Below are 144,179 nucleotides of genomic sequence, written 5' to 3'. Positions count from 1 at the left end.
CCTCGGTCACATACCCTATCCCACAAAAAAAAAATACTGCCAGGGACGCCGAATGCAGGAATTTCTATATTGAGAAAGACACCCCTAGTGGCGAAATGAACCAAAAACGAGTAGGCCAGAGGCCCGTTTGATAAAGAGTTACAACTGTTGTAACCCTTTGCGATCATGCCAACTATCATGATGACCTTGATTTTGATTGGCTGCTGAGCCCCGTTGCCTCAGTAGTTGCCATAATGACACAGTTAAAACAGTTTTAACTCTTTATTAAAGGACAAGTCCACCCCAACAAAAACTTGATTTGCATAAAAGTAGAAAAATTCAACAAGCATAACACTGAAAATTTCATCAAAATCGGATGTAAAATAAGATTCTATATTTTCAACAAAATAGTTAAGTGAACGAGCCAGTTACATCCAAATGAGAGAGTTGATGACATCACTCACTCACTGTTTCTTTTGTATTTTATTATATGAAATATGAAATATTTTTATTTTCTCATCATTGTCATGTGAAATGAATTTTCATTCCTCCCTGAACACTCGGAATTCCATCATTTTAACATTTTGTGCTTCAGGCAAGGAGGTCCTAATCGTCAATTTCGTAAAAATTGAAATATTGTATAATTCAAACAATAAAAAACAAAAGAAATAGTGAATGAGTGACATCATCGACTCTCTCATTTGGATGTAACTGGCTCATTCATATAACTATTTTGTTGAAAATAAGCGAAACTTTAAAATGTCATAACTATCTTATTTTACATCCGATTTTGATGAAATTTTCAGCATTGTGCTTGTCTGATTTTTCTCTATTGATTCAAATCAACATTTTTCTGAGGTGGACTTGACCTTTAAACGGGCCCCAGATATGGCGTGTCAGGTGATTTTTTTTTAAGTTGTAAGCGAGCGACGTTTTAGTTATAAAATCCAATTTTGTGATATATCTTGACATAATTATTTAATATTCAGAAAATAATATGAGGGATTAAGCTTGTGGGTTTCTTATATTACAATTTTCTGGAGCTCGGTCGCTTCTCTCCCTCGTTTTTTTCTTTGAGGATCTACGATTTGAAAAGTATGTTTTAATGCTAATAACAAAATACTTTGCTTTTTTGTCAGAATTTTTAACTCAAATTGCAATCTTTAAAATCTTTAAACGTTATCGACTCTTACCTTTACCGTTTAATTTTCGATTATCTTTTTCGCTTCGTTCTGTCGGATAAAAATAAACTTGCAGATGAAACGTCTGACACAAGGGCGTAGGCTGGGGGTGCACTGGCGCACGTGCATGCACCCTCCCGCCGAGGCAGAGGAGTTCCGACACTGGATAGGAAAATGAAATTTGCACCCCTTCTTCTGCTTTCGACAGGTGATTTTCAAAACTTTAGTTGCACCTCCCCAAGATGTGCACCCCGATACCATGGATACCACGTAAGTTCCACCTCCCCATGCTCAAACCAGCATATGCCCTTGTGACATGCAAGACCTTTCATGAAACGCTCCTCCTCGTGTTCCTACAAAGTCTGATCAACACACTCTGTGGCCAGAACAACTCGAATATTTCTTTTGCGTTTTTTATGTTGTGACCCCCCCCCCCCCTGAACATAACAAATACATGTCAATAAATTTTACCACCTCACTCAGCAACTTAAAATACAAATGTCTTGTCTCTTCAAGGAACATAATTATATCATTCCTTGGAGATGGAAACATCTAGTCTAGGTCTACATCGATGATGAGGTCATAACGATCAGCTGACAGGTCACATGATTCAGATCAATGTAATTTTTAAAGGACCATGGAACCTTGTAAATTTCCGTGAATATTTTTTTATGCAAGCGCGTGCATTGTTGCGTCACTCCCAATACGCGCATGCGTCATCAGTTAATCGTTTGATAGTCAACGCGTTGCTACCAACTAATCACAATTTTTTCAAGCTTCTCATCGATCGGAACAAACTTTGTGTTCAGCATGTAAATTCGCTAGAAAATCAAGTGAATAAAGCTGATTTACCGGAATGTCGACTATGGAACTTGGAAAATTCTTCGTACTGGTTTTGGCCTGCATTTTGCTCGTCTCGGGCAATGCAGAAGCCAAATTCAAACGCGGGGAAATCTCTACGGAACAGGTTAGTAGCAAGAAAAATAGAGGGGTGATTGAGGATGGGGGGGGGGGGGTCGGGGTTGGATAGTGTGTTCGTTTCTACATAATAGGGTGGGTCTGGATGTCTGGACTATTATAAAAAAAAATAACAAACACTCTCGTTCTAGTTAGATTAAGCGAAATCACGAAAAAGCAGATCATGAAATATTTTTCGATTGCTCGTAAAACTTTTGAAATTTGCCAACTTTTAGACGAACATTCTGTTTGGACATGCATACAATTTAGGACTTATGAATATTCTCTCACCGAGAATGTATAGTCGCCATGAATACACTGCCTTTTTATATAAAATGCAAGAATTAAAACAGACTTGAAAACAACAAAATACATTGCAAAAACTCCGGTGTTGATTTAACACCATCATGGAATCTATATATTATGTCCACACCAGAGAAGTATTGAAACAACACCAGTTTGGAATCAAAGTGATGCTATTTTGATACTAATTGGTGTTGTATAAACACCTATCTGGCGTTAGACCAAAACAAAACTGGTTTTATTTAACTCTTCTCTGGTGTGGAAATATATAGATTCCTAGCTGGTGTTAAATCAACACCAGAGTTTTTGCAGTGTATGAAGAAAACATATGATAAAATAAAAAAGCTAATGAATATTAATTTTATAAAGGAAGACTGCAGAGAATAAGATACACAGAGAAAGAGACTGTGAGAGCTCGATGTAATATTGAGGGAATCTAAAACTGGGCCTTAACTAATTTCAAAACTATTGAAGTACTAAAAACACCAAATCATAATCTCACATGCATCGAAGCTAAACTTGCTCCGTTTACATAATAAGTATACAGTCTGCAGTCCTTGAAATTTGTAGATTTTTTAAACATTTTTTAACATCTCAAAGAAATTTCTCTTTTGCATTATACGCCCTCTAATCACGTTAATATCCCCCTCTCTCTTTCTTCCTCGTTCTCTCATAGGATATTGCCTTCATGGATAGTTTTTATTTCAGAAACAGTGAAGATAATGTCCTGAACTTCACACTAATGTATCCCGCTGTAAGTAATCCCCTTTTCAACTTGATGAAATCAATCTAACTTTCAGATCCATCTGAACTAATTTTTCTAATAAAGAACGCATTTAACATTCCTGGTCTCAAAATTGAGATAGATATGAAAAAATTCACTGGCCCTTTATTTTAAGGGGGTCGTGTGGTCACGTGGTTAGAACATTGGACTCATTATTGGAAGGTTGTGAGTTCGACTCCCACTCTGCCATTGTCTCCACTTTGATAAAAAGGACCGAGAATAATAGAATAAGGTCGGCCTCTGTGACTTATTGAACTAGGCGTAAAATGTTTCCTATGTTATACCAGCTTGGAGTTTGCCAGCAAAAGCTGTCCTGCCGAGTTCCTAGAGGAGTTACCAGAAAGAGCATTAGACTCAAGAACAATTTTCATTTTTCATCCTTTTATTAACATATAGCCTTGAGTTAATGACTGCGACTTGATTTTCCTATTTTGACTTATGTTTTGTTTTAAACTTTTATGTTGAAAGCTCTACAGGTAAATCAACAATTCAAAATTAACCGAGGAATAGTATAATTGCTAATTTTAAATTGTATATCAGTTATTTTTATTATAAATTGTTTTAACATTCCCTATTAAAATATAACGTTTTTATAGAGTTAATGCTACTATCGACTCGTCATATTCGATTCAAAATCAACCGAAGAATGGTAAACTATTTTCTATAAAACATCACCTTCCGTGATAAATTATGTTAACATTACATAATTATATGCTAATAAAAACCTATTTATAGGACCAATGCTGCTATCGTCTCGTCATATTCGATGAAAGCTATGGACAGTGGGGAAGCATACGACCGAACGAAGATAGACTGGTAATCAAACATTTTAATTTGCATTTTTATATACACAATAATTCTTATCACTTTATTTGATTTCATATTTAACTTGAGTGCGATGATGAAAGTAAATATTGCATTCATGATCCGAAGTTATTTGTTTGTGTTAAATGTTTACTTATCCCGTTTTTACCTCTTCCTTCTTTACATATGTAAACGAGGAAGGAAGGACCTGCTATTTTTGGTTGATACGTTATATTTTGATACCCTCCTCTTCATCCTGAAAAAAATTCTACACGAATATGTAAGATGTGAAAAAATATCATATTAAAAAAAGGAGAAACCATTAAAAATCATGGTTATTAACACTTAAATTGTACGGTAAGCCCGTAAAATGTCATACAAGTTTCCCCCCCCAAAAAAAAAAAATAATAATGATGATAAACTGTAAGTATTATTTATACGGTATATTGCAGACGACTTACTAGATCCTACAAAATCTTACTTGTTGATTTTTTTTTAATTTTGCGCTTTATATTCAACCTAAATTGGGCCGGAATAATTACTGCTCGCATTAAAGAACGCGATCTTCTTTAAACACGGTTTTTCTTTTCTTTTCTTATAGACCTGTCGGGGGAAGATTGATAGGGTTAAAGATCTTGATTTTAAAATCAAATTGACTGGTCTTGATCCTGTTTGTCACGTGACTACTGATGACAATGGTTTCAAAGTGAGTATATAATTAAACGGCGTTACACTTCTAAAAATTGAGAAAAATTTTATTAGGCAACAAATCTTTGGTAAGAGTTGTACCCGACATGGCCAAAAACCACTGACCAATTTCATAGAAATGAAATGATGCTAAAGTGAGAAAGAATGGTCAATGTAGGCCCTATATCATTACTATAGTACTACTAGTAGTAGTAGTAATGGTAGTAGTAGTAGTAGTAGTAGCAGTAGTAGTAGTAGTAGTAGTAGTAGTAGTAGTAGTATAGTAGTAGTAGTAGTAGAAGTAGTAGTAGTAATAGCAGTAGTAGCAGTAATAGTAGTAGTAGTAGTAGCAGTAGTAGTAGTAGTAGTAGTAGCAGTAGTAAAAGTAGTGGTACATGTATAAGTAGTGGTAGTAGTAGTAGTAGTAATAGTAGTAGTAGTAGTGGTAGTGGTAGTAGTAGTGGTAGTAGTAGTAGCAGTAGTAGTAGTAGTAGTAGTAGTAGTAGTAGTGTAGTAGTAGTAGTAGTAGTAGTAGTAGTAGTAGTAGTAGTAGTAGTAGTAGTAATAATCCGCTTTCATATAGCGCTTAATACATCGGAACGACGTGTCTAAGCGCTTTACAGATATAACCCCTGTCATCGGATTCAATCAGTCATTCCCGCACACAACGTGTGCACATCCTCCACTCCCTGGGGAGTATTCCAGTCAGTACTGTGTGCGCCGGTGAGGCGCACACAGTACTGGACAAGCTACAATGACTTTCACATCCTACCGGGTACCCATTTAGCACCTGGGTCGAGAGTGGCAAAGTGTGGATTAACGCCTTGCCAAAGGACGCCAGACCGTGGTGGGATTCGAACACACGACCCCCTGTTTACAAGGCGAGAGTCAGAACCACTACACCATGGCTCCTCCACAAAGTAGTAGTAGTAGTATACTATAGTAGTTGTAGTAGTAGAAAAATAATAAGAAGAAGAAGTAGTAGTACAAGTAGTAGTAATAGTAGTAGTAGTAGTAGTAGTAGTAGTAGTAGTAGTAGTAGTAGTAGTAGTAGTAGTAGTAGTAGTAGTAGTAGTAGTAGTAGTAGTAGTAGTAGAAGAAGTAGTTGTAGGATTAGTTGTTGTAGGAGTAGTAATAATAGTACAAATAATTGTGATAAAGTTCATACTTTCGGCTTTTTCATGACGACACCATTGTGATGGGACAAAGCAGACCAGACTTTTCAAATTATTCTAAATATCCTTCTAAGATGTCAGTAGGTTGTTATTTCCATTCTAATTCTGGATACTAACTGCCTTATAAATAATTTAATATATATTTTGCACTCTCTTCATCCAGTGGCTGGTTTGTCAAGGTACCATCGACTTCGAATCCCGACAGCGCCCACAGTACTATTTTGTTCACCTGACTAATTGCCGATCCAACCGGAAAGGGTTGAGGAATGTCTCGTTTTCTTTGCACATGACAAATGGAAACAATCGTCTCAAAGAATTCGCTGAAAATCAGAAATGTAAGCTTCTGTGTAATGATACCTAAAATTAATATACCTCTTTTATTGAATGGTGCATAGGATGGAAATATAACAAGCTTACTAATCAGCATGACAATAAAAAAAAGCAACAGGTCTGATTTTTTATTTGATTGAAAAATCCTAATTACTAGAAGGATATCAACGTAGGCAGCTGAAGAATAATAGCTCTGTAGGTATCATCGATTGATTGTTCGAGGTTCATTTGGAAGTACATAATCATCTTTAAAGAAATAAAAATTAAATTAATGTATTTTCTCTTATAATATATATATATATTATATATATATCTATATATATATATATATATATATATATACTGTATCGAAGCAAGAGCTTTGATCCAGCTGAGGCATGGCGGCTTGTCATTGTTAAACCCACTTCACCCGACAAAGGAAATTATAATTGGTAAGTGTCGAAAATCTGACGGTCAATCGGATTGGGTTCGCCCTAACCATTAACCCGTCTCTGTGGTCTAGTGGTTAAGGCACCGGCGTTCAAAGCTGGGGCCCGGGTTCGATTCCGGCAGAGACATTTTTTCGGCATCACCAATTTTTCCAAAAGGGTAGATAGCTCTGGGGAACCTTGATTTAAGCTACGCCTACCATTGTTCTCTTCATCCATTTCTTTACAATTTTTATAAAAAAGAGTTGCCAAAAGCTGTTGTACATGTATAACGTTACACGTATATATATATATTATATATATATACATTTATATATATATATATATATATATATTATATATATATATATATTTGTACCTTCCCTTTAGTCATGATGGAGACTGACTTGGCCTTCTTTCTTGGATACGTGGTGATGACTATTGTGGCTACTCGATTCAGATGTAAGTTTATAATTTTCAATCCGTTGTTCATTAATCTTGCTAACAATAATTCAACTAGATGAAGTTTTGATTATATATATATATAATATATATATATATTTCTTTTACTGAACCTTGAGAGTTTTAGGATTTTTTTCACTTTCAAACTTTGTAATCATCTATAAAAAAAAATATTCATGAATACGGAGGCATTTTTTATTATTCTTTCATGATAACTTTTTTTGTTCAGTCTTTTTTAAGGCATCTACATTTAGCATCATTTTTAAAGATGAAAATAGACTGTCTGACTTTTAAATGTATCAAATATTTTTTAACATTTCTGTTTATGAATTAATGTTGTTTTACTTTTATTTTAGACATCTTGTCGCTGAGGAAACTACTGCACCTGACCTATCGGTTATTCTATAGCAGTCTGTTCTTCAAGACAGTGTGTCTTCTACTCCTAAACATCGATTTATCGAGGTTTGCCCGGACTGGACTTGAAATGACTAAGATGCAAGACGCTGGTAATTTGAAGAATAATTAAATAATGGCAACATTTTCAATCTTAAAATCATTAATTTGCACTCTTCCAAAAACAACAAATTTATTGACATACAGCCTAATACATGTACTTTCTTAACCAAAAACACATAAATAATATGATCAAAAAAAGTGTAATACGATAAGGTAACATTATTATTGATGATAATTTGGCAGATTGAAATGGTCGAGTTATCGTGTTCTACCTAATAGTCTAAAATGAATACTATATTAATTTAATATGTTTATTTCTGCTATTTTTTAGCTGAGGTTTTCTCGTGGCTGTCTACGGTTTTCTTTGTGTGTGTTCTGCTGCTTGTGTCAAAGGGGTTCTCTATCACCAGGTAAGTACTACCTCACACTTTGTAGAAACTAATAGACGTGAATTAGGATTATATTTTAAAGTGATGATGGTGATGATGACGATGATGGTAAATATAATAATGATGATGATGATGACGACGACAATAAACGAGGACATTAATTTCACTTTTGCTTTCACAGAGCTCAGATAAGCCTTCCTGGAACAGTGAAGACGATATGTTTTGGTTTCATCTACTTGACCTTCTACACCATCGTCTTCTTTGACCAACGTGTGCTCCTGGACCCCCAAGACATCATTGTCAGTATGACGTCACTATCAGCAAGCGGTTTGATTGGCCTAAAGTTTACTGGTAAGAAATGTTGATTGATACTAAGATTGATTAATGTACTACAATAAATGGTATGGTTTCATGAAATTGTTCACACTTGTAACTAAATCAACTCTGCATTGGTAATATTGGTAAGTTACTTGAAAAGTGTTTCATTTGATTGGCTGAAAAGCCAATAAGGGGGGGGGGGGTGGCAGGTAGTGTCATTAATGACATAATTAGTGTTTACAACTTTTTATGAAAACGTGCCTATATGAAATGAGTTCTTTTATAATAAGCCTACAACATTTAAGGGCCTATCTCGATAGTTCCTTCTACAGATTAACAAAAATTAACAATGGAAATTAGATACAAATTAGATTTTTTCAATAGATATCTGATCAATATTTTGCAGGATAAAAAGTACGTTTTAAAAACAGTCTAAAGAGTCTCTTAGTGCTTTAAGGAATATTATTACCCTCTTTTATTATTTACTAGTATGAAAATAAAAACAGGTTGTGCCCCTCTCTTTCTCTCTCTCTCTTCCTCTCTGTATTATCAGGTGCTATCATTTTCGTATACGGCTGTATTGTGACGATCAAGAACCACCCAAGAAAGGTGCCCTTCTATTTACCATTCACTATCTTCTTTAGTGTTTGGTTTGTAGCTGAGCCTACCTATCGACTTCTATACTTGTACGTCTACCCAGTTCTGAAAAGGTACTTCATATTTTTCAGTTTTTATCTATCGCATTAAATACATATAATATGTATCGTTTAAATATGTCAGAAGGAAGGTAATCTTCTTAAAAACTTTTAAGTTATTAACGATCTTCTGTTTTCATTAGAAACTGATCGATTCAAAACCTTAACCATTCCCCTTTTTTAAATGACTTTCTGCACACACAAAATAAAATGGATTAACTTAATAGTAGAATTATAGACCATTTTTTGTAAGCACACGGAGAGCTATCCTGAATATGACCTGTTTTGAAGAACTTAATTCCTAAATGGAAAGTTTAGGCCTAGGTTATACTTTTCCAATAAAATAGGACTATTTGGAAGCAGGTGTGCACACCTAATTGTGATATGTCAGGTAAAGCTCGGGGATCTTCCATTCTGTCATCCATTGCACTTTATTTTGAAAAGATATTAAAAGCTATGTGCTTCAACAGTTCGACTATTTTTTCATAATCACATACGGTGATACAGCGCAATTACTCAAGTATGCAACTGCTTGATCCTCGACCGAGAAATCATTATATTACAAATAATTCCTGTTTCTCACGATTTTACCTGAATTAGATTTCATTTCATTTCTATTACAGTCCTAATATCTGGAATGGGATCGACCTGGCTTTGTGTTTTACTGGACATGCCTATTTCCTGTACATAACGCGACCGGACCGTCTTAATAAACGGTTCCCTTTCCATCTGCGAGCAGGCAAGGTATAAAGACTGATACATATCGTTATTTGTTTTTAATATTTCTGATATTCACATAACATCAAGTATCTACGAATCTTAAAGTTATGTATTAAGTTTACATAGATTCCTAGTTCTATATACATGTACCCTTGTCAAGGCGTATATAAACCTTTCTTGAATATATATGTTGAAGACATGAAGAGAAATCTTTAAAAACTTAGTAAGTCTTTTCTGTTGAAATAAAGGAAAAGAATAAACAAATGAGTAATGATAGAATAGACACATGTAGGCATATATATTAGCATGTTTTTTTTACTTATTATTTTTGATTATTAGGTTTCATTCCGTGATATCGATGAGGACGTAGAAGATCTCTATATTCCATCGAAGGACTTTTATTCCATTTTCCAAACTGGAAAGAAATCGGATATCGGACCTGGTACGACATTGACTATCCCCGAAGGACCCCAGCACTTCCAAACTCCTGTGGTAGGTCCTTGTTTTATTTAGATTCTAATATGCTTTTATAGTCATTATCAAGGTGTACAACATAAATGTCAACAAAAATAACATCAAATGAAATCAACTTGGGTTTTTTCCATATTCATGTGGACAATAACTCAAAAGGAGGAAATTAGTCTTTGTATTGGAACATGACGTGCCACTTAAAGATAAACCGAATTGATTTTTTTTTATGTTTAAAAAATGTAGACGAGGATCTAGATTTCCATTAAAGGAAAACAAAAGAGATTTTCTTGAGTGTTACATGAAATTCGTTTTATTCTTAATTTAGTTGCCTTTCAATGCACCATCGGAAGAGTGCCTGGCTGTCCTTCTTCGACCATCCTTACCGGAGATACCAACCGTGTCTGCTACTGTTGACCTATCATACCGAATACCTCACCGGAGATACCAACCGTGTCTGCTAATGTTGACCTATCATACCAAACATCATCACCGGTTATACCAACGGTATCTGGTACTGTTCAGAAACGGACACCTGCAACGTCCTCGGTATTTGTTTCCATGCCTTCCGTAGTGGCTAGGCAGTCGATGAAGATCACTCCTGCTGGGTCACCAACCGGTCAGAAACAATATCCGAAGGAAGACAGCGCAACAGTTGAGATCTCCACGGTAAGTTGTAAGAGATTGTTGAATAAAGATATGGAAATAAAAACTACTTGCGTGCCAAACAATCAATCATACGTGTATTGTATGATTCTTAATTACTTAATACCTTAATAATGACATCAGTTGCAAATGGGTTCAACTCTTTCAGTCGCAGATGAAGTTGTGTCTAAATCAATTGAATAGTTACAACATGCCTGGATGAATGAAGAATTATTCATTTTGCCTCTTATTTTTTAAATAGGCTTCTGTTCCCAAGGGAGGATTCTCTATATTCTCCGTCCAGAAACAACCGGTGAGTACCCTAAGATGTATAGATAAAAATGTTAGAAATAATTTCAAATAAAGTAAACGTTTTTTTTTTAATTATTACTTTTAAAAAAATTGCTAGAAAATAGTTTACTCCTACAAAGAAATGTTTCATATGTTTGAAATAAAACATATATACATTATATGAAATAACAAGATTACGTCCACACATTGTGAATTCAGAATTCATGAGAACTTCCTTTACATCAGCAATTAAACTACGGAGCTATCTAATGAAGATGTTGACCTCGTGTACTTCTTACAGGACACCGGAACTTCTCCTGTATCTGATTACATCAAGACAGAAGACAAAGAGACATTAGCTTGTGAAGAGAAGGTATTGATCTGACAATTTATTTTACTTTAATCATCATTTTCAATGAGGAGAAATAAAGTGATGATGGCCGGCGTAGTGAATAATTTGACTTTATCGGTGATAATATCAATGATATTGGGTCATTACAGTGCACATATCTGTGCTGTCATGCCGTTCAAAAAAGGAAATAAGTTTACCTCACCAGGGTCGAGTGTGGCATACAAGCTGACAACTAATTCTTAATAGGAAATTTGAATAAATCGTGTAATACGTTGAAATGTTCTGATAAACCATTTAAGAATTACTGCATAACACCGTTTTAGATCGAGGAATACTGTCTTCAAATATAACACTTCTAAAGTGATTGATGTAAGTTTTGGAAGTAAAAAGTTAATCTTTTACTTTATTTTCTTTATCCCCAAGCTTGCTGCTCCAAAAGGAGGATATTCTATCTTCTCTGTCAACAAGCAACCGGTATGTGTCTCAAAATGAATTATCGTAGTTAATATGAGATGGATTTGGAATCTCGATAATGAAAACTATTGTCACAGTTTAAAAGAAGTTTAATTAGCCCGTTTGTGACTTATACTGAACATTATGTGATTTGTACCTTAACAGGAAATACTTCCCATAAATGATGTTTTCCCTTTTAAATTGTTGTTGTAATGTAATATACTTTACTTGGTTTCATTTAATCAGGACACCCTGACTTCGCACAAGAATTCTGGCGTGGATGTGACAGATCAGACAGAGAAGTACACATCTGTGAATATGGTACGTGAACAATATTGCAAATTGAATACAACATCAATATATTTTAGGTTTTCCCACGTTTCCTTCAATCTATTTCAGCTGATGTACCAAGATTATGTTTGGTCTGCACAGTTTTCAGTTTTAGTTTAAGTTTTGTAAATAATAAGTAGTAGTATCTCCTCCGTTACTGTCGATTTTTCAATCATAATTTAGGGGCTTTTGCATGGTTGAGTGCAATTACTTTACCAGAAATGTAATTTTGCATAAACGTGCAGGATATTCATAACAACTATGGGAGATATGAATTTAACATGAACAACTTATATTCAATTGGTTTCTTGTAATAGGAACAACCCAGTCGTAACAACGACTTCAGCTTCCTGCCAAAGATCACACCATCCATCGAATCCACTGTGTCATCTTCTCCGAAGACTACCAAAGGATCCAGATCTGATGTCCAACTGACCCAACCCAGTCAAGAGCCTTTGAAGACTAATGCTTATTTGGACTCGGTATCTGATGAGAAGGTGCTTGAGGCCAGAGTTGCTGAGAATCTGAAACAGATCGTCATCAAACCAGTAGATGACTCCAACCTGGACAAAGACACCGATGAATCCCGATGTTACACAGAGAGCATAAGCCAGGTCAACGGCGTTGCTTCTAAAGCGAGGATCATTAATGTTCTACCAGCTCAAGAGCCTACCTTGCAGATAATGACCCCTGAGGAATCCGAATCCGATACTGCTCTGCCTGACATCCAAAGCCAGAATAACGGCGGCAATCCCAACGTAAGGGTCATCAATGTTAAACCACTGAATGAGCCTTACCTAAACATCACTTCTACCAGGGAATCCAGATCTGCCAACCAGGCTGTTAGGAATGACAGTTCGACCGATGCATCGGGCAAGGCACGCTTGATCACCATGAGACCAACCAGTGAGCCTCTTAAAACCAGGGCCAATGTGGTTTCTGCTGCTCGAATCCAGAAAGTCCTTGATGCTACAACCGAGGACGTTCCAGATATCAAATCGCTTTCTGATGACATCACGGTCGTCTCGCCAAAGCCATCTTCTTTGGCAACAAATGACGTGCTCGAGATCAAGAACACTGGATCTCTTGGTGATCAACTGAAGCGGGAGTTACCGGTCCCTCGTCCAAAAATCCAGAACTGGACCACCGAGCCCCTAAAGCAGCCAAATGACCTTCTCACCAACGTCGGCCAAGGAGAAGAATTTGAGAATAATCTCTTCGAAACAGATCATGGACGTCCATCTTGTCCAAAAGAGCCAGATAATGATGCTTCAAGATCTGAAGACATCATCACTGCTCCTGCTGTTAATGGAGGGGATTTTTCAAAGGTGATACGATACTTTTAAAATCAACCTTTCATTTCATGGATTCCTGCAATCTTACTTTAAATACTTCCATTGATTAAAAAAGAAATATTTACTGGCTTGAACGATAACACTTTTGTTTTGTTAATTTAAAAATGATATAATATGCGTTAGATTTGTCAAAGAATCTCGGAACTTAACTTTTCTATTTTAATCTCTCTCTCTAGCCTTCTAAAAAGACCAGGAAGGAGCCTTCCCAGAGACGATTTCCAAAATCAACCACCCTGGGAATGATTTCGGACACCTCTTCTGATAACCAACAAATGGTAATTAAACAATCTGACTCTAATTATTAGGGTGATTTCATTTTAATTCCTTTCTTTACTCGTATGTTCTGACTCCGAACGGTACATTCCATTACCTGTTTAAATTGTAAGTTGAATTAAACCCAAAATATTGTAATCGATAGAGGTCATTAAGACCTTAACTCCACAAGGGATTTTTTTCATACTTATAAACATACAATGCCAATGATGAATAGATAACGCATCATGACATGTCGGTCTTTAATCAGCCTTGTATCATGTCTATACCATTTTCTTTTTGATCATTTATCATCTCCTTTGAATACAATTTCGATATATCCTCAATTTGTTGTATTTCTTTTCATCTTTTTCCTTTCCTTAGGCAATGGATCCAAAGACAAAGAAGAAGAAGCTCAAACGATTCCTGAAGCTCGCACGCAGGCACAAGAACAAGCCTGCGAAGGCAGAATAGGAACAAATTGCTTCAACTAATAACGACCTTAAAAACAAACCGGATACTTTTGGGCCATAAACAAACCTTCAATTGACTTGAAATATTCTTTAATAAGAAACAACGGGATACTTGGATCATGAAACAAACCTGCAAAAATAGAATATTGACTGGAACTAATTGCTTCAACCATGCGATGAGGACTGAAAAACAAACCGGATACTTTTGGGCCATAAACAAACTTTCAATGGACTTCGCATATTCTTCAAGAGGAAACAACGGGATATTTGGATCATGAAACAAACCAGCAATAAGTTAGAATATTGTTTGTTGTTACATTTATATCAAGCTTTAGACGGAAATTGAAATCAATATTGAAATTCGAAGACGCCTTAGTAACGGAAATCTAAAATACAAACTGTTTTGTTCAAGAAAAAACTCTAAATATGCACTAGATGGTAGATATATCGTCACCTTTAACGTACGCATATAAGAGGCATTACTTTTATTTCATAAAAACTGTTCTGAGTTCTAAAATCGTGATTATAAACTTTTTATCCAAAAGATGCATTGAATGATCGACATCGAGAACTTATTCATCATTGCATTATTTTGAAGACACTGTATTTCGTAGAGCTCATTGCCAAAGAAGATTCGTCGACAATTGAATACAGCAACTTGTGTATTCGTGCCACTGCACTATGAAAAAAAATTGTCATCTTTTTGTAATTTCGTGTGATTGACACGGATTTAAACATTTTCAACGATACATCTGCCAAGCAAATCGATTCAGTATTGACGTAGTTTAAATAAAAAGTAAAAAATAAATGCAGTTTATACCTGAAAAAACGAAATATTTATTTGCTGAAACAATCCACACCTCATTTGGAATACTATAAAAAAAAATAAAAAAATACTTTACTGTGTAGACTCTAACCTGTGAAAATATGCACCAACTACGCGTAACAATATTACAAAAAATACTATGTCACTTTGTTAGTCTAGCTCTCAATAAAAATATGAAGAAAACAAATCCTTGTTACAGCCGGTTTTTTTTCGAGATATTCGCAGTAGGTATCATAGGACTAATTCATTTCCCATAGACTCGTGTGTTAAAGTGGCACTTGAAAAAATTCATAATTATAAGAAATTCGGGGGTTGAATGTTTACTACCAGTGAACAGGATATATGTTTGACATTCCATATCTGACCAGAAAAGGGAACCTCGACCGGCTCATTTTAAAAATAAATCGGCATTTATGAAGACTACACCTGACAGGATCAAATTCATCACTTGAGAGAGTAAAATGGCCCTAATTCTTCCGCCAGTAAAAAAAATAATTTTAAAGTAGTGATATATCTTTTAAATTTGGAAAAAAAGAAAGTACCCTCCCCAGAATCAGTGTTAGATTGTCAATCATATTGATTTATTTTTGTCAATCAGCAATATGAAATTTAAGAATTGAGAATGGGTTGGGTCGAATGAATATTTTTTGCCTGCCAGTTATAGCCCGTGTAACCAGTATGGTCGTAATGCGAACCAGTGTGTGTGTATAGTGACTGATCCAAGTGAGGGAGGGGCACATCAGGCTACAACCGAGGCCGTTCCAGATATCATATCTCTTTCTGAAAAAAAAGAAAATCTTAATTTTGCCCGATAGCCATGTTGAGCCCCCTCAAAATATAAGACTCCACTGATTCTCCCATGGAGAACTGTGATGTGTGTGTGTGTGTGTGTATTTGAGTTTTGTCAGACGTGTATCAATCAGATATGATTATTTACGTCTGGGACCGACCTTTAACGTCACCATCCGAAAGACGTGACCAGGGCTCGAACCTCGACCCCCTGCATCAATTTGTAACTTCCCCACAGCTTGGATTACAGGCGCACGCCACAACGCCCAGTTGTTGCTGCAATTAGTCTGAAAACGAACGTACAGGGCAGTGTCGGATAATTATCAATCTTAGGCTTTAAAAAAAACGCTATATGACCCCTTAATATTATAAGAAAAATGGAAAAGGGCAATCGGGTGCACTTAATTGTTTGCCGTGGGCGTCATAATACCAAGATGCGCCACTTTACCAAGAGAAGCGTTTCATTTTTCTCTGATAACTTGTCGGATTTGACAACTTCCCTTGACTTTGACTGGCAGGGTCACTGTCGGAGAAAAAAATACTTGCAGATGAAACGTCTGACACAAGGGCATAGGCTGGGGGTGCACTGGGTGCAAGTGTATGCACCCTCCCACTGAGGCAGAGGAGTTCCGAAACTGGCAAGCATTACGAAATTGTTATCCCTTCCTCTGCTTTCAACAGTTGATTTTCCAAACTTTAGTTCCAACTCCCAAAGATGTGCACCCCCAAAATATAATACATATGTTGCTGCACTTACCCCAGGGGGTGTGAATTAAGGAGCATAAGTAACCGATCTGTTTAAAGAAAATAAAATAGGTACTAAAACACATGTCCCCCCAAAATTAAATTGACTAATTAATTAATTAATTTAATCACATATAACTTAATATAGATTTTAATATATGTTACTAGCCGTCACCGCCCATCACATCACTATTTTTTGGTTCACGCAAGCGCGTGCATTATTGCGTCACTCCCTTTACGCGCATGCGTCATCAGCTAATTTTTAGTCAATGCGTTGCTAACAACTAATCACAATTTTTTCAAGCTTCTCATCGATCGGAACAAACGTTGAATTTAGCATGTAAATTCGCTAGAAAATCAAGTGAATAAAGCTGATTTACCGGAAGATCGACTATGGAACTTGGAAAATTCTTCGTGCTGGTTTTGGCCTGCATTTTGCTCGTTTTGGGCAATGCAGATGCCAAATTCACACATGGGGAAATCTCTACGGAACAGGTGAGTTACAAGAGAAATAGAGGGGTGATTAAAGAAGAAGGGAAGGGGGGGGGGGGTAGTTTGGAGTTTGGTAGGATGCTCCTTCTGAATACTAAGATGGGTTTAGATGCTTGTCTGGACACTTATGATAGGAAATAACCACAAAAAACAATATTCTCTGGTTGGATTTAATGATGATAATGATAATAATGTGACTTGATGTGTCATTTCACAAAATGTGATTTAAAAAAATTATGAAAAAAAAGCTGATGATGTTTTTTTTCTTGTATTGTACCCTTGTATAACCTAAACCCGGAATCTAAATCGTAAATAATAATGATTGCACGTAGAATTCATGAAAATGCCAACTTTTTCGACTTAAATTCTGTTTAGACAAACATGCATACATAATACTTTCTTACTAAGAATATTTAAGTAGCCAGGAATAGGCCTACCTGGCCTTTTTTTGAAATGTATTTTTCGTATTATTAAATTATTTGAACAAATTCCAGGAGACAAGCCCCTAATGAAAATCTTAATGAGTTAATAAGAATATTGTAAATAAAAATAATGAAATAATGTAGAGAATGAGACAAAAATACAATAAAGAATGTAAAACATTATGTTAAGCAGAAACTAAAGTGTAAATAATTGTAATGTATTTTGATATGAAAGAAAGAAGGTGAATAATGCAATTTAACACAAAATATATTTCGAAAGTATCGGATTGAAAATAACATAATCTCATAATTAAACCTACCCCATTTACATTTACAGTAGGGTCTATAATATACAGTCGTGTATTAGTGTTTTAAATAGAAAAATATCGATTTTTAAAACATTTTCTCTTCTGCATAGAATTTTATACGCTCTTTAATGTTTACCTTCTCTCCCTCTTTCTCTACCCTCCCCCCTAACCAATAGGACATTGCCTTCATGGATAGTTTTTTACTTCCGAAACAGTGAAGACAACGTTCTAAACTTTACAATCATGTATCCTGCTGTAAGTAATCTCCTTTTCAAAAAAGAATACTTGATTAATCTCAATTTTAGATTCATGGTCTCAAAATTGGAATAGATCGTATGAAATTAACTGGAGACTGTATTTTGATAATGAATTTAAATATCATTTAAATTTTGATAGATATCTTTATTTTAATATTATTACAGCCTTGAGTTGATAATTGCAAATTAATTGTCCCATTTTGACTTACGTATATCTTAAGTTTGTACGTTAAAAGTTCTACAGGTTAATCAAACATTTAAAATCAACCGAGGAATGGTATAATCGCCAATTTACTATTATCATTTTTTAAAAAATAAATTGTTTTACCATTTCATAATGAAAATATAACGTCTTTATCGGACCAGTAATGTCATCGACTCGTCATATTCGATTCAACACCAACCGAGGAATGGTGAAATTACTAAATTCATATTGTATATATTCTTATTACTTATTGTTTTGATATTTCATATGAAATTATGTCATTTTTATTCACAGGACCAATGCTGCTATCGTCTCGTCATATTCGATGAAAGTTATGGACAGTGGGGAAGCATACGACCGAACGAAGATAGACTGGTAATTAATCTTTTAATTTGTTTGTTTGTTTTTTGGTTAAAAAAGAATTCTTAACACTTTGATTGATTGTATATTTTACCTGTGTACAATGGTAAAACAGTATAACTATTGCATTAGGCTCTAAAGCTGTCTGTTTGAGCTTAGTGTTTCCTTAACTTCTTTTTCTTCTTTACATACTTATAAGGATTAACAAGAGTCGGTATATGGACCTGTTATTTTTGTTGTTGGATACAATTTTGATACCCTCCTTTTCTCTTGGAAAGGTTACACGAATGTCTAGTTGTGAAAAAATATCACATTTTCAAACGGAAAAACCATGAAACAATCATGGTTACTTACATATTTTATGGTCAACCCGTAATAGAAAAAAAACGCGTTGCAGCAAACTGTTCGATAAAAATAAGTAAAATATCTTACAACTTGCCCACCCCCCCAAAAAAAAAATCAGAATGCTTTCATGGGTTTTAAAGTACTAGGTATATACTGTAAATTGCAGACAACTTATACTAGATCTTATTTCATCTTACTTATTTGGATCTTTCGTAAACTTTGCATTATATTTTCAATGTAAAATTAGGCCGGAAATATTACTGCTACCATTAAAAAACGATTCTCTTTTTACACTGTTTTTCTTTTCTTTTCTTATAGACCTGTCGGGGGAAGATCGATAGGGTTAAAGATCTTGATTTTAAAATCAAATTGACTGGTCTTGATCCTGTTTGTCATGTGACTACTGATGACAATGGTTTCAAAGTGAGTAAACGGCGTTACACTCTTAAAATTTGAGTGAATTTCATTAGGTAACATATCTTTGGTAAGAATTGTACTCTATTGTGTTAAAAAGGAAATGATGCTCAATTGAGAAAGAACACATAGTCAATTTAGGCCCTATTTTATCATTACCGTATTATCATATCGTCGGCCTTATGCCAAAAGGGCCTTAACTGCTTTTGGCCATTCCGAGATAATGGCGTTTATAAAGGTTTTGGCCTCTCTAATAATCAAAAGTTTGTGGTCGTTTTTTTTGCTTTTGAAGCCAATTTCGATAAACGTGTTAAGTTATTAAGTTTTACATGAAATGTGTTAAATTTATTATAAAATATTCAGAACCCCTAAAATCGGGTTAAGGCCCTTTTGGCATAAGGCCGACGATATAGTAGTAGTAGTAGTATAGTAATAATAATAATAATTATTATCAGTAGTAGTAGTAGTGCGAGTTGTAATAGTTGTACAAATAATTGTCGTGATATATAGGTCTTACTTATCGTCCTTTTCAAATCAATCCATAACGACACCATTGTGACGGGACATATAAAGGAAGACCATTTTTTTTATTTTTATTTCAGTAGGTTGTTATCTCCATTATAATTTTGGATACTTACTGAATAATGAATAATTTAACATATTTTTTACTCTCTTATCCAGTGGCTGGTTTGTCAAGGTACCATCGACTTCGAATCCCGACAGCGCCCACAGTACTATTTTGTTCACCTGACTAATTGCCGATCCAACCGGAAAGGGTTAAGGAATGTCTCGTTTTCTTTGCACATGACAAATGGAAACAATCGTCTAAAAGAATTCGCTGAAAATCAGAAATGTAAGCTTCTGTGTAATGATACCTAAAATTAACATATCTCTTTTATTAAATGGTACATAGGAATGGAAATATGACAAGCTTAGTTATCAGCATGACAATAAAAGCCACAGGTTTGATTTTGGTTTGGATTTGATAGGATAATCCTAATTACCGAAAAGGATATCAACGTAAACAGCTACCGAATAGACATATTAATAGCTTGGTAGGTGTATCGTCGATTGATTGCACGAGGTTCATTTGGATGTATATAACATCTTAAATAGAAATACAAATTAAGTTAATGTATTTTCTCTTATAATATAATATAGATTATATTTCTTAATTTGTACCATCCCTTTAGTCATGATGGAGACTGACTTGGCCTTCTTTCTTGGATACGTGGTGATGACTATTGTGGCTACTCGATTCAGATGTAAGTTTATAATTTTCAATCCGTTATTTATTAATCATGCTAACTATAATTCATTCATCTCGTTGAAGTTTTGATTATATATATATTTTTTCTTTCACTGAACCTTGAGAATTTTTTTTTCACTTTCAAATTTTTTAATTATCTGGAACATTTATAACTATACGGAGGCATTTTTCTATTTTTCTTTTATGTCAAAAGTTTTTTCATTAATTTTTAAAAAGCACCTAATTTTAACATCATTTTAAAGAGGAAATAAAATATTTGACATTGAAATCTATCAAATATTTTTTTCTTCTATTTATGAATTAATGTTGTTTTACTTTTATTTCAGACGTCTTGTCGCTGAGGAAACTCCTGCACCTAACCTATCGGTTATTCTATAGCAGTCTGTTCTTCAAGACAGTGTGTCTTCTACTCCTAAACATCGATTTATCGAGGTTTGCCCGGACCGGACTTGAAATGACTAAGATGCAAGACGCTGGTAATTTGCAGAATATTTGAATAATGACAACATCCCCAGTCTTAAAATCCTCAATTTGTAATCTCCCCCAAAACAACCAATTTATTGACGCATAGGCTAATACATGTACTTTCTTAACCCAAAACACGTAAATAATATGATGAGCAAAAGTGTAATACAATATGGTAACAGTTTTATTGATGATAATGGGCAGATTGAAATGGTCGAGTAATTGTGTTCTATCATAGAATGAAATGAAAACTTTATTGATTTCATATGTTTTATTTCTGTTATTTCTTTTCAGCTGAGGTATTCTCGTGGCTGTCTACGGTTTTCTTTGTGTGTGTTCTGCTGCTTGTGTCAAAGGGGTTCTCTATCACCAGGTAAGTACTACCTCACACAATGTCGAAACAAATAGACGTGAATTAAGTTTATATTATGCAGTGATAATGATGATAATGATGATTACGAAGACGATGATGACGATGATAAAGCATGACTATGATTTCACGATTCCTTTCTACAGAGCTCAGATTAGCCTTCCTGGAACAGTGAAGACGATATGCTTTGGTTTCATCTACTTGACCTTCTACACTATCGTCTTCTTTGACCAACGTGTGCTCCTGGACCCCCAAGACATCATTGTTAGTATGACGTCACTATCAGCAAGCGGTTTGATTGGCCTAAAGTTTACTGGTAAGAAATGTTGATTGATATCAAGATTCATTAAAGTCCTGAAGTAAATCGTATTGTTTCATGATAATGTTCGCACTTGTAACTAAATCAACTCTATGTGGGTTATATTAGTAAGATACTTGAAAAGTGTTTGATTTGATTGGCTGAAAAGCACTGGTCTCTTCCTTTTTATATGGGGGGGCAAGTGTCAGAAAATGAAACATTGTTAATGTTGACAACATTTTATGAAAACGTGCCCATATGAGATGAGGTATTTCATAATTCATAGTTTCCTTTTACAGATTATAAGCCAAGTGGACCAAACCGCACAAAAGTTAACAATGGGTTTATATCAGGAATATTTTTTTTCACTTGATATCTGATAAGTCTAAGGAGTCTCTAACCGCTTTATGGTACATTTTTATTACCCGCTTCTATTATTTACCAGTATGAAATTTACAACAGGTTGTGTCCCCCCCCCCCTTTTCTCTTTCTCTCTCTCTGTATTATCAGGTGCTATCATTTTCGTATACGGCTGTATTGTGACGATCAAGAACCACCCAAGAAAGGTGCCCTTCTATTTACCATTCACTATCTTCTTTAGTGTTTGGTTTGTAGCTGAGCCTACCTATCGACTTCTATACTTGTACGTCTACCCAGTTCTGAAAAGGTATTGTATAATTTTAGTTTTTATCTATCGCATTAAATATAAAGAATATGTATCACTTAAATATCAGAAGGCAGGTAATCTTCTTAAAAAAACACTGAAGTTAACGATCTTCTGTTTTCATTAGAAACTGATCGATTCAAAACCTAAATCATATCGCTTTCTTCGAGAATCAGGGTCAGGATGTCTTTTTAAAATGACTTTCTGCACACACAAAATAAAATGGATTAACTTGAATAGTAGAATAATATGACACGGGGAGCTGTCCTGGATATTGACCTGTTTTGGAGAACTTAATTCCTAAATGGAAAGTATAGGCCTAGGTTATATATTTCCAATAAAATAGGACTATTTGGAAGCAGGTGTGCACACCGAATTGTGATATGTCAGGTAAAGCTCGGGGATCTTCCATTCTGTCACCCATTGCACTTTATTAAAAAAAATATTCCAAGCTATGTGCTTCAATAGTTCGAACATTTTTTTTCATAATCACAGCTACAGTGATAAAACGCCATTACGCAAGTATGCAAATGCTTGAACCTCGACCGAAAAATCAATATGCAGTATTACAAATAATTCATGTTTATAACAATTTGACCTGAATTAAATCTCATTTCATTTCATTACAGTCCTAATATCTGGAATGGGATCGACCTGGCTTTGTGTTTTACTGGACATGCCTATTTCCTGTACATAACGCGACCGGACCGTCTTAATAAACGGTTCCCTTTCCATCTGCGAGCAGGCAAGGTATAAAGACTGATACATATCGTTATTTGTTTTTAATATTTCTGATATTCACATAACATCAAGTATCTACGAATCATAAACTGATGTATTGTGTTTAAATGAATTCCTAGTTCTACATACCATTGTCAAGGCCTGTATAAACCTTTCTTCAATATATATGTTGAAGACTTGAAGAGAAATCTTGAGAAAATTATTAATACTTTTCCGTTGAAAAAAAAGAATAAACCAAAGCGTATAATGAAAGAATATACACATGTAGGCCTATATATTAGCATGTTTGTGACTTATTCTTTTTTTATTCATAGGTTTCATTCCGTGATATTGATGAGGACGTAGAAGATCTCTATATTCCATCGAAGGACTTCTATTCCATTTTCCAAACTGGAAAGAAATCGGATATCAGAACTGGAACGACATTGACTATCCCTGAAGGACCCCAGCACTTCCAAACACCAGTGGTAGGTCTTTGATCGGTTCATAGATTCTAATATGCATTTATTATCATTATCAAGGTAAATAGCATGATTACAACCAAAACAACATCAAATGAAATCAACTTTTTTTTATGTTAATGTGGACAACGTCTCAATAGTAAGAATTTAATTTTTTATTGGAACATGACATGCCATTTAACGATAAACGGAATTATTTTTTTTTAATGTATAAAATGTATACGAGTCAGATCTCCATTAAAGACAAATGAAAGTGATTTTCTTATTGTTTTCTCCTTAATTCAGTTGCCTTTCAACGCACCATCGGAAGAGTGCCTGGCTGTCCTCTCTCGACCATCCTTACCGGAGATACCAACCGTGTCTGCTACTGTTGACCTATCATACCGAACACCATCACCAGTTATACCAAAAGTATGTGGTACTTTCCAGAAACAGACACCTGCGACGTCCTCGGTATTTGTTTCCATGCCTTCCGTAGTGGCTAGGCAGTCGATGAAGATCACTCCTACTGGGTCACCAACCGGTCAGAAACAATTTCCGAACGAAGACGGCGTGGCAGTTGAGATCTCCACGGTAAGTTGTAAGAGATTGTTGAATAAAGATATGGAAATAAAAACTTCTCGTGTGCCAAAAATCAATCATACGTGTATTGTATGATTGTTAATTACTTAATACCTTAATAATGACATCAGTTGCAAATGGGTTCAACTCTTTCAGCCGCAGATGAAGTTGTGTCTTAATCAAATGAATAGTTACAACATGCCTGGATGAATGAAGAATTATTCATTTTGCCTCTTATTTTTAAATAGGCTTCTGTTCCCAAGGGAGGATTCTCTATATTCTCCGTTAAGAAACACCCGGTGAGTACCCTTAGATGTATAGATAACAATATTACAAATAAATTCAAATAAAGTAAACGGTTTTTTAAATTATTACTCTTATCATTTTTTTGTGTGTAATATTAACTAGAAAAAATGCTTTAGTCCTACAATTACATGTTTCACATGTGTCAAATAAAACATATATAAATATTATGTAAAATAACAAGATTACGTCCAAAAACGGTACATACATTGTGAATTCAGAAATCATGAAAATAGAATTCATGAGAACTTCCATTACATCAGCAATTAAACTTCAGAGCTATCTAATAAAGATGTTAACCTCATGTACTTCTTACAGGACACCGGAACGTCTCCTGTATCTGAGTACATCAAGACAGAAGACAAAGATACTTTGGACCGTGAAGAGAAGGTATTTATCGTAACATGTATTTTACTTTAATCATCATATTCGATGCCAAAACAAAGTGTTGATTGTTTGTGTAGTGAAAATTTGATTTATCAGTAATAAAATGAATACTAGTGAGTCATTACACCGCACAAATCTGTCAGATACGATACTGTCATGGCATTCAAAATGGTATCAGTTTACCTTACCTTGGTCGAGTGTGGCATGCAAGAATATACGAAATTGGAATAAATCGTTAAATGCGTTGAAATGTGATAGACCATTTAAGAATTACTGCAACAAAACATCGTTTTAGATCGAGGAATATCTTTATACTTGAAGTGATTGATATAGCTTTTATGAGGTAAATAGTTAACTTTTACTTTTTTTTCTTTATCTCAAAGCTTGCTGCTCCAAAAGGAGGATATTCTATCTTCTCAGTCAACAAGCAACCGGTACGTGTCTCAAAATGAATTATCACAGTTAGTATGAGATGGATTTGGAATCTCGATAATGAAAACTATTATCACAGTTTAAAAGAAGTTTAATTAGCCCGTTTGTGACTTATAAAAATTAAAAAAATTAGACATTCGAAAAAGACGTGAAATGAAATACTCCGAAAATTTGCTTTGCCCAATTGATGGTGGGCCTGGCAGCCGCTGTGCAGCGCCAGATCGGCGAGGCCCTATCCCTTTAATAGTTGAACGCCAAACAGGGTAGCAGCAACTCCCATCTTTTAACTTCTTTTGGTCTGAAGCGCCCGGGGTTTGAACCCCCGACCTCCCGGCTGTGAGACGGACGCTCTACCAACTGCGCCAACACACCGGTTTATACTGAACATTATGTGATTTGTACCTTTTTTTAATTTTTTACTTCCCATAAATGAATATTTGTTGTTCCTTTTAAATTGTTATTGTAATGTAATATACTTTACTTGGTCTCATTTAATCAGGAAAACCCTGACTTCGCACAAGAATTCTTGCATGGATGTGACAGATCAGACAGAGAAGTACACCTCTGTGAATAAGGTACGCAACCAATGTTGCAAATTGAATACGGCGTCAATATATTTTAGGTTTCCCTGCGTTTCCTTTAATCTATTTGAGCGGATGTACCAAGATTATGTTTGGTCTGCGCAGTTTTCAGTTTTAGTTTAAGTTTTGTAAATAATAAGTAGTAGTATCTCCTCCGTTACTGTTGATTTTTCAATCATAATTCAGGGGCTTTTGCATGATTGAGTTCAATTACTTTACCAGAAATGTAATTTTGCATGAACGTGCAGGATATTCATAACAACTATGGAAGATATGAATTTAACATTAACAACTTATGATATTCAATTGGTTTCTTGTAATAGGAACAACCCAGTCGTAACAACGACTTCAGCTTCTTGCCAAAGATCACACCATCCATCGAATCAACTGCGTCATCTTCTCCGAAGACTACCAAAGGATCCAGATCTGATGTCCAACTGACCCAACCCAGTCAAGAGCCTTTGAAGACTAAGGCTTATTGGGACTCGGTGTCTGATGAGAAGGTGCTTGAGGCCAGAGTTGCTGAGAATCTGAAACAGATCGTTATCAGACCAGTAGATGACTCTAACCAAGACAAAGACATTGATGAATCCCGATGTTACGCAGATAGCATAAGCCAGGCCAACGGCGTAGCTTCTAAAGCGAGGATCATTAATGTTCTACCAGCTCAAGAGCCTACCTTGCAGATAATGACTCCTGAGGAATCTGAATCCGATACTGACATCCAAAGCCAGAATAACGGCGGCATTCCAACGTAAGGGTCATCAATGTTAAACCACTGAATGAGCCTTACCTAAACATCACTTCTACCAGGGAATCCAGATCTGCCAACCAGGCTGTCAGGAATGCCAGTTCGACCGATGCATCGGGCAAGGCACGCTTGATTACCGTGAGGACCACCAGTGAGCCTCTTAAAAACAGGGCCAATGTGGTTTCTGCTGCTCGAATCCAGAAAGTCCTTGATGCTACAACCGAGGCCATTCCAGATATCAAATATCTTTCTGATGACATCACGGTCGCCGCACCAAAGCAGTCTTCTTTGGCAACAAATGATGTGCTCGAGATCAAGAATACTGGACATCTTGGTGATCAATTGAAGCGGGAATTACCGGTCCCTCGTCCAAAGATCCAAAACTGGACCACCGAGCCCCTAAAGCAGCTAAATGACCTTCTCACCAACGTCGGCCAAGGAGAAGAATTTGAGAATAATCTCTTCGAAACAGATCATGGACGTCCATCTTGTCCAAAAGAGCCAGATAATGATGCTTCAAGATCTGAAGACATCATCACTGCTCCTGCTGTTAATGGAGGGGATTTTTCAAAGGTGATACGATACTTTTAAAATCAACCTTTCATTTCATGGATTCCTGCAATCTTACTTTTAATACTTCCATTGATTAAAAAAGAAATATTTACTGGCTTGAACGATAACACTTTTGTTTTGTTAATTTAAAAATGATATAATATGCGTTAGATTTGTCAAAGAATCTCGGAACTTAACTTTTCTATTTTAACCTCTCTCTCTCTCTCTCTAGCCTTCTAAAAAGACCAGGAAGGAGCCTTCCCAGAGACGATTTCCAAAACCAACCACCCTGGGAATGATTTCGGACACCTCTTCTGATAACCAACAAATGGTAATTAAACAATCTGACTCTAATTATTAGGGTGATTTCATTTTAATTCCTTTCTTTACTCGTATGTTCTGACTCCGAACGGTACATTCCATTACCTGTTTAAATTGTAAGTTGAATTAAACCCAAAATATTGTAATCGATAGAGGTCATTAAGACCTTAACTCCACAAGGGATTTAAATACTTATGAACATACAATGCCAATGATGAATAGATAACGCATCATGACATGTCGGTCTTTCATGCACTTAATGCATGAACCATGCAAAATCCTAAATATATATATATGTATTTCTTTTCATCTCTTTCCTTTCCTTAGGCAATGGATCCGAAGACAAAGAAGAAGAAGCTCAAACGATTCCTAAAGCTCGCACGCAGGCACAAGAACAAGCCTGCGAAGGCAGAATAGGAACAGATCGCTTCAACTATACGATAACGACTTCAAAACAAACCGGATACTTTTGGGTCATAAACAAACCTTCAACTGACTTGAAATATTCTTCAATAAGAAACAACGGGATAATTTGGATCATGAAACAAACCTGCAAAAATAGAATATTGACTGGAACTAATTGCTTCAACCATGCGATAAGGACTGAGAAATAAACGGATACTTTTGGGCCTTTAAAAATTTTCAACGATATATCTGCCAAGGAAATCGATTCAGTATTGAAGTACTTAAATAAAAAAGTAAAAAATAAACGCAGTTTATACCTGAAATAACGAAATATTTATTTGCTGAAACAATCCACGCCTCATTTGAAATACTTTAAAAAAAACCACTTTACTATGTTGATTCTAACCTGTAAAAATATGCACCAGCTACGCATAACAATAGGCCTATATTAAAAAATACTATGTCACTTTGTTAGTCTAGCTCTCAATAAAATTATGAAAAAATAATCCTTGTTACAGCCGGGTTTTTTTCTCAAGATATTCGCAGTAGGTATCACATGCCTAATACATTTCCCATAGACTTGTGTGTTAAAGTTGCACTAGAAAAAATTATAAAAATAAGGAAGAAATTCGAGGGTTGAATGTTTACTACCAGTGACCAGGATATATATCTGACATTCCATATCTGACTAGAAAAGGATACCTCGACCGGCTCATTTTAAAAATAAATCGGCATTTATGAAGACTACACCTGACAGGATCAAATTCATCACTTGAGAGAGTAAAATGGCCCTAATTCTTCCGCCAGTGAAAACAATAGTTCCAAAGTAGTGATGTATCTTTCCAATTTGGAAAAAGGAAGTTCAGTAGGTACCCTGCCTAGAATCAGTGTTAGATTGTCAATCATCTTCATTCATTTTTGTCAATCAGCAATATAAACTTTAAAAATTGAGAATGGGTTGGGTCGAATGAATATTTTTTGCCTGCCAGTTATAATTAGGCCCGTGTGACCAGTATGCTCGTATAGCGAACCAGTGTGTGTGTGTGTACAGTGACTGATCCAAGTGAGGGAGGGGCACATCCGGCCCGTCCCCCCCTGACAGCCATTAAGTATAATTGAGATAGAAACATCATGCTTGCAAACGAAGGCCCTTTTTTGCTTGCTTGCTTGTCAGATTTCTCTCAATGAAAGTGCCCCTCCTTTTGGAAAATCCTGGATCCTCCGCTGTCTGTGTGTGTGAGTGTGGGGGTGGGTGAGTGTTATGTGCATCAGTATTCAGTGTTTTATATCCGTATAACCATTCTTTGCTACATTGTAATAGATTTCTTCTAGATAAGTTGTTTTCCAAACGAGAGAAATAAATGAATAAAAAAGTACAGACTAAATGAATCAGATGGAGGCAGTCACTGCCATAGATGGGCTGACTGGGGGCACTTCTACCCCCTTCCCATTTGTCCAATGACCAATAAAAAAGGAGGAAAAGAAATAAACTTCAGAATAAGTGGTAAAATATTGTTTTAAATCTGAAAATTGAGTAAAATCTATCAAAACAATTAAGATTTTCATTCAAAAAAATATTTAATAGCTGTATCTTCTCCATTGTTGTTCCTTTGTTATCCATAATTATAGGGAGAAAGGGAAAAAGCAGTAAAATATGATATCATTTTCTGAATATCAGAATTACATTTTTGTTCCAAAATAAGAAGAAAATCTTAATTTTGCCCGATACACCATGTTCACCCCCTCAAAATATTAGACTCCACTGATTCTCCCATGGAGAACTGTGCTGCAATTAGTCTAAGAACGAATGTAGAGGGCAGTGTCGAATGATTGTAATTATCTGAGGCATTCAAAAACGCTATATGGCCACTTAATTTTAAAAAAAAATGGATTAGGGCAGTCGGGTGCACTTAATTGTTTGCCGAGGGCGTCATAATGGCTGGGGAGCCCTGGGCGCACGAGCATGCACTGAGGCAGAGGAGTTCCGAAACTGGCAAGCATAACGAAATTTTTATCCCTTCTGCTTTCCGAACAGTTGATTTTCCAAACTTTAGGTCAACCTCCCAATGAAGTGCACCCCCCCCCCTATTATTTAGTTCCAACTCCACAGATTATCCACCTCCCATGCTCAAACCAGCCTATGCCCTCGTGACAAAACCTAGTCATGAAATGCTCCTCCTGGTGTTCCTATAAAATCTGATCAATACACTCTGTGGCCATACCCACTCGAATATATTTTGTTTGCGTTTGTTTATGTTGTGACCCCCCCCCCCTGAACATAACAAATGCATGCCAATAAATTTTATCACCTCACTCAGCAACTGAAAATACTAATGTCAAAATGTCTCTTCAAGGAACATAAATCATTCCTTGGAGATGGAAACATCTAGTCTAGGCCTATATCGATGATGACGTCATGGCGATCAGCTGACAGGTCACATGATTCAGATCAATTTCATTTTTAAAGGACCATGGAACCTTGTGAATCCCGTGATAAAATATGCATGGATCGTCACACACAAACTCAATATATTTCCCTCGGTCGCATACTCATCACACTCACACACTTGATACTGACCAGTCAATTTGTTGAAGAATACATCTGTGAGAATAAGATCCATATTTTGCTGCACTCAATCCAGGGGTGGGGTGAAGGCTCTGGGTGAATTACTTGAATACACGGATTGGCGCCCTTAAGTGGCATAAAAAAAATTAGATCGAAATAGCCGATCTGTTATTGATTTAATGTATGTCCGACCGATGAAAAATTGTCAATATGATGCGAAAATATGCTAGTTCTTAAAGGCCCCCTCACACCTAACCGACTTGCCTGAAATACACCTTGCGATGGCTGGCGAAAGGCATTTTTTTTAAATCGTTTTCAATGGTAACTGATCGTAAAGGCCCCTCACACCTCACCGAATAGCCTGAAATATGCATGCCTTGCGATGGCTGGCGAAAGGCATTATTTTGAAAATCGTGTTTGGGTTCGTACATTTTATAAGCTAACAGCTGCGATTATACAAATTCGCGCGGAAATTTTGAGCATGTTTAAAATTTACCGACGAATTGAAAATTCGTTGGTCATCATTTTGTTTGAATTTGCATCTCTTTAAAGCTCCCTCACACCTGAACGAATGCAGGCGGACGAAGGGTGACGGATGGGGAAAAATGCACGAAATGATCGCGAATAAAATAAAATCCAGAAGGATAAATATGACAAGCGAAGGATATTGATTTTTCGATTCACCTCTTTGAGTGAATAAGACGGAGACGAGGGAATAGATCTAGCGTTCTTGTACGTTTGTGTCATCGTGTTGCTTCGTTAAGGGTTATTTCGAGATCGGTCCACTTTGGCAAAAGCGCGATGAGGGACTATGTGCGACAATAACACACGAACGAACGATTACCACAGACTAAATAAGAGATGCGAATTCAAGCAGATGACCAACGATTTTTCAATTCGTCGGGAAATTTCAAACATGTTCAAAATTTCCGCGCGAATTTGAATAATCACAGCTGTTAATTCAGATGTAAGAACCAAAACACGAAGGGTATATGATCAGTTACCATTGAAAACGATTTTAAAAAATGCATTTCGCCAGCCATCGCAAGGCATATTTCAGGCGATTCGGTAAGGTGTGAGGAGGCCTTCAATAATAAATTGGTCGATTTGTCTCGGCCAAACACAATCAAATCAACCAACACTTTGGTAACTTTGACCAATCTTTTATATCAAGTGTGAGATTGAATGGCCGGATATTTATCGTGTACCATTAAATAGGCAACTGAATAATCGGCGCCCCATAAAACGGGGCACCGATTTTCTATCGCATTTTAAATACAGTTGACAATGAATAACATCTATGCAAGAATGTTATTATTGTAGAAAGAGAGAGAGAGAGAGATGACCAGTCTCCGGTGATGAGAAGGTCGTCGAAATGTTGCCTACACAGATCGACATTTGAGTCTGGTTAAGCAAAAATGATGAATGAAAAAAAAATGATACGTACAGAATAACTTAAAATTTTGATAATGATATCACGAAGATGAACCCGAGTTTAATAAGAGAGTTTCATGCCCAGGAGTGGCCATCTGTTTAAAAAAAAAAATAGGTACTAAAACACATGTCCCCCAAAAAATTAAATTGATTTATTAATTTAATAACATATAAATTAATATAGATTTAAGGGTTATCTATATATCGCTTGTAAATACCACACCAAAGTGATGTTATTAGCGGTCACCGCCCATCCCATCACTATTTTTTTATGCAAGCGCGTGCATTGTTGCGTCACTCCCTTTACGCGCATGCGTCATCAGCTAATTTTTAGTCAATGCGTTGCTACCAACTAATCACATTTTTTCAAGCTTCTCATCGATCGGAACAAACGTTGAATTTAGCATGTAAATTCGCTAGAAAATCAAGTGAATAAAGCTGATTTACCGGAAGATCAACTATGGAACTTGGAAAATTCTTCGTGCTGGTTTTGGCCTGCATTTTGCTCGTTTCGGGCAATGCAGATGCCAAATTCACACGTGGGGAAATCTCTACGGAACAGGTGAGTTACAAGAGAAATAGAGGGGTGATTAAAGAAGAAGGGAAGGGGGTGGTTTGGAGTTTGATAGGATGCTCGTTCTGAATACTAGGATGAGTTTAGATGCTTGTCTGGACACTTATGATAGGAAATAACAAAACAAAAAAACAATCCTCTCTGGTTGGATTTAATAATGATAATGATAATGTTACTTGATGTGTGATTTCACAAAACGTGATTTCAAAAGAATTATTAAAAAAAAAGCTGATGATAATTTTTTTTATTGTATTGTACCCTTGTGTAACCTAAACCCGGAATCTAAATCGTAGATATTATTGATTGCACGTAGAATTCATGAAAATGCCACTTTTTTCGACTTAAATTCTGGTTAGACAAACATACATACATTGACTATAATACTTTCTTACTAAGAATGTTTAAGTAGCCAGGAATAGGCCTACCCGGCCTTTTTTTAAATATATATACTTTTCGTATTATTAAATTATTTGAAGAAATTCCAAGAGACAAACTCTTAATGAAAATCTTAATGAGTTAATAAGAATATAATTGTAAATAAAAATAATGAGATAATGTAGAGAATGAGACAAAAATATACAATAACGAATCGATCGATATGTAAAGCATTAGGTTAAAAAGCAGAAACTAAAGTGTAAATAATTGTAATGTATTTTGATATAAAAGAAAGAAGGTGAATAATGCAATTTAACACAAAATATATTTGGAAAGTATCGAATTGAAAATAACATAATCTCATAATGAAACCTACCCCATTTACATTTACAGTAGGGTCTATAATATACAGTCGTGTATCAGTGTTTTAAATAGAAAATTATCGATTTTTAAAACATTTTCTCTTCTGCATAGAATTTTATACGCTCTTTGATATTTACCCTCTCTCCCCTTTTCTCCCCCCCCCCCCAATAACCAATAGGACATTGCCTTCATGGACAGTTTTTACTTCCGAAACAGTGAAGACAACGTTCTAAACTTTACAATTATGTATCCTGCTGTAAGTAATCTCCTTTTCAAAAATGAATACTGGATTAATCTCGATTTTAGATTCATGGTCTCAAAATTGGAATAGATCGAATAACATTCACTGGAGACTGTATTTTGATTATAAATTTAAATATATTTATTTTTGATAGATATATTCATTTTAATAGAATTACAGCCTTGAGTTGATAATTGCAAATTAATTGTCCTATTTTGACTTACGTATATCTTAAGTTTGTATATTAAATGTTCTACAGGTTAATCAAACATTTAAAATCAACCGAGGAATGGTATAATCGCCAATTATCTATTATTTATCATTTTTTCATGATAAATTGTTTCACCATTTCATAATGAAAATATAACGTCTTTATCGGACCAATAATGTCATCGACTCGTCATATTCGATTCAACACCAACCGAGGAATGGTGAAATTACTAAATTCATATTGTATATATTCTTATTACAAATTGTTTTGATATTTCATATTTATGAAATTATATCATTTTTATTCACAGGACCAATGCTGCTATCGTCTCGTCATATTCGATGAAAGTTATGGACAGTGGGGAAGCATACGACCGAACGAAGATAGACTGGTAATTAATCTTTTAATTTGTTTGTTTGTTTTTTGGTTAAAAAAGAATTCTTAACACTTTGATTGATTGTATATTTTACCTGTGTACAATGGTAAAACAGTATAACTATTGCATTAGGCTCTAAAGCTGTCTGTTTGAGCTTAGTGTTTCCTTAACTTCTTTTTCTTCTTTACATACTTATAAGGATTAACAAGAGTCGGTATACGGACCTGTTATTTTTGTTGTTGGAGACAATTTTTATACCCTCCTTTTCTCTTGGAAAGGTTACACGAATGTCTAGTTGTGAAAAAATATCACATTTTCAAACGGAAAAACCATGAAACAATCATCGTTTACTTACATATTTTATGGTCAACCCGTAATAGAAAAAAAAACGCGTTGCAGCAAACTGTTCGATAAACCGTTTAAGTAAAATATCTTACAACTTGCCCCCCCCCCCAAAAAAAAATCAGAATGTTTTAATGGGTTTTTAAGTATTATGTATATACTGTAAATTGCAGACAACTTATACTAGATCTTATTTCATCTAATTTATTTGGATCTTTCGTAAACGTTGCATTATATTTTCAATGTAAAATTAGGCCGGAAATATTACTGCTACCATTAAAAAAACGATTCTCTTTTTACACTGTTTTTCTTTTCTTTTCTTATAGACCTGTCGGGGGAAGATCGATAGGGTTAAAGATCTTGATTTTAAAATCAAATTGACTGGTCTTGATCCTGTTTGTCATGTGACTACTGATGACAATGGTTTCAAAGTGAGTAAACGGCGTTACACTCTTAAAATTTGAGTGAATTTCATTAGGTAACATATCTTTGGTAAGAATTGTACTCTATTGTGTTAAAAAGGAAATGATGCTCAATTGAGAAAGAACACATAGACAATTTAGGCCCTATCTTATCATTACCGTATTATCATATAGTAGTAGTAGTAGTAGTAGTAGTAGTAGTAGTAGTAGTAGTAGTAGTAGTAGTAGTAGTAGTAGTAGTAGTAGTAGTAGTAGTAGTAGTAGTAGTATAGTAGTAGTAGTAGTAGTAGTAGTAGTAGTAGTAGTAGTAGTAGTAGTAGTAGTAGTAGTAGTAGTAGTAGTAGTAGTAGTAGTGCGAGTTGTAATAGTTGTACAAATAATTGTCGTGATATATAGTTCTTACTTATCGTCCTTTTCAAATCAATCCATAACGACACCATTGTGACGGGACATATAAAGGAAGACCGTATTTTTTTTCAGTAGGTTGTTATTTCCATTATAATTTTGGATTCTTACTGAATAATGAATAATTTAACATATTTTTTACTCTCTTATCCAGTGGCTGGTTTGTCAAGGTACCATCGACTTCGAATCCCGACAGCGCCCACAGTACTATTTTGTTCACCTGACTAATTGCCGATCCAACCGGAAAGGGTTAAGGAATGTCTCGTTTTCTTTGCACATGACAAATGGAAACAATCGTCTAAAAGAATTCGCTGAAAATCAGAAATGTAAGCTTCTGTGTAATGATACTTAAAATTAACATAGTACACAGGAATGGAAACATAACAAGCTTAGTAATCAGCATGACAAGAAAAAGAAAAGCCACAGGTTTGATTTTGGTTTAGATTTGATAGGATAATCCTAATTACCGAAAAGGATATCAACGTAAACAGCTACCGAATAGACATATTAATAGCTTGGTAGGTGTATCGTCGATTGATTGCTCGAGGTTCATTTGGATGTACATGTATATAATCATCTTTAAAAGAAATGAAAAATTAATTATAACATATTAATAATTATAATATAATATATATAGATTATATTTCTGAATTTGTACCATCCCTTTAGTCATGATGGAGACTGACTTGGCCTTCTTTCTTGGATACGTGGTGATGACTATTGTGGCTACTCGATTCAGATGTAAGTTTATAATTTTCAATCCGTTATTTATTAATCATGCTAACTATAATTCATTCATCTCGTTGAAGTTTTATATATATATTCTTTTACTGAACCTTGAGAATTTGTTTTTCATTTTCAAAGTTTTTAATTATCTGGAACATTTATAAATATACGGAGGCATTTTTCTATTTTTCTTTTATGTCAAAAGTTTTTTCTTTCCTTTTTTAAAAGCACCTACTTTAACATCATTTTAAAGAAGAAAATAGAATATCTGACATTGAAATGTATCAAATATCTTTTTTAAACACTTCTATTTAGGATTTAATGTTGTTTTAATTTTATTTTAGACGTCTTGTCGCTGAGGAAACTCCTGCACCTAACCTATCGGTTATTCTATAGCAGTCTGTTCTTCAAGACAGTGTGTCTTCTACTCCTAAACATCGATTTATCGAGGTTTGCCCGGACCGGACTTGAAATGACTAAGATGCAAGACGCTGGTAATTTGCAGAATATTTGAATAATGACAACATCCCCAGTCTTAAAATCCTCAATTTGTAATCTCCCCCAAAACAACCAATTTATTGACGCATAGGCTAATACATGTACTTTCTTAACCCAAAACACGTAAATAATATGATGAGCAAAAGTGTAATACAATATGGTAACAGTTTTATTGATGATAATGGGCAGATTGAAATGGTCGAGTAATCGTGTTCTCAATATCATAGAATAAAATGAAAACTTTATTGATTTCATATGTTTTACTTCTGTTAATTATTTCAGCTGAGGTTTTCTCGTGGCTGTCTACGGTTTTCTTTGTGTGTGTTCTGCTGCTTGTGTCAAAGGGGTTCTCTATCACCAGGTAAGTACTACCTCACACAATGTCGAAACAATTAGACGTGAATTAAGTTTATATTATAAAGTGATAATGATGATGATCATAATGATGATAATTATTTCGAAGACGATGATGATGATGATAAAGCGTGACTATGATTTCTCGATTCCTTTCTACAGAGCTCAGATTAGCCTTCCTGGAACAGTGAAGACGATATGCTTTGGTTTCATCTACTTGACCTTCTACACCATCGTCTTCTTTGACCAACGTGTGCTCCTGGACCCCCAAGACATCATTGTTAGTATGACGTCACTATCAGCAAGCGGTTTGATTGGCCTAAAGTTTACTGGTAAGAAATGTTGATTGATATCAAGATTCATTAGTCTTGAAATAAATCGTACTCTTTCATGATAATGTTCGCACTTGTAACTAAATCAACTCTATATGGGTTATATTAGTAAGCTACTTGAAAAGTGTTTGATTTGATTGGCTGAAAAGCACTGGTCTCTTCCTTTTTATATTGGTGGGGGGGGGGGGGCAAGTTTCAGAAAATGACGCATTGTTAATGTTAATAATAATACGTATAATTTATATAGCTTTTACAGATTATAAGCCAAGTGGACCAACCGCACAAAAATTAATAGGCCTAATGGAAATATATCAGGAATATTTTTTTTTCACTAGATATCTGATAAGTAAGTGTAAAGAGTCTCTAAGCGCTTTATGGTACATTATTACCCGCTTCTATTATTCACCAATATGAAATTTATAACAGGTTGTGTCCCCCCCCCCCCCTCTCTCTCTCTCTCATCTCTCTGTATTATCAGGTGCTATCATTTTCGTATACGGCTGTATCGTGACGATCAAGAACCACCCAAGAAAGGTGCCCTTCTATTTACCATTCACTATCTTCTTTAGTGTTTGGTTTGTAGCTGAACCTACCTATCGACTTCTATACCTGTACGTCTACCCAGTTCTGAAAAGGTATTGTATAATTTTAGTTTTTATCTATCGCATTAAATATAAAGAATATGTATCACTTAAATATCAGTAGGCAGGTAATCTTCTTAAAAAACACTGAAGTTAACGATCTTCTGTTTTCATTAGAAACTGATCGATTCAAAACCTAAATCGTATCGCTTTCTTCGAGAATCAGGGTCAGGATGTTTTTTTAAAATGACTTTCTGCACACAAAAAATAAAATGGATTAACTTGAATAGTAGAATAATATGACAGGGGGAGCTATCCTGGATATCGACCTATTTTTGGAGAACTTAATTCCTAAATGGAAAGTATAGGCCTAGGTTATATTCTTCATTAAAATATTTGGAAGCAGGTGTGCACACCGAATTGTGATATGTTAGGTAAAGCTCGGGGATCTTCCATTCTGTCACTTTATTAAAAAAAATATTCCAAGCTATGTGCTTCAATAGTTGACCTTTTTATTCATAATCACATACAGTGATAAAACGCCATTACGCAAGTATGCAAATGCTTGAACCTCGACCGAAATATCTATGCAGTATTACAAATAATTCATGTTTATAACAATTTGACCTGAATTAAATTAAATTGGATTTCATTTTCATTACAGTCCTAATATCTGGAATGGGATCGACCTGGCTTTGTGTTTTACTGGACATGCCTATTTCCTGTACATAACGCGACCGGACCGTCTTAATAAACGGTTCCCTTTCCATCTGCGAGCAGGCAAGGTATAAAGACTGATACATATCGTTATTTGTTTTTAATATTTCTGATATTCACATAACATCAAGTATCTACGAATCATAAACTGATGTATTGTGTTTAAATGAATTCCTAGTTCTACATACCTTTGTCAAGGCCTGTATAAACCTTTCTTGAATATATATGTTGAAGACTTGAAGAGAAATCTTGAGAAAATTATTAATACTTTTCTGTTGAAATAAAAAAGAATAAACCAAAGCGTAATGAAAGAATATACACATGTAGGCCTATATATTAGCATGTTTGTGACTTATTTTTTTTTATCTATAGGTTTCATTCCGTGATATCGATGGGGACGTAGAAGATCTCTATATTCCATCGAAGGACTTCTATTCCATTTTCCAAACTGGAAAGAAATCGGATATCAGAATTGGAACGACATTGACTATCCCTGAAGGACCCCAGCACTTCCAAACACCAGTGGTAGGTCTTTGATCGGTTCATGGATTCTAATATGCATTTATTATCATTATCAAGGTAGATAACATGAATTAAAAAATATCAAAATAACGAAATCAACTTTTCTTCATGTTAATGTGGATAACCTCTCAAAAGTAAGAAATTAATCTTTGTATTGGAACTAGCATGCCACTTAACGATATACCGAATTAATTATGTATGCAGACAAGGAATCAGATCCCTAATAAAGGCAAATGAAGAGATTTTCTTGAGTGTTATATGAAATTCGTTTTCTTCTTAATTCAGTTGCCTTTCAACGCACCATCGGAAGAGTGCCTGGCTGTCCTTCTCCGACCATCCTTACCGGAGATACCAACCGTGTCTGCTACTGTTGACCTATCATACCGAACACCATCACCGGAGATACCAACCGTGTCTGCTCCTGTTGACCCAGCATACCGAACACCATCACAGGTTATACCAAAAGTATCTGGTACTTTCCAGAAACAGACACCTGCAACGTCCTCGGTATTTGTTTCCATGCCTTCCGTAGTGGCTAGGCAGTCGATGAAGATCACTCCTGCTGGGTCACCAACCGGTCAGAAACAATATCCGAAGGATGACGGTGCGGCAGTTGAGATCTCCACGGTAAGTTGTAAGAGAATGTTGAATAAAGATATGGAAATAAAAACTACTTGCGTGCCCAACAATCTTTCATACCTTTATTGTTTGATTGTTAATAACTTCATACCCCCATCATCAACATTAGTTGCAAATGTGTTCAACTCTTTCAGCCAAAGATGAAGTTTTGTTTTAATCAATCGAATAGTAACAACATGCCTGGATGAGTGAAGAATTATTCATTTTCCTTCTCATTTTTAATAGGCTTCTGTTCCCAAGGGAGGGTTCTCTATATTCTCCGTCCAGAAACAACCGGTGAGTACCTTTACATGTTTAGAGAATAAATAGTTTCAAATAAAGTAAAAGTTTTTTTTCCATTACTTTTTAATTATTTTTTTTTTGGGGGGGGTTGTGTGTGTGTGTGATTTTGCTGGAAAAATATTTTACTCCTACAAATAAATGTTGTATCTTTGTATCAAATAAAACATATACATGGTATATAAAACAACTAGATTATGTGCAAAACGGTTCACGCATTGGTAAATTCATGAGAAGTTTTAGCTGATCTGCAATCAAACTTCAGAGCTATCTAATGAAGATGTTGACCTCGTGTACTTCTTATAGGACACCGGAACCTCTCCTGTATCTGAGTACATCAAGACAGAAGACAAAGAGACATTGGCTTGTGAAGAGGTATTGATCTGACAATTTATTTTACTTTAATCATCATTTTCAATGGGGGAGAAATAAAGTGATGATGGCCGGAGAAGTGAATAATTTGACTTTATCGGTGATAATATCAATGATATTGGGTCATTACAGTGCACATATCTGTGCTGTCATGCCGTTCAAAAAAGGGAATAAGTTTACCTCACCGAGGTCGAGTGTGGCATACAAGCTGACAACTAATTCTTTATAGGAAAGTTGAATAAATCGTGTAATACGTTGAAATGTTCTGATAAACCATTTAAGAATTACTGCATAACACCGTTTTAGATCGAGGAATACTGTCTTCAAACAAAACACACTTCTAAAGTGGTTGATGTAAGTTTTAGGAAGTAAAAAGTATCTCAAAGCTTGCTGCTCCAAAAGGAGGATACTCTATCTTCTCTGTTAACAAGCAACCGGTATGTGTCTTAAAATGAATTATCGTACTTAATATGAGATGGATTTGGAATCTCGATAATGAAAACTATATTATCAAAGTTTTAAAGAAGTTTAATTAGCCCATATGTGACTTATACTGAACATTATGTGATTTGTACCTTAACAGGAAATACTTCCCGTAAATGATTTTTTCCCTTTTAAATTGTTGTAATGTAATATACTTTACTTGTTTTCATTTAATAAGGACACCCTGACTTCGCACAAGAATTCTGGCATGGATGTTACAGATCAGACAGAGAAGTACACATCTGTGAATATGGTACGTGAACAATATTGCAAATTGAATACGACATCAATATATTTTAGGTTTTCCCACGTTTCCTTCAATCTATTTCAGCTGATGTACCAAGATTATGTTTGGTCTGCACAGTTTTCAGTTTAAGCTTAAGTTTTGAAAATAATAAGTAGTAGTAACTCCTCCGTTACTGTCGATTTTTCAATCATAATTTAAGGGCTTTTGCATGGTCGAGTGCAATTACTTTACCAGAAATGTAATTTTGCATTAACGTGCAGGATATTCATAACAACTATGGGAGATATGAATTTAACATGAACAACTTATATTCAATTGGTTTCTTGTAATAGGAACAACCCAGTAGTAACAACGACTTCAGCTTCCTGCCAAAGATCACACCATCCATCGAATCCACTGTGTCATCTTCTCCGAAGACTACCAAAGGATCCAGATCTGATGTCCAACTGACCCAACCCAGTCAAGAACCTTTGAAGACTAAGGCTTATTGGGACTCGGTATCTGATGAGAAGTTGCTTGAGGCCAGAGTTGCTGAGAATCTGAAACAGATCGTTATCAGACCAGTGGATGACTCTAACGTGGACAAAGACATTAATGAATCCCGATGTTACACAGAGAGCATAAGCCACGCCAACGGCGCAGCTTCTAAAGCGAGGATCATTAATGTTCTACCAGCTCAAGAGCCTACCTTGCAGTTAACGACTCCTGAGGAATCCGAATCCGATACCGACATCCAAAGCCAGAATAACGGCGGCAATCCCAACATAAGGGTCATCAATGTTAAACCACTGAATGAGCCTTACTTAAACATCATTTCTACCAGGGAATCCAGATCTGCCAACCAGGCTGTCAGGAATGACAGTTCAACCGATGCATCGGACAAGGCACGCTTGATCACCGTGAGACCAACCAGTGAGCCTCTTCAAAACATGGCCAATGTGGTTTCTACTGCTCGAACCCAGAAAGTCCTTGATGCTACAACCGAGGCAGTTCCAGATATTAAATCTCCTTCTGATGACATCACGGTCGCCGCACCAAAGCCACCTTCTTTGGCAACAAATGACGTGCACGAGATCAAAAACACTGGACCTCTTGGTGATCAATTGAAGCGGGAGTTACCGGTCTCTCGTCTAAAGATCCAGAACTGGACCACCGAGACCCTAAAGCAGACAAATGACCTTCTCACCAACGCCGGCCAAGGAGAAGAATTTGAGAATAATCGATTCGAAACAGATCATGGACGTCCATCTTGTCCAAAAGAGCCAGATAATGATGCTTCAAGATCTGAAGACATAATTACTGCTCCTGCTGTTGATGGAGGGGATTTTTCAAAGGTGATACGATACTTTTAAAGTCAACCTTTAATTTCATGGATTCCTGTAATCTTACTTTCAATACTTCCATTGATTGAAAAGACATATTTACTGGCTTGTACGATAACACTTTTTTTTAAATGAAATTATTTGCTTTAGAGTGGTGAAAGAATCTTGAAACTTAACAATTCATTTCTTAAACCTCTCTCTATGTAGCCTTCTAAGAAGACCCGGAAGGAGCCTTCCCAGAGGCGATTCCCAAAATCATCCATTCAGGAAATGACTCCGGACACCTCTTCTGATAACCAACATTTGGTAATAAAACAATCTGACTCTAATTATTAGGGTGATTTCATTTTAATTTCTTTCTTTACTCGTATTTTCTGACTCCAAACGATACATTTCATTACCTGATTAAAGTGCAAGTGAAATTATACCGAAAATATTGCAATCGATAGAGGTCATTAAAACCTTAAATTCACAAGGGTTTTAAAATACGTATGTTCATGTACATACAATGCTAATGATAAATAGATAACATGACATGTCGATCTTTCATGAACTCAATGCATGAACGACGCAAATCAGAACTTTATATTTATAATCAGCATTTTATCATGTCTAAACCATTTTCTCTTTTGATCATTTATCATCTCCTTTCAATACAATTTCGATTTATTCTCATTTTGTTGTATTTCTTTTCATCTTTTTCCTTTTCTTAGGCAATGGATCCAAAGACAAAGAAGAAGAAGCTCAAACGATTCCTAAAGCTCGCACGCAGGCACAAGAACAAGCCTGCGAAGGCAGAATAGGAACAAATCGCTTCAACTAATAACAACCTTAAAAACAAAACCGGATACTTTTGGGCAATAAAAAAACCTTCAACCTACTTGAAATATTCTTCGATAAGAAACAACGGGATACTTGGATCATGAAACAAACCTGCAAAAATAGAATATTGACTGGAACTAATTGTCTCAGCCATGCGATAAGGACTGAAAAACAAACCGGATACTTTTGGGCCATAAACAAACTTTCAATGGACTTCACATATTCTTCAATAGGACACTAGGGGATATTTGGATCATGAAACAAACTAGCAATAAGTTAGAATATTGTTTGTTGTTACATTTATATCAAGCTTTAGACGGAAATTGAAATCAATATTGAAATTCGAAGACGCCTTAGTAACGGAAATCTAAAATACAAACTGTTTTGTTCAAGAAAAAACTCTAAATATGCACTAGATGGTAGATATATCGTCACCTTTAACGTACGCATATAAGAGGCATTACTTTTATTTCATAAAAACTGTTCTGAGTTCTAAAATCGTGATTATAAACTTTTTTTCCAAACGATGCATTGGATGTCCTAGAGAACTTATTCATCAATGCATTATTTTGAAGACAATGTATTTCGTAGTAACGGAAATCTATAATACAAACTATTTTGTTCAAGAAAAAACTCTAAATATCCACTACATGTTAAATATATCGTCACCGTTAACTTACGCAAATTAGAGGCATTACTTTTATTTAATAAAAACTGTTCTGAGTTCTGAAATCGTGATTATAACCTTTTTTTTCCAAAAGATGCATTGAATGACCTAGAGAACTTATTCATCATTGCATTATTTTGAAGACAATGTGTTTAGTAGAGCTCATTGCCAAAGAAGATTCTTCGACAATTGAATACAGCAACTTGTGTATTCGTGCCACTGCACTTTGAAAAAAATATTGTCATCTTACGTAACTTCTTCTTAAACGTGATTGACACGGATTTATTATTTTTTTTTTCTAACAAATCGATTCAGTATTGATGTACTTAAATAAAGAAATAAAAAATAAAAGCAGTGTATACCTGAAATAACGAAATATTTTTTTTCTGAAATAATCCACACCTCATTTGAAATACACACTTAAAAACTACATTACTAACTAGATTCTAACCTGTGAAAATATGCACTAACTACGCATAAAAAATACTGTCACTTTGTTAGTCTAGCTCTCCATAAAAATATGAAAAATAATCCTTGTTACAGCCAGGTTTTTTTTTCTCGAGATATTCGCAGCATGCTAACAAGTGTGTGTACAGTGACTGATCCAAGTGAGGGAGGGGCACATGCAACTCGTTTTCTCCCCACCCCATCCCTTCCCCCTGAGAGCCATAAAGCATATATGTAGAAAACGTGATGCCTGCAAACGAAGGCCCCCTTTATTTTTGTTGCTTGCTTGTCAGATTTCTCTCAATGAAAGTGCCCCTCCATTTGGAAAATCCTGTATCCTCCCCTGTCTGTGTGTGGGGTGGGTAAGTGTCATGTGCGTCAGTATTCAGCGTTTTACATCCTTATAACAATTCTATGATATATTGTAATAGATTTCTTCGAGATAAATTGTTTTCCAAAAGAGAAAAATTAAAATTAAAATTAAAAATAAAAAAGTCAGACAAAAAGAATCAGATGTAGGTAGTCACTGCCATAGATGGGCTGACTTGGGGCACTTCTACCCCCTTCCCATTTGTCCAATGACCAATAAAAAAAGGAGGAAAAGGAAAGAAACTTCAAGGATAAGTGGTCAAATATTGTATCATATCTGAAAATTGTGTAAAATCTACCACAAGATTAAGATTTTTATTTTACAAAGGTATTAAATAGCTATATTTTCTCCATCGTTGTTGATTTTTTTTATTCTTAATAATAGAGAGAAGGGGGAAAAGGCAAAGCTGTAAAATATATCATTTTCTGAACATCAAAATTATATTTTCATTCAAAAAAAGAGAAGAAAATCTAAATTTTACCCGATACTCCATGTTGAGCCCCCTCAAAATATTAGGTTCCACCGATGGAGAACTATGCTGCAATTTATCTAAGAATGAACGTAGAGGGTAGTGTCGGATGATTGGTAGTTTATCTGAGGCTAAATGAACAAAATACGCTATGTAATGTGTTTTACCCCTCTAGTCATTTCGGCCCCTTAATGAAAAAAAAAAAAATTAGGGCAGTCGGAAGGGGTGCAGTTAAATGTTTGCCAAGCGGGTTGCCAAGGGCGTCATAATGCCAAGATGCGCCACTTGACCAAGGGGAGTGCTTCATTTTTATCTGACAAGTTTTCGGATCTGACAACTTTCCTTGACTTTGATTGGCAGAGAAGCACTGTTACTTTGGTTACTGTCGGATAAGACAGGGCCGGCTTCCAGATGAAACGTCTGACACAAGGGAGTTCACGGGGTGCACGTGTACCCCCCCCCCACCCTGATGCAGAGGAGTTCCGAAACTGGCAAGCATAACGATATTTGTATCCCTTCAGTTGATTGAACAGTTGATTTTCCAAACTTAATTTCCACCTCCCAAAGATGTGCACCCCCCCCCCAATTATTTAGTTCCGACTCCACAGGTTATCAACCTCCCCATGCTCAAACCAGCCTACGCCCTTGTGACAAAACCTAGTCATGATATGCTCCTCAAAGTCTGATCAATACACTCTGTGACCATACCCACTAGAATATATTTTGTTTGCGTTTGTGTATGTTGTGACCCCCCCCCTGAACATAACAAATGCGTGGCAATAAATTTTACCACCTCACTCAGCAACTGAAAATACTAATGTCATAATGTCTCTTCAAGGAACTTAATCATTCCTTGGAGATGGAAACATCTAGTCTAGGCCTACATCGATGATGAGGCCATGACGATCAGCTGACAGGTCACATGATTCAGATTAATGTCACTTTTAAAGGACCATGGAACCTTGTAAATTCCTGTGACAAAATATGCATCGATCGTCACACACAAACTCAATATATATTCAACTCACACCCATGCACAAGAAAGTGACCACGGGCCGTGTGTTCCATTGGTTAGAGCATTGGACTCATAATCGCAATGTGAGTTCGAATCCCCACTCTGCCATTGTTTCCACTTTGAGAAAAAAAAACAAGAGTTATATCTGTCGCCTATGACGTCAGCCACTATACCTGAATAACCTAAAATTTAATGTAAAATGTTTCCTATTATAGGCAATTGGTTATATACACTAGCGTACCTATGGGGGCCGAGGGGCAGACTGCCCCCCCCCCCCCATGACGAGTAACAACTGATCCCTGATGAGCCACCAATGGCCCCCTCCTTTAAAGTTGAAGACTTTATTTTTTTTTTTTTTTTCAATTTTTTTTCCTGGTACGAAATCCTTTATTTGGGGTTGAAAACCTTGTTTTTTCTTTGCTTGTCAAATTTTATTGGCGAACGATTTTGCCCCCCCCCCCATGGAAAATCCTATAGGTATGCTACTGGTTATATACCAGCTCCCGTTAATTCAGATGGGAGTCACCATAAACTGGAACAGACCAGTACCAGTCAAATAGGTGTCGAAGATAAAATCCGTGAAAATATGCTACATATTTTTCTGCACTTACCCCAGGGGAGGGGGGGGGGGGTGAATTAGAATTGAAGAATTGATCATAGTAACCGATCGGTTGTCCGACCGAGAAAAAATGGTCAATATCAAGCGAGAATATGCTCGTTCCTAATGATAAATTGGTCGATTTTGATAATTTATGTCGGCCAAACATAACAACAACTAACACTTTAATAACTTTGACCAATCCTTAATATTAAGCGTGAGATAAAATGGCCGGATATTTATCGTGTATACCATTAAATATGCATGGATAATCGGCGCCCCATAAATGCCATACATTTTCTATGGCATTTTTAATACAGTTGACTGTATGAATAAAATCTATGGAAGAATGTTATTATTATAGAAAGAGAGAGATGACCAGTCTCCGGTGATGAGAAGGTCGTTGAGCTGTTGCCTACAAAGATGGTGACATTTGAGTCTGGGTTAGCAAAAATGATAAATGAAAAAAAAATGAAACGTGCAGAATAACTCAAAATTCCAATAATGATAACACGGAGCTGAAATCGAGTTTCATGAGACACATGTCCCCCAAAATTGAATTGATTATTTAATTTAATTACATACAAACATAGATTTAAGGGTTTCTATATATCGCTTGTAAATACCACATCAAAGTGATATTAATAGCCGTCACCGCCCATCCTATCACTGTGTTTTCATGCAAGCGCGTGCATTGTTGCGTCACTCCCTTTACGCGTATGCGTCATCAGATAATTTTTAGTCAATGCGTTGCTACCAACTAATCAAAATTTTTTCAAGCTTTTCATCGATCGGAACAAACGTTGAATTTAGCATGTAAATTCGCTAGAAAATCAAGTGAATAAAGCTGATTTACCGGAAGATCGACTATGGAACTTGGAAAATTCTTCGTGCTGGTTTTGGCCTGCATTTTGCTCGTTTCGGGCAATGCAGATGCCAAATTCACACGTGGGGAAATCTCTACGGAACAGGTGAGTTACTAGAGAAATAGAGGGATGATTATAAAAGAAGGGAGGGGGGTAGTTTGGAGTTTGGTAGGATGCTCGTTCTGAATACTAGGATGGGTTTAGATGCTTGTCTGGATACTTATGATAGGAAATAACAACAACAAAAAACAATCCTCTGGTTGGATTTAATAATGATAATAATAATGGGACTTGATGTGTGATTTCACAAAATTATGGAAAAAAAGCTCATGATATATTATCTTTCTTGTATTGTACCCTTGTATAACCTAAACCGGAATTTAAATTTTAAATGATATTGATTTCACGTAGAACTCATGATAATGCCAACTTTTTTCGACTTAAATTCTGTTTAGACAAACATACATACATTTACTATAATACTTTCTTACTAAGAATGTTTAAGTAGCCAGTAAAAGGCTTACCTCTTTTTTTTTAATATATATACTTTTCGTATTATTAAATTATTTGAAGAAATTTCAGGAGACAAACCCCTAATGAAAATCTAAATTAGTTTATAAAAATAATGTAAATAAAAATAAAGAAATAATGTAGAGAATGAGACAAAAATACAATAACGATAACGAATCGATCAATATGTAAAACATTAGGTTAAGAAGCATAAACTAAAGTGTAAATAGATGTATTTTGATATAAAAGAAAGAAGGTGAATAATGCAATTTAACACAAAATATTTGGAAAGTATCGGATTGAAAATGACATAATTTAATAATAAAACCTATCCCATTTACATTTACAGTAGGGTCTATAATATATAGTCGTGTATTAGTGTTTTAAATAGAAAATTATCGAGTTATTTTTTACATTTTCCAAATATATTTTTCCTCTGCATAGAATCTTATACGCTCTTTAATGTTTACCTTCTCTCCCTCTTCCCCCCCCCCACCTATAGGACATTGCCTTCATGGATAGTTTTTACTTCCGAAACAGTGAAGACAACGTTCTAAACTTTACAATCATGTATCCTGCTGTAAGTAATCTCCTTTTCAAAAAAGAATACTTGATTAATCTCAATTTTAGAGTCATGGTCTCAAAATTTATAGATCGAATAAAATTAACTGGAGACTGTATTTTGATTATAAATTTAAATATCATTTTTATTTTTATTGATATCTTCATTTTAATATTATTACAGCCTTGAGTTGATAATTGCAAATTAATTGTCCTATTTTGACTTACGTATATCTTAAGTTTGTATGTTAAATGTTCTACAGGTTAATCAAACATTTAAAATCAACCGAGGAATGGTATAATCGCCAATTATCTACTATTTATCATTTTTTAAATAATAAATTGTTTTACCATTTCATAATGAAAATATAACGTCTTTATCGGACCAGTAATGTCATCGACTCGTCATATTCGATTCAACACCAACCGAGGAATGGTGAAATTACTAAATTTACATTGAATATATTCTTATTACAAATTGTTTTGATATTTCATATTTATGAAATTATATCATTTTTATTTACAGGACCAATGCTGCTATCGTCTCGTCATATTCGATGAAAGTTATGGACAGTGGGGAAGCATACGACCGAACGAAGATAGACTGGTAATTAAGCTTTTAATTTGTTTGTTTGTTTTGGGGATTATAAAACAGAATTCTTATCACTTTGATTGATTGTATATTTTACCTGTGTACAATGGTAAAACAGTATAACTATTGCATTAGGCTCTAAAGCTGTCTGTTTGAGCTTAGTGTTTCCTTAACTTCTTTTTCTTCTTTACATAATTATACTGAGATGATTAACAAGAGTCAATATAAGGACATGCTATTTTTTTTGTTAGATGCAATTTTGATACCCTCCTTTTATCTTGGAAAGGTTGCACAAATGTCTAGTTGTGAAAAAATATCACATTTTCAAACGGAAAAACCATGAAACAATCATGGTTACTTATATATTTTATGCTCAACCCGTAATAGAAAAAAAACGCGTTGCAGCAAACTGTTCAATAAACCGTTTAAGTAAAATATCTTACAACTTGCCCACCCCCCCAAAAAAAAATCAGAATGTTTTAATGGATTTTTAAGTATTATGTATATACTGTAAATTGCAGACAACTTATACTAGATCTTATTTCATCTTACTTATTTGGATCTTTCGTAAACTTTGCATTATATTTTCAATGTAAAATTAGGCCGGAAATATTATTGCTACCATAAAAAAACGATTCTCTTTTTACATTGTTTTTCTTTTCTTTTCTTATAGACCTGTCGGGGGAAGATCGATAGGGTTAAAGATCTTGATTTTAAAATCAAATTGACTGGTCTTGATCCTGTTTGTCATGTGACTACTGATGACAATGGTTTCAAAGTGAGTAAACGGCGTTACACTCTTAAAATTTGAGTGAATTTCATTAGGTAACATATCTTTGGTAAGAATTGTACTCTATTGTGTTAAAAGGAAATGATGCTCAATTGAGAAAGAAGACATAGACAATTTAGGCCCTATCTTATCATTACTGTATTATCATATAGCCGTAGTAGTAGTAGTAGTAGTAGTAGTAGTAGTAGTAGTAGTAGTAGTAGTAGTAGTAGTAGTAATTAGTAGTAGTAGTATAGTAGTAGTAGTAGTAGTAGTAGTAGTAGTAGTAGTAGTAGTAGTAGTAGTAGTAGTAGTAGTAGTAGTAGTAGTGCGAGTTGTAATAGTTGTACAAATAATTGTCGTGATTTATAGTTCTTACTTATCGTCCTTTTCAAATCAATCCATAACGACACCATTGTGACGGGACATATAAAGGAAGACCGTATTTTTTATTTTTATTTCAGTAGGTTGTTATTTCCATTATAATTTTGGATACTTACTGAATAATGAATAATTTAACATATTTTTTTACTCTCTTATCCAGTGGCTGGTTTGTCAAGGTACCATCGACTTCGAATCCCGACAGCGCCCACAGTACTATTTTGTTCACCTGACTAATTGCCGATCCAACCGGAAAGGGTTAAGGAATGTCTCGTTTTCTTTGCACATGACAAATGGAAACAATCGTCTCAAAGAATTCGCTGAAAATCAGAAATGTAAGCTTCTGTGTAATGATACCTAAAATTAACATATCTCTTTTATTAAATGGTACATAGGAATGGAAATATAACAAGCTTAGTAATCAGCATGACAATAAAAGCCACAGGTTTGATTTTGGTTTGGATTTGATAGGATAATCCTAATTTACCGAAAAGGATATCAACGTAAACAGCTATCGAATAGACATTTTAATAGCTTGGTAGGTGTATCGTCGATTAATTGCATGAGGTTCATTTGAATGTATATAATCATCTTTAAAAGAAATAAAAATTGATTATAATATATTAATAATTTTAATATAATATAGATTATATTTCTGAATTTGTACCATCCCTTTAGTCATGATGGAGACTGACTTGGCCTTCTTTCTTGGATACGTGGTGATGACTATTGTGGCTACTCGATTCAGATGTAAGTTTATAATTTTCAATCCATTATTCATTATTCATGCTAACTATAATTCATTCATCTCGTTGAAGTTTTACACACACACACATATATATATATATATATATATATATATATATATATATATATATATATATAGAGGAAAAAATGACTACGAAGTGGTCGTTGCTCCTTGCTTCTCCATTTAATCAAGCTTTCGATCAATGCATGATCTTCCTCAGGACTGTGAGCGAGGGCAAGGATGTCATGGATGTAGTGTCATGCTTGGGCGTCTGTAGTGTTGATCGAAAGCTTGATTTAATGGAGAAGCACGGAGCAACGACCACTTCGTAGTCATTTTTTCTCTATGTTGACCCTCACCACTATGAATGACCGCCAGTGTTACGAGGCTTTTGGAAAATTTCTTCGCTATATACATATATATATATATTTATTTATATATTTATTTATATTCTTTTACTGAACCTTGAGAATTTGTTTTTCATTTTCAAAGTTTTTAATTATCTGGAACATTTATAAATATACGGAGGCATTTTTCTATTTTTCTTTTATGTCAAAACTTTTTTCATTCCTTTTTTAAAAGCACCTACTTTAACATCATTTTAAAGAAGAAAATAGAATATCTGACATTGAAATGTATCAAATATCTTTTTAAACACTTCTATTTAGGATTTAATGTTGTTTTAATTTTATTTTAGACGTCTTGTCGCTGAGGAAACTACTGCACCTAACCTATCGGTTATTCTATAGCAGTCTGTTCTTCAAGACAGTGTGTCTTCTACTCCTAAACATCGATTTATCGAGGTTTGCCCGGACCGGACTTGAAATGACTAAGATGCAAGACGCTGGTAATTTGCAGACTATTTGAATAATGACAACATCCCCAGTCTTAAAATCCTCAATTTGTAATCTCCCCCCCAAACAACAAATTCATTGACGTATAGGCTATTAATACATGTACTTTCTTAACCAAAAAACACGTAAATAATATGATCTGTTTCAGCAAAAGTGTAATAGTTTTATTGATGATAATGGGCAGATTGAAATGGTCGAGTAATTGTGTTCTATCATAGAATGAAATGAAAACTTTATTGATTTCATATGTTTTATTTCTGTTATTTCTTTTCAGCTGAGGTATTCTCGTGGCTGTCTACGGTTTTCTTTGTGTGTGTTCTGCTGCTTGTGTCAAAGGGGTTCTCTATCACCAGGTAAGTACTACCTCACACAATGTCGAAACAAATAGACGTGAATTAAGTTTATATTATAAAGTGATAATGATGATGATCATAATGATGATAATGATGATTACGAAGACGATGATGATAAAGCATGACTATGATTTCACGATTCCTTTCTACAGAGCTCAGATAAGCCTACCTGGAACAGTGAAGACGATATGCTTTGGTTTCATCTACTTGACCTTCTACACTATCGTCTTCTTTGACCAACGTGTGCTCCTGGACCCCCAAGACATCATTGTTAGTATGACGTCACTATCAGCAAGCGGTTTGATTGGCCTAAAGTTTACTGGTAAGAAATGTTGATTGATGTCAAGATTCATTAAAGTCCTGAAGTAAATCGTAATGTTTCATGATAATGTTCGCACTTGTAACTAAATCAACTCTATATGGGTTACATTAGTAAGTTACTTGAAAAGTGTTTGATTTGATTGGCTGAAAAGCACTGGTCTCTTCCTTTTTATATGGGGGGGCAAGTGTCAGAAAATGAAACATTGTTAATGTTAACAACATTTTATGCAAACGTGCCCATATGAGATGAGGTATTTCATAATTCATAGTTTCCTTCTACAGATTATAAGCCAAGTTGACCAAACCGCACAAAAATTAACAATGGGAATATATCAGGAATATTTTTTTCACTAGATATCTGATAAGTAAGTCAAAGGAGTCTCTAAGCGCTTTATGGTACATTATTACCAGCTTCTATTATTTACCGGTATGAAATTTACAGCAGGTTGTGTCCCCCCCCCCCTTCTCTCTTTCTCTCTCTCTGTATTATCAGGTTCTATCATTTTCGTATACGGCTGTATCGTGACGATCAAGAACCACCCAAGAAAGGTGCCCTTCTATTTACCATTCACTATCTTCTTTAGTGTTTGGTTTGTAGCTGAGCCTACCTATCGACTTCTATACTTGTACGTCTACCCAGTTCTGAAAAGGTATTGTATAATTTTAGTTTTTATCTATCGCATTAAATATAAAGAATATGTATCACTTAAATATCAGAAGGCAGGTAATCTGCTTAAAAAACACTGAAGTTAACGATCTTCTGTTTTTCCATAGAAACTGATCGATCATACCTAAATCATATCGCTTTCTTCGAGAATCAGGGTCAGGATGTCTTTTTAAAATGACTTTCTGCACACAAAAAATTAAAATGGATTAACTTAAATAGTAGAATAATATGACACGGGGAGCTATCCTGGATATTGACCTGTTTTTGGAGAACTTAATTCCTAAATGGAAAGTATAGGCCTAGGTTACATTTTTTCAATAAAATATTTGGAAGCAGGTGTGCACACCGAATTGTGATATGTTAGGTAAAGCTCGCGGATCTTCCATTCTGTCACTTTATTAAAACAATTATTCCAAGCTATATGTGCTTCAATAGTTCGAACATTTTTTTTCATAATCACAGCTACAGTGATAAAACGCCATTACGCAAGTATGCAAATGCTTGAACCTCGACCGAAAAATCAATATGCAGTATTACAAATAATTCATGTTTATAACAATTTGACCTGAATTAAATCTCATTTCATTTCATTACAGTCCTAATATCTGGAATGGGATCGACCTGGCTTTGTGTTTTACTGGACATGCCTATTTCCTGTACATAACGCGACCGGACCGTCTTAATAAACGGTTCCCTTTCCATCTGCGAGCAGGCAAGGTATAAAGACTGATACATATCGTTATTTGTTTTTAATATTTCTGATATTCACATAACATCAAGTATCTACGAATCTTAAACTGATGTTTTGTGTTTAAATAAATTCCTAGTTCTACATACCTTTGTCAAGGCCTGTATAAACCTTTCTTGAATATATATGTTGAAGACTTGAAGAGAAATCTTGAGAAAATTATTAATACTTTTCTGTTGAAATAAAAAAGAATAAACCAAAGCGTAATGAAAGAATATACACATGTAGGCCTATATATTAGCATGTTTGTGATTTATTATTTTTTATCTATAGGTTTCATTCCGTGATATCGATGAGGACGTAGAAGATCTCTATATTCCATCGAAGGACTTCTATTCCATTTTCCAAACTGGAAAGAAATCGGATATCAGAACTGGAACGACATTGACTATCCCTGAAGGACCCCAGCACTTCCAAACACCAGTGGTAGGTCTTTGATCGGTTCATGGATTCTAATATGCATTTATTATCATTATCAAGGTAGATAACATGAATTAAAAAAATATCAAAATAACGAAATCATATTTTCTTCATGTTAATGTGGATAACCTCTCAAAAGTAAGAAATTAATCTTTGTATTGGAACTAGCATGCCACTTAACGATATACCGAATTAATTATGTATGCAGACAAGGAATCAGATCCCTAATAAAGGCAAATGAAGAGATTTTCTTGAGTGTTATATGAAATTCGTTTTCTTCTCAATTCAGTTGCCTTTCAACGCACCATCGGAAGAGTGCCTGGCTGTCCTTCTCCGACCATCCTTACCGGAGATACCAACCGTGTCTGCTACTGTTGACCTATCATACCGAACACCATCATCAGAGATACCAACCGTGTCTGCTCTTGTTGACCCAGCAAACCGAACACCATCACCGGAGGTACCAACCGTGTCTGCTACTGTTGACCCAGCATACCGAACACCCTCACCGGTTATACCAACGGTATCTGGTACTTTCCAGAAACAGACGCTTGCAACGTCCTCGGTATTTGTTTCCATGCCTTCTGTAGTGGCTAGGCAGTCGATGAAGATCACTCCTGCTGGGTCACCAACCGGTCAGAAACAATTTCCGAAGAATGACGGCGCGGCAGTTGAGATCTCCACGGTAAGTTTTAAGAGATTGTTCAATAAAGATATAGAAATAAAAACTACTTGCGTGCCAAACAATCAATGTATTGTATGATTGAAAATAACTTAATACCTTAATAATGACATCAGTTGCAAATGGGTTGAACTCTCTCAGCCGCAGATGAAGTTGTGTCTTAATCAGTCGAATAGTTACAACATGCCTGCATGAATGAAGAATTATTTTTGCCTCTCATTTTTTAAATAGGCTTCTGTTCCAAAGGGAGGATTCTCTATATTCGCCGTCCAGAAACAACCGGTGAGTACCCTTAGATGTATAGATAACAATGTTACAAATAATTTCAAATAAAGTAAACGGTTTTTTTTATTATTACTCTTTTTATTTTTTTGTGTAATATTAACTAGAAAAATAGTTTAGTCCTACAATTACATGTTTCACATGTGTCAAATAAAACATACATATATTATATAAAATAACAAGATTACGTCCAAAAACGGTACATACAATGTGAATTCAGAATTCAGAATTCATGAGAACTTCTATTACATCAGCAATTAAACTTCAGAGCTATCTAATAAAGATATTGACCTCTTGTACTTCTTACAGGAAACCGGAACGTCTCCTGTATCTGAGTACATCAAGACAGGAGACAGAGATACTTTGGATCGTGAAGAGAAGGTATTTATCGTAACATGTATTTTATTTTAATCATCATATTCGATGCCAAAAATAAAGTGTTGATTTTTTTATGCTTAAAGGCTTTCCAGTCTATTTTAGACTATTTAAGATTGTTTGTGTAATGAAAATTTTACTTATCAGTAATAATATGAATACTAGTGAGTCATTACACCGCACATATCTGTCAGATACGATACTTTCGTGGCATTCAAAATGGTATCAGTTTACCTTACCTTGGTCGAGTGTGGCATGCAAGATTATACGAAATTGGAATAAATCGTTAAATGCGTTGAAATGTGATAGACCATTTAAGAATTACTGCAACAAAACATTGTTTTAGATCGAGGAATATCTTTATACTTCCAAAGTGATTGATATAACTTTTATGAGGTAAAAATTTAACTTTTGCTTTTTTTTTCTTTATCTCAAAGCTTGCTGCTCCAAAAGGAGGATATTCTATCTTCTCTGTCAACAAGCAACTGGTATGTGTCTCAAAATGAATTATCATAGTTAGTATGAGATGGATTTGGAATCTCGATAATGAAAACTATTATCATAGTTTAAAAGAAGTTTAAATATTTAGGTTTCCCTGCGTTTCCTTTAATCTATTTGAGCGGGTGTACCAAGATTATGTTTGGTCTGCACAGTTTTCAGTTTTAATTCAAGTTTTGTAAATAATAAGTAGTAGTATCTCCTCCGTTACTGTTGATTTTTCAATCATAATTCAGGGGCTTTTGCATGATTGAGTTCAATTTACCAGAAATTTAATTTTGCATAAACGTGCAGGATATTCATAACAACTATGAGAGATATGAATTTAACATTAACAACTTATGATATTCAATTGGTTTCTTGTAATAGGAACAACCCAGTCGTAACAATGACTACAGCTTCTTGCCAAAGATCACACCATCCATTGAATCCACTGTGTCATCTTCTCCGAAGACTACCAAAGGATCCAGATCTGATGTCCAACTGACCCAACCCAGTCAAGAGCCTTTGAAGACTAAGGCTTATTCGGACTCGGTATCTGATGAGAAGGTGCTTAAGGCCAGAGTTGCTGAGAATCTGAAACAGATCGTTATCAGACCAGTAGATGACTCTAACCTGGACAAAGACATTGATGAATCCCGATGTTACACAGAGAGCATAAGCCAGGTCAACTGCGTAGCTTCTAAAGCGAGGATCATTAATGTTCTACCAGCTCAAGAGCCTACCTTGCAGATAATGACCCCTGAGGAATCCGAATCCGATACTGCTTTGCCTGACATCCAAAGCCAGAATAACGGCGGCAATCCCAACGTAAGGGTCATCAATGTTAAACCACTGAATGAGCCTTACCTAAACATCACTTCTACCAGGGATTACAGATCTGTCGTGAAGTCTATCAAGAACGAGATTTCGACTGAGGCATCGGACAAGGCACGCTTGATTACCGTGAGACCAACCAGTGAGCCTCTTCAAAACATGGCCAAAGTGGTTTCTGCTGCTCGAATCCAGAAAGTCCTTGATGCTACAAACGAGGCCGTTCCAGATATCAAATCTCTTTCTGACAACATCACGATCGCCGCACCAAAGCCATCTTCTTTGGAAACAAATGACGTGCTCGAGATCAAGAACACTGGACCTCTTGTAGATCCATTGAAGTGGGAGTTACCGGTCCCTCGTCCAAAGATCCAGAACTGGACCACCGAGCCCCTGAAGCAGCCAAATGACCTTTCCACCAACGTCGGCCAAGGAGAAGAATTTGAGAATAATCTCTTCGAAACAGATCATGGACGTTCATCTTGTCCAAAAGAGCCAGATAATGATGCTTCAAGATCTAAAGACATCGTCACTGCTCCTGCTGTTGATGGTGGGGATTTTTCAAAGGTGATTTGATACTTTAAAAAAAATTACATTTGATGGATTCCTGCAATCTTACTTTCAATACTATCATTGATTTTCAAAAAAATATTTACTAGCTTGAACGATAACACTTACTTTTGTTTTGTTAATTAAAAAAATGATATAATGCTTTAGAGTTGTCAAAGAATCTCAGAACTTGATTGTTTTCTTTTAACTTCTCTCTATCTAGCCTACCAAAAAGACCCGGAAGGAGCCTTCCCAGAGGCGATTCCCGAAATCAACCAACCTGGGAATGACTCCAGATAGCTCTCCTGATAACCAACTTATGGTAATTAAACAATCTGACTCTAGTTATTAGTGTGATTTCATTTTAATTTCTTTCTTTACTCGTATGTTCTGACTCCTAAAAGTACATTTCGTTACCCATTCAAATTGCAAGTGATATTATACCGAAAATATCTTAATCGATAGAGGTCATTACAACCTCAACTTCACAAGAGTTTTGAATGCTTATGTACATAAAATACTAATGATAAATGGATAACACATCATGACATGTCGATTTTTCATGCACTTAATGCATGAACCACGCAAATCATAACTAAATATTTTTTATCAGCCTTGTATCATGTCTTTACCATTTTCTCTTTTAATCATTCATCCTCTCCTTTCAACGCAATTTCGATTTACTCTGATTTTATAGTATTCCTTTTCATCTTTTCCCTTTCCTTAGGCAATGGATCCAAAGACAAAGAAGAAGAAGCTCAAACGATTCCTCAAGCTCGCACGCAGGCACAAGAACAAGCCTGCGAAGGCGGAATAGGAACAAATTGCTTCAACAATAAAAACGACTGAAAAACACACCGGATACTTTTGGGCCATAAACACACCTTCAATGGACTTAACATATTATTCAATAAGAAACAACTGGATATTTGGATCATGAAACGAATCTGCAATAAGATAATTGACTGGATTTACTGTTGTCAAGCAATATACGGAAGCTGAACTCAATCAAATATACTCCCGAATTACGGAACTCTAAAACAATTTTTTTAAAGAAAAGAAAAACCAAATATGCACTAGAAGGTAGATATATAGCCATCGTGAACTTTGAAAACACTGTTTTTGGTTGTTTGCTGTATTCCGAAGAGCCCATTGCCAAAGAAGATTCTTCGACAATTGATTGATGTCACTGCACATCGTGTTGTAATTTCAACTTGATTCTAGAATGAGTTAAATTTCTTCACATTCTATTTACTAAACAATCGATCCAATATTGAAGAATTTGAATTTCTAAGAAATAAGAAATATACCAGAAATAGCAGAATATATTTTAAAAAAGCAATCCATACCTTACTTGAAAAACAGCTATAGAAACTACATTACTATGTAGATTTTAATATGTGAAAAAATGCGTCAAATACGCATAACAATAAAAAGACATGTCACTTTGTAAGTCTAGCTCTCAATAAAAAAAAATGTATAAAAATAACCCACGCTACAACCGTTCTTTTTTGTTCTAGACATTCGCAGTATGCGCGTAATGTCATGTCCAGTGGCTGATCTACGGGGGGGGGGGGAGAGCACATCCGGCCTTGAACCCCCCCCCCATCCTTGACAGCCATAAAAATATTTGTATTTACATTCCTTTTGTAATGTTTATAATTTTGTCATGTTTTCTTGCCTTGAAATGAAATAAATAAATAAATAAATAGATTGTAGTAGGAAATATCGGGCACACGCAAGCGGATACCTCTTCGTCGTTGTTGCTTGCTTGTCAGATTTTTCTGAACAAAAAATGTCCCTCCTTTTGGAAACTCTTGGATCTGCCCCTGTCTGTGCATGTGAGGGTGGGTGTGTGGATGAGGATGAATTATCAGGAAATATTAACTAGGCGATGACGTCGATAAGCGGTACGATGTGGTCGTCTAATCGACTTGCATGATCATGACCTCTACGAGTATGATGTCACTCCGTCATTCGGACTTAACATCGAAGAGAGATGTATATAATGAGAACGGTCAAAGCTCGACCGTTCTCATTACACGTTAAACTAGTTTTCATTACACTAGTTTCCAGTAAACTAGTTTTAGGAAGCTAGTGAGAACGGTGACCTAGAAATCTGTGACAACATTATCTTTGATGATGTTGTGATAAACAAGGGCGGAGTGACAGTGTTTTCTAGCCTTACTGAAACACTCACTCCTTTGTCCTTTTATAGGGGGGTTTACCTATTTTCATCACCTTTTCATTTTGTAGAGTGTAACTGATTTTATATTCATAAGACTCATTGTCCTATATATTCATTTATTTATTATTTATTTATGTATTTAGTTAGTTTTTCATTTATTTATTTATTTATTCATTTATTTATTTATTTTTGTTTTCTTTTCTTTGGACAGGGTGTTCTCTTTAGTACATAAAAACTGTTTTTCGAGAGAGCCCTGTATACATATAAAAATACATATAACATAATAGACCCAAGGCTCAAAAATTTATACAAAGTTCGACCTTCCAAATATCAATAACAAGCATTGGTATCTTGTATGAATTTCAATCAAACACAATATTGGCAAAACCATCGCCCAAATGTAAATTCTCGAATTGGGGAGAAAAGAGAAAAATTGCGAATTCAAACTCATTGCAGTCTGAACTGATTCTCGTATTGGCGCCCTCTATATATTACGGTATGAGCAAAGATGTAACCTATATCAAAACTATACTAAATTTACTTAGTATGAAGATCAGTGGCCAATATCACACTGGCATTATTGAATAATGCCAGAGGGCACTATTTCGCACATGATGGTTTTTAAAAAAAACGCTTTGAGAAAAATCAGTGTGAGAAAAAAATTATAACTTGTAAAACGAAGAAAATAACATAAAAGAAAACAAAATTAAAGATAAAAGAAAAAAATAAAGGAGAAAATATATATATATGAACATGATAAAAGAAACTATCAAATTATATGTTAAAGGTTTGTCAAAAAGAATAGTCATTTTTGACTGGTTGCCATCAAAATATCCAAACCAATTAAAGATGAAGAAAATATGATATCCATCACGGTAACCCAAGTATATACTTTTTAGCATAAATTTGATTTCCTGTTTAGCTTTCTTTGTAATTGATATTAGTTTTATGATAATATTTTTCAAACGATTTCACTAACATTGTCAATTTGTCTGATTCCGAAATAATAAACTAATACGAGTGCCAGGCTACCCACCTTATATCAATACCCCCTCCCGCCCGATTCATCAGCTATTATCAGTCAGGCGTAACCAATGAAAGTCATCTCTATAACAACGGTCTATTATCTTGTATTTATCAAAGAGTTACACATCACTACATCTCTGTTCTTTTTTGCTGATAAACTATTGTACTCCATATCGATTTTAAATATTCAAGGCCAGGCTACATTGTAAAGGCAAACCCCTGTGTGATAATGAATGCATGTACCGAGCAGCGTGAATCGTTCGTGTGCAGTGATGTACGCACCGCGAAAGCGTCTGGTCGCCCTGGTTACGCGGAAGTCCCCGTATGTTTAACACGATAGCGGTCGTCTGCTAGCGACGTTCGTTTCATCGCTATGTGTTTTCCTCAGGTGTGAGTTTTCAGCGCGACGCCGTATCACATGTGGTTGTTGATATCGAATTCAACAGTGTGTGTTGAACTGGTTTCACATCCGAACGACATCCATGACCCATCTTCTCTGAGAACGGAAAGACTTAACGATCCCTTGCTTGACCTGCAAGCTTGGAAATATTCTTAAATATCGTGGAAACGTCTCTAGTGGAAAGTTATAATTGGTATATTATTCGGATGTTCTTGAAGATTCATCTTTTAGGATTTCACTGCCGTTCACATCTCACCGGATTATTCTTTTGATGAAGTGTGGATTATCATACCTGGGTACATTGGAAACTTGTTTCCATCTATTAAACGCTCTCGAAAAGTTAGATTTGACATTGTCATTTGTGAAACTGACGAAAGATACCAAAGGTTACCAAAATTAAAGGGTGCCAACTTCCATTCCTTCTTGTTCGTAATTCTCCAGTTCTGAGTGCATAGTCTGGTTCGAGGTATATCATCTCTAGAGCCGGGACTGTCGTTACAAAAGTATGGAGTAACATATTGGAATCATACTGGAAAAAAATATTCATCAGAAAAATCTTCAATATCACATTTTCACTCCTTCAACAAAGATTGACAATTAAAGCGACATGACGGCCGCTATTAGCATGACCAACCCCGCCTCAGCGGGCCCGCTGGGAGTGGCCCATTATTACCGTGAGCCACAGGGACTCGATACTTTATCAAGGAAATTTCAGTCAAGTGAACTTTTTACGCCATTTCAAGTTCCTCAGAGATCAACAATATCAGTTAGCCGGTAAGCAACAATCCTTTATTCTACGTCCAATAATGTTCATGAATATATGATTATAATAATAAGTGAACATATAAGTGAGTATCTACATTTTGTGTATATAAATTATAAACTGGAAGCCTTTACCAAACCACCGTTAGTATGCAGTAGGTGATGTGAATAATTTACAACAGTTTTATTTAATTATTCCGAATCTCGATGTAACAGTCTTGATTATTTCCAATGACCAATCATATCTGAAGTCCAAATTTTGCCAAAAAAAATCTGAAGACAAAAGATTGTTTTCACAGTTATTAGGACTTTGTTCTTAGATACAGTGTAAATAGTTCATTAGTTGCTATGCTCTGGAGCCCTTCCACATTAAAAATAATTCGTTAATCAATGAGTTTATTATCATAAACTCAATTAAGTGAATGTTAACTTTCATAAGGCCCTTTATATCCCGATCAATGTGATACAAGTGGTAATATATTATGGAATATCGTATTTTCTTCCGAAATTTATTTCAAACAAATATATTTTCTGAGCAGTTCTTTAAATAGTTTGAATATTTACTTTTGTGTTTCTTGTAATATCTTTTCAATGAATTCTATTTGTGTTGGTGTGCCGATCAGTAGATTAAAATTGTTTTGAAAAGAAATTAGTCACATGCAATTTCGTAGTTTGTAAGTAAAATATGGTGTGTTATAAGGTGGAAACATAAAATAATTTTAATTACATAGTTGATGAAGTTTAAGTTTTAAAATGCTGATACCTTGTCCGATTGTAAATAATATTGTGCCAGAGCCTTAAAAAAATGATTTACTATCAACTGACCAGATACTGCCTAAAACTTAAACAAAACATTCAAATTTTGAATTACAATGTTTGATTTCATATTTATTACTCAAAACTTTGTAAATTTTTCAATGTAACTTTGAAATCTCTTTGAACTCTCTTTGTACAAACGTAGGTTTTTATCGGAAACCCTGTGAAGTATCATTAAAGTCAGTTATTGGATTCAAACATGGCATATACATTATGTCACATGCATGCTGAGCAGAGCTGTATCTAATCAGTATCATTTCATGTATATAGATCTGATAATTACAATTATCATGAGTTGAGAAACCGGAGACAAGAACTCAACAAGCATCATGAAGACGTTTGTTGATCAGATACATGCATTAACCTCAATTTGACATATTGCCTTGAGTTCGTCTGCAGCTCATGGACAGGCCCGCAGGCAACAACACGCGGCTCAAACAAATCTTTCTTTACACAAGATTACAATTAAATATCGATTGGTGTCTCAATTCACAAATCAAGCGCAAAAACCCCGGAGAAATTGTGATGCCATTTGGAAGTTATATTCCCCCCACTTCTGAAAATACTGGTTATATTTATGATATCATACACTGTAGTGTAATTATTCTTTGTAGTAATGAATGGTATTGATGTATAGCACGGCTGTAAATTGGGCTATAATGGTGATTATTGCTTGGAGACGCCATCCATAATTGGTTAATATACATTAGATGTGAGTGGTATAGTTGCTTAGCACCGCAGTGATCTGTGCAATGTATTATGCAGGAATATAGATCGAATACTCTTTAATCGAAATACTCTTCTGCTATCGGATGTGAACAAAACATTAGTTAAAATAGCTCGACTGAATTAAAGGCAGAATTGCCATATTTTATGAATTATGAACCATATTTCTGTTCAATATGTTTCTTGCTATTCCCCCTTAAAATCACTCTTACATAGTACAGAGTATTAGTCAAAAAATGACTGAACTGTTTGTAAGTGAATATAGGCGTCTAAGCTCCCACCGCTCTCCCCCTTAAAATTGTCGAAATTAATTTAAAAAATATTTGCTTTGAACTAATACTTTCATGACCTTAGCCCTTGGTCTGAAACATGTTATTACCAAAACAATTGTTATTTTGATAAATCCTCGGAGTGCATCCTTAAAGGATTGTTCAACGTAACCAACATGTTGGTAAATATGCTATTATATAAAAATAGTCAATATCAGCCAAACCTTGTAGAATGTCAAATGATAGTTATGCACTTTCCCTCTGGACATTATACAAACGATTTATCAGCTGGGCAATGGAACTAGTAAGTATGTGGCTGGGCGAAATAGATGATAAACTCGAGGATACTAGAAACATAATGTTTTCTGCTTTAGGTTTTATTCTGTTTTCACTTGTCTCTCGCTTTCCGTTCCACTTGTGCTGTCTTGGAGAAGTCATACCCAACTTTACATCAGGAAGATATCTTTAAAAAACGGTTTTGCAGATGTATATGTAAATGTATTTTTAAGAAGTACTTGTTTATTGTGATTACCACAACACAAGACTGTACTTTGGTCAATCAAAATTTTGTAAATCTTTTTGTTTTATTATACATGTACTTTGTCAACATTATTGGTAAAAAAATCTTAAAAGTTCACCAGTTCTTCACCACATTCGGTTCCATTAAATTCATGCAGAGAAAAATAATGATGTAATAACAAATTATTGAATACAGTTCGACTGGTCGTAGGTTTCTTCTTTAAATGGTGAAAGTGGCTAAATTTCCCCCACACTTTCAGATTTCTTATTTCTAGAAATGTTTTCTGAAATATAACCGATTCATCAGTAACTCAGACTTTAGTCATTTTAGAATATTATTCTTTTTGTATAGTAGATTAATTTTATTCGATATACCTCTCAAAATATGATATTGCTAGTGTCCTTCACTTTGTGGAGTACTAACGGGGGGTAGAGGGTTTTGTAGATATCACATGAAAATTTACTACCAGATGGCGGTGAATTATGGACAATAAATTAAGAATTGACTGAAATGATGGGGAAAATGTCTCTTCACTTTTATGATTAGAAATTAAGAAAATATTCACTATGTACACGATGTATAGGTTTGGCAGGAAAGCTAAACAACTGATCAACTGATGCAGATGGCATGTTTGTTTTGTATACATGTTTTTGGTCTACAGACAGTTGGTCTATATATGTAGGGTGTCTTATACCAAATCGGCTAACAAATTCGGTCTAACTGTCCCTGCCTGCCATGCCATGGCGTAATTTCCTTCGGCAAGAAATTGATCCACATTGTGCTGCACTCGACCCAGGTGAGGTAAATGGGTACCTGGCAGGAATTTATTCCTTGAAATGCCATCGCGCTGTGAAAGGCCGCGAGGCTAAAGCCAGGGTAATAATATCCAATTAAGCGCATAGTGACGCATTTGGCAGTGATATGCGCTATATAAGCATGTTGGTATTATTATTAACTGTCACTTGGTCTACACTTGGTATAATAGCCTCTCAATAAAGTTCTCATTTAGTTTACTGCAAATTGTCGGTTCATTAATAGCTCACCTATATAACCATGCATACCATAAATGGTATTGAAGTTTTTTTTATGTTTGGAGAAACTTTATTTAAATATAAATGCAAAAATTCCAAAATATGTTGCAAAATATGGACAGGTTAAATCAAAGAAAATTCAAAAGGATTTTTTTTTAAATTAACCAATTGAGAAACCACATGCATGTAAGACACGTTGGCTCGGTCAGCATAATATTGTCCATATTTTTCATCCTATATGCCCTATAGGCCAATACATTAAATTTGTAGTTTTTTTAGTCCCAACTATGTTTCTGTTTACATTACGAAGGAATCAGAAATTTGGCTAAATCTGTTATTATTTTATTGATAAGTTATATTAACTAGTTAAAATTTCCGACTAAAAACACTGGAATTTCAATTCACAATTTGCAGAAAACATCATCTGAATTTTCTTGCGACTATGCATCGTCTTTCGCTTTTGGACGATGTCATGTTGGTCAGTTGGAGACCCAAGGGGCATTAGTTATAAGGTGCCAAAATCGGTCTCCACAGAAATCGATAGGTCCCTTTAGTTGGGCAGTGAAGCGATTTATAACAAGACGCAAACATCATAAAGATCCCTATTACGATAATGTTTCTTCTTACTGAAAGAATAGTCTTCTACGACATGGCAACAAGAAAATAAAAGGGTGTTTTTCTAGTTGGGTGATTGGTGTCTTAAATAGCCTTGATTGAACATTGGTCAGCGTCTTGTTATTGCGGATAGAGTGTGGTTTAGTGCCTCTGAGATGAGACAATGAACGGTGAGGTTTGGGGGTCGAGAAGAAACCCCAGCATATGAGAATATTGATCTGAACTGATTTTCTAGATTTCGAACAACATCAAAATAACAACCGAGGCCGAGAAAGACATAAAAATATGTTATTTTTTATAAGAAAGAGTTACAAAATGGAAAATGTCATTTTCATTTCTTTATAGTTTTTATCTTATAAAACCAGCAAATCAGTATAAGGTTTTAATCGAATAGCAGATTTTTGACAACTGTTGTGACAAGTTCGGTCGTTTCGCTCTAAAGTATAGTTTGTTATGTATTTCGAGCATTTGATTTTAACGTAATCCTGTCCCTATAGAAAGAAGAAGTCCGAACGGCCATGTCTGCGTATAAGGGGTCGCAGAACAGGGGCTGGAGACCGAAGCCCCCCCCCCCCTTCACACACACTTTCAAAACCATTCACCCTACCCCCGTGTATTGTATATAAGTTACGGGGAAATAAATCAAAGTAAATTGTATCAAATGTGTATTGTATTTCATTTTATTGTACAGGCACCACAAATCCTTATAAGAAGATTTGAAAGTCTAATCGCGAAAATAATAAGAAACTTACGTTAAGCATTCGATACAGTATATTGTGACAATTGCAAACAGAATCTTAAAAAGGTGAAGACGTCTTTTTAAGATGTTTGCAATTGTGATCAGTGCTTTTATATAGGTTTTATCAGTATGACTGAAAGTGTTGAATCTATTATTAATCGGATAACAAGGTATTTCAGTCCCCACATCAACATATCAAACACGAGTATTATTATCCCTGTAGCTGATTTGAGTAAAAATGTGACATCCAATAAGATAGCCTGTCGTTGCCCACATTGTAGATGCCACAGGTGATATTGCAAATGAAAAAGGCGATGACGTCACACATTTTACTTTGTATTCTATCGTAATGAAATCTGAAATATTTCGATTCGTAGACTTGACAATAAAGAAACTGTTTTTTGAACCATAACAGGTCAGAACAATGACAATCTACATGAATACGTTGTGGAATAAAATAATTGAACTTCATATCATTTCAAATGGTTAGAGTGTGACGTCATTGGTTCCTTGTGATTTGCAAACATCCTCTGTTGTGCATAACTTTGGGGGGAGGTAGGGAAAGGAGTAAGCGAAACTTTGAAATGCCAAAATTTTCTTTCTTGACATCCGATTTACATCCCAATTTTCGGCATCATTTTTTTTATCTACTTGCTCGTGGGATTTATTTACCGTTATAAGTGTGCTTGATTATTTTTACTCCTAAATAATTTCTCCCATGCAGGTCAAACTTTGTACGATATGGTCATGCAGAATTGTTATTGAGCAATCGTGACGACTAATTAGTAGACCAACAAAGTATGGTCAATTGATCTCTGTAGAGTTCAAAATGCAATCATATTAAACCGATGGTAATGACCATAATTTGGGGCCATTAGACAAATTAAGTACGATGTTTGTTCCAAAGTGCATATATTGCATAAATATAGCAACATGTCTGAGCTGACTGTGACCTATTTGCCAATCCCTACGGGTATTTTTTTATTTCTAAACTTGTGATTGTTTTAATGTGTTAATCTTAGTCATTTTCATCAAATATCATTCTATGTCCGTTTTCCCTTTCTTCATTGCTACATCGTTATATTATAATGACAATTTGAGCAACCTTAATTAGTTAATTAAAACAAAATCTTGCTGATAACAATGATAATGATATTATACAGCGCATTTCAGATTTGAAAGAAGTCTCAACGCCCTTTATACATTTCGAAAATACTTCTTCTGTATTTCCAATATGTACATGTGAGCGTAAAAGGCAAGAATATTATATTTTGGGGGGTGTAGTTTTCTGTTAGATTTTGATTTATCCATTTTCTAAAAAAAAACACGATATATAATCGAAGTAACCATGTAAATGCATGTTAAAAATAATACATACAGTTCAATGACATTTAATAACAAATATTGAAGATATTGATATATACCTGCTTTTCACCTTGTCTTTGCAGAAGCCCTGCCTCTAACAGGTCAATCGCCTATGCTGGCTCCCCAAATTCTCATTTTTTCCGTTAATGTTTTTCTGTGTTTGTACCTTAATTGCCGTATCCGGACATCTACCCCTGGACATCTACCCCCGGACATCCACCCCGGACTTCCACCCCCGGACATCCACCCCCTTAGGACAAGTACCCTCTAGGACAAGTACCCTCTAGGACATCTACCCCGGACATCCACCCCCTTAGGACAAGTACCCTCTAGGACATCTACCCCCCGGACATCTACCCCTCAGACATCCACCCCGGACATCTACCCCCTGTCATTTTTTTTTGTCAAATTGCTCGTTCGTTATGATCGCTCACAGACGAGCAAAAATATATATCTTATCAATTCAAAATAAATTTAAAGATGAGGGGGTAGATGTCCGGGGGTAGATGTCCTAGAGGGTACTTGTCCTAGGGGGTACTTGTCCTAAGGGGGTGGATGTCGGGGGGTGGATGTCCGGGGGTAGATGTCCGGGGGGTGGATGTCCGGGGGGTAGATGTCCGGGGGGTAGGTGTCCGGGGGTAGATGTCCGGGGGGTAGGTGTCCGGGGGGTAGATGTCCGGGGGGTAGATGTCCTAGAGGGTACTTGTCCTAGGGGGTACTTGTCCTAAGGGGGTGGATGTCCGGGGGGTAGATGTCGGGGGTGGATGTCCGGGGGGTAGATGTCCAGGGGGTAGATGTCCTAGAATCCTTAATTACTTGTACCTATCACTTGATATAAATATGTCTTCATTGACAATTTGAAATGAATAGCATTTAAGAGTAGCCAAACCATTCTTAGATTGGGGTGTCATATTCTTTCGGTTGTGAATAATATTAAAGCCTGTATTTTGATAAAAAGCTGTGTGCAGTCCAGAATCCATCCGACATTTTTTCCTTTGCGAAGATGGAATCTGGTCTTGTAAAACCTTTTATGTTCTTGTGAAGAGTAAAATCTTTAAGGCAAACTCAAAAACTTCTTGAGCAAACACTTAAATGTCTTCCCTGAAAGTAAGAAACACTTGAGTGGATTCTTGTTGTTAATTCTACTGTACCTGTTGTATATTGCAAGTCAACAGCATCTTCAAAAGTGCAAATAAGATCGGGTGACGACCTGTCTCTTTGGTGGTTGTGTCTCCGTTTTATTTGCACGCCAATTAGAAAGCTTCAGCTACATGTAGTCGCTGAGTGTTAATTCTAAATATTTGTGTGGCTGTTATTTCGAGGTGAATGTATTTCTTATTGTTTTAGTAAATTGATTTTTCATTTGAATTCTGAGCAAAATGAAAACTACATATACATATGCGTTTTCTGTTTTCAAAACTTTGTACGTAATCGTACGAAATCGGCTGATGTATATCTCCAATTTGATTGGTTTGTGTTGTTTTACCAATCATTGCAAAGTTTACCAATACAGAATCAACATAAAACTACTTAATCGTATAAGGAACGGGGTATGTGTCATCTGTTATACTTTATTTGCGAAATCGTTTCTTTGAATTTAGTAATAAGTCAGTAATAAGTCGTGGCCAGCAGAAGTGTAACGGAGTCGACAATTTTTAAGGTGCACAACATTTTCTATAAAGTCGGGAGCGATCGTAAATTTTTAACATTTTATATAATATTCATGAAATTGCATCACATTTAACATATATCCCCCTTTCGATTTTTTTCTTTTCTCTTTGTTGTTGTTTTTGGCATTCAAACTTTTTTTTACCCAGTGCGCCCCCTCATCTATACATAGGCCTTTTGATGGCCAATAAAGGATTAAACGATATCATTTACCGTGTTTTTCATATTTCATTAATCGATTTTTTGAATTATTATTTATTTCTAGATATTCACATTATCGGGACGCTCTTGACAAGCACCCCCGTGTCCCATGGGGTACAGCCCGTGAATATGGAGGCGAGGGGCCCATCAACCTACCTGATGATCACAGACCGAAAAGTGAACCGCCCCCAGCGGTGGAGAAGGGACATCGTCATTTTGGAGCAGGAGTGAATCCGTATCCGAGGTAAGAACTAGAGCTGGATATCGATAGATGTTTCCAAGATAAATCCTTTAGGTGATAATTTCTTAAATATAAAAACAAATGTGATATACAAAATACTTCACATTTCATTAGCGGAGATGATTAATGATACAAAATTAATTATTTGAAACAAGCTTCTCCTAAAAATATCGCGAAAAATCGGCTAAACTCGGCAGACAATAACGATGGTCGCATTTCCCATTAAACGTGTTTACAAAACAATCATACAAAGAAATCGTATAAGAATTGTTATGATTGGCATAAGCACTGAAATGGAATGGAGATAAGTTGAATTTGTTTCCAGAAGTGCAGAATTCTAAAGGATTTGTTAAAATATGTGAATTCGATGTCACAAAAAGGATATACCAGCTCTAGTTTGTTAATGATGCAATGAAATACTGTCGTGTTCCACTCTTAATGATGTCATGTGCATGCATGATCACTAACCATAACGAGCTTGTATCGCAGATCTTCATACTGAATGGTAAGTAATTTTGATCTATGAAATCACGGTCATCCTCTCCGTTGCCTTGGTTACCTTAATCTACCACTTAATTTACATTTTCCTTTACTACAAATCTAAGTATTTTTTTATGAACGTGAGTTAAAAAAATCAAATACCATGACGCAATTTCTGAAGCCGGGGTGCATCAACTAACACTTGCTAACATTTTTCAGGGTATCAAATAAGTTTTACAGGAAGCAATAAATTGTCCTAAGTCAAATCATTCATTAACTCATTCTTTAAATTCAAATCATTAATAAACATATTTTGAAATAAAGTAAACATGCCTTTCATGCAAGGTTCTTAGAAAAGTGGAAGTATTGTTATAATATTCTGAAAATAAAGTTGGCCTATATAGTACAGAAGGTTGAAATAATAATATTGAAATATTATGTTTCCTTAAGTAATGATTATGTGTACATCTTCAGCAGGTTCAATAGTGCATTAGTTTAGTACCGTACGATTAAAATTCTCTCGACAAATCCAAATGAGCTCTCAATATCGTCGATTCCATTGCACCGAAATCGCTCTATCTTTATTTATTTGCCACAGGAGGTGTAAAATTATCGTAGAAACCTACTAATTTTTTTATGAAGAATGATAAAGTTAGACTCATGAATTTCATAGATAACATAAGAGAAAATATGAATTTATACGTAACTCGAAAGGTGTGTCTGTTTATCAACCATTTTTGAAAATTCCCTTTTGCCTCTTTTTATTTAAGGACATTAATTTTTTACATTTATTATCTCTTCGATCCTGGCTTCGTTTTTATTTTAAATCAAAATTTCAATTAATGTGATATGGTGAATGTTCTTTTGGTACTAATTACAGTTTCGAGAAGACATGCAAACGATCTAGGTCTTGGTATAGTTATTCCAGCCGCTCATCCCCATGGCCAGTCAGATTAAAATTAAAGTGATAAAGTGTTCCACGATGCGAGATGCAGTGGCTTGTAATCATTTATCATTTCAATAAATTCTGTCCCGAAAAAAAGAACAATAATATGTGTTTGCACTTTCATATATTTGATAAATCCTTCACGTTGATTCTTATCCGACCGTTTCTATGCGGTTATCTAGCAGGTGGCTCAGTTCCTTCGTTAATATTTTTTTTACATTATCTTACTGTAAACATCAATAATTTTGTAGTTGACACTCCCCAATACACCTATTGTCCGCCTCTTAACGATAAAAGCTCGCTTAGACATCTTTCAATATTGATTTCTATTCAGTCTTCCCATTCTTGGGAGTCACCCATCCTATACACGACAATACCAAATCGAAGTCATGACCCCTGCTTGATCGCATGCAGGGGGTATTATACAGTCGGCTGTTTTGCATATCTCCCTAGCGATATTCATGAGCGTCACCGGCTTCCGTGTTTCGAGACCGTCAACAAAAAGAAATCTGTGCGTGCGGTCGGGATCGGAGGCGAGGTGAGGGGTAATACAAGGGTAACAGCACGTTACCCCTACGTTCGTCCCACAACTGGTAGCGGTGGTAGCGGAACAAACGTGGACAGTTCGAAGTGTACACTTTTGTGTTGTTGAATCCTGTCAAGTTGATATTGTTGACCTGATGTAGTTTGATTTAGAATTAATGGCCGATTTATGGCCATCATCAACCACTATTGACCGTTTCTACAGTGATTTGTCAAGTTTGTTGTGAGATTTTCTGCCAGTTTTTTCGTGGACTTTGCTCTCTTTCCGCTTGTGGTATTTGACCATCTTGTCACCATGACTTCATTACTACCAGCACTCCCGAGGACCTACCCTCATCTTCAACAAGTTAAAATGAAAGAAGAGATCGAGAAGAAAAAATTATTTGTGAAACTGCACCCTCTCTACTACACGTAAGAAATGTCATTTTGACTCATTAAAGTTACTGGGATGTATCTATCAAGGGTTATATAAAAACGTTTTACCATTTGGTTAAATTGCACCTTTGTTTACAAATAGGAGAGGTTATGTTTGTACAAGACCTCGTGATTAGATTTCAATTGTGACTTCCATTTGTAATCATTTGACACTAATCTAATAATAGTAAGGACTAGCAGAACATGATTACAAACATATAAAAACCAGTGTCAACAGTTTTTTTTTAATAATCAATGTCTTATATGGGATTCACCTGACGTAAAGTTTATAGATGAACTCAACCTCAGAGAACTATAACTTTTAGCGGCCATAACTTAGGGGTGCTTCCAAAGAATAATAAAATCATAAGAAAAGGTAATAAAAAGACTTACTGGACTTTAATCAGGTATGTTGCTATGTCATTGTCTGTATATCATATTTTGCTATCGGCGTATATAGGAATTGTCCATATAGGCTACATTATATTGAGGTAAACACGCATAAACTGAAAGTGAATTCAAATAATAATAAACCAAATTACATTCTTATTCATGTTTTGAATTGTAAACATCAACATAATAAATTATGAACATATACATGAAAACTATTCTTCATAAATCATAATAGTTCAAAAGTAATTATATGATTTTGACGACCAGGTAATTGCGTCATGGTATTTCACTTTTCAACCCATATGTTAAACATCCCGACACAATACATATTTTTTAATAGTGGTAAAAGAGACTGTTTCCATGGCAACTGAGGGTGTGTGTGCATTGTATATGTTTGTTTTCTATCTTTCATTTCCTTCATATCTATATATCTAGAGGGATCCCCATTGACCAATACTATGACCTTACACTGCTCAAGAGAAGTAACATCAGATCAAACGATCAATTGTAAGTATATTTTTATTCCTTTGTTTTAATCATCATGCTGCATTTCCCCTTTTGTATATAAACCATTTTACTGAGATTGACGTAGATGGAAGAAATGGAAATATTTGAATCTATAAAAGTCGGAAAATATCAGAACTGATGCCGAATAAAACGTTAATTTTATAAGCTATAAGCAATTGGTATAATTCACTTTCATTCATTTTTTCGTTTTGGTTTTTGAAACATGAGATAACTTTATGAAATCATACACGAAAGTTCTTTAAAAGAAAATTGATAATTCAATATTTTTATATAATCAAATGAAATGATTAAAGTTGATGTTGATTTAGTCTCTTTGAGAAAAAAAATGAAGTATCTCTAAATTTATTCATATTTCACTCTTATTTTCACAGATTACCAAGGCCAACAGAGGTTGATATGACGTAAGTATCCGAACATAATTATAAACATTTTCCTCTTACTTTCCCTACTGCCCCTGAGAATACAGAGCTCTATTATTAAAGTGTCATATTGATATTCTGATAAATAACCTGATAAGTTTCATTGTGTAATTCCTGTTTATGTATACATCTGCATGATCATTTTTAGAGTTGCAATGGCCCCTGGGGCCCGTTGCAGAAAGAGTTGCAATCAATCGCAACTCTAAAAATCACGCGCAACTTAATTTTCAACCAATCAACAGCGCGCATTTGGGACTTGCGATTATTTTTTGGCTTGCGTTTAAACGCAACTCTTTCTGCAACGGGCCCCTGCTTATTCTGGATATGACGCTATAATTAGGTCACGAGAAAGTTTTTATTCTGAAAATATGGTGTACGTTAGGATTTTACTCCTTTCAATGTCTGATCATACACATTTCTTCGAAAGATTCCAAGAGTCTGTAATAATAAAGTCTTTAAAAACGAACTTTGGGTAGAAATATTAAGCTCATATGAGTACTTCATAATAGTTTGCTTGTTATTGGTCAGTATTCTTAAAAACATATGGTTCTCGCAGAGACATTGATATTTTCTCATTGTCTATCGATTCTTATTCCAGCAAGCTTTCGATAGACAAGCCATTCCCTGCCGAACACCCCTACAGTTCTCACATGTCTCGATTCGCTATGTTCCCAAGCTTCGCGTCCACCCCTGACGACTATAAGACCGGGGAAGCTGCCCGACAGCAGCAGCCCCTTCACCCGGAGATCCCTGCCAATCCAAACGATATCACCATCAACTACAAGAGCAAGGGTAAGTTCATCTTCAGTAACAATCAAACATTCATATGAATTAATCTAAAACTGGTGACAATATGCATGAGTAACTGTTATGGGCACACATACACAGTCGAAACTGACTTCAGAGGAGCGTTTCATCAACCTTTTCATCCGACAAGTTGTCAGGTCTGACGACTTTCCTTGATTTTGATAGGCTGAGAGGCACTGTTACCATAGTAACAGTCGAATAAAACTGGGGAGCGTTTCATGAAAGGACTTGTCAGACGTTTTATCCGACAAGTCCTGTTTTATCCGACAGTTACTATAGTAACAGTGCTTCTCAACCAATCAGAATCCAGGAAAGTTGTCAGATCTGACAACTTGTCGGACAAAAATAATGATGAAAGTCCTTTCATGAAACGCACCCAGGTAGACCAAAACGTTATTACCAATGTCAACACCATCGGTCGGTTTGGAGTTGGTTTCGTTGGTGAGACAGTAGCATAAAAGTAGTGGTACCCACGCTTTTCAGTTCGAAAATAAACAGTTCACGATTTCTTATGGATATCACCATTAATTAGTGTACCACCAATATCATTCAAATTTACCTAATGCACTCGTAATCTATACACTTTCATTCATATATGCTGCATTTATTTATGGTACATATTGGTACTAAATTTCCCTCTCTATTGTTTTTTAATACAGGAGCCCGCGATCGAGTTGAAACCGAACACATTCCCCTAGACTCACAGAAGAAAGCCCTCTCCTGGCCTGGTGATACATTCTTCCAGGTAAATGATTCAATCATTTTTCAGAACATACCATTTCACAAATTATCTAGATTTAGCTAATGATTAATCGAAACAATGTGGGGATAAAATTATTGGTTAACTGCAACCATCGAATCTTCAAAATTATATTGTCTCTTTTTTAATGATTGCAGAATAAGAAAACGCCCACCAGTGGACAGCAGCAGTTCTATCCGATCCCCCCGAAGGCGGTCCTCCCAAACCACGCCCCTCGTAAGCTAGACCACACCCTCAACCCACGTACAGCCAATGCCCTTCGAAACGTGGAGAGATCTCAGTGGACGACGACGTATAACCGCGCCCATACCGGCTACGGCCCCGCCAACGCCCTCGCCCTGGATAACCTCGAAGATAAACTAGAGATGGAGAAGAAACTTAGAATTGAAGATCATAGTTTGGTAGGTATCTCAAAGATTTGGGGGTGAATTGCAAATTAAAACCCCAAAAATATGAGTAATTCGTAAAATTAATATCAAGTAGTAAGAGCGGAAGAGAAATTTTTTTAGCATGATGATGACTGAAATAAAAACTATGATTGCCGATGTCATCAAATTTGATATAAGCAAGAACCTTTAGAAATATTTGACAGTTCCATGTCAATGTATGTATCCTAAAGTTAACACTGTAATGTTGCCATATTTTACTTATGATATAAGTTTCAATAATGCATATTTATCTTTGGAAAGTAAAGTTGTTTTTACACATGAGATGTATTCTTCAGAATAATGATATTAATGATATTAATTATCTGTTTTTATTCATGTTCTTGATTTCTTTCTAATTGATGACGTTGATGATCCATAAATGTGTAACTTTCACAATTGAATGCAGCTAATTATCCCATTTCAATTCCATGTATTTTATGTAATGTAATTCATGTGTTCCAAACTATCTTGATCTCATCATGATATGAAATCAGGAAAGATTTGTGATATATATATGTTTTGATATATTCATGTTTGTATGATATGATGTTTATGAATGTTCTGATGTGCTAACAATTACCATCTCGTAATTATCACTACAAGTATATTAAATCAATTTTTAAATCCCTCTCCTTCTCAACAGCCCGTCCAACGATGCCTACCATTATTACGTCACGGAGTTCAGAGGTCGCATTGGAATAAAGAATTCCTTCCGCCTTCCCCAAGATGAACATTTTTATTTAATTATATGTTGTCAAAAAATTGTTATATCCATGCCATTTGAAATATTGCCCACAGTTATTTATTCGAACCATTGTTTTGATAACATTGTTCATATATCGTAACTGGGAAAATGTACTGGAAAATTACGTTATTCCATTGTATTCCATTTCACTGCTGAAGCAGGGGTAGTAATATCCAGTTTCATTATAATATTTTGTACGCTATGCAAGAATCGTATATTTATATTTCTATAATCACCCCGGGTATAATCATTAGGTTCGTTCGTTGGAACTGATATTAGTCTTAATTGGACCATACTAAACAGACGACTTATCCTTCCAAAAAAAGTAACAATATATATTTCTTCATGTTTTCTCAAAAATGAGGGGCAGACTAATACCCCCCCCCCCCACCGCCCCCAATTTTCGCTGCCCCAACATAGTACTGCGCTGGTCTCGTATTCACTGTGCTTCAAACTATTGTACAAAAACGTTAATTTGTTTCGTGCTTGCAATAAATGATGAAAATCAAGCTGAAAGTTTTGAAGTCATTTGGGTATCAAGGAAAAGGGCAAATTGTGCTGCCATTTATTGCTTTATACCTGTATAAGAAAGCGGGTGTGATCCGTCCATAGCTTATTATAACCTGCATGCTTGATAAGAATGTTGTCATACATAATAATTTCAGTATTACGATTTTAGAAAAGAATATTATAATAGATACCGTCCAGAAGCAATAAAGTATGATAATTATTATATTTAATTCTTAAAAGATAAATACTTTGTGTTTTCTTTTTTGCTTATTTGTTTTGATTAGTTTTGATAACTAATTTTATTCATAACTGATATGTGACTGTTTATTTTTAAACTAGATTACTTTTTAAATTTTAATATGTTCTGGCTGTTATGCCAGTTTTATCTCACCAAAGAAATGTCTTTCATAAATTGTGAAATAAATTAGAAAACTGATTCGGTACTTAAGTCTCATCAGACGTTTACCAGTTTCAAGTTTGATATAGTAATTAGATTAATATTTTGGAAGTTTTTGGTTTCTTTACTAATTTTATTTAGTAATTATACTTTTAGATTTTGGATTTCTGGTGACTTTCTGGTATTTTGGTGGTATTAGGTATTGTCTATCGGCTGTTTAGTGGCCCGTTTGTCATTTTCCCTTTTTACTAAAATATTCTATGCTATTGCACAATTTAAGGTTTCTTGTACACATCTATATGGGTTCTTTATAGGATTTTTTTTATCTATTCATATTTCTTTCAATGCGCTATAAACATGATAAACAGAAGTTTGAATTCATGTTACTTTTCGTGAAATGTGAATTCTTCATTTAGCTGTCGATCAAAGCTCAATACCAATAGTATTCTAAGATGATTAATATTCCATTATGTTGACACTGTGACAATCAGGATATTAATTAATTTGAGAATATTGGTTTCCCTTTTTAAAATGCGATTTGCAATGTGCTTTTATTTGTAGTCGAAATAATGTATATGTTTATTGCAATAAAGTTGTGTTTACTCCGTCATCACATTTCTATTGCTCATTTTCATATATTAAAGATTAAGGATGTTTATTTATTATGCAACTATTTGCAAAATTTAATAAGCATGAATAATATAGATTCGCCAAGTCAGGACATAACAATATTGAGTAATATGCATATATGCATATAAGTTGTATAAAAATATGGAAAAAGAAACTCAAGATTAATGAAGATTGTGTGAGAAAGAATGAACAATACGTAGCTTGTGTATCATTGTATTTGGGTTAAATTCATCTTGTATTTTTTTTTTAAAGTAGAAAGGGAAATATATGAGGGCAATCTGAATAGAACACCATAGAGGGGGTCGGTAGTAAATGTAACGATAAAATAACTTCCGAAAATCAGTGTAAACGATTTGAGAGAAAGAGATGACACAAGGACGACAGAGAAATTAGAATATGAGGTAGCCAACAATAAACAGCTTATCAACAATAAACAATGGAATTTTCATTCACGAAAACCCATACAAAATATAAACATTGTTTAGTAAGCTTTTTATGTGAGAGATGCGAGAATAAAGATAACATACATTGAAGAAATACCTATCTAAAATAGAACACAGGACGGCTACCGAAGTATGAAATAACATACAAATTCATGTCTTACTTTTTCTTTTATTTCTGGAATAATTTCATACAAAATACAGATCATATTTTGCAGAATGTGCTAATATTAGGGGAGAACACAAAATATTGATATTATTTAAATTATTTAGACATCGAGATAAAGATTAATGAATATAGCATATTCTATATTGTTTGAGAAAAATCATGTTTTCGTACTCTTACACCATGTACACCATGGAGACAGGCCGGCCTTTCTATCTTCATAACAGGAAAATGAATGACTTTAATGCCTGCCGACATCACTCCCTATTGAAAAATCAAAATATAATGGCTACTTTATTGGAAATCGATAATTTTCCATTGTGTATGTCATGTTAACACTTTCACATACATGACAGTCTTTATCAATTCAGACGATAGATCCGTACCGAAATCGATCATGCTTTGGTTGCTAGGTGCCGTTTCTTGGCAACTGCAGCGGTGGTTCGTTTTAGCCACGCCCCCTATGAGAGCTGTGTGCAGTTGGCCTGTTATCATAATGCACTGAAACGAATATAAATAGTATAGTAGTATTTCTATCATTCTTTTCTTCATTTTGAAATATTAGCAAGAAGGGAAGACGAAATATTTTGATAATGCGATACAATTTCACCCAAACATCACACACACAAAAAAACAATATCAAAGAAATGTATAGTTATATTAGTATATACGCATGTATACAGGCATTTAAGAATATCATATCTATAAAACGGGATGTAAATATTATACATTTTAAAGCATGTGAGACGTTGGATATTTCCCAGTTGAATCTTGAATATTTATCTTAAATATAAATCTTAAAATAATCATTCAAATCATTCAAATATTGAAACTTTGGATTAATTTCTTTAAGGATTTTATAGATAAATCTAATACAGGTATTAACCTGGTCACATCCAATCTGAATTCATTATATGTGTATATGCTGTATATAAATTAAAGTGTAGGATAGGAGGCTGGCTGTTGCTGTAGTTACATCAACGAAACTGACTTCAGACTGATCAAAGCTATTGCATTATTTCCAATGGCACGCCTTCGGTCGTTTTAAAGTCGATTTCGTTGGTGTAACTGTCGCATTAGAATGGTGCAGTACTAATCTAGTACTAGAGACGGGATAGTGTTTGCTTAAAGTATTTCTCTCCGAACGAGAGGAAAGCAAATATAAGTGAAGATTTTTAGTATTTGTTTTGGAATGTGGGATAAAGTTGGAATCACCTAAAGACCCGCTTCAACTGAACTGAAGATGAATATCAAACATGGGACATTGGAATCTTTGTTTTGTTTGAGTTTTCTTTTTTACGTGTAAAAGAGATTGAAAAACTTGACGAGGTATGAGATTATAGTAAATATATATATTGTTATTGAAGAATTTTCATGAAAATCATATCGATTACAAGTCATTACAGTCATTATTTCTTCCTTCTACAAAATAATGGTATAAAATCACATATTTACAGAGCGCAGAGATTATTCAACAAGCGTATTCTAATGTGCTAATTATAAGGACAATTAAAAATCTTTTTTTGAACTGCGCCCCGCTAATCTAAAAAGAATTTAATGAGTCAAAGAAATTTCTGAACAATTTTTTTTGTCAAGTGAATTTTTTTCACTGCAAATCGTATCCTATTTCACATGTGGATTCATTATCATACTTATTTTACATCAGTGACATATGAACATGAAATATGACATTATAATTTAATTTGAAATTATGTTGATATACATCTAGCCATTGATAGATATGACATGAGATTAGGGATGGATCCAGAATTGACTAGAGTGGGGGGTACCCATGAATCCAATTTGACAAGCAAACAGATGTTATTCCCACTAACGGAAATTATTTCAAAGTTTAAAGAAATTCACAAGCAAAGGAAAGACTGTAGGGGGAATGTCCGGAGACCCCCCCCCCTCTATCTCTCTCTCTCTCTCTAGATCCGCACCGGTATGAAATTCAGCAAAACACACTATTATTTATGAAACAGGGAACACAAACTTTATAGGCTCACACAGTATTTTTTTTCTTTAAGAAAGCGAATGATTTCCCTCACTGATCAAAACAACTTATTTAGGCCTACTGAAGTTTTTTTTTCCTGAGGGGCATTTCATATAAGGACATTTTGGATATTTCTATCGATATATTATCCTTTATCTGGCAGGTAGTAATATAAGTTTTCTAAATTTCTAGGGGCAACTGCCCCCTTTCCCCTCTGCGCACAACCAGGTATTGAACTTTCCCTGTATTTTTGCTTTTCAGATTTAAGAAGAAATTACATCATGGACAATTAAACTATGCCATTTTATTTTATCAATTATAACTGATTTTATCCTTTGCATCTTAATAGGGTATTTACAAGAATGAGCAGTCACAGTTTTCATCATCCAGTTTTACATCATGTTTTGTATTAAGCATGACGTGACAATTAACATCGTATAACCATTTAATTTATTTCCCAAGTACAGACGATACTGCTGGAAGCTGAAAGGTCTTTCTTCGAGTATATGTTCCTTTGGAAGATGAAACATAATGAAACATTTTTTTCGTATAATATTGTTTTACAGATACAGGTTGGCTGGGAAGCATCATTCACTTCAGATAATGAATAAGCATTGGAGAAATAGCCATAAAATCTTAATCTTGATTAGTTACGCGGCACCAGAGAATAATTCCCATGATGCTATGGGATGCAGACTTTTCTTGCTTACTTAATATAAAAGGCATTTTTAAAGCCCTGATACCCGAGTTCTGTGTCAATGCGGAAATTGTTGATAATTTGTTCTTTTTATTAATTTCTGATTTATGTTCTGCTTTAATCTGTACACAGAAACCACGAAGCTACCCCACCTTCATGCCACCACGCCCGCTGGAAGGTCGAATCTCTCGTCTTATTGGACCTAATCAGATGGTACGATGTGTGGTCAAAGATGGAAGGATTCTCTACGTTCCCTACTACCCCAAGATTGACATCGAAATGGACAAGGTGAGACTCTAAAAAAAACAAAAAAAAAACAAATTATTCATTAATTTTTTTTACATCTGTGGGATTTGGGATAAAATCTGCCCTTTTTGGAACTTAACATGCATGACATCGCAAAATATTTCCCCAGTAAATATTTAGATATAACACCAATAGATTTTGCGTCACGGAAGAGAAACCATCTGAAGTGAATTCAATCTCCATCACTTTGTACTGCTACTGAGTAGTCTTATTAAGGAGAGATGAAAAGAGAGAGAAAGGGAAGGAAATAGGGGAAAAGGAAGATAGAATGAAGAAGATCGTCAAAAAGACACTCCTGCACTTTAATTTAAAAAAGTAGCCCCCCCCCCCCATCGAAATACCATGGCGTGTTCCCTTGTTTTGTAAAGCTAAAATGGTAGCCATCTGCTTTAATTCAGTCGCTTTATCGCATTGACAGATTGATTTCAATTCTGTTTTGCGCAGGTTCGTGAGCATAAAAACCTACCAACAGAGACGACAGAACAGTTCCAGGATCCAGCCTTGACGCAGCAATGGAAACGTCTTCAGGCTGCCCAGCATCCCGATGGCCACATCAGCAAGATCGAGGAGAAGAAACGTGAGGCGGCCGAGGATGCAGACCCAGCCAATACTCTACCAATCGGCGACAACAGCTACAAACCAGTAGAGAAGGTCAAAGAATCCACCTACCTACAGGAGATGGCAGTCAACCGCCGAGCAGAGATCGAAGATATGGCGCAGAAGTCTCGTTGGAAGCAAGCGGAACTCCAAGAGCATCACCATGACCTGTCTGAACTGAAGAGAAAGGTGGACTACACGACGCCCTCTCTGCAGAAGTCGGTCTACTATGATAATCTGCACAAGATCTACACCACCAAGCCACCATTCTACTACGACGGTGATAACCCGTATGAATATGACTATGTAACGCCATGGGACTATCACAAGACGTCAGCCATGACCGATCAATATAAGATCGAGTCCCATGTTGCTAAGATCCGAGAGAAGGTGCAGGAGAAGATGGACGCGCAGTTCCCTGGTATTCCCGGACGCAATCCCTACGTCATGCCCAAGTACACGCAAGAACAGCTGATGAATGGTCGACCTCGGACTGTTGAAGGTGAGAAGGTTCAGAAGCCTATTCCTCAATCTACCTACGTCTACAGCTACACACCGGAGAACATGAAGACCATCGTGACCCCCGATCAGCCAAGGTTTGATCTCTGGGACGCCACCCGTCCCCTTCCTCAGATTTACAACAGCAACACTACCACGTCATCCTCTGATGACAAGATCGGTAGTCCCTCGAAGCAGGTCTCAATTTCGAACACTGTCAAAGTAGCCAATGGCGGGAACGAAGAGCCTCTGCGGACGCATGAACAGCAGCTGACGAGTCACGAGCAGATGCTACGGACCAGCACAAATGCTCCCACCGAACCCGCCGCCCTCAACCCAGGAAGCAATCCTGTGGTTGATGCACGCCACACCAATCCTGAAGGAAACCGTGACTGGAGGTTTGACTGGTCACCGGGATACGCCTTAGGACCAAGACCCCAAACGACACTCCTGAAGCAACAGAACTCTTTCACCAAGACAGGTACCCGCAGGGAATTCAACAACACGTTTCCAGAGACAAACCCTGATCTCCGCGATAACATCTTTGATGGAAAGAAACACGAGTTTCAAGGAGAGAATGCCTTCTCCTGGCACTAAAGGACAAAACCTAATATTAGGAAAAGTGAAATAAAATAAAAGTCAGGGACCTACTCTAGACGATGAAGGCATCTTTTGCCTCGCGAATGGCTAACAAGATTAAGGCACTTAAAACCTATTTCCTAGTTGCAGAAGGTTTGAATAAACTATGACTCTTGGTTTGTGCCTTAGACGCGAGAGAACGCTCTGTGACACGTTGGGTAATGTCTTTTGAAATGACGATATGAATGTCATACGAGATGTTATAACGACTTTTGAAGTGGATTTTTTTTTCATTTATAATAAAAGGCAAATAATCATGAAGTGAGTTGATGTGAACTTGGTATATTTCCACAACTCGAACTGATCAGATATCAAGTATAGGTTGTGAATTATATGGGTTTGTTATGATCAGCCAAACTAATTACTGAGTGCTAAATTCTTATCAATTTTGCTACAACCATATTTGTATCCTCTTCCTTTTTATTTTCTTCTCTTTCTACCTCATGTTTCTTTGTATATCCTATCATCATCATCAGGCGCGCCGGAACACTTTCAGTTTTGGGGGGGCAAAATCCCGAAGGGGGCACAATATATTTGACAGCGTGAGATACCGAAGCGATCGTGCGGGAGAGGGGGTTGTAAGGACTTTGTGTAAAAATAGAGTATAAAAGTTGCGTTTCTAAGAGAATTCAAAAATAAATTTCTTGAGAATTAAACATAGAATTCACTACGAAAGACTATACTCAGAGTTTATGAGAACCTATAAAATCTACGCGCAAAATGTGGTTTTTGTGTCTGATCAATTAAATTACGTAATACGCTAATATTGACTCAAAATACCAGAAATTTTTCAGCATTATCCTTTCAGAAATATTATTTATGAACATTTACATACACGGACGACGCGAGAGAGCACAATTATCATAAGTTTCAAGGAGTGTATTAAGCAGAAGAAGCGTAACAACAGAAACAACATACATTCTAATGAATGTCTTTTCAAATTCAAAATGTCATACTGTTCTGACGTGGCAGACGTCGATAAGCACTTATATCCCCACTTTATGCAAATCATTTCTGAACTCAGCATTGGAGATAGTCAGTCCCTGATTATCCATGCATAGGCAAAACGTTTCATATTCTGTAACTGGAGGAAAAAATAAATATGACCTGCTTAATTATTGTCTAACAATTTTAAACTTTTCTGAAAATTTATAACATTACTCGATTTATGTGTTTCCTTTGGCATGTTTTGTATGGCTGGGAAGCACTTTTGGATGACCCCTTCAAAATCTTCTTTTTTCTTTACATATTTTCTGGGGAAAATGTGACCATAACTAGGAAATGATGAATATCAAATTCCAGGAAATATTCATTAGTAAATAATCATGAATTAACAAACTACGGCAGTTAATAATGTACATTATTTAGAAGAAAACAATTACATTCCAATAGCGAATATGGTTGTCGGAACACCAAGTGGAGTTTTCGAAAAAGTGGATAGAGGAAGAAGTGACATTGATAGGAGGAAGTGGACAGTTAATAGTCGAGTAATTTTTTGTTCAAATGAGCGTAGTCCTGATAAAGACAGTAAACCAGAAAAGGTCGAAGACTTGAAGAGGCTTGATTAGTTGATAGATGAGTACTCCATTCGCCGACTCAAGCTAGCATCTTCTCATTTATCCAATAAGCAACTACTCAAGCCTCATTATAACTCTTTAAACTTTTCAGTTTTACAGCTATTTTCCGATTCCATTATGTTGCTCGAGTAACTAGCGTTCACGCGCGTTAGTGATATCGGGTCCGGGGAGCATTTCATGAAAGGACTTGTCGGACGTTTTATCCGCCAAGTCCTGTTTTATCCGACAGTTGCTATGGTAACAATGCTTCTCAACCAATCAGAATATAGGAGACGAAAGTTGTCAGATCTGACAATTTGTCAGACGAAAATATTGATGAAACACCACCCCGGTCTGAGCGTTTTTGGGCGACCGCGCGTTTGTTAGCCGACACAGCATTGGTGAACCACTTTCAATTTGCCATTCGGTTTTAGTCTGAAATGTATTCATTAAAAGGTTACACGTTATCACACTGTAATAAGATGGAAAAGGCGCCAATCAAAGGTATGTTTCACAGAGGGACATATTCGTCAAAAGACATAAGGCTTATGTGTAATTGCCCCGTCAGGGGCGAAATTTTTTCATTTTTGACAATGGAAATGACAATTCTTAGGCAGGAAAGTGCCTTCATCGTTTACTTTTGTCCTTAAATAATATGATTTTTTTACTTTTAGGGGGGCACATTGGGGGGGCAAAATCTCGTTTTGCCCCCAAAAATTTTCGTTGGGGGGGCAAGTGCCCCCCCTGCCCCCCCCGCTTCCGGCGCCCGTGATCATCATCTCCCTGTCTTTCTAGTTCATATACTTTTATAAGAGTAAATAAATATATTCAAATCCTAAACACTTCATCAAGATAAGACTCTATGCAATAGTAAATAGTATTATCTCACCTATTGAATTGTAGTAGGTTATTGTATATCTATCGAGTTCCGTCCACTATTTTGCAAATATTTTCGAGCAGCTTTTTTTTCACTTTTAAGTGCATCTTATACTGTATACTATGCGTGTATTTGTGTTTTAAGTTTAACTGCAAATAGATCGTTAAAATGATTTCTTGCATATTATACGTTTTTATGTTTTCAATTCTTGCAGTCACATAATATTATTCATTGATTCTTTACTTGTATATAAAATGAAAATATTATATATTAAAAAGCGATTATTGTCTTTGATTTTAATGACTAGAAAAGAAAGATATTATATATCATGTTGATGAGTTTGCCAATGTAAATTTGTATTAGAAAATTAATGTTTAATTAATTGATGCACAATGTTTTCTTTCTCCGGCATTGATGTATGGAATGATTACTATAATTCATTTCAAGTCGTGCCAATTGTTTGCAATTATTATGTTTTTGAAGAGCTGATCATTGTGCAATGTCACCTCGAGATCAAGTTTGCATACTTCTGTCGAATTATGCAAAGCGCACTGAAAATCAAAATTACATGAATAATTATTTTTACTTAAATATAATTGATGTGCTATAAATTTCAATCAATGTGATAACAGTATTTCAAACTATTGTGTCTTAAGAAGCACAATAAATTATTGAATGCGGTTGTTGTGTGCTGAATGCATTACTGTTTGTGTGGCCAACATCGCATAAATGTAAAAGCATGCGAGATTTCAACAAATACTTTTAATTTCAGCATGGGTTATTTTCTTGTTTTGGACATCTGCTGACATCATTATACTATTAACGGTTTTAAACATGATTCTATTATGTGTGCCATATTATTCAATCATGATTTGGTCAATGATGTTAATTAATACCTCATTACCGTCACTTTTCAGTAAAGTGAGCCATGGAGATTTCATCATTACAATTTGACATTGAACGAATCTAATAGCCCCTAGATTATAACAGTCACTTCTTTTACATCTTCATCTTTTACATGGAAGAACTAATATCAAACGTCACAAAAATATCATCCCCAAAACGATTTCACTTCAAATGAGGCAAATGGGCAGAAAAGTATAGTGTCTACATTAGCCCTGTATTAAATGATTGACAGCCCTCTATGAAAATCATTGATATCTTGCGTAAAATATATTGCAAATATATTCTGAACAATATAAACGACAAGCGCACTTGAAGCATACTGTACATTACAGTCACTGACAGTAGAGTGTCTATAAACTGAAAATTGCAGAAAGACGGCAAACCAACTTTTTAGGATGAGATATAGAGTCCACAATGCAAAATTCCATTTTATGTCCTTGTATTTGCGTTTAAGGTACTGCTTCATGATACTCGTTGAAATACATATTTTTAATGCACCAAATGATTGTGAAAATGTAATTAATTCGTAAAAACCTTTAATTCATCGAAGGTCTTTTTTTTCAAATGCAAGACATGTTTTATAACACGCAACCCAGGTATATCGAGGCTTTTATAAGGATCCCACGGTACTATTTGATAGGTATGTCATCTGTAAATGTTTATCCCTAATTCTGTACTGCATGCACGACTACACAACTTCACTTTAATCTTGTACATGATCTTATGCAATATCTTGTTTTCCTGCACCGATTTGAGCTGCATTAAAATATATCATCGAACGATTAATTTTGGTGCGGGTGTCTCTTTGTTTGTTGAAATTCCATTTTTTTTTCAAACTACATGTATATTCTCTAAGCAAAATATTTCTACAGAGATTAATAAATCTATAAATGGATTTAAAAGAAATAAAGGTGAAACGATGGTCATCAAAATAATGATAAGAAAAGCGGAGAGGTCGATAAAATATGAAAAAACGATTGAATGAATCTTTTAGAATTATGAATTACACTTTTTAGATTATGACAATGGTGGTGGTTGATGATGATTATGGTAACTGTGGTGGTGATGATTAATGCAATGATGATGGTGGCGGTGATGACTATGACGATTATGGTGATGATTATGATGATGATCATGGTGATGCTAGTGGTGGTGATGATGATGATGATGATGGTGATAATGATTATGATGATGGTGATGATTATGGTGATGGTTTGATGATGATGACGGTGATGATTATAATGATGGTGATTATTATGGTGATGATGGTAATGATGATTATGATGATGATCATGGATTACGGTGATGATAGTGCTGATGATGATAATGATGATGATAATGATGATGATAATGATGATGATAATGATCATGATGATGATGATAGCGATGGTTATGATTATCGTGATGGAAGTGGTGGTGATGACGACGATGATGGTGATGATTGTGATAATGGTAATTGTGGTGATGATGATGATGGTAGTGGTGATGATATTATGGAGATGGTAATGGTGATTATATACATAATCAAATTACAAGAAGAAAAAGAAATAATCGTCAAATGAAATATGGAGGATTTCCCATTTCAGCGGTATTAACATAATGCCGCTGTTCTTCCATGGGGTCCATGGTGATGATGATAGCGATGATGATAATTATGATGATGGTGATGATTATGGTGATGGTAGTGTTGATGATTGTGATGATGGTAATGATTATGGTGATGGTGGTGATGATGATGATGGTGATGATTATGATAATGGTAGTGGTGTTGGTGGTGATGAATATGATGGTAGTGGTGATGATGGTGGTGGTGGTGGTAGTGGTGATGATAGTGTGGAGCGTTGTGGCCCAGTGGATAGGTCTTCTGACTTTGAAACAGAGGGTCGTGTGTTCGAATCCCAGCCATGGCGTAATTTCCTTCAGCAAGAAATTTATCCACACTGTGCTGCACTCGACCCAGGTGAGGTGAATGGGTACCCGGCAAGATTAATTCCTTGAATGCATGACCGCTGAGAGGCAGCTCAAGCTAAAGCCGGGGTAATAATGATAATAACAACGCGCCTCGGAATAGAATACTTCTAGATAGATGGCGCTATATAAATGCCTATTATTTATTATTATTATTATCATTATTATTATAGTGGTGATGATTATGATGATAGAGGTGCTGATGATGATAATGATGATGATTATGATGATGGTGGTGATTATGATAATGGTGATTATTTTGGCGGTGATAGTGGTGATGAATGATGATGATGGTATTGGTAATGATTATGATGATGGTAATGATTATTGTGATGATGATGGTGGTGATTATTGTGGAGGCGATGATAATGACGATGGTGTTGATCACTGGCGGATCCAGGGGCACAGCCGGCTGTGCCCCCCTCTGAGAGGCACGATTAACGTTTGTAATGTACAAATGCCGTTAAAACACGAGTGTGCCCCCCCCCCCTTAAAAAACTGAAGACTATTTATTTTTATTTTTTATTTTTTTGCTTGTCACTTTTTCGGGACAAAATGTCCTTATTTTTTGGTTGAAACCCTTTTTATTTAGTGCCTCCTCCCCCTTTGGAAAATCCTGGATCCGCCCCAGATGATGGTTACGGTGATGCTGGAGATGATTATGACGATGGTAGTGGTGACGATGATAGTACTTATAGTAATGATTAAAATATTTATGGTAATTATGGTGATATTTGTGGTGATGATGCTTCACTGATAATTGCAATAACTCATTTGAATTTTGTAAATGATATGGTAGTGGTGATGAAAATAATAAGACGATAGCTTTAGTGATAGCTGATTTTCCTCTTTTTTTTGCTGGGGGGTGGGGAGGAGTCCTCGCACCCCTCTGATCCTTTTACACACTAACTTCCCCTTATCCATTCTTTTTTAACTTCCATTCCTTCTATGAATAAATAGGAGAAAACAGTCTTAATGAAAAGTGTTACCACATTTTACCTTAACCTGAGCTCAAGGAAAGATTCTGTGCTTTTTATTAATTTATCTTTTCCCTTTCTATTTTCCCTCTCTTCAATTACCTTTTTTCTTTTATTTTTCTTTTCTTTACGCTCTTCCCTATTCCCCTTTTCCTTTTCCCACTCCATTTCGATCCTTTCCATGTTCTTTCTTTTCTTTCCATCTTCCTATTCTTTCCACTCGTCACTTTCTTGGGGGAGGGGGGGGGGGGAGGGCGTCGGGATGGAGACAAGCTAGTACCCTCACCGACATAGAATGACAAGTGCTGTCGATAAATAACCAATTAACAACACCAACCAAAGCACTTTAAACGTAACATTTTCTTCCTCACGATTCTCAAAAGAATAAAAATTCAAACATTTTTTATTGATTTTGTTTTGTTTAATATATATTCTTAAAATCTCTTGAATGCATCAATGCTATTTGGATAAAACCTTTTTTTTTAAACAATGTATATTTTTTATATTTAACAACCTTGCCTGTATGCTACATGTTGTTACGAGGCTGAAGAGTACAGTAAAGGCAACTTATTACACATATATATAGCAATTGTAACAATCCGTAACCAATAACATGAAATGTGAAAAAGAACTTTACTTCAAACAATTGCACAAATTTGAGTAAATTGAAGTGATAACATCAGTTGATGCATATCTTATAATTATCATAATACAAAATAATCATTTGTCCTGCAAACAATGATAATCATTAATGGAAATTCTTCACATTATTTCACCCTTACTCATTGATGACACTCTAGAATCAATAGTGCACAGAAGAAGTCGTTGTATTGTGGGGGTATATTAAATGCCTGAAATTAAAATCTTGAATAAATGCATAGTATTTTTGTTTATATATCAAGCCAACACTTATTTGTGTACAAATAAGTTACATTACCTAAAGACCCATATCAACATGGATAAGACATATATACATGAACACAATGGAATGAAAAAAAAATAATATAACTCCACAGTTAATTATACAGTACATCATCGGAATTCATAATTAAGACATTTCAAAGGTGATATGAAACCCCAAAACAAATACATAATTTCCTTCATTTTTTTCATAAATATTGTTAGGATCATCAAATTGTAAATCAAGGTTCTCATGTACCAAATGAGATTAATCATGATAATATTATTTCACTTTAACATATTACTTACTACATCACAACAATATCTCTAAGCACCTTGGAGATGATCATCCCAGTGGTGGGATCCTGGCTTGTCTGCAAACGATTTATGCACTTTCTCCACTCCCTGGGGGAGCATTTCAACTAGAGTGTCCAACCTCAATTAACTTCTGATCCACTCTATATTTTTAACACAGGAACACTACCAAAGTAATAAATATCATTAATGGAAATTCATTGATTTTAACATCTGAAATTTTCATATGAGCAGACAATAACATATGTTGACAAACAAATAAACATTTTAATGATGACAACAATGAGTACATGTAAACCACAAGGAATGTAATAAAAATTACATATTTAAGATCAAGAAAAGAATCATAGACATAGACACTATTTTCCAAATTAAATAGCTTCTTGCAGAAGGATTTGACAAATCATGGTTGCAAAAGGTTCATGAAACTACTGCTCGTTGTAAATTTAATTTGTTTGTTAGTTCACACACTTAATTTCCAAGTAATGTTGTGCTTCAAAACATGAACATTTTCCTCCCTCAATTTAATTTTTTTTTTAGTACTTTTGAAAATTTGAAATTGAAATTCTCATCCAGGACCTCACACCTTGGACCTCTCGGTTCCAGATATTACCATTCTCTCATGGTGGACCATATATTACTAGTATGCGCCTCACACAGAGGTTTGTACACATTCTGTTTTTTATTTATTTTCTACGTAAATTTGGGGAGGGGTAAGATGCTTATGGGATTCCAGCATTAGACGTGACTACAGATATGAAAGTATAAACAGACCTGTCAAACTTCTACAACAACAAAAAAAGTATTCTTAGAAAGAAAAAATTATCTTTGACAAAAAAGGAGTATTTTTAGAAATTTGTCTCATCGTAACAATCACCAGCCTGTTGTAGGAGATCGGTGAAAAGCCATGTGAAATGACTCTACTTGAAAACTTGACCATTCACCATTTTAAACATGTGCTCGTAGTAAAGAATTTACTTGCTCTTTACATGCAACAAGTTACTGGCCCGACAGTGATTTTTATCAGTCTGGGACCATCGGACCGGCACTAGTCTCGCGCTCTGTGTATAATACATACCCTGTGATTGGAAATTGAAAAAAAAAGTAACAACTCGTACAAAAAGAGTATTGGAGTATTCATAGCAAAAGAAGAGGAACGAATACTCTAAAAAGGGAATGGTTGGCATGTCTGTATATACCACCACACTCTCAGCACCATGACATGGATCCCTATCCAGTAGGTGCTCAGTAGAAAGAGGCATTGATGACAAGTAGATAAGTCTTTGGACTATGCACCACAGGGTCAGGAGATTAAGACCAACAGTCGCGCAGTCTCCTCCCAAGTGTAGAAAATGGGGACCCGGTCTACAGGAAGAAATTCCTTGAATTCTTAAGGGCCTAAAGGCAGCACAGCCAGGGTAATGACATCATTGTCATGTTAAGCAGGACCCGATGGGAAAACAGTTTTGGGAAATGAAGTGGCTACCCTGGGTAAATACGGTGTTACTGTTATGATTATCATCATAAGGCAGAGGAAGACATTACCAACAAAAAGTTTGAAACAAGTGCAGCACAAAAAATATAAGTTCCCTTTTATTTGATGACAGGGGAATCTGCCACCACAATTACAATCGCCAATATGACAAGCGATGAATCAAAATCAACTCTCCATAATCTATCCAATGATTTGGGTTGCAAACAGCCAACCAGGAAGCCTGTTTCATAAAGCTGTTTGTAATTCATGCTCGACATTATAAAAATCTGGTGACCTTTTCTTGTAGAAATTGATACAAAATTGTCATTGGAGTTGGTTTAGCTGAAGATAGGGTCATCGTCTTTTGTAAAGATGCATGTAACTTACAAACAGCTGATAAGTCAGCCATTGGGTGAAATGCCATCAAGGAAATCAAAGCTATGACATGATCAGTCAGCCTTTAGGTAAATTACCATCTTCTTGGATGAATCAGTATTTACCTCAGTTAACACTCTCCATATGGTGGTGTGTTTTACAAAGACAGCATGAATGAGTAATTATAAACAAGCAACCAGATGACTGAGGGCTTTACGTCCTGTCCGAGGAATCTGTCTATGTGGATAGATGCCTTCACACCAAATGGCAATCAAACCCAGGTCACTGGAGTAGATTATGAATTCATCGCTCTTCCAACTGAGCTAGCACACCTCCCTATGATTGCAATATGGAACAGATTTATGCTTTTTTGAACTGTACGTCAATATAATGCTTCATTTAGAATATTTTCAAGTAAATGTACATGAATGATGACTACGGTCTTTCATAGAAATCTTGATAGAATGTCAAAAACAGACAGATTGTCAAAAACACAATTATTACTAAAAATAGTATTCTTTTCATTTGAAAATATATATACAACTCACCTTTTTTGTCTTTGACACAATAAAAAATAATTTCTTCGAGATGCATCCTTTTAACTCTTATCTACATCATTTTCACACATATATAGCTTTGTATTCTATCACAGTCCAACAATTTTTGAGGGGGTTTATTTCAAAGTGATTGTTATGAGTCAAATAAGGGATGACTATTGCACTTTATATTTCCATTTTCCTTGTCTTCTTCATCAAGTCCACCAGACAAAAATTCCTTTTCTTTCACTCCACTTGTGTTGAATGGATTCTCCCTTACATTCCTCTGACCAATCACAGAAGCCTTATCCTGTAGCTCCGCCCCCTCTGTGCCGAGACTGACTGTGGTTGGCTGCTGGGTGCTGTCACTCACACGTGAATCTTTAGAGTGATTATCAGGCCCCGCCCCTGAACTTTCATGGATGGATTTCATTGGTGCATCACTGTTGCTATTGTTATTGGTACTGTGAAAGATGGACTCTGATTGGTTATCCTGAGTGAATGACTCCGCCCCTTGTGAGTAGTGATCATCATTGATGTTGATTTCATCGGGATCTATGAGACCTTGAGTGAATTTCAACTTGCCATTCAAAATATCTTTCACCTTTGAGAGGCAGAGAAAAGAAAAACAGAATTATTCCAAGAATGTACAATTAATTCATTTATTTTTATTTATTCATTCTGCAGGGTTGGCCTGCTGTTTTATGAACTGCTCTTTGAAGACAAATTTCAGTTTAACAAACACCATCCTATATCATAATGCAAAATATCTAACAATAAGGTAACATCATACACAACCAACAAAAAGCATTGATCATTCTAAATCTACAAAATGGCAATGATCCAAGAAAATATGAATGATTTTAGTAACAAATAAATGATGTAGTAAACCAATTGAGCTTTGCAACTTGCAAAAAGGTCATAACACCTAGTGACATCATTCACACCAATTCTTGAATTCGGAACTCATAGTCACAACTGGAAATATGAAATGTTACTTTATTATGCCCCTGTTTTAGGCATGAAATATGATGGTATTTCTCTATAAATGTTAAAATACTGATTGTGTAATTGTACCTATAAATTCTTGGTTTACCAAATGAGACAGATGATAACAAATATGCACAGCTCTCCAACACAACTCTATTCACATAGACTATCAATTCTCTTTGCATTTTAATAAAATTACTTACAAAGCAATGTACAAAAGGGACAATTTCTATTCAGTATGTATGTATTTGTATTTATTTATTTTCTGTTTGCAAAAATACAAAGTGACATAACATGAAAAGTCAAATATATCACAAAGCATATCTATCATAATAATTCATAGCAAGATATAGGGGATAAACTTGAACTTAGCTTCACAGAAGTGACTTTGTCAAAGTAGAAAAAAACACAGAATGGAGGGGCTTGCCATGAAAAGATTTGCTTGAATGTGAGGCAAGACCTTGAGACTTATACCCCTTTCAGAGACCCAATTATGCGGATAATCTCCACATAATTTGGTCGTAAGATAGGAGCAGGACCAGAGTAATCCGCATTACTTAGATGCTGCAATTATCCGCATAATAGCAGCATCTGGACCACATTTTTACTATATGAACGCATTTCCAAAGTAATGCGGATAATTGCCATGGTGCGGTCACAAGGTCACCCTTTTCCAAAGCAACCCCATCGGAGGGGGCGTGTGCAGTTGCCATGACAATTATCCGCCTTTTTCAGGTCGGGCGCTCGTAAAAAAAATAGTGCGGATTATTTTCAGAGTTTGTGAATGCAATTTTTATTGAATTATCCCTATTACTCTTAGGCGGATAATTGGAGGATGGGTTTATGAAAGGGGTATTAGTTTCAGTACAAAGATAATACATTTTAATAAACCTGATATGGAAAATGACAGAGAGGGACGGAAGACAATCTTATAAAAAAAGCTATATACAAAATCTATATGTATAATCTTACAGATAATTATTTGAGTGAAACATGAAGTCAATGAAAGACACCTTCATACCTGTTTGAGTCCAGCTAATGAAACAAAGAGTTCATCATCTGTCTCAAGATTAAGCTGCAGCAAACCATCTTGCATTTGGACTAAAAGAAAAAGGAAAATAGTGATCAAATTGAACACACAAACGCAAAAGTTTTAGGCAAGACACAAGATATGAGTGATTCAAATACCTGTATCATCTTCATCTAAATGCACAATCAGCTCCCTTCCCAATGATGTTTCACCAAATAAATTCTTCTTTTCTTTTCATTTAGATATGAGTGTTTTATTTAGTTTCATGACAAAAGTATCAACAAACAAAAAAAGAAGAAGAATCACTAAAAACTACAGGTGACTCTGCCTAGGTCAAATGTCTTGGGAACACGATAATATATCTGAGATAGGCAAAATTTTATTTAAAAGATGTAATTAACATATGGTTTATAAATACTGGTCCAGATAGTTATCAAATCATATCGAAGGCTGATTGATGCAGGGTCAACTGTCAGTATGATGCTACAACGACAAATTACATAATTGATTAATAATTATGTTACTACAAATACTACTCCTACTGCTCCTTTTACTTCTACTGTAGACCAACAGGATGTAGACTAACTAGAATTAGACCATGTGAGAAGAGACCATATGGAAAGTAGATTTTATTTTATTTTATTTATTTCTGCATTCACATCAGTATCAGAATTACAAAATACATATATACAAAGGTAACACATACAACAAAATAATAATAGTCGCATAGTATGAATATTGTAAATAAATATCAAGAAGATGTGTTATAAATTTTTTCAAAACAATATTATTTAAATGAATGCAGGAGACCGCCATCGTGAGTGATTAGGCTTGATGATAATGGAGGCCTCGTAAAAGGTACATAATAGTTCTTCATTGATCAAGTGGGTGCGGTGCAGGTGATAGAGATAAGGCAGGTGTAGAGCTAACAGCAGTTTACTGAACATATCACGATGTCATCTTATGAATAAAGGATACATTGATTGATAAAAATTCAAATGATCACATTTTCAGCTGGAGAGCATTCAAAGGAATAAAAGCTACGTCTAAATTGGAGAAATCACTTTAAACTTACAAATATGAGCTTCCATCTTAGAGGCACAATATCTACACATGGTTCTCAATTCATTGAATCTACTCTGTAATACTGCCAGCTGCTGTTCAGTCTCTGGATCAGGCTAAACATAGGATTAGAAGAAAAAAAAAATAATATTGACATCTATGAATACTTGCATGGTAGTAAAGGCCATGCAAAAGGACGGTAATTGCTAATGACAGACAGTCACGCTGCCAGAACATTAAGACTCCTACTCACATCCATGCTCTACTGCCAATCTACTCATTGACCACTTCCACTCCTAGGACATCTAAACTCATCTCAACTCATCTACTCTTAATATCCTTAAAGTCATCGATTCCCATCTTCCTCTTATAACATTCTCGCCCTCATCTTTCTCTTTCTCACCTTTCAACTTTCATCTTTATCATGGTGAACCATAAACCTCTACATTGAGAGTTTTCATTTCATAATCACATAAATAACTCACTAGCTCAAGATAATTCATTCAGGCCATTCAACAGCATGGTCTCCTCAGAAAAATAACTTTCTCACAAATAACAATCCTCATATGGATGTCACACCATACATAAGTCCAGATTCTAGCTTAAACTTAAAGTTTAAAAAGCCAATATCTCAAAGAAACTTTAAACAGCACTATCTCAAAAACTAAATAACACCAGACCCTGGATTTTTTTTTTACCCAGGATGTATCATGATCATAATGAAGTCTTATATTACATACCTACTAGAATGATTAATATTTTCCACTCATCTACAAAACATTCATATCATATATATTCATCAAGAAATGGTCTTGCATGCTTCCAAGCATAATTATTCTTCAATAAAGACTGAATTAACACCATAATTTGTTTTACCAAACATTTATGATAACCGCCCAACCATACTGCCAATTTCTTCAAACCCCTTCAAACTTTGTATGATAGGGGGAACAATTACACTTCCTCACGGAGCACTGAATAAAAATCAGACTAGCTGCTCTACACTAAAATGAATAAAATTGCAAATGCAAGCAAAACAAATTTCAACCATGGAAAATAAAAATAAATTGAACTGAAATGAAGAATGCAGCATAATCTAATTATCCTGGCTATATCAACAGTGCGTATCAAAAAAAGTTTTCACTTCAATAAAATCCTGTAAAATTAAGTAATAATCTGAAGATTTTTACACATTTTAACATTGAAACAGATCCATTTAAGCAAATGACCATCTAACTGTCCAAAAATATTTCTGCTTGAGTGAGCACCACTTACTTTTGAAAAGTTAGTGAAAAATGATTTGCGCAGAACTTTGAAATAGTTATGCGAATAAAAGTAGACCTTAATCATGAAGAACATGTTGAATTTAGCTAGTAAAATTGATTTGAAGATATCTTTTACCTTTTAATTCGTTTCTTTGCCCAAAACACTTCAAAGAGTGCATTGCGCCTCACCCCCCCCCCCCCACACACACACACCGAGGTCATCGAGACGATATTTGCTTTTCACTAAGCTGTGATTTACATGAAATGGCTTAGGCTTAATTTTTATTTTGTTAATCATTGTCAAGCTTGGATAAGTGTGGAGAAACAAGTATTAAATGAAAATGAAATGTAAACCCACTTTAAATGATAGCAAGTGGAATGCCCCTGGCCGTCTCACCTGCATCACGCGATTCAACATAGCAGCATTGCTGACTTTGAAAACTACTATAACTCGCACAAGATGTTCAGTGATACTTGGTTACTTTTATTTCCATGTTTTATGAACTAGACCAATACAATTACAGAGATAGGATGGTAATTCAACAAATACCCCCAATGTGGCCAAAATTCATTGACCTCACATGACCTTTGACCTTGATCATGTGACCTGAAACTTGCACAGGATATTCAGTGATACTTAATTACTCTTATGTCCAAGTTCAAAAGTCAGATCAATAAACTTGCAAAGTTATGATGGTAATTCAACAGATACCCCCATTATGGCCAAAGTTCATTGACCTTTGACCTTGGTCATGTGACCTAAAATGCGCACAAGATGTTCAGTGATACTTGATTACTCTTATGTCCAAGTTTTATGAACTAGACCAACACACTTTCAAAGTTATGATGGTAATTCAACAAATATCCCCAATTAGGCCAAAATTCTTTGACCCTAAATGACCTTTGACCTTGATCATGTGACCTGTGACCTGAAACTTGCACAGGATGTTCAGTGATACTTGATTACTATCATGTCCAAGTTTCATGAATTAACTAAAAACTTTTAAAGTTTTTATTGTAATTCAGCAGAAACCCCTAAATCGGCCAAAGTTCATTGACCCTAAATGACCTTTGACCTTGGTCATACATGATTGAGCTTATGTCCAATTTCAATAAACTAGGTCCATATATTTTCTAAGTTATGATGACATTTCAAAAACTTAACCTCAGGTTAAGATTTTGATGTTGATTCCCCCAACATGGTCTAAGTTCATTGACCCTAAATGACCTTTGACCTTGGTCATGTGGCATGAAACTCTAATAGGATGTTCAGTAATACTTGATTAATCTCATGGCCAAGTTTCATGAACTAGGTTCATATACTTTCTAAGTTATGATGTCATTTCAAAAACTTAACCTCAGGTTAAGATTTGATGTTGACGCCACCGCCGCCATCGCCGTCGGAAAAGCGGCGCCTATAGTCTCACTCTGCTATGCAGGTGAGACAAAAACTTAGTGAAGAAATGCTGGAGATGTATTATAAGCTTTGTTCAGATTTAGTTATGTCCTCAGATCCAGCTGGCACAAAAAGGGTAAAGGTTGTGCTTACTAAGTGGTGAAATTTCAATTTGGGTTACAAAATTGTTACAAAATGCTTGAATGTATCAATTTATTGCAATTAACAAAAGGTGCAAAGGTAAATGTATGGGAGAGTTTCACAGGGTAAGTTTGATTTCACCCTTTCCCCTTGACACAGCGTGAAAACAAGCATTTCTGCGCAAACAGATTTCTGCGAGCTTTACAAAAACGGACAGTGCTCCCTCAAGTGTAACATGCTGTCAAAACTTTTATTGGATAGATGAGACCCAAACCCATAATTATATGTGAAATAATTACCCACATGTTGTATATTTTTTAATTTCCAGGGCTATTTCAAAGTGTAAACTCTTTTTTGATTCGCACTGTATAATAATCGCTGATACAAACTCAGAGTATGTTATATTTCTATGCTATAAAATACTATGGTCTGTTTGTAAAATTAAGTAGGATTATGAACTACAAACTCACTTTTTTGCTTGCACTCCTTGGCTTAGTAAAGATCTTGGATTGCGGATTTATAGGTGCTTGTTTCTCTACCTTCGAAAGACCCTCTGTATTGGAGCTCAATGTCTCCATACTAGCAATACTAGGTTTGGTCAGCACCTTAAGATCTCGCTTCTGAATGTCTGTCACAAGGTCAGAGGGCTGGGCCAAAGGATGGGGTAGATCTTTCATAATAAACATTTAAAAGATAAATGCAAGTTATGGTAATTGCAAAATGAGTTTAGCCAGGATGAAATGACCACCCAAGTGTCTGTATATATATATATACATGAAGAATACGTGCTTGCCAAAGGCTTCTGGAAGAAAATGTGTAATTGTTAGAAGTTAGCAAAATAAACTAGGCAATCAAGATTGGGTCTATAACTAAGCAATAATAACACACTGTCCAAAATGTACTTATCAGTATTTGAGATCTTCAATATCATCATTTCATGACTAAAATTAGTTAAACAAAATTTTTCAATAGCTTGACTAATCCTTTTGTTTTAAAAAGTGTTTTTTAAGTCAAAACGTTTTAAATAAAAAACAAAAGGATTAGTCAAGCTATTGGAAATGTTTTAAAACTCATTTCCCTTTAACCATTCACATCAATATAGAGAGAGAGAGGGACAAGTTTTGAATGAAGCTATCTATTTCAGTATAATAGAATTATATACACGTGCTATATACATGAAAATTTCAGGTGGTCTTAAACTTTTGCAAATGATGGTAACATGCCTACCTTCTGTTGTCTTTGACTTAGACCCCTTATCCTTGGTACCATTGGCCCCCTTTCCGATCCTCCTAAGACTATTAAACCCCTGACTGACCGCCGATGAAGTCTTCTTGGCCACACCCACCCCACCAGCCGGTACTGGTTTCTTGGAGACGGTGACGTTCCCTCGCGTGGTGGAGATGACGTTACCCGTTTTCATCTGGGAGTAGATTTGGAACTGGTAGTTGGCCTGCCTGGGGTTGTTCTTTATTTTAAGAAAAGAGAATATATGACATATCAAAAGAAAGTTGTTAGTACATAAATCAGTCTCCAGACTATTTTACGTTTTTTATGCAATAAACGGAAATGAATTAGTATTACCGGTATTCCAGTAATTAAATCATGACTAGGCCACGTCTTACAAAGAGTTACGACTGATCCATTTCAGGGTGGTGATTGATGAGTATGTGTCATAAACGAATGTCTTCTTTAAAAAGTGGAATTGTCCCTCCAGCATGAAGAACTTCACAAATTTATTTTCAGAACTTAATCAGTTCATTTTCACATTTATCTTTCGGACAGGTGGGCAAATACAAAATCTATAAAATAATTGGAAAATAGAAGGAGAAATATATACTTTAAAAGTCAGGGGGTGGGTATACCCACATGATTGCCACCTATAATAACTAGCAATAATATTAACTAGCATTTAGTACGCTCTCCATAGTTAACTATATCACAGCGTTTACAAACAAGTTTAAAACAAGAGTACATAATAATTACATTAAAAATACTTTCAAAAGAAATTAATCGGAAAAGAGGTATGTTTTTAGAAGTTTCTTGAATTGATCTGAAGAGTTTGATGATTTAATGAAAGTGGGTATGTTGTTCCATTCTTTAGAAGCAGTAACACTAAATGTGCGATCACCTGATTTTGAACGAGTTTTGGGTATGGCAAGCAAATATGGGTCTTTAGATGAACGGAGATTAGGGCGAGTTGGTCTATGGGAAGAAAGGCCATCTTTGATATATTTTGATATATTTTGGCATCTGGTTATTAAAGGCTTTGAAGACAAAAAGAAGTAATTTAAAGACACTCCAGGTGATAAAGGCTATATCCTGGTGTTAATTAGATGATTTAATGCCCTACAGAAATCATTATGCACTTATTGGAGGTGGTCCATTCATAAAGCCTATTGTGCATTTATCCCTGAAATCAATTTACACCTTGCACTTGGAGCATACTCTGCAAAAGGGGCAAATTGTAAAGAAATTCCAGAGGTTGTTGACTACAACAGTAGGAGTCTGCTGGCTCATTAATGGGTAAATACAAGATTACATGATATATTAATTGTACAGAATGGCTTTTTTCATCAAACAAAAAGATAAGGATTTAGAGAGCCATTGAACTTGGGTAGAAGGTGATAAAGGAATAAAGCTTTATTGGGTTTTATTGGGTCAGATAAGAGGTCTATGGAATTGATCCAAAATCACTGGAGGTTTAATAGATGCACTGGATCTATTGAAGTGAGTTGACATAGGGTTTGAATTTGTTTTCACATACATATGTATTACATTGAAACCTAGCTGATGGTGGGGGAATGTTCCTTAATTTACACCATCTTGCAGTGAAAAAAATGGGACAAATCATAGAATGAGAAATTCTTGCGGTCTTAGCTACAAATGTATGAATCTAATTTTTTTTTATTAATGTAATTGAGGAGTTGTACCACTGTGACATATTAGTCGCATTGCCAATGGGAGGATGTCCATATCATTAGTGATCTCAATGTTTAGATCCTCATAATTTGCTTATCATTTTGTTCAATATGGATTTCTTTGTTTCATATCTTCTGTTTTCACACAAGCTAACTTGTTCCCATAGTTTCAAGCTCATATAATGAATGGTATAGCAAATTATAAATGATTTTTTTTCACTTTGAAATCCTATGAAAACAATGACAACAATGGCAAATATGGTACCAAAGATAATTTTAAGTTCTAGGGTTTCCTTGGTACAAGTAGTTATCATAGGTGACCGGTCACCTTTTTGTTTTTCTTTTCTTTTACAGCTGAAAGTAAGGATTTTCAGCTTTTCAATGATATATGACTCATCCCTATTGCTCTGCAAGAGCTCCCTCGAAAAACTCTGAAGATAATTAGGAATCAATAATTCTCTTTCATCTAAAATAGCCTCTGAAGTTGAGAATAAAAGAAAGATAAGCCATAAAAGTCTTTGTATTTAGCCCAATGCACAGCAGGTGATTCAAAACAAGAAAGGAAATGGAATAAAGGTATCATCAGACTGAGGTCAAAGTTTGCACCTCTTGGGATTGGGTCTATTCTTTAGTGTCTCTAAAAACTCAGTTCAATGCATTTTCTTGACTTCCAGCATATTAATAGGGTATTAGTAAAGTGGTAACAAATTTGATCTTAGGATTGGTGATCTTAAAAGAACCTGGTGAAATTTAGATATTTTCCATGAAAAAAACCCAATCTGGTGGCAATTAAATCCTCAAACTTTTGAAATGATAGAATGATGATGAGACCAAATTTCTTTTGCAGAAAAAGAAATCTAATGATACAACCAAATTGACAATTTTGGACTGCTTTTGTTTTTAGTTTGGGTGCCTGCTACTTCATTGGTATTTCAAAGATGGGGGGGGGGGTGTTCACTAACAATGGCCAACATTACGAGCTATGGTTTAATATAAACTATGGTTTATAGTTGTGGTCTATAACTATGGATAGCCAGTTGTGACACAATCCTCTAAAAGTGGAGCTTCAGTTTGTTAGCACATATCATTCATAACTGTCTGAGAAGATTGACTAAAATACTTTTGCTCTTGAAGAGCACATGGAAAACTTCACAATCACAAAATACACTTCCAGCTTCCAGCAATATTAGCACAGAGTGTGACAATGACCTAACCTAAACTGGACTTCTAGTAGGCCTAGAAGTCCAAGAATTGTTCTTTATATCAATAGACCACCCTGCCACACATGCCACTGGCCTGCAGGTTTGAGTCAAATCATACGCTAGTCTCTTTTGGAGTATTGCGCTATAGCTATACATGGTGAATCTTGATGATATATCTATGCAGCACTTTTACTTCACCATACAGAGACCATGCACTCACCTACTGAATAGGGGACCAACTGATTTTTTTTAAAACCAATTTGAATCTAGTGATCTTACCTTTGGATCTCTGAGATGTAAAGCCTTATTGACAAGGTAATGAATGTCATCTACTGTAGGATATCTCATTAGGAGCATCAGGCAGTCGGCATATTCCGCTGTTAGTACTGAAAAATGCAACCAACATGAAAATAAAAATCATTGTTTGATTCTGAGCAGGATTAAAAAAAATAATATGTCACCACTAGATCTCAGGCCTATGTCAGATTGAATGGCAGATAAATGCAATTCCAATGATAATCAAACATAATTTTATTATTCAGAAGCATGCATTTGAATTTTTAATTTATATCTATCTCTGTGTTGGCCTTAGGCCTTTTTTTTTTCATTTTCAATCATTTGAAATCATTCTAAAGACAGTCCAAATTAATTGAAGAGAAAAATTAAAACAAAATGCTTTTAATGATCAACCCCACATGCAAGGATGAGAAGATGTTGACTCAACAATATGCCACATTAATAAAAGTAAAATCTAAACGTTTTCGTGCTCCAGCCAGTGGAAAGTAATAGCTGATCGTTTTACCCCTCTGGAAAAAAAAAACGTGTGTCCACTGATACTTGTGATTCACATTATTAAAATGCTCAAATTTAACAAATTGAAGATAATTTCACAATGAAGAAACCTCCGCAGTGGAAGCGTTCAAATAGAGGAATTATATTAGATGTGGTTCACCCCATTAAAATGCTCAAATTGAACATTGTGCAGATAATTTCTCACTGTGGACACCTCTACAGTGTGAGGGTTCACAGTGTGTTCACATAGTGGCCTATGTAAAGATGTCATGCACACTACTAATATGCTCAATTTCTACAGGGTGATGATTTACCATTGCGTTCCACACTGTGAACACACCATGGGACACTGTGTTCTATCGACCAGGGAAACACATGGCTTAAAAAAATACACATAACCCTATTAATGACTTTTAAAGAACAACAAGATTTACTTACAAAGTTCCCTGATTTTGATGAGCATCGCAACAAAGATGTAATCAACCAAGTCTAACATAGGTGAATCAGCAAAGATAGCATCCCATAATACTATCAGATCCTGGAATGTAAATTCACGACCGAACAACAACCTCAACCATCGTCTGTTGAACAAAATAAAGAATAATAAGCCATTATCATTATTCTTATAATACCACTATAAAAATACTACAGAAAAGCATAAAAAAACACTGCAAAATAGCATCCCATAATGCTATCAGATCCTGGAATGTAAATTCACTACCGAAAAACAACCTCAACCATCGTCTGTTGAACAAAATAAAGAATAAGAAGCCATTATCATTATTCTTATAATACCAATACAAACACTACAGAAAAAGTAGCAAAAACTCTGCAAAAATAGCATCCAATAATACTATCAGATCCTGGAATGTAAATTCACCACCGAACAACAACCTCAACCATCGTCTGTTGAACAAAATAAAGAATAAGAAGCCATTATCATTATTCTTGTAATACCACTTTAAAAATACTACAGAAAAAGTAGCAAAAACACTGCAGAAAAATACTGCAGCAAAAACAATCAGGTCATAAAAACGAAATTTCACGACCCCAAAATGACCATACCCATTGTTGTCAAACACATCAAACATATGAAGTAATTGTTTTAATTCTTAAAATACAACAACTAAAAAACTACAGCGTATAAACTGCAACAAAAATAACATCCCATAATACTATCAAGTCCTGGATTGTGAACTCACAATCAAACAACTACTGCAACCATCTGTTACACACAACCCAAAAATATGAAGCCATTGTCATTATTTATATACTATGACTGTTGCTTTACCAGTAAAATAAATTGATGGGTAAAAACTGACTGGCTGTCCGGGTATCTGTTCGTACTAAAGTTTACAAAAAATAGAAAATGTTAAGGTAAAATTGATAAAATAGAATTCAATGGTTTTCACTTCTAATATGAACAGAATTAATAATCAAATTCTTCTTGTATTCGTGACAGGCATTCTTGATTTAATTACAACACTTCAAACACTAAAGGAAGGAGGGGGGGGGGTGTTTCACCAAAAGATAGACATGACTATGTATGTGCAATTGTGCAATATAACAAACAATCCCAATCACTATAGACAATGGTTTACATTACAAAGATCTTGTTTTATAAAATCCTGACCTCTGACGTTATTCAATATTTAATGTTATTTGTATAGTTAAGAAAAGACACCCAGAAAGAAAGAAAAATTCATGTTTGCACAGACACTTTTGAGATATCTGAGACTTAAAAACCAATGTTTAATTTCTCTGCTAGTGTGGTTTCCATGACATTTGCTCTGGCGACAAATGCTCCGCTGTAAATTTTACACACTAAAGGAATGACAAATTCCAACCCTGAATTTAACAATCTTCCCTATCCCAAACCTAACATAAAACCCTATTGCAACCCTAACCCTATATCTTAGATGAAATAAAGCCCAGAGCAATTGTCACCAGAGCAAATGTTGCATCACCCTAATTGTACTCATCAAATTTGATACAAATGACTTACATGCCATATATCTGAGGCTGTATATCTAGCCTATTGAGATGAGTGTAGAGCTCAAAATCATGCTTCTTGAGGATGACCTCTCTTATCCTGTTGAGTTTCTTGACCAACGGAGAGGAAGGGTTGCACTCCTCCGGCTTGGAGAAGGGTTCTGATTGGACAAAACCACCTTGAGGGGGCGGGAAGTCATGACCGTGATGGAACCATGGCTCAGCCGTCTCCATCAGGTGACAAAAGAGGGTGCTGTAGTCAAATAAAAACAAAATATCAGGTATTAATGATAGTAATAACAATTATACTCCACTTTTACATAGCGCTTAATCAATCAAATGTCTCTAAGCACTTTACAGATATATTAACCCTGTCATCGGATCCTTGCATGCCCACGCACAACGTGTGCACATTATCCATTCCGTGGGGACTGGGAGTATTCTCTTAAGTTCCTACCGGGTACCCATTTAACATTTATTCATACAGGCTTTTGGCAAAAGAGGATGCCAAAAACAAAGTATTTATACTTCAAACCTTTATAGGCTTTACTCAATAAAATGTTTTTGTAATTGAACATGTGAATGTTTATTGAGAGAATTTTATTACATCCGAAATAGAAGTGATAAAAAACAACACACATACATTAACAAACATACTACTTACACTTGTTATTTCACATTATTTATTCAAAAGTGGTTAAAATCGTATTCATTTCAAAATTAGACAAAGAGGAAATAATGAACTGATAAAAATATATTATTGATGCGTAAAGAGAAGGTTTGAAATACTTTGCCTGATCGACAAATATAGAGATGTGTAAAAAAATATCATTAGTAATATCAAAACTGAGAATGTTGTCACTTGATGAAGTCAATACAATAAGGGCATATCAGTTCTAAAAGTCAATTATGAAATCAGATCTCTTTCTTCTTATATTGAACAAAGGATTATAGTTTTGCTTTCGTTTAAAATAAAGTTTCAAGTTACTTATCCTTACTATGAGTCGTGCTCCAAGTACTCAGGATTCATTAGTTCCGAAACTATATCTCTGCAAAGGAAACAGTGGATAAATAACAAAAGTAAGAATGACATTCAGGATCCTTTGAAGTACCAGTACTCAAAAGTGTACAGATACTGCCCAAATTTGTGCAAATTGTAGATAGGCCTATACATACTCAATAAATCATGTCATGATACTCAATTATTTGCATGTACCGGTATATATTTATAATCATTCAATTATAATGGGTGACAAGGAACTCCACACAGATATTCAAATGAAAATAAAATCAATTTTATGTTTCTGCATATGTAGCTTGATAATGATATTTAATATTTGAAGCTACAATTAGCAGAGCAACAACTCTTGTGACAAAGTACAGTAGCATTCTTCTAGCATTGGACTGACAGGCATTCTGTACCTTTTAAATAATTACACATATTATAGCTTAATGCAAAGGTTTTACGTGCAAATGCGAAATGTACATATAGCATTAAAACAATTCTAAAAGATGGCTTTTAAGACAAACATTGTTACCTATGAACCAATGTAAAATATGAATTATTTGAGAAAATACAGTGCGTGTATGGGGGGGGGGTGGATGGGGGAAGCAATACAGAAATTATATGATTTTGATGTTTGATTGGTCCCAACGTACCACAGGAGGTATAAAAGTACATGAAATGATTAAAAGTTGCATTGTAACTTTCTTGAGACAGATAACTAAATGGTGAATAATTTGAATTTATGTAAACATGAATGGTTGCCTGCAAGAATAGAATGAATTGAGAAACTGTATCAGTACATGTATCATGAACACAGTGTCTACTGTGTAAACGCAAGGGCCCATATTAAAAAAAAAAGGTGGTTTCCATTGTAGCATAATAATAATATATGTAATTTATAGTGCGCCAAATCCACTCGGCAGAATGCCCAAGGCGCAGTGAGAAAAAAGAAAGAACGAAAGAGAATAGGTACAAATATAATAATAATCGATCCAGGAACAATTAAGAGTAAGAGGCATTGAATAGACGAGTCTTAAGGTAACGTTTAAAAGTATCAATGGACGTGCATTCACGAATTGTCAGGGGAAGACCATTCCATAGAACAGGGCCGGCATGCGCAAAAGCCCGAGCCCCCCATGTTTTAACGGATTTGGGAATAACTAGGGAACCGGAGTTTGATGAACGGAGGGACCTCACTGGAGTGTATTTGCTGATTAGATTAATATTGTACTGTGGAGCAGAGCCGTTAATTGCATGGAATACAAGGAGAAGGATTTTGAAGATGATGCGATCGTTGACCTTTAACCAATGAAGGGATTTCAGAATGGGTGTGATATGAACATGTTTTTTAGATAGGGTGACCAAACGTGCTGCAGCGTTCTGGAGCTATTGGAGTTTAGACAACTGGGTGTTGGGTAAATTGTAAAGTAAGGCATTCCCGAAGTCAAGTCGTGAAGAAATCAGAGCGTGAACCAATTTTTCAGTAGCAGATTTTGACAAATATTTCCTGATGAACCCAATATTTCGGAGCTGATACCTTACAGACCTACAAATGTTGGTTATTTGATTTGACATAGACATTCCATAATCTAACATGACACCTAGGTTACGACACGTCTGGGACACATTAATGATACATCCCGAAAAAGAGACGGATGACAACTTGACCTTACTAAGTTGAGCCCTTGAACCAAATAGAAGGAACTCAGTTTTGGAGGGATTCAGTTTCAATGAATGACTATCCAGCCAGGAGTGAATGTCAGCTAAACAATTCTCAAGAAGGGCAATTGCATTTGTTGCATCAGCCTGGTTGGGTTTGAAGGAGAGATAGAGTTGGATGTCATCGGCATAGATATGATAATGGATATTATGACGTTGTAAGATATGTCCCAAACTAATCAAGTAAATCGAAAACAAAGTGGGTCCGCCCACAGAACCCTGCGGTACACCGTGAGAGAGAGGCATACTACTAGATGTGCAGTCATTAATACAGACAATCTGCGAGTGACAGGAAAGATATGACTGAAACCATTTGTATGCCTGACCCCTAACACCAAATGAACTGAGTGTATTATGAAGAACAGCATGGTACAAAACCATGGAATATACAGATTTTGTGTACATAATCACGCATATTTCATTTTCATTGCACACACTAAAACAAAAGTCCAATTAGAATGCACACTTTTGGCAAAGGACACTAAATTCATGCTCGAATGAAGCGCGATAGTACAGAAAAGTTTGACAGTCCATGCTTTTGTACTATGGTACTATTTAAATCAACTATGTGAATTTGGGCCAAGAAGTTAATCATAGTGCAAGAAGTCCCACGGGGTGTTTTAGTATAGATGAGAATACCGTTTCCTAGGTGTAATAGTATTACAAACAGAATACTGTTTACTTTAATAATACCACAGATGTAAGAATCCCATTACCATATTGTAATGAAGAGAATGAGTGGATTTTAATATCACCAGTCATGATAGATATCACTATCAATCACTATTGGCGATCGGTAACATGTCATCCAAAAATCATCACCACACAGAGTGGATAGCGCAATCACTCGCCAGTGGTGTTCGCTATCAATCACCATTGGTGATCAGTAACATGTCATCCAAACATAATCACCACTCCTAGTGGATAGCACTATCACTCACCAGTGGTGATCGCTATCAATCACCATTGGTGATCAGTAACATGTCATCCACACAACATCACCAATCGCAGTGGATAGCACTCTCATTCACCACTCGCAGTGGATAGCACTCTTACTCACCACTCGCAGTGGATAGCACTATCACTCACCAGTGGTGATCGCTATCAATCACCATTGGCGATCTGTAACATGTCATCCAAACATTATCACCACTCAGAGTGGATAGTGCCATCACTAACCACTGATCGCTATCAATTGCCATTGGTGATCAGTAACATGTCATCCAAACATCACCACTTGCAGTGGATAGCACTATCACTCATCAGTGGTGATCGCTATCAATCACCATTGGTGATCAGTAACATGTCATCAAAACAATTGTCAACTCATGTTGGATAGCGCTATCAATATCATTCACCAGAGGTGATAAGGAACTTGTGATCCAGTTTCACAACTTGCAAGAGATTGCAATAGGCAGTCAGTAATAAGCCATTCAGGTACTATTATGAATTGCGATATATATATAACATATTTTACACTCCTTATCAATGCTTTGTATATATACATAACGAACGAGTCACGGCAACGTCCAGTCGGTTACATAAAAGCCACTGCAAAAATTTGCTCTAAATCTGGATTTTAGCCACACTCACATCTCCTTTTCTATGTGTTTACATCTATATGTTCACTGTGACTATTGTGATTACTATGTGTGACTTCTACAACGAACTCCATTTAGAGAAATTTAAGTGGAACTCCAGCGTCAAGTCGTCTGCCAATACGAAGTAAAGGTAACGTGAACTACCCGTTACACCACCCGGCTAGTTACCCGTGTTTTGTTCTTGGTGAAACATATATGTACCACGGGGTTTCGAAGTATACTCTTCTTTTGTTACCGTGAAACCATTGTTCTGTTCGTATTGTGCTACCTGTTACGTAACATGTCGTTGAACTTGTTCTACCATCTCGTGCATATCCTTGCCGTACTTGTATGTTCACGTGAAAACTATGCTTTACGTTTTGATGTCCCATCTCTTCCAAGCCACGTATAGACAAATTACAATGATGAACTTTCAGATATACTCGAGCCCTTACATTTTGAATTAGGTTCTGAAAGTGTTTCTCCAAAAGTAGCTGGAGAGCAATTTTCACATCTGCTAACAACCTTCCTGTCTAGCAAAAGTGAATTCACACGTGAAGAAAGGGAAAGTCGGTTCCAAAGTCATGTACCAAAAACACTCTCGGAGGCTAAGAAAAAGAAGAATGAATTGCGGAAAAAAAGCATTTGGTAGACATGGTACGGAAGAAGATAGGAAAGCGTTTCAAGAAGCAGTCAAAACAGTGAGCTTCTTAAACAAAATAAAGCGAAGAAATGACGAGCGTAAGCTCACATCACATCAGGAAAAAATGTTCAGGAGTAATTTTTTTGACTTCGCGAAAAAATGTTCAGAAGGAAAGCTACTTTCCTCCCAACAGAAACCTCAGTTCTCTAAGGAGGAAGCTGATAAGTACTTTCTATCCAAATACTCTGAGCAATCCCCATTAGACTTTTCACAATTGAACTGGTTCCCCTGGTTACCCGATAGATTTGATACCAGTTTTGACATGAATGCTATTAAACCTAAAGATATTAAAACATCCTTCGAGCAAAGAAATCTAAATCAGCCCCTGGAGATGATGGTATTAGGTATGAAATCTCCCGACTACGCACAGATTTATGGCCACTCTGTTCACCAAAATACTCACTGAGGGGGACCCACCCGAATGTTGGAAAAACAGCAGAATAACTCTCTTACACAAAGGTGGCGACACGAAAGACCCTTCAAATTTTCGTATGATAGCTCTTACCTCCTGCGTAGGAAAGTTATATCACCAGATCCTAGCCAGCAGAACGATAAGTTACCTCCAAGCTAATAACCTAATCGATACCACAACCCAAAAGGCATTTCTTCCTGACGTTAGTGGATGTATAGAACACTCGAGATGCCTTACGGAGATCATCGCTGATGCCCGTCATAGGAAGAGAACAGTTCATGTAACATTTTTCGATCTCGCGGATGCGTTTGGATCTGTGAATCACGATTTGATAGCTCATACCCTTGAACGAAATGGGATCCCACCTTCGATTATTAGAACTCTCTATAATGGACTTAATGGTTATGTTCAAGGACCGGGATGGAAATCATCTAGGTTTCCTTTCAAAAAGGGAACCTTTCAGGGAGACCCATTTTCTCCAGTACTATTTATCATGGTGTTTGACCCTATAATAAGTTTCCTTAAAACGTTTGAAGATTCTCATGGATATGAATTGAACGGGTATAAGATTATAACACTACCATATGCTGACGATTTTATTCTTGTTACAAATCACAAAACAAAACATCAGAAGCTAATGAACGAAATCTCAAGAATTGCTAGATCAATGAATTTCTCTCTAAAACTACCTAAATGTAAATCGTCAATAAGTAGTGGTTCAATGAAAGAGGTAATCTTTCGAATTGATGGCACCCCCCTTACTAAGGTTAAAGATTCTCCTGAGAAATTTCTTGGTAACATTTCGGTCACACAGGTTCATCTCATGGTTGCATGAATATGATAAGAGATAAAATAGAAACAACCTTAAACAACATAGATTCTGTATGTATCCGTCCAGAGTATAAACTGAAAATATACACGAAATATTTTCTTTATGCAATTAAATTCCTGCTTTCTGTGCATGACCTCACTAAGACGCAAAGATCCAGTCTTGACAAGTGCAGCTCAAGGTTCTTAAAGAAGTGGCTGAATATGCCACAAGGGGCAACACTTGCAATTGTTCACTGCCAACAAGGTATGGATATTCCTACCATCTCCCAAGTCTATAGCGAATGTCATGCACAGACAGTAGCACATTGCCTTATTCGTGCTGATGAGTCAATGCCGCTATGACGGCATGTATAGCAAGAGAAGAATCTTACTCTAGGAAGTCGTATGGTAATACTGATGCTAGAGATATGGTAAACAGGCGCGCCGGAACACTTTCAGTTTTGGGGGGGCAAAATCCCGAAGCTTGGGCACAATATTTTTGACAGCGTGAGATACCGAAGCGATCGAGGGGGAGAGGGCGTGGGACCCCCCCCCCCCCACGGTAAGGACTTTGTGTAAAAATGGAGTTTAAAAGTTACGTTTCTAAGAGAATTCAAAAATAAATATCTTGAGAATTAAACATAGAATTCACTACGAAAGACTATACTCAGAGTTTATGAGAACCTATGAAATCTACGCGCAAAACGATCGCTTAATTCGGAATGTGGTTTTCGTGTCTGATCAATTAAATTACGTAATACGCTTATATTGACTCAAAATACCAGAAATTACATTTTTCATGCAATATCCTTTCAGAAATATTTATTTATGTACATTTACATACACGGACGACGCGAGAGAGCACAATTATAAGTTTCAAGGAGTGTATTAAGCAGAAGAAGCGTAACAACAGAAACAAAATACATTCTAATGAATGTCTTTTTAAATTCAAAATGCCATACTGTTCTGACGTGGCAGACGACGATAAGCGCTTAAATCCCATTCTATTTAAATCATTTCTGACCTCAGCATTGGAGAGAGTCCCTGATTATCCATGCATAGGCAAAACGTTTCATATTTTGTAACTGGAGGAAAAAGAAATATGACCTGCTTAATTATTGTCTAACAATTTAAAACTTTTCTGAAAATTTAAAACATTACTCGATTTATGTGTTTCCTTTGGCATGTTTTGTATGGCTGGGAAGCACTTTTGGATGACCCCTTCAAAATCTTCTTTTTTCTTTACATATTTTCTGGGGAAAATGTGACCATAACTAGGAAATGATGAATATCAAATTCCAGGAAATATTCATTTGTAAATAATCATGAACTAACAAACTACGGCAGTTCATAATGTACATTATGTAACATTATTTAGAAGAAAACAATTACATTCCAACAGCGGATGTGGTTGACGGTACACCATGTGGAGTTTTCGAAAAAAAAGTGGATAGAGGAAGAAGTGAAATTGATAGGAGGAAGTAGACAGTTGATAGTCGAGTATTTTTTGTTCAAACGAGCGTAGTCCTGATAAAGACAGTAAACCAGAAAAGGTTGAAGAAGAGGCTTGATTAGTTGATAGATGAGTACTCCTGCTCTGCACTCCATTCGCCGACTCAAGCTAGCATCTTCTCATTTATCCAATAAGCAACTACTCAATCCTCTATAACTCTTTAAACTTTTCGGTTTTACAGCTATTTCCAGATTCCATATGTTGCTCGAGTAACTAGCGTTCACGCGCGTTGGTGATATCGGGTCCGGGGAGCGTTTCATGAAAGGACTTGTAGGACGTTTTATCCGACAAGTCATGTTTTATCCGACAGTTACTATGGTAACAATGCTTCTCAACGGCTTATTTCGAAAGGGTGGGTGCTGTCGCGTTAGGGTGCGTCAACGCGAACGCGAAGATTCGTCCAAAGCCCCCCCGGTTTGGCCGAAAGGGTGCGTTGGGAGCGCCACGTCGCGTCGCGTTCACTGGAACGCGCCCTTTCGTCCAAAGCCCCCGGTTTGGACGAAAGGGTGTGTTTAATAATAATGAATAATTAAATACAAATATTTATAAGAAAGCTGAATATAAGGTATTTTGTCAAACATTGCCAATTTGCACGTAAAATAGTGGATTTTCAATCATTTAAAGCATTGACAATTTGAGGAAAAGAAAGAAAAGTTCAACTAAGAATAATAATGATAATAATAATAATAATAATAATAATAATATAAAATCAGATACCCACCCTTGCAATAAGCCACTTGGCGTGAAAATTATTATTATTATCATTATTATAAGTATTATTATTATTATTGTTATTATTTTTATTATTATAAGTATTATTATTATTATTATACAAACAACACGCACATATTATTATTATTATACACACAACACGCACACATGCACAACAGATACATCTCACAAAATATACTGAGGCAGGGTCTCAAGTGTAAAATATAGTAAGGTAGGGTCTGAAGAGTTAAACGTTGTGAATGCTGACCCGACATCAATTTTGGCCTTGCCTTTCCAGGACACATCTGCCGTAAGTTTTATAATTTGGGGGACACCAAATATCTCCAGGTATACGAATGTTTTCCTTTGTAATAAATACACACCTGCTAAATATAAAATTGAAGGTAAGTTACTTTTATTTATTTGAAAGAACCTTGAAATCAGTCATAATTTTTACATGTATCAATATTATACCATAAAACATTTCCACCGAAAAAATCCTCATGCAGCATGCCGTCATTGTTTTTTTTTACCTTAAAAAGAATGTTTGTGCCATATGATGATTTATGTTCCTATGCAAATTTCACATATCACTCGTCTTTTTTGTTTGTTCAGCTTTCTTATATTTGTATTTATTTATTCATTATTATTAAACACACCCTTTCGTCCAAACCGGGGGGGCTTTGGACGAAAGGGCGCGTTCCAGTGAACGCGACGCGACGTGGCGCTCCCAACGCACCTTTCGGCCAAACGGGGGGGCTTTGGACGAATCTTCGCGTTCGCGTTGACGCACCCTAACGCGACAGCACCCACCCTTTCGAAATAAGCCCTTCTCAACCAATCAGAATACAGGAAAGTTGTCAGATCTTACAACTTGTCGGACGAAATTATTGATGAATCACCACCCCGGTCTGAGCGTTTCTGGGCGACAGCGCGTTTGTTAGCCGACACAGCCAGCATGCAAATTTTTTAGTCTGAAATGTGTTCATTAATAGGCCCCCATTCCACAGAACGGAGACCATTGAAAGACCACTGAAAGACTTAAAATTGGTGAGGTCTTACAGCGGTTTTCAAGATCAATGAAATTTGTCATCTCTGTGGAATGGCTCAGAAAGACCCCTCAAAGAACTCTGAAAGACTGATGGATATTTCTTGTCGTACTGGTCTTAGACTAGTCCTCTCGAGATCTTTCAATGGTCTTTCAGAGATATTTCATGCAATAAGTGATCTTTCTGAATTCTTTCCATGGACTTTGCCTGGTCTTTCAATGGTCTTTCAATGATCTTTCAATAATCTCTCATGAGTCTTACAGTGATCTCCGCAAAAATCTTGAGAGACTGCCGAAAGATCAATGAAAGACTATGAAGACCTTTGAAAGTTCATCGAAAGACCGCTGAAAGACTGCTGAAAGACCACTGAAAGACAATTTTCCTGTAAGACCGTTGTAAGACTGTTTTGAACCGTTTCAAAAAGTTTTGGAGCCCATGAAGACCAAGACCGGGACCACGAAGACCACTGAAAGATTGGTCAGGACTCGTGTAAGACCTCAAAGACCATTGTAGGTTCATTGAGAGACCTCTGAAAGATCAACCAAAATTCATGGTCTTTCAAAGGTCTTCCAGCGGTCTTGTTCTCTGTGGAATGGGGGTTTAAAAGGTTAAACGTTATCACACTGTAATAAGATGGAAAAGGGGCTTATCAAAGGTATGTTTCACAGAGGGACATGTTCGTCAAAAGACGCAAGGCTTACTAAGATGTGTAATTGCCCCGTCAGGGGCGAAATTTTTTCATTTTTGACAAAAGAAATGACAATTCTTAGGCAGAAAAGTGCCTTCATCGTTTACTTTTGTCCTTAAATAATATAATTTTTCTACTTTTAGGGGGGCACATTGGGGGGGGAAAATCTCGTTTTGCCCCCAAAAAATTTTCTTTGGGGGGGCAAGTGCCCCCCCTGCCCCCCCGCTTCCGGCGCCCTTGATGGTAAACATTGCAATGAACACCACGCCTGATAGAAAATGGTCGAAATTGAAATCAAATATCACATGTGCTGTTAAAAACAAATATCAAGATATATGGACCGATAAGGTTGAGGGATTGCTGCTCCAAGGTAAATTCTTGGAGCTCATGAGGCTTGAGCAGGAAGATCTCACCTGGAAAAGTATTATATACGACCTACCATCCAAAGTTCTTAGTTTTGCAGTCAGGTCATCTATTGACTGTCTCCCTACTTTCAGGAACCTTCAGAGATGGGGTAAAAAACTTTCGGCAAATTGTAAACTGTGTGGAAATAAACAGACCCTCCTGCATGTTCTAAATGGATGCAAAATCATGTTAGAACAAGGTCGATACACATGGAGACACAACAACATTTTGAATGCGATATACGAGTGTCTTCAGTCATCAATATCTGGAGATTACACTCTCCGAGTAGATCTTCCTGACAAAGCCAATCATCCCACAATTCCTATGAATATTCTACCGACTCCACTAAGACCCGATCTTGTTCTTTCATCTGTCCAAAATAAAGAAGTCATTGTTGTTGAGCTCACAGTTCCCTTCGAACAGAACATTGATTCACGTCATGTGAGCAAATGCAATAAGTATGCACCTCTAACTAATGACATTATTGACCAGGGATATTCATGCAAACTTTTCTGTATAGAAGTAGGTTCAAGAGGTTATGTGTCTAAGCAAAATAAAGTTAGAATCAAATCATTACTCAAAACGATGAAACTAGGGAAGAAAAACAAAGCGATGTTAAATAGAATAAGCAAGATGAGCATCATGACTAGCTATTCTTTGTTCCTTGCAAAAGACCAACCAACTTGGACCGATCCCCCATTGCTCAGTGTCCCGGAAAACAACCAAAGCTAGCCTTCTTTATCTGCTTGATAATTTTGACCATTATAAAGATGAGTAACTCCACTTTTTTTTCTCTCAAGATATAGGTATTGTGATCTCTAAATTATAATTTATATTCAGTGACGTTTATGAAACAATTACATGTATACTTATTGTCTAATAATAACATACATAGAATGTGAATCAATCAAACAATATATTTCATTAAATCAATGGATTATTAGTAATATCTATAACTTCCAAATGTCAATCAGAACAATTTGAACTTTTTTTTTTTTTACATTTATTAGTCTATCTATTTTAAAACATCATAATTACAATAGTTCACATAATGGAAATATTTATCATAACAAGATTCTATGAACTTGAATAAGTACGTAACACTGTTTTCGTTGTGGCGATGCGTACCTATATGTATATATATCTTTATCACAAAGTGATGGTTCCAATTTTGTATTTTCTTATTACTGTCTGGTCCCTCTCTTCATCTCTCTTTCATTTCATTGAGACAGTCACCTTTCGTTTTCATTTAACATGCTTGTAACTTTCATCTTTCTTATGCAATGTAAATTATGTGTTAAATCTTACTATATGTATTGTACCTTATGAATTGTTCAATTAATATTATGTATTATCACCCTGCCTATTGCCAGTGAAGGGGAATTTGTCCCATAATCACTGGCAGAGGACCTGGGTTTATTGTAACTTCTCTATTTGACTATGAAATAAAGATGATTTATATAATATGTCAGTGACACAACATTTGCTCCTGTGACAATCATTCCTGGGCCCGTCTTACAAAGATTTAATATTGACCCAATCAGTCGTTATTCTATGGAAATCCATCAGTGTCATAATTTTGTCCACAGGAAATTTGCAAAATGTCCTTTGTAAACAAAGGAGAACACATCAAATTGTCAAGAAATCAATTAATTTATGGATATGCATTCATATCTAGAAATTTTTTTGAACAAACATTCATTTAATATGTTGACTTTGCTGGCTTTCCATAGTTGCGATTGATTCGATCAATCGCAACTCTTTGTAAGACGGGCCCCTGGCTTTATTTGCCTAAAATGTAGGGTTAGAGACCTAGAGTTAGGGGGTGGCAATAGGGTTTTATAGGGTAATATAGGAGCGCCTTCAGTACCTAACAAGGTGGATATGCGCCAATATAAATACCCTATATTATTATTATTTATGTCAAAGGCATAATGGATAGGTTTAATGCAGGGAATAGTGTTAAGTACAGGGTGGAAGCTGGACATTCAGTTAGTGTGTGGAATTTATAGCGGGGTAATTGTCGCCGGAACAAACATCATGGAATCAATGCAAATTAATGAACTTTTCAAGAAAAAGATGAGAAAAATGAGACTCTTTCCCAATGAATATGAACACCATGAAGCAGAAAAAACAATTTTTATTAAAAACCACGTCCAAATCTTTGCTTTAAACAGCAGAATATATTCTGTGTGATAAATCATCATCTAATATTTACTAATAGAATGAAATGGAAATGGAAATAGGTTAATGTTGAGTGGGCAATTCCATGAATTATTGAAAACAAATTTCCTGAAAGTTTATTTTTGCTTCACTATCTCAAATTCAAGTCAATATTTTGGTTAAAAGGCATATAGAGTGTGTGTGTGTGTATTTGAGTTTTGTCAGACGTGTATCAATCAGATATGATTATTTATGTCTGGGACCGACCTTTAACGTCACCATCCGAAAGAGGTTGTGAATACAAAGTGGTCTTTCTTCAAGCCCCAAATGTTTTTTTATTAAGAAAAATCCAAACCATTCAAGAAATAGTTAATAGGACTAACCCAGTTTTTCAAACTTGGGCAGAAAACTTTTTGTCTTTTTTCAGATCTATGGATAAAATTAAGTTCACTACATTGTATGTCACATCTAATTAAAAAAAATATTCAAAAGTGAATTACCCAAAAGAGGGGGAACATCTTAAATTTGCAGTGCAGGACAAAATGTAATAACGAACCGTAATGTTATTTCAGCATGTTTTTTTTACAGGATAAAATCATCAATCTATCATGTTACATGTACATATTATCAAATGAATTGATAACTGTCTGGCAATAACATGAATACCAGTTTGTTTTGTTTCAACACAATTTGAAGAGATAAGGGAACAAACTTGTGTCTTGATTTTTCATGTCCTTTTTGCAAAATTTAATGTACGAAATATCAAGTTCTTATCCATTTCTGAATTGTGTTTCAGGATTCAATTTGATACAGTGAATAGGGTTTGTCTAGAGGTGATGGCACTAAAAAATATATATATAAATATAATCAAAGCAAAATTGGCCTACATGTGTCCATAAAGTGTATCGAAACTAATCATGGAATTGCCCAATTGATGTACCCAAGATGGGTGTTTCATAAAGCTGTTTGTAAGATACGAATGACTTTACACACGACTGGTGATCCTTTCTTGTGCTATCTGATATCCCTATGTAATTGAGTTATGACCCAAGAACAGGTTCCAGTCGTGCATAAATTTGTTCGTAACTTTACGAACAGCTTTATGAAACACCTACCGGATGAAGGAAGCTAGAAAAAGGTTGCTCAAAGTTCACACAGCAAAAAAGAATCCTCGGATTTAATGAAAATGTGAGGAATGTTACATGGAAAAGATAAATATTATGAATTAATTTTTTAACATGTGAAATAGAATAATATTACAACCTTTCATTTGGACCAACAACTCTGTGCATTGCAGCATTGGTGTGGTATGAAGAAAACAGATGATATATAAAAAATTACATACACATATACATTTATTACAATAATCATAATTCAAAATACTGTTAGATAACAGAGAGCTTAACACATCACGTATTACTTCAAGCAAAGAAAAGAGAGGAATGTAAATTAGTATCATGCAATTTATCTCTACTCATGCACAATCATGCAGTGATCTACAAACTGTTTTATTATCTGCCTTTAAGCATCATATCAAAAGCCAAATCAACTATGCAGTATTACTGGAAGGCCATGAGGAAACTGAATACAACGATGCTATTTTCATTGAATTTCATCTAGACTCTCATAGCACCTCTTAATTGCACCTCTTTATAGCACCTCTTAATTGCCTGGATTATATGATGTCATCGTATGAGAATGGGGTCCAGATTACATTTTTCTTTATGTACTAAATATTTTTTGTATTCTTTGCAAATTTACAATTTAAAACAAAAAAGCAAAACTAAAATGAAATAATAATAATAGCTGGATTTATAAATCGCTTTTTACCTGAGGATACAAAGCGCTGCTATTATTACCCCAATATCATTACTACAGCATTATCATTATTACAACAATATGAAGATTTATGTCATAACAGATAGAGATGAACTATTACAAGTCTGTAGAATAAAATTGATTGTAATAAATAATTACTCAGGAAAATTAAAGGGTGGGTGTAGAAAAGTGGTCTTTATGGTATTAAAATTGCCACTCAATCAATGTTGAATAGGAGTGAAGCAAGTAGTAGGTACTCACAGTTGGGATTCCATTTCTTTGGCATGTAAGAACGCTTGTTGGTCACAATGTATAACGAACATCAGTGGAGCTAGTAGTTCATGCATTCCCTGAATGGAAAAATAAGTAAAAAAAAATAAAAATGGGCTCATCGGAGGGAACTTCAGGTCACAGTGATTAAGTTTGCTTTCCTCTAACCTGGCTGACAACTGATGCACTGGGAGGACTGCTAATAAATATTGCATTAGTATATATGAAATTCTATGTAATTTTGTGTAATGCTAATTTAAATTGTATTTCAAAGTGTCGAATAAATACATGAATGAATAAATGAATGAATGAATGAATAAATAAATAAATACATAAAACAAATAAATACATTTATAAAGGTTAATAATAATGATAATACACAGAATTAAGATTTTTTCAAGTTCCCTATCAAAATAAATATTACATACTACCCCAGATTAAACTGTTGCTGTTGTTTGTAAACTTGAGTTATTTAAAGGAAAAAAAATCATATGGCAATTTAAAACAAATATTATTTGAAAGCTCGTCACTGTGAAAAAAATATCTTTTTATGAAAACCTAACAAATAAAACTTTTGAAGTAGTCAAACAAGGAAATAACTAACATAACATTCCAATAGGACTTGGGAACAAAAGCAATAATTTGTAATGAATATATCTGGTAATGGTAAGTGTATTCCTACCCTACCCCCACCCACATCTACCTTCAAATGACACCTTCATTATTGTATGGAAATCTAGGAAATTATTATACAAACATAAGAGGTGGATATCTTGTCTCTGAATTTTTACCAGTGGTACTTTACTGACCATCTATTTCCTTCAACTGACCACTTGACATTATATCCGTCTTTGGACGGCAAACTGACCTGTTTATATAGCACGTGGCTATTTTCCTTGGCGAAACAGAATAGGATATCCACCATCATCTCCCGGATCTTCTCGCTCTTGAAGAAAGCGATTTCCGGAAAGCATCTGACCACGTCTTGCCTGATCTCGGTCCGGCAATCCTTGTCTTGGAAGAATTTATTCCAAGGGCTCTAAAAAATAACAAAAGCAGGAAATGGATAAATATTATCATTTTGATTCAGGTTGTTTTAATCTTCAATTGAATAACTTCAAGTATTTAAATGACTTGTGTGAACAAACACACATCTTGTTATTGATTTTGATCTGTTATCGTTAACATAAAATACCTGATAGCCCTCTTCACTTGATATATTATATATTTTAAAATATTTGTCAATTTTGCCAATTACCAAATAAATTCATATTTTAATCCAATTTTAGTTCAACAGTTATTTCAATTCAATATATGTTGTCCAGAATGGAAATTTGGTTTGTTTACAAGTCAATAGAAAAATGCAGGATTATTAACATGAAATAAATAGAAAATGGATGCAGAAACGAACAATCACTGATACTATGACATAGAATTTGGTGACTGATGATTTGTCTAATATGTTATATTTTGTACTTCTTTGTGATTGTAAATTATTTTGATGTTGATTTTAAAGATTTTAAAAAATGTTACATAATTCAGCTGAATATTCAAAGTGAAATTCAGAAAAACACAGATGAAATTTAGTCATCATTCAGAAGGTCTTAAAATATCATAAACAAGTAAGTCACAGTCAAAAAATGAAATAGTATCATATATACCATCCCTTTTTAATTATTTCTTATTCTTTTTTTACCATAAATTTTCACCTAGTCACACATCTTCTATTCAACCTCAACAAGAAACCACTTTAGTCTCAATTTATCTAAAATGTAAAATATTTTCTAAATTTCCCTTTCTCACCCACTCCTGTTTTCCCTTTTCTTCTGCCTCTTATTATTTCCTTGTGTGCATTCAAGGAACTGATCCTGCAGGATGCCCAATCACCTCACCTGGGTTGAGTGCAGCACAATGTGGATTAATGCATGAAATTACACAATGGCTGGGATTTTAAACCATGACCTCTTAAGATCTACTCTGCCACAACATTCACTTCATCATGCTTGAAAAAGTATTGAACTTTCAACTTGAAAAAAAAAAAGACTTACAGCACAGGTTTTCCACTTCCACACCATTTCTCTTGGATCTGAAAAAAGTAATACCCAATTTTGTGCGTGTCTTTTTGAGTTTTGTCAGACGTGTATCAATCACATGTGATTATTTACGTCTGCGACCGACCTTTAACGTCACCATTCGAAAGACGTGACCAGGGCTAGAACCTCTGCATCAATTTGTAACTTCATCACATAGCTTGGATTACAGGCGCACACCACAACACCCAATTACACTATAGCGCTGTAGGATACATTTCTTACTACATGTACAACCTCTTTTATCTGAAATAGTGGAATATTGATGATAGGGTCCAGTGCACTATCCATCAGTCATTTTATGCTCTATAAAAATACTATAATGTAGAAATGGTATATATTCATTACAATTACCTCTTCGATCTGTGTCAGTGAGATATTGAGTGTACGGTAAAGCGCACTGTCAGTCATTTTTGCGCTATATAAATACTATATAGAATTGGTATATATTTATTACTATTACCCCTTCCATCTGCGACAGTGACATATTGAGTGTACGGTAAAGCGCACTGTCAGTCATTTTTGCGCTATATAAATACTATATAGAATTGGTATATATTTATTACTATTACCCCTTCCATCTGCGACAGTGGCTTATTGAGTGAAGGTTCCAGTGCACTATCCATCAGTCATTTTACGCTCTATAAAAATACTATAATATAGAAATGGTATATATTTATTGCAATTACCTCTTCCATCTGCAACAGTGGGATATTGAGTGTAGGGTAAGGCGCACTATCCATAGATATTTTGCACTCTATGAATACTACATAAAAATGGTATATATTAAACAAATATATCAGGCTTTGAGAAAGTATAGTGGAATTATTTATCCGAGGTTGGTCTGGCAAATACCGGTACTATTTTTCCCCCCAGGGGCAAAGCCCCGAGGGAATATAGTAGTTTTGCCAGTCCAGCCGAGGATCAATAATTTCCACTATTCTTTCGAATAAAATGCCTGATATATTTGTTTTATATCCACTTTTAATAATTCATAACCAAAATATATGCGCTGAGCTTGCAAGGTCCGGTTACTTGCGTTGAATTACCTACTTTTCTCCGAGCCACCGAGCTCAGCGGAACGCAGATTAGTGACTGCGTCGACGCATCACGGGACTTGCCCGGGAGAGAGAGCTCGCTGGCCGGTGCGCCCGAGAGTTTAGCTAAATATCCAGTTTTCTGAAATAATGACGTCAGAATATTGGTACAGCGAAAAATAAATCGAGGTCTGACATCACGCAACATCATAGTTAAAATATATTTGGTCACATGATGCTATTTGAACCAATCAATATACAGGATTCAATCTATGTAGGATATAATTATTACTATTACCTCTTCCATCTGCGAAAGTGGATTATTGAGTGTAGGGTCCAGCGCGCTATCCATCAGTCCTTCCTTTGTGCTCTGTATGTACTTTTCCCTGAAGCCGTCGTATTTCTTTCTATTGGCTCTCACAGACTCAAGCCAACTCGTCCTGTCATCAGGTAAGCATTCTAGGTAGATCTGGGGAAAGGGAAATCATTTGAAATTTGTTTATGGAAAACATTAGTAAAGTTGCTTTGAAATCAAGTTTCCACAAATGAACACCAAAGTTGCAGTCTTCAGTGTTTCATATTAAATTATGCATGATGAGTCGATATGCACGGCTTGACACATGACTAATGACCCTCTCCTGTGCTAAAGGACATTAAATCATGTAAAGGTTGTGCATATAGTCATGGTAGTTACAATAATGGCAATATATGCCCAGTTTTCTCAAATCCAAACAGTCCGTTGGCTGTGCTGACTGCCTTCTGTATCTCCCATGCACACACTATTATTAACTCCACTCTACATTCAGTATACCTTGTACGCATTGTATGCAGGTCATGCTGTGTTCCACGGTCAACTTCCACCAGAGTTCATGTGTTGTAGTGTACAGATTTGCTCTATAAACATAGTCACTGACACCAATCCCCAATTATTTTCAAACTTTGATTTACATATATAGTTCCTGTAGATATGATACTTTAAAACTTTTGGGCTTGTATTTTTTTTTTTTTAGTATTGTTTAGCCCATTTCCAAGAATCAAAATGAGAATCTTATAAATCAAAACAAAGTGAAACTGATCACTTTCATATCACAACTGTTTTGGGGGCACATGCATTGATATGATCTAGCAATGGAATTGAATAGTGACATGCACTTTTTGGGAGGATTTCCCATAACTAAGGATAGGCTTTAAAGTGAAGACATTTAGCAACGTTTGTAAAGCTCACCTTCCAGCAGACACTTCGGAATCTACTGCTCCTCAATCTGCCTTTCTTACCCTCTTGTCTAACTACCTGTAGGTAGTCATCACGCTCAAACAGGCGAAACCATTCATCCCTGCAGTTTGAGTAGAAATACAATTTGCAGTATAATCAGAAATTCTAACAGAATCTTACAAAATTAGCTGTATTAAAGCAAGTACTAACAAAGATCTATACTACAAGGGGAAGATCGGACAGTACATAGAGTGCGCAATTAAACGCTTGGAAAGAGCGCACTACAGCGCTGATTTTTTTTTTCCTTTGCATATCGTGATATGGTTGTGTACTTAAAAACATATAAGAGAAATGGTGGAGGGGTGAAGGAATAGACGATTTGTTAATTTTAAGAGTTTTTTCCTTCAATTTTTTTAAAATTAGAGATGAATATCTTTCAGAGGTTTCTAGGTAATAAAATGGGGAATTATTCCCATGCGCCGCCCTCCAGCCCTCTACAAAATCAACTCTCATTTTCCCATATGTTTTACAGCAGCGTGCCGATGTGCGATGGTATGCTAGCGGATGCCCTTCCCCATGAGCATTAACTGATCGTTTAAAAAAAATTGTCGAAGTGTCCAATCTTTCCCTTTTAGCATCTTTGGTACTAACCAGGAGCACAAACTTGCAGACCTTAAGTCCTCGACCACTCACATCTGGCCAGGTTCTTTCCCATAATGCAACATTATGACCAAGGTAGTCTTGTAAAAAAGGTCAATTTGAATGAAAACTCTACTCAATACTTTCATACTACAATACTTACATGTATTTCACCAAACTAGGAAAAAACAAATGAATTTTTTGACTAGAAACAAATTTTGCATTGGATTTGTACGCGTAATTTTTCTGAACAAATAGGGGTCTGACATGCACTTACAAAATGTTGAGGAAACTGCATACACAGGCCTCTCAAATTCGGTCTCAAAATTTTTGCAAGACTTAAAAAAAAATTCATGAATTGATGTGGTGCAATATTTTAATGTTATGAATTTATCATACAACATGTTGAGGAAGGCATAATGGAAAAAAATCTGTCATTGATAAATAGAAATAAATACTATTCATCCTTAAAATCTCAAAGACCCAGATACTTAAGGAAAGGAAATCTGATATTTCTTATTGGCCTGCTTTTTGGAGAGGGGATTCTTTTTCTATCACAAATAGAGATCTTTGAAATATTCCTTTTATGCATCATAATAACAGTGATGATAATAATAGGAATAATTTTTGGAACATATCACAGACACAGGTGACAAGTGTGACCTTCTAGCTCAGATTTTTTAAAAGTCTAACCAATGTTAACCAATCACTTTAAATTTTTCTGTCTATCTCAAAATATTCCATTCTGAGACATACACATAGTGTAATGACTGCATGGAAGTCAGACATAGACTTGCACTCCATTCATAAAACTACATGAATGGTCAGGCTTCCACTTTATTTCATAGGTGTCAGTTAACAGGAAATAAATGAGGTCACAGAGTGTTAATAAGAAACTACAATAACAGGATGTTGATAGATGTACATTTCATGTAAACCACAACATCAATGCAGAAGATACAAGCTCTATAACAGATTCCTTGCTGATAGGTATACACCTGCTTTGTCTATTCACCATTGGGTCACACCCCATATAGTTTAATCCTAGTTTGCTTACAATCATTTCATCTACCGGTACTAACCATTTGGTCTTATTGCCATTTAGTCTCATTTCCAGGCTATACTAATTTCATTTACTATCCACTTGGTCTAACCTTTAGTACCCATTTTGTCTATTATTTTCTTGGCCTGTTAGACCAAAGGAATATCCACTTGGCCAATTAGACCAATTGGATATAGAACAAAATGGGTATAGCCTAACTGGAAATTAGATTAAAGAGAAATGCCAGTAGTTGCAGTAAACACTAATTTCATGAGAAAGTCTGTAAAACCAGGCTTAATTGTCAGTATATCGAGGATCTAGATCTGGTACCGTTACATAAACAGAACTTTGTGAAATCTTGAAATCTATGCTGAAAAATGTTCACACTGAAGATCACCAACACAGATAGGCACACGTGGGACAGTGTATTATTATTGCTGGAATAAAGACCCGACGGAAGTGACTGAATCCGCGCTTATTTTGCTTATTTCTCAGCAATTACACAATTTCTTCCAGAATCCTTTGGCACATATTTTTTATTCATACAAACAGACACTTGGGTGGTCATCATATTAGATTCTGTAAAAAGTTATTTTGAGATCATTACCAAAACTGGAATTTATCTTTAAATGGCAAAAGGGCTGTATGGCAATTATACCAAATATGGTTAGAGGATGAACTGCTTATGGACAAACTGTGATTGGACCATCTGGGATTAGATGAAACATAGGAGTAGAGAAACCCGAAATTTACTTCATAACTTACCTATAAGAGTTTGTAGTACTGCTACTGTGGTATGTGTCTTCTTCATCGTCAACTTCCCTGGCTACAATCTGGGCATCCTTGCCTTGCCCTGGTTTTTCTTGGATTTCTTTAGATGCGGAACCCTCATTGATCTCTGACTGCTGAAACTCAGACAGCGGGTCCTGTGATGCTGCAAAGAAATTCAAGAAAATATAACTCTCCTCACTATTTTACATATAATATTGGATGTAAAACATTTCAATTAAAAAAGCAACATCCTTTTTTTCTCTTCCCTTTGCCTTTACTATTTTCATATCTTATTGAGTTATACCTTTTTTATTAGCTTGACTTCCAACATCAGAAACCAGTGAAAAAAGATACTTACACGAAATACATAAGGACAACAAGCGATTTCACCCTCACGATACCAAAATCCAACCTAAAATTTGCAAACTATCTAATGTTGCCCCAAGATCCACTACAAATAATATTCAAGAATTTAGAAAATCAATATTCTTTATACAGCAGAATAATGAGATGTTTTTACAGCATGATGACTCATTCAGCAAAAAGCAGCCTTTACACTGAAAGAAATAGCCCATGAAATTAATCAATCACTCAAATGTGGCAACGAAATAGCCTCTAAAAATTAACATTATTTCCTCTCCTGGACTTATGGGTAGTAATATAAACATCGAGGCATAAAGTACTTACTCTGCATTCCTCTAACTGGTGTGGACTTTGTAATTGTGAAAGGGTGTTGGACATCTAACCAACCATGAAGGTCAGACACAGGTGAGGTCATGGGATGATATGGCCAAGTTTCAGTCCTGTTCTGCTGAATTTACCTTGAAGAAACTACTTGTCTCTCCTCAGAAACCTATGGTGTGTTTTTTTTCCTCCCAGACAAGTCTTGCTCACAAACAGATCTGATAATGAGAATATATAGAGAAACAAAGTGATGACTGATGACGTAACATTTTTTTTTTTGGGGGGGGGTGGTTCTAGCATTTCAGCATGTTTGAGAGTTGGCATGATTGGCAGAGTGTGATGAAAAGCATCCACAACCCAAATTTGGTGGGAATCAGCCCATTGGAACCCAAGATCTGAGGCTGTATGAATACCTACTAATCCACATGTACCAGTAACCAATATAAATGTAAATAGGTTCTAAAGATTTGTGAACCAGGCCTAGCTACACTGATTTCAATGGAGCGTATTAGGGATTAATGTGGCCTTACCTTGGGCTATCATAAACAGATTTATCCAAAATCGGAAATGTGGCAATTTTTCATCTGGCTCCAACAAAATATGATCATGAAAATGCTGAAATGCACAAAAATAAACGATGCTACTCTTCAGTACTCCACTTACAGATAGAATAATCTGATTACAGAGCGGAGAGTCTTTTTCAAACAGCAAAGCCAAAGAAATGCTTACTTGTAATGTTTACATGGTATCAACCTGAACATAGGGGTATGGCTGCTTATCCAGGTGATATATTATCACCTACACCTACCCATTATGGCTAATTATTATCTTCCTTTGTCACATGTACAATGGATCATCCTGAATTACTGGACAAGCACATTTACCAATTTTCCATGCAAAGGAAAATGCTTGATTCTCCATTAAAACAAAATCAAAATGTGATAAAAAAATTAACTTTCATCTAAAAAAAAAAGGTCTATTCAATAGCAGGATTAATTCATAACATCAATAAAAAAAATAAAGGCGAGTATTAGCACTGATACCTTTAAAAAGAAGACGTTTGTGTGAGTTTAACTGTTTAAATTAATTCATTCAAATCACGATTCTTGAAGAAAGATAATTTTCTCTGAATTTATTATGTTATATTAAAGAACAAAATTTGATGTATAAAAACAATAACTAACGTTAGATCTAATATTGTTATATTTCACAAAGACAAAATTTTACTTTTCCAGTCTTCTATCAGTCTCAAAATTGGTGATTTAGAGCCAGTAACATTTTCCTCACATGTAGTAATTCACTGCCAACTCCAAACCATTGCAAACGAAAACTGCACATGCACGGAAATCGCAACTCAATTCATGAATTTTCATGATAGGACTATAGATCGGGATCGTTTTGCTTTTGCATCAGATCTCAATGTATAGTCCTACTCATGAATATTCATGAATTGAGCTGCGATTCCTAATAGCGGTAGTGAAGTGGAGCCTACACAGACATCACCTGAGGTTTGGCAGTGTATCGTATTGCCAGACACCTTTTTTTCATGTGTTTTATTGAATCTACATAATAAAAAACACCTTTATTTCAGTGCTTTGAAAATGACAACCAGAGGAAATACAATCAAGAAAAATTTGCACTTGCTATTCCCAATATAATGAATATGATCAAATTATTTTACATTTACCAATAGTTTTCTTTGCATCGCACTTGCCGCATACCCCTCCATGAAAAGCAATTGTTTTCATGCGTGACAAATTACATCATGATTCTGGACGCGCGCCGGCGGGTAAAGATATTCTTGATTATAATCGATGTAAGAAAGAATTGGTGTGAATTTTTCTTTTATATATATATATAAAATCATGAGTAAATTCTAAGTTTTTGTAAATTGCTTTTTATATCAAATCTAAGCAGATGTTGGTAATAAATTTGTGTTTGCTAACTAACTTTTTTTTAGGTTCTGCTTGTTCCATGGTACTTTCCAATATTATGCTCGTTCGTATCGTGATGCTCATTGCATCAAGTTCTAACAACACGCTGTCGATTTTCGTTTGCTCTAATCAGTTACAGTTAACCTCGTGCACAGCACTCATTCAATGAACAAGGGTACCTTGAGAACTAGCTGTCGACGATCACCCACAATACACCACACCTCCAAATTTGATCGAAGGAGCGGAAAAGATTGAAATTTGGCAAATAAGGCCCATATTTTCTGTCAGAAAATATATTATTTGTTAATGCAAAAATATGTTGTATAAAATTTTAGCATTTTCTGTCATTTTAGAGATAAATAAGGTAAACTTTGATTTTTTTCGCCTCGTTTTTGTCATCTTGTTCTATCAATCACTCCTAGTACCAATGAGGTCCAAACATTACATGTATGGACCTCATAGGCGACATCAGTGCTAAAATTGGGTTAGAGATTTATGTGGATCTAAATTTATTGTAAATTTATCAAAAGTACTAGCTAAATTTGAGTCTTTTTATTGAATTTTGCTTTAATGAGAATTTATTTTGTAATAAATAACAAAAAATTGAAAGAAATGAAGGGGAACTTACATTTTGACGACTTTTTCCAGATTTTATTGCCAGTTGCTCTTCACTTCTGACTCGCAATCGAAACTCATATGTAGATCACGTGATACGCGTTCTAGTCACCTGATCGGTTTGTTATTCTTTTCGCCAGACGTTAATTATTATATATTTCATAGTGCTAGCATTCATCGCGACCTTTAAATAATAAAACAACCTTCTATGGTGTTTCTGAAATAAAAATCTTTTTAATAATTAATTCCAATTTTGTGGATATGCTGTTATTCTATTCACATTTATTTCCTATTTCATATAGGCCCTAAAACATTGCTAATATTAAAGTATATGAAGTTGAATTATATTTTAGAGTACACTGACATGAACACAAAGATTTAAATGAACTCTGATGTGGACATAATTATGAAGTAAATATATTTTGTGCTGTGATTTCTCATTTGAATTTTATATTCATGCGTCATTTGGGTTAATCATTTCTTTATGCACATATTTTGCCTCCCCGCATTTCTTCCAATTTCGTACAATGTGTTGTTATTGTCACAATTTGGATTACCTAGCACGTATAACATCGACACTGGATGAAAAGTCTAAATTAAAATTATATTTTTGTAAGGGTTCAAATTATTTTTCAAGAGGATCTTATGTTAGGAAATTTTGCCTAATGTACCCATATTAAAAGAGCAATTATTCTTCTCAACCCAATTTAAAGAAAAGGTGTTTTATTTGCATTATGAGGAAAAAATGTGTGTAATCATGTTGATGCATATTATTTTTTGATCCAAGCAACACTGTGTCGTTCGTTTATGTCTGCGATTTTTTTTTCATGTATTTCTAATGTACAAAAATACTTTTAAAAATAATGAGTAATAGTTTAAAGATCTGTATTATTTTGCAAATCATTCAAGAAAGCACAATTTTAATTGAAAACTTTGTTTTCATAAATAAAATTGGATTAATAATAGTGAATTGCAGAAAAGCATTGTTGCTCGAACGTAAGCCATAACAGCAGACTACTGCAACGAAAGAAGCACATGAAATTGACTAACATGTTTTTATTGTTTATATTAAGTTGATTGATTACAATGATGATGATGGTGGTTATGGTGATGGTGATGGTGGCGGGATACTAATGATGGTTGTAATGGCCATGATGATGATAATGACGTTAGTGATGATGATGATGACTAGATGTTGTTTTGTTATTTTGTCTTTAAATAAAATAAGTAGTGCAAATTTGAATTCATTTAAACTTTATTATGAAAATAGCATAAAAAATAATAAGAAGAAATTGGTATGCATTAAGGAAAATCCATCCCTCACCAAAAGAAAATAAAAAAAAAGTGATAATTCAGTGACGACGTAGGCCTATATGCGAGCAGTTTTCCTTCAAATCGGAAACAATGTTTAAAAAAATAAAGGAAATGTCATTTTCTATAAATACATGCTAATGACATTCATTGTACCTACAATATATCAAAAGAGCCGTCATACCCGTTCCAAAAAGAAAAAAGGTGAGTCATTACAGATCATTAAAATTGGAAAATATAGAGCAACAGCTCGTTTATGACGACAGAAATCAAGCATACAAAAATTTATTAACTCTAATTTTGTTCAAATAATACCTCTGATTTTTTAATAATTTTTCTTATTTAAAAAAAATTATCAGGGTAAAAAATCCCCTTTCACTTGCAAAACAGTTTCATTGTGTAGCGGTAATTTAAATCATTCACCTGATAACCAGAACTATCCAATAAACAAGATAAGTATCATTAATTCATGCGGGCGCGCAGCGCGTGCTGCAACGTTTAATATATTGCTGTGAAGCGTAAAATAGAATGAATGACATTTAAAATATATCTCACAGATAAAATAATACCAGCTCGACGTGCAAGCTAAAAAAATTACGTTTTCCGACTTTTTTATATCAATAACAAAATGGATATGAAATTAACCGACTTATGCAATTTAGACAGGGTCTATCCTATAACCTTTATAATAAATATACAATGCCTAAAGTCATATAAAGAGAAATGCAGATTCTAAGTATTTTTTTTATAAACAGGATAACTAAATAGACAATTTATTAATTGAAAATTTGGGATTCTTTTCCTAAAATGAATATAAAAGACAATAAAGAACACAATTTATTTTCGGACGAAGCCAACAAAATTAGGGGACCACCAAAAATTTTGTACAAGCAAAAATGGCTTTACCACACACTCCTAGTCTTGAGGACGCAATGATGATGATTTTTTTAGATATGTCTTATATTTCTTCATTTCTTCATGTGGAACGAGGGGTCTACGCGGCATCAGTTAGGTAAGAAATCTTCATTTTTTACATTTTTAAATAGTAATATTTAAATCCTTCCTACGCATTAGGCGTAGGAAGGTGTAAGAATTAATCAAATTAAATGAAATCCATTGACTTCGGTTTAAAAAGATGGATTTTTGGGGGGAATCCATCTTTGTTTTGGTCCTTCGCTGAAGACACTATGGAGAGAGTGTCAAGACGTCAATGATGAAGAAATGTATGACATATCTAAAAAAATCATCATTGCGTCCTCAAGACTAACACACTCCTAGTAATTGCTCTGTGTTGTGAGACTGTGAAATTGAACTGCAGAAGTCCTATGGTGCACAATTGTTTTTTTAACGCACATATGCGCGTCTGGAATCATGATAATGTCCGGTGATACAATACGTGACTATAAAGTATAATAAAACTATAGCTATACTGTATCACTCCTAGTACCAATGAGGTCCAAACATTAACATGTATGGACCTCATAGGCGACATTACCCAAAAATATGGGTTAGACAATGCTGTTCTGATTTCCAACCCAAGACTTTGGTAAATGTACGCCTTAATACAAATTGGAGTTACGTGATATGACTTTCATTTGTTGGGGAGACATTAAAAGTATTAATTAAGTAGTTCAAATTAAAATATATTATCATTAAACTTACATTTCAGGCCCTTTTTGTTGATTTTCGGTGCGCGTTCCACACAGCTGCGACGAGTGATCAACTCCGAAGTGATACGCGAACTGGTCAGCTGATCGGTCAGGTGATCGGTAGATTATCTTTTTGTCAGACGTTCATAATTTATGTAAAGCGTATCAATCTTCAGTATCTTGATTCCAAAGTATCAGTATTGCAGATAAATGTCATTATTGATTGGAATCAGTGGCGGATCGGGGGGGGGTGGGGGTGGGGGTGAGCATTTCTGCCCGATCCCCCTATTGAGATTTGTAGTAAATATTTTGGAATTAAATACGTTGTTCATACTAGTTATGCGACCCCTCCCTTATGATGATCACAGCATTATTTGTAATGGGGATATTTCGTTCATAATTATTCTTGTCTCTTCTTTCTCCTTTTTAGCCTTTTTTTGCTTGTTAAAACCTTTTTTCCTTTTTTTTTTTTTGGGGGGGGCTCGCCAAATTTTACGTGGGTCAAAATTACCTTCATTTTTTTAGTGACAATCTTTTTTTCATTTGTCCAGTTCTACGCGAGACAAAATTACCTTCGATCATTATTATAGTTAAAAACTTTTTTTTATTTTTTATTTATTTATTTATTTTTTTTTTTTTTGGGGGGGGGAGGTTGCCAAATATCACGCGAACGTTTGTCAGCTTTTACTGTTTTATTCGACTTATAATCAAATATTAAATGGGGCTTACCACAGTTTTTTTTAAAGTCAATTCATAAGAATATTCCTCCTCGGGATTTGAGCTTTCTTTCATGAAATATCAATTTTTTTCATGATTACCAAAAATACTTAAAATTTTTTATCGGTGTATGCCTATAAAGCTTTAGCTCATGCGTTGCTCCTGCCATATTTTAATGCTGATCAACTTTATGCTTTTAATGAATTCCTAAAAACAATAAATTCTCAGATCATCAATTTTGTCGCAATCGAATAATTCGATTGCGTCTCTCTATCAGTTTTGAATATTCATAAAAAATATCAGCTCGTGCTCTTTGCTCATAATATTTTGATTAGTAAATTCTTCTCTTATATAATCGAGTCGGATAGATAGATAGATAACTAGAGAGAGAGAGTTGGGGGGGTCCCTCAGCTACTTGTCCTCGCTTATTTGTTATTATTTGTTATTATGCTCATGTTGTGAGAGCTTTGTGTTTTCACATTTTTTTCTTTTTCAACCTTTTTATTGTCTCGGAGCTTCCCTCTATTTCTTTACACTATATTATAATGTAGTCCTGTTTCAATCATTGGCGGCGGAAGCCCCAAATTTTAGGAGGGGACAACCTAAAAAATTTTGACAAGCAAAAAAAAAGGCTCTCAACCCAAACATTTTAGGGGGGACGTAGGAAAATAAATTGACAAGCAAAAAAAAAGGTCAACAACAAATTTAGGGGGGAACGTCCCCGCTTCCGCCGCCTATGGTTTCAATTCTTTTTTTGTTCTCATTTCAATGAAAACATCATTATTAAACTGACGTAGAAGACTTTATTACGAAATTTTGACATTGTTTTGTTTCATTTGTTTGGCTTTCTTTTTTCCTTCTCCTCATCTTCTTTTTCTTCTTACTTTTTCCCTTTCCTTATTTTCTCTTCAGTATTTCATTCAGGTATCCGCCAATTTATACAACACCAAGCATATAGAGGCGGATAATCAGTGAGGGAGCATGACGGTGTGCCGCTCTAAAAAAAAGGAGGAATATTGGAAGAAAAAAAAAGAAGAAGGGATGGGGAAAAAATAAAGAAAAAAAAAGATGATGATGGCAATGACGATGATGAAAATTATCTTGGTGATGATGATGGTTGTGGTGACGGTTGTGGTGATGATGATGGTGATGCTAATGATAGTGGTGATGATGATGATGACGAGATGTAATTTTGTTATTTTGTCTTTGAAAAAATTAAGTAGTGCAAAGTTGAATTCATTTAAAGTTTATTATGAAAATAGCAGAAAAAAAATTGGTATGCGTTCGAGGAAAATCCATCCCCCACCAATCTTTTTCAAAGGTAAGATTTTTTTTGCCCGGGGGGGGGGGCCACTTCCATTCACGAGTGGATACCATGCGCGACCATGGGGTCTCGAAAAGCACCCTAAACACGCGTAATTTCCATATTCTGAAAATGCACCCCTTAACAAGTATTGGCGTGTGAAACCCTACCCTTAACAAGTATTGGAAACAAAACGATACTCTTGGCAAATATTCCCTGAAATGAACCCCTAAACAAGTACAGGAATGTTTTATTGTTACGGGTCCTTCGGTCGTCGGCTTTACCTTATTTGGTTTAGTACGACCCCACCTTCTACACCTCGCGCAAATCGGACTCTAAACACGAAGTGTTGGAGCAAAAAGGACATCCTTTATAAAACATTTTGATTTTGTTTTATCATCCCCGCAAATTAGACCCTAAACACGACGGTTTTCCTAGCGAATTAATAGATACCCTTTTTTCGTTATTTTTGTGTTTTTGACACCCTTATCACGTTACGTAGGTAACGTGCCCTATCGTGAAAAGGACATCCTTTTTACGTTTTTTTTTGGTCGCGCATGGTATCCACTCGTCAATGTAAGTGCCCCCCCCCCCCGCACCCCGGGTTTTTTTGTGACGGCGTAGGCCTTTGCAAGCAGCTATTATTATGGTAAAAAAGTAAATGAAATGTCAAGAAATACATGATAATGATTTTTATGGTACATTTTAGTAGGCCTATATCAATTCATACTTGTTATCAAAAAGAAAAAAGTGGGTCGTTACGGACCATTAAAAATGGGAAATTTGGGCATTTTATATTTAGGATAGAGCAACTGCTTGTTATAGACGTCACAATAAATCAAGCATTCTAAATTCTATCAACTCCATTTTTTGTCAAATAACACCTTCATCGATATTTTGAAATGATTTTTCTCATATTTTCATCATCTTTTTATCAGGGTGAAATTCCCCTTTAATTTACAAAACAGATTCGCAAACAATATCAAGAGTAGTGGGAGGCAAGGGTGGAAATCTAAGGTAGGGGACCAGGGGCTGGAAAACAGGCAAAAAAAACAAAAACAAACTAACAAAAAAAAAACAAAAAGGAAGGTTTATCACCCCCAAAAGAAGGTCGTCTCGTCCAAAATACATGTTTTACTTCGATTTAAATGATGTAGGCCTATTTCTTTCCATCATATATAAAAGAACAAAAATAGTAGGGGGACATTTGATAATGTGCCCCTACTATTTTGGGTTAGGGGGAAGTGTCCCCCTGGGATTTGCGCCCATGTGGGTGGGGGGTGCTGCACCTCCTTTCGGAATCATTATGGAACAGTGTGAATAGTCGCTGTGATTTCGATCTCATACCTATAAAAAAAATAGAACAAAAGAACGCCTTGACCACAGGCCAAAATGCCTAACAATTTTTCCGCGGCATTAACAACTCTCGTAAGGGGCGCTCCATTTATAAATAGAGTTGCATGTGTAGCTGTCTATGGCAACAGAATCCATCGCAGAATTGAAGCCAGAAGCGTGGGAATTTGGCAGAAAATTCAAGAAAAGAACCGGTGAGTACCGATTTAAGAGTAATTATATATTCATTAACATTTATTGAATCATAAGAATAAAGATTCTTTACGGAAAGAAAGCTTAGTTCTAAGCTAGGGCTGCCCAAATGCGCGTGAGTGGAGTCTCAGTTTCTTAACACGGGTAAGTATTGCGGTGTCGCCTAGAGTGTACTGTATTATGTATGTATGTATTTGAGTTTTGTCAGACGTGTATCAATCAGATATGATTATTTACGTCTGGGACCGACCTTTAACGTCACCATCCGAAAGACGTGACCAGGGCTCGAACCTCGAACCTCTGCATCAATTTGTAACTTCCCCACAGCTTGGATTACAGGCGCACGCCACAACGCCCAGTTATACCCGGCCCGGGGCAAGTCTCCACTCCAGACTAATCTAACCAGCACAAAACCTAGCGAATGGGACTGCACTGAATATTGCTTACAAGATTTTTACAACTCTTATTTAATTTCGATTGTCTCATGATAAGAGTCAATATAAATATACTGATTTTACGATAAGGCATCTCTGCAACGCTACATATCCATGAGAACAGTATAATCAAAATATGTCTCTAAAGAAAATACAACAAACTTTCATACCCGGAATTACGTTCCTCCCCTGCGAATTAGCACTTCTCGTCTTATGACAGATTGGTATCATTTCTCTATATTTGAGTAGCGTGCGTGGGTCGAGAGAATAGTAAAGAAAAGTATGGTAGTACACCAAAGAACCGTTATCTTTCTCTAAGTTATCTTTCTCTAAGTTCAATAACTTGACAACCCCCCCCCAAAAAAAAAATCCCTTGGCTCTTCTCCTTCGCTTCCTTCACTACTCCTCTCGATCTCATCCCCTCCGATTACCAGGCGCGGATCCAGGAGGGGGCCGAGCCGGCTCCGGCCCCCCCCCCTATTTTTTGACAACCTGCAGAAAAAGCAGGCGCGGATCCAGGAGGGGGCCGAGCCGGCCCCGGCCCCCCTATTTTTTGACAACCTGCAGGAAAAGTGAACTCTTTATCTTGATAGAAACTACAAAAACAGAAAGAAAAGTAAAAAGGAGGTATTATACCAATGATATGTAATTTACAGCCTCTTAACAGCCGGCCCGACCCCGAAAGGAAACAAGAAAAAGGTGAGGGTAAGAATTGGAAAATAGACTTTATATAAAAATTTTCCCTCGCGCTTCGCGCTCGCATTGCCTGTGTAATGAATCCCATTCAAGAGGATTAAATGACACTTCATATCCAGTTCTAAAATCAATTTGCAAACAATATTTTAGCAGGCACATCAAGCTTTCATTATTTTGTTTGATTTATACAAACTGTTATATCAAAATTTTCAGCTCGCTCTGCGCGCTCGCATTGTTTGATTTGTGAGATATCTATCTTCTTTGCAAATTCTTTCCAAAATTTGTCAAAATGCTCCTTTATCATGTCAGTATATAAAAAATATAAGCTCATGCTTCGCGCTCGCATTTAATTGTTTGAGACACACAGCTTGTTCTTTATTTAAATAAAATAGCGCTTGTACTGTCCAGTTTTCAGGTCGGAATATCAATTTTTTTAGCTCGCGCTTCGTACTCTCATTATATTATTGGTGATACTTGTATCCTCTTTATTAATCACTAAAAACAGTCCTTATTGAGTCCATTTTCACGTTACTATAATGAATTTACTGCTCGCGCTTCGCGCTCGCATTGTTTAGTCGGATACTTATTTTTGTTCATGATTATAAAAACTGCTTAGAATCTTCAGTTCTAAGGACATAAAATATCAAAGAATGTAGCTCGCGCTTCGCGCTCATATTATATATTAATACCACACGAGATACCTTATCGTGTTAAAACTAACATATACTTAAAACGTCAGTCTTTAGTTAGGACTACCCCGTGAAAAACCAATCAAAAAAAGATTATAGCGGCCAAGCGAGAAATATGTTGATGAAAATATTTTTCGCCCCCCCCCCCTATTGGCGAAAGCTGGATCCGCCCCTGAAAAGTGTTATCTTTATCTTGATAGAAACTACGAAAAACAGAAAGAAAAGTAAGAAAGAGGTATTATACCCATAATGTGTAACTTACAGTCTCGTAACGGCCAGCCCGACCCCGAAAGGAAACAAGAAAAAGGTTAGGGAAACAATTGTAAAATAGACTTTATATGAAAAATTTCGCTCGCGCTTCGCGCTCGCATTGCCTGTGTATTGAATCCCGTTCAAGATGATTAAATGACACTTCCTATTATATCCACTTCTGAAATCAATTTGCACACAATATTCGCACATCAAGCTTTCATTATTTTGTTTGATTTACACAAATTGTTATATCAAAATTCTCAGCTCGCGCTGCGCGCTCGCATTGTTTGATTTGTGAGATACCTATCTTCTTTGGAAATTCTTTCCAAAATTTGTCAAAATGCTCTTTTATCATGTCAGTATATCAAAAAATTAAGCTCAGATGCTTCGCGCTCGCATTTAATTGCTTGAGACACACAGCTTCCTCTTAAATAAAAACGCACTTAGACAGTCCAGTTTTCAGGTCGGAATATCAAAAATTTTGAGCTCGAGCTTCGCACTCTCATTATTTATTGCTGATATCCTCTTCATTAATCACTAAAAACAGTCCTAATTGAGTCCCTTTTCACGTTACTATAATCAAATTTCGGCTCGCGCTTCGCGCTCGCATTGTTTAGTTGGATACTTATCTGTTTTTCATGATTATAAAAACTGCTCAGAATCTTCAGTTCTAAGGACATAAAATATCAAAGAATTTTAGCTCGCGCTTCGCGCTCGCATTATATATTAAGACCACATGAGATACCTTATCTTGTTTATAACAATAAAAACTAACATATATTTAAAACTTCAGTCTTTAGTTAGGACTACCCCCTGAAAAACCAACAAAAAAAAACAGATTATAGCGGCTAATCGAGAAAAATTTTGATGAAAATATTTTCGGCCCCCCCCCCCCTATTGGCGAAAGCTGGATCCGCCCCTGATTACCCCTCCTCCTCTTTGTAATGTTGATAGTCAGCCGCGGATCGAGGGCGGGGTCTGAAGGTGCGGGCCCCGTAGAATTTCACGGAAAAAAGGGGGGAAAGGATCCGAGAAAAAGAGGGCCAAAGAAAGAGAAATGTAGTGGGGCAAGAAAAAAAAGAAATAATTATTGTGATATATTGCAAAATATAATATATTATATTTTGTTATATTATATTATATCATATATATCATATCATATTACATTATATTATATATTATAATATATATATTGTATCATAACAATTACATAAGATATATTCATAACTTTATGGAACATAATTTGAGGGCCTCAGTTGTGTTCGTCACTCCTGGTGCTCACATTGCCTGTGTAATGAGATGAATAATCCTGTTCAAGGGGATTCGGTGGTGCTAAAACATCCCGTTTGCAGGTCAACACCAAATATATTTCCTCGCAATTCAAGCATTTAATAATTTGATGTATATAGTGATATATGCTTCTTTTTCAAAGTGATTGCCCCCAAGAAGGTCTGAATATGAAAGATTTCCAGTCCATGCTTACGTTCGCATTAGACCCCAGTAACAGGGGCCGCGGAGGCCCCCACTTTTCTCCCCGGCTTTTTTCCAAACCCGTGTACAAAATCGCGAAAAATTACCATATGATTGTGATTTTTTGCCCCCCCCCCCCGCCTTTGAAAATCGCTTCGCGGCCCCTGTGTTACACCGGATTTCCTACCTGAGACTAGTTTTTAAAAAATGACAGCTCCTTCGAAGTGATGTTCAAGCCCTTGTGGATGATACATCACTCGGTAGTCCAGACCCAGATTCAAAGGATGGGTTGGATCAGGGACGTGAGGGTAGGTTGGATTCGGAACCTGTGCATATAGCTTGATTCAGAGGGGTGGCAAGATCTTGGAAGTGTCGATCGAGTTCAGCCCTGGATGATATCGGGCCCAGATTAGCGAGACTAAGGTTGAGGTGGCGCACATCGATCAGAGTTAGGACCTCATTCTTTCACTACAGAACAGCCGGTCATCATCATAACATCCTCCTTTTCCTTCTCCTGTATCCTCCTCTTCCTCGTCATTATCATCATCACCGCCATCCTCATCCTCATCATCATCCTCCTCATCATCACCATTATCATCATCATCATCATTAATTTATTCAAACCTAACTAACCCAATCCTTCCTGATGAAAAAATGCGCCAAGGTGATATCGAGTATTTATATGGCTCTCTTTTCCCTATCATTTTTCTTTTATAAGTCTTTATTTGGTAAATTTTATTTTCGTTCTTTCTGTGACCATTTCATTATGGTAGAATCAAAACGAAATTACATGGCTTCAGTCACCTTAGTGACGTGGTCCATGGGAACAGGAGTCTCCTCTAGCAACTTGATTCATAAGTTATCATGAAAAATGAGGAGAGTAAAAGGGGGGGGGGTGAGCTACAAAATAGGGTTAGCTGTCGTGGAACTATAGAATAATCATAAATAAAATAGAAATGATAATGAATAACTTTTGGGACTGCCTGCCCGTGTTTTCCAAACGAGCGGCCAGGTCGGAAGGGGTCACCCCCGCTAATTTTCAATAAGTGTGTACAAAAACGTAAACCGTCTTAATGAGATTTTTTGGATGGGCATCCCCCGCCCCCTTTCCAAAAAAATGCAACCCCTGTAAACACCAGCGCCTCCATTCTACCTGGTCATTTAATGGTTTAGGTATGGGTGTGGAAATTAAAAAGGATTGGATAATTGTAAATTGCGCCATCTACACGTTTAAGCAGACGTCAAATGTGAACTAAATTATATTGAGCAATTTGTGTAACATCCAATCCTCACCATATCCCCTAGACCATACCTTACTTTTCATGATCCAATTCTTGATTAAAATTCGATATTTCAGTTTAATCTGCCATAACAACTTATCTCAGTAATGGTTTCATTCTTTTCGAGATAAAGGCATTTCTAACACTCGTCTAGCAATTTAGTTGATTGCGTCTAAAAATTGCAATAAAAAAAAAAAAAAAAAATTTTTGCCGTTTTTTTGCCCAAGATTATACACTTTTGCCGATTACCCGACCTCTTTAGCTATGACATTTCAGTCCTAAATCTTAAGTTTAATATAAGATTATAGAATCCACTGGTGTACTGATGGGGAGAGGGGCTTTGGGATATGCCCTCTTAAAGTTCAAAGACCAAGAATAGAAAAGGAACTTGAAAAGGAATTTGAAAAGAAATATTTAACTTCATATTCGGCCTAACCTTACTCTAATTCCATGCCCTAATATGTACATTTTAACTTTAACTGGCAAGAAACACTACAGAGACGAGTTGGAAAACCGGGGTTAGAGAAAAGGTGAGATAAACAAAGGAGATCTGCAATATTGTCATTTAACCGCGGGAAGCCAAATGTATAAATTCAGAGCGAGAGTGAAGAAGTTTGAAAAAAAAGAAAGAATAAACAGAAAAGCCCTCAAAGCTATACCATTGTTCTTTTTCTCTCTAAGCTTTTCCTTTTCTCCTCTCTTTTCCCCTTCTTTTTTTTTCCTTTTGGTGACTTGTTTTTTTGGGGGGGGGGGCGATCGCCCCCTGACTACGCGCCTGCCTGATGGCCGGTTTTTCCTCACTGACAAGATAATCCTGGGGTTGGCACCGGGAACGTTCTGGCCAGACAAGAGTTTTGATGGACTAGTTGACATTTAATGTTCAACTCTTCAGTCCTGTTGTCTGATCATAAGGTATCGGCACGGTTTGTTTTCACCTCATTTTTCTTATAGTCATTCATAGCTCCAAGTCACCGAGAGTTGTGCCCAATATAAGAGCCATGAATTTATTTATGATAATGTAATGTTCCTATCATAAAAACAATAAATATCTAGTCACTATGATCAGAAACCTTCTTTCTCCCCCATTTAGGCGTTATGTTCCTTTTCTCCACACCTTACTCCAATTCCCGTTCCCAACATTATAGGATCAATGTTATTTTTCTTTTCTGAATAAAAAAGGGGGGGGGGGTCGGTCGCGCCTGTTATCAACTCAGTCATCTATATCACCCCATTATCACTCTGATTACCATTACCACGTCATAATCATCATCATCGGCGTACAAATGAGAGGGGGGGGGGGGGGTGTCCCCCAAAAAAAAATCCACGACCACGAATGAAAGAGGATGAAATATGGTATTATTTTCTGAATATTATGTGTAAATACATCAATTCCTGGATTTTTTCATATTTTTTTTTAATTTCTCGCTCGCTCACAACTTTCAAAAAAAATTGTCCGACATGCCATATCTGGCTCCCTGCAAGTTTTTGCTCGATATGCCACTGATCATCATCACCAAAAAAAAAAAGAATCACTATCGTGATATCTTCATCATCATGAAGTTCAACATTTTCACCATCGTTGACAATAATTTCTACTACCAATATCATCATTCATCATTACCATCACCGCCATCA

General features: G+C 35.6%; 6 protein-coding genes and 3 long non-coding RNA genes across 12 annotated transcripts; 8 read left to right on the top strand and 1 right to left on the bottom strand.

Moving 5' to 3' along the window:
• The first annotated feature begins 3,099 nt into the window (after positions 1 to 3,099).
• LOC121412248 (transmembrane protein 145-like) lies at positions 3,100 to 10,747 on the top strand. The gene is made up of 12 exons (XM_041605151.1): positions 3,100 to 3,174; positions 3,940 to 4,020; positions 4,610 to 4,714; positions 6,034 to 6,205; positions 6,998 to 7,069; positions 7,426 to 7,575; positions 7,857 to 7,935; positions 8,096 to 8,265; positions 8,786 to 8,942; positions 9,551 to 9,671; positions 9,987 to 10,139; positions 10,444 to 10,747. Exons 1-12 carry the CDS (start codon positions 3,109 to 3,111, stop codon positions 10,687 to 10,689), a joined length of 1,572 nt encoding a protein of 523 aa, XP_041461085.1. The 5' UTR covers positions 3,100 to 3,108; the 3' UTR covers positions 10,690 to 10,747.
• LOC121412096 lies at positions 10,704 to 14,446 on the top strand. Its single transcript, XM_041605005.1, has 8 exons — positions 10,704 to 10,784; positions 11,023 to 11,073; positions 11,353 to 11,424; positions 11,827 to 11,877; positions 12,103 to 12,177; positions 12,504 to 13,514; positions 13,718 to 13,816; positions 14,178 to 14,446. Exons 1-8 carry the CDS (start codon positions 10,704 to 10,706, stop codon positions 14,265 to 14,267), a joined length of 1,530 nt encoding a protein of 509 aa, XP_041460939.1. The 3' UTR covers positions 14,268 to 14,446.
• Positions 14,447 to 19,360: 4,914 nt separating this feature from the next.
• On the top strand, positions 19,361 to 20,693 carry LOC121412296. Its single transcript, XR_005969593.1, has 3 exons — positions 19,361 to 19,437; positions 20,110 to 20,281; positions 20,622 to 20,693. It is a non-coding gene; the product is annotated as an uncharacterized LOC121412296 (long non-coding RNA).
• A 14,133-nt stretch (positions 20,694 to 34,826) lies between these two features.
• LOC121412247 lies at positions 34,827 to 36,040 on the top strand. Its single transcript, XR_005969581.1, has 3 exons — positions 34,827 to 34,903; positions 35,454 to 35,625; positions 35,969 to 36,040. It is a non-coding gene; the product is annotated as an uncharacterized LOC121412247 (long non-coding RNA).
• Positions 36,041 to 36,384: 344 nt separating this feature from the next.
• LOC121412095 (transmembrane protein 145-like) lies at positions 36,385 to 38,359 on the top strand. The gene is made up of 5 exons (XM_041605003.1): positions 36,385 to 36,519; positions 36,806 to 36,884; positions 37,040 to 37,209; positions 37,688 to 37,844; positions 38,323 to 38,359. The coding sequence occupies exons 1-5, from the start codon at positions 36,498 to 36,500 to the stop codon at positions 38,357 to 38,359; spliced, it is 465 nt and encodes a 154-aa protein (XP_041460937.1). The 5' UTR covers positions 36,385 to 36,497.
• Positions 38,360 to 39,454: 1,095 nt separating this feature from the next.
• Positions 39,455 to 40,317, top strand: LOC121412246. Its single transcript, XR_005969580.1, has 3 exons — positions 39,455 to 39,656; positions 39,894 to 39,944; positions 40,254 to 40,317. It is a non-coding gene; the product is annotated as an uncharacterized LOC121412246 (long non-coding RNA).
• A 7,311-nt stretch (positions 40,318 to 47,628) lies between these two features.
• Positions 47,629 to 55,564, top strand: LOC121412094 (transmembrane protein 145-like). The gene is made up of 13 exons (XM_041605002.1): positions 47,629 to 47,730; positions 49,223 to 49,303; positions 49,962 to 50,066; positions 50,602 to 50,773; positions 51,117 to 51,188; positions 51,884 to 52,033; positions 52,315 to 52,393; positions 52,546 to 52,715; positions 53,208 to 53,364; positions 53,978 to 54,098; positions 54,403 to 54,555; positions 54,839 to 55,234; positions 55,463 to 55,564. Exons 1-13 carry the CDS (start codon positions 47,629 to 47,631, stop codon positions 55,562 to 55,564), a joined length of 1,860 nt encoding a protein of 619 aa, XP_041460936.1.
• Positions 55,565 to 61,243: 5,679 nt separating this feature from the next.
• On the top strand, positions 61,244 to 84,123 carry LOC121411539 (uncharacterized protein C7orf31-like). Of its 2 annotated transcripts, XM_041604323.1 has the most exons (9): positions 61,244 to 62,136; positions 70,139 to 70,318; positions 73,527 to 73,598; positions 73,991 to 74,020; positions 74,637 to 74,830; positions 75,505 to 75,590; positions 75,743 to 76,006; positions 81,747 to 81,902; positions 82,365 to 84,123. In XM_041604323.1, exons 1-9 carry the CDS (start codon positions 61,970 to 61,972, stop codon positions 83,610 to 83,612), a joined length of 2,397 nt encoding a protein of 798 aa, XP_041460257.1. In that variant the 5' UTR covers positions 61,244 to 61,969; the 3' UTR covers positions 83,613 to 84,123. The 2 variants fall into 2 exon arrangements, with proteins under 2 accessions (XP_041460257.1, XP_041460258.1); XM_041604324.1 differs by lacking the exons at positions 61,244 to 62,136; positions 70,139 to 70,318 and adding an exon at positions 71,586 to 72,695.
• A 9,034-nt stretch (positions 84,124 to 93,157) lies between these two features.
• LOC121411538 (TBC1 domain family member 5-like) lies at positions 93,158 to 138,429 on the bottom strand. 3 transcript variants are annotated; one of them, XM_041604320.1, is made up of 17 exons: positions 138,328 to 138,429; positions 128,653 to 128,867; positions 127,960 to 128,128; positions 125,526 to 125,634; positions 124,599 to 124,769; positions 122,042 to 122,212; positions 121,165 to 121,253; positions 120,349 to 120,369; positions 107,325 to 107,375; positions 106,340 to 106,579; positions 104,773 to 104,915; positions 103,822 to 103,928; positions 100,650 to 100,887; positions 99,893 to 100,092; positions 96,634 to 96,736; positions 95,550 to 95,629; positions 93,158 to 94,142 (listed from the first exon to the last, which is right to left on the bottom strand). In XM_041604320.1, exons 2-17 carry the CDS (start codon positions 128,741 to 128,743, stop codon positions 93,693 to 93,695), a joined length of 2,433 nt encoding a protein of 810 aa, XP_041460254.1. In that variant the 5' UTR covers positions 128,744 to 128,867; positions 138,328 to 138,429; the 3' UTR covers positions 93,158 to 93,692. The 3 variants fall into 3 exon arrangements, with proteins under 3 accessions (XP_041460254.1, XP_041460255.1, XP_041460256.1); XM_041604321.1 differs by lacking the exon at positions 138,328 to 138,429 and adding an exon at positions 129,180 to 129,344; XM_041604322.1 differs by lacking the exon at positions 120,349 to 120,369.
• Between the last annotated feature and the right edge of the window lie 5,750 nt (positions 138,430 to 144,179).

This window comes from Lytechinus variegatus, chromosome 3 (assembly GCF_018143015.1).
Source record: "Lytechinus variegatus isolate NC3 chromosome 3, Lvar_3.0, whole genome shotgun sequence".
NCBI classification, from domain to species: domain Eukaryota; kingdom Metazoa; phylum Echinodermata; class Echinoidea; order Temnopleuroida; family Toxopneustidae; genus Lytechinus; species Lytechinus variegatus.
This window is presented reverse-complemented; position numbering and strand designations above follow the sequence as displayed.

Coding starts and splice junctions, on each gene's coding strand:
- LOC121411539 (XM_041604323.1), top strand. CDS start 61,970: ATGACGGCCGCTATTAGCATGACCAACCCCGCCTCAGCGGGCCCGCTG. Junction 75,591..75,742: donor CTGGTGATACATTCTTCCAG/GTAAATGATTCA, acceptor TAATGATTGCAG/AATAAGAAAACGCCCACCAG. Junction 81,903..82,364: donor TTGACATCGAAATGGACAAG/GTGAGACTCTAA, acceptor TGTTTTGCGCAG/GTTCGTGAGCATAAAAACCT.
- LOC121411538 (XM_041604320.1), bottom strand. CDS start 128,743: ATGACCTCACCTGTGTCTGACCTTCATGGTTGGTTAGATGTCCAACAC. Junction 125,635..127,959: donor AGTACTACAAACTCTTATAG/GTAAGTTATGAA, acceptor CTCAAACTGCAG/GGATGAATGGTTTCGCCTGT. Junction 94,143..95,549: donor CATTAGCTGGACTCAAACAG/GTATGAAGGTGT, acceptor TGCCTCTCAAAG/GTGAAAGATATTTTGAATGG.
- LOC121412248 (XM_041605151.1), top strand. CDS start 3,109: ATGGATAGTTTTTATTTCAGAAACAGTGAAGATAATGTCCTGAACTTC. Junction 4,021..4,609: donor GACCGAACGAAGATAGACTG/GTAATCAAACAT, acceptor CTTTTCTTATAG/ACCTGTCGGGGGAAGATTGA. Junction 7,070..7,425: donor TGTGGCTACTCGATTCAGAT/GTAAGTTTATAA, acceptor CTTTTATTTTAG/ACATCTTGTCGCTGAGGAAA.
- LOC121412096 (XM_041605005.1), top strand. CDS start 10,704: ATGAAGATCACTCCTGCTGGGTCACCAACCGGTCAGAAACAATATCCG. Junction 11,425..11,826: donor CATTAGCTTGTGAAGAGAAG/GTATTGATCTGA, acceptor TTTATCCCCAAG/CTTGCTGCTCCAAAAGGAGG. Junction 13,515..13,717: donor ATGGAGGGGATTTTTCAAAG/GTGATACGATAC, acceptor CTCTCTCTCTAG/CCTTCTAAAAAGACCAGGAA.
- LOC121412094 (XM_041605002.1), top strand. CDS start 47,629: ATGGAACTTGGAAAATTCTTCGTGCTGGTTTTGGCCTGCATTTTGCTC. Junction 49,304..49,961: donor GACCGAACGAAGATAGACTG/GTAATTAAGCTT, acceptor CTTTTCTTATAG/ACCTGTCGGGGGAAGATCGA. Junction 54,099..54,402: donor TCCATCTGCGAGCAGGCAAG/GTATAAAGACTG, acceptor TTTTATCTATAG/GTTTCATTCCGTGATATCGA.
- LOC121412095 (XM_041605003.1), top strand. CDS start 36,498: ATGACTAAGATGCAAGACGCTG. Junction 36,520..36,805: donor GACTAAGATGCAAGACGCTG/GTAATTTGCAGA, acceptor TAATTATTTCAG/CTGAGGTTTTCTCGTGGCTG. Junction 36,885..37,039: donor AAGGGGTTCTCTATCACCAG/GTAAGTACTACC, acceptor TCCTTTCTACAG/AGCTCAGATTAGCCTTCCTG.